The sequence below is a fragment of the Meriones unguiculatus genome, chromosome 21 (assembly GCF_030254825.1).
Source record: "Meriones unguiculatus strain TT.TT164.6M chromosome 21, Bangor_MerUng_6.1, whole genome shotgun sequence".
Lineage (NCBI taxonomy): Eukaryota > Metazoa > Chordata > Mammalia > Rodentia > Muridae > Meriones > Meriones unguiculatus.
Window position 1 is genome coordinate 5,010,058 of NC_083368.1, and position 144,179 is coordinate 5,154,236.

General features: G+C 40.1%; 1 protein-coding gene and 1 long non-coding RNA gene across 2 annotated transcripts; one reads left to right on the top strand and one right to left on the bottom strand.

Moving 5' to 3' along the window:
- Positions 1-51,986: 51,986 nt before the first annotated feature.
- Gprin3 (GPRIN family member 3) lies at positions 51,987-120,526 on the bottom strand. The gene is made up of 2 exons (XM_021650236.2): positions 120,033-120,526; positions 51,987-62,228 (listed from the first exon to the last, which is right to left on the bottom strand). The coding sequence occupies exon 2, from the start codon at positions 62,120-62,122 to the stop codon at positions 59,843-59,845; it is 2,280 nt and encodes a 759-aa protein (XP_021505911.1). The 5' UTR covers positions 62,123-62,228; positions 120,033-120,526; the 3' UTR covers positions 51,987-59,842.
- Positions 61,501-76,500, top strand: LOC132649756 (uncharacterized). Its single transcript, XR_009588288.1, has 4 exons — positions 61,501-61,631; positions 71,296-71,356; positions 75,142-75,215; positions 76,247-76,500. It is a non-coding gene; the product is annotated as an uncharacterized LOC132649756 (long non-coding RNA).
- Positions 120,527-144,179: the final 23,653 nt, after the last annotated feature.

Sequence of the window (144,179 nt, forward strand, 5' to 3'; positions counted from 1 at the left end):
ATAGCTCTCTAATTTCATTTTCCTCTAGAAAAATACACATGGTCTAAATCTTAACCAAGAGTGAACTGATCCATCCTGCAACCCTTGAAGCATCATGACCTATTAAAATTAGAAACTATGAACCAGGACACTTAGTTGGCAGCTTGAGTCATTTTTCTCTGTCCACTACACCCCCACACTATAAATCTATAGTGTAAAATCTATAAATCTATAGGCTTCTCAGAGTGCAAGGACTGGGATAAGATATCTATTTATTGCAGTTAAGAGGTCTGCTAAACAAGATATATCTTGTCTCTAGTGTGAAAGATTAAAGTTTAAGTATCTAGTCTATCTAATTACTCTCTAAAAGTACTTCAGGTAATTTTTAAACAGCATGATTCAAATATTAGACAAAAGGCTACATTTAATATAGTTCGTTTAAAAGCATTTTTCAAATTAAAAACAAATCAGAATCATTATGTATCTAGAAATAGTGCTTCTCAGCTCCAGTAATTGTTCTCTTTTCTTACTTTACAAAGAACTCACAAATGACATCACATTTTCTCTACAACATGTCTCTACTTTAAATGTAGCCTGACTTGGAATGTTTTTTTCATTATGATTTTTTTTAAAGATAATGAAAATCTAAATATCCAACCCACAGTAGCCCAAAATTAATGAAATCCTTTCTTGAGGATTAATATCAATGACCTAGTGTTAGGTGCAATTTGACTGAGTATACTGACCCCATTCCCAGAGTCTGTTTTTGGGCTTAGCATTCCATAAATTTCACCTTCATCCAGTTGTCTCTCTACAGAAGGCAATGATATCTTCAAGACCACGTGCACAACTTGAGATGTCCTCAAGAATCACTGGCTGTTATTTGGGAGGATCATGACCTTTCCTTGATTGATTTAGCAGAGGTGGGTCTACCTCTGGAGCTCAGGTTGAGAGCAGACACTTCTGAGTAGCAAGGCTGGGAAAAGGAGAAAGTTGATTTGAAAAGTTTGAGCTATCATTAGCTTATGCTTCAGGAGGAGAAATGAGTGCTTGCTAGCAAATAACAAACATGATATGGGCAAAAATTAGTCAACGTTGGTCTTAAAAAAAAGAATACCAAAGAAGAAACATTTTTTTTCTTACTTTAACATTTTCTACCTTTATAACCATCTCTTTTTAGTTAGTATTTGATTTCAATGTAGCATTGAAAATTTTAAATACAAGGGGCATTTTAATATGAATTTGGCTTGTCTATTTGATTGTCAGTGTTTGTGTCTTGTTTATGCAACTATTTCTAGTAGACAATCTCATAGCAGACTTTCTGGCACTCCAGCGTCTATAATCTTTCTGCTCCCTCTTCTGTGATGTTCCCTAAATCTTAGGTGTAGGAATTACATTGGTGGTGGATCCACTGGGTCTGGGATTCTCAAAACTAGTTTTTATTTGCATTGTGATCAATTGTGGTTGTCTACAATGGTCTCCATTTGCTGCAAAGAGAAGGTTTTTGATGTGGGATGAGAGCTATACTTATCTATAGTTATAAGGGTATGTTTTAGACTGCAATTAGGGACTATGCAGGTCTAGGAAAGTGGCAGTAGGGAATGTTCTTCTAAGGTCAGTGATGTCACTAGCCCTGGGCTTGTGGGAATGAAAACTGGTACAGTCACTCTGGAAATCAGTATGGAGAATCCTCAAAAAGCTAAAATAAATTTATCATGTGACCCAACTATACCACCTCTCAACAAATGTTCAAAAGAATTAATGTTCTACTACACAGATAACACTTGCTCAGCATGTTAATTGCTACTTCTTTCACAATAGCTAGGAAATGGAATCAGGAAATGTTCTTCAACTGAGGAATGTACAATGAAAATGTGGTACATGTATGCAATAATACACTATCCAGCTGTAAAGACAAATGAAATTATGAAATTTGCATGTAAATAGATGGATGTAGAAAATAATTTATTGAGTGAGGTAACCCAGACCCAGAAAGACAAACATTGTGTGGTGTTCTTCCTAGCCACAACTCTTCATATGTGAGTATATAACCTGAAGTTACTGCAGAAACCAGGAAAGTAAAACAGGACTGTGGCAGGATGTAGAGGGTGGATATGCAGGACAGAGGTCATATAAAAGGGGAAATGGAAAAATGAGAGGGAGACTGTAAGTGGGGAGGGGGCAAGAAGAAACAACACTAAACATGGTTGAAAAAGCCACAGGGAATCAACATATTTACCTAAAAGTTATGTATGTATGTATGAAAACCATAATCTATCAGCAAATACCTGGCAAATGAAACCCCCATTCAAGTTACTGGTGATGGGAAATCTAAGTACCAAAACAATACAGTTTGTTATTGCCCAATAGTTCCTCTCAGAGATTGAAAGTAAATCCCTATTGCTGAAGACACCACATTTTAAACTGGATCTAATTTGTAAGCTTCCTTCCTGCTTCTGCTTTGGTTTTCATGGTACCAGAAGGTACTACTTAAGATGCCAAGGGAAGAAAGCAACCCAGCTAGTTGCCAACGAACTATAATAATAAATAGCATGACAAGATATCCCTAAAGATGCAATAATGGCACTTACATCTGGGTGGTAAGCAACAGCTGACTAATTGGACATAAGGCCTGTTCAATTAGAGGGAGATTATGCCTGACTGTAGAAATCTAGCTACTCCAGTTACTTTGATCAAGATAATCCTTAAAAGGCCTTCTAAAAGGCTTCTCTCCTAGATGATTCTAGATCCTGTCAAGTGATAAAGTTAATCATAGCAGGTACTTATATGGACAAATACTTGAATAGATTGGATTCTGACTACTTTTGTTAAGACTGTGGTGTCTAAAGTAGGAAAAAGCACATAAATACCTCATTAAAGAATTTTATTTTGGTGAAGAAGTGCCTATGAAATGTTAACTTTTACAGCCATATAGACTTAGCTAGTGTTTTCCAAAAAAAATCACAAAATTATATGTAGATTATTTATAAGTATGTAAAAATTACCTATATAATGAAAAATTAGATGAAATCTTAGTTATTATTGAATAACTATGAGGTTAAGCAACTCCTTTATGCATGAAAAGGAAAATGAACCACATAAATATGTTCTACCAAACTCAAACTAAATTATCCCAACCCTTACTTCTCTCTACAAGTCATTAGGATCTCTATGATAGCCAAAGACTGCATACAATAGCTTGAAGGAAAAGGAGGCATGGAAGAGATGATGATTCTTGTTGATTGTTCCTAAAGTCTGTCACTTTTGTAAAGCTTAAGAAATCATAAAGACAAACTACTGTCTAGTCCTTTTGAAGAGGACCACAGATAATGGGGTACTGGGAAGCTTATGCTCTTTAGCTATGTGATCATTGGATCTCAGGCCTTCCTGGCAGGGATGGTGAGCCCTTACTTAGCACTTATTTCTTTTTTCTTTTCTTTTCTTTTCTTTTCTTTCTTTCTTTCTTTCTTTCTTTCTTTTTTATAAGTATTATTGGTCTAGTAAAAAGAGAAGCAGTTTTATTTTTTTAAATATGCTTTATAATAACACAGACAAATTATATTTATTGAATGGTCTTAAGAGAGTAAAAAAAAAAAACCCAAGAAATATATTGTGATCAACAGAGTAAGGTTGAAATATAATCAAATTGATTTTTGTTTTTGTTGAAACAGAGTTTCATTGTAGTAGCCTTGCCCAGCCCTTTTTTTAAAAAAAAGATTTTTTTTTTTAAAATTACTTATTCATTCATTCACTTCACATCCTGGTTGCAGCCCTCTGTTTCCTTCCAGTCCCCCTCTCCATGCCCCTCTCCCTTCTTTTTGCCCTCTTCTCCTCCACGGGTACCAACCTACCCTAGCAGTTAAGTCGTGCACTGTGTTATCATCCTACATTCTGCAGATGCCTCAACATCAGTCACTCATCTGCCTGTCCAAATCTGTAGTAGATTCTAGATTAGCTCTACATTTTGTTATCTTTGTGTTAAAACATTTTCAACCAACCACATCTTTGCTACTAGAAAGATCTTGATAAATATTATTTTTATTCCTGGCATTTAAAACATTCTTATGAAAATATTTTCAAAGAGCCTCATGGGCACAAAAGAGTTTAAGAAACTGCGTTTTGTTGTTTTGTTTTTGCAACGACAAGATGTCTCCATTACAATACTTTTCTGGTTGGTAGAGATTCTGTGGTGCTTACAGATGTAGAACAGCAGGGGGCAGCACATCACAGACAAATTCCTCAACATCAAAGTCATTGCCTGCAATGTTAAACAGTAAGATATTTAAGATGAAATGGGCTTTTAGAAAGTAGACTTTGTAAGAAGTGGGAAATAGTAAGATCTGGAGAGGGCAGGAACTCCACAGGGAAGCAACAGAACCAGAAAATTTGAACACAGGGGTCTTCCCAGAGACTCATACTCCAACCAAGTACCATGCATGGAGATAACCTAGAATCCCTGCACAGATGTAGCCCATGGCCGTTCAGTGTCCAAGTGGGTTACATAGTAATGGGAAGAGGAACTGCCTCTGACATAATCCGATTGGCCTGCTCTTTGATCACCTTCCCCTGAGGGGGGAGCAGCCTTACCAGGCCACAGTAGAGGACAATGCAGCCACTCCTGATGAGATCTGATAGACTAAGATGGGAAGGAGAGAAGGACCTCCCCTATCAGTAGACTTGGGGAGGGGCATGCTTAAAGAAGGGAGGGAGGGTGGGGTCAGCAGGGGAGGAGGGAGGAGCTTATGGGGGGATACAAAATGAATAAAGTGTAATTAATAAAAGTTAAAAAATAAATAAAAAAGTGAAAATTAAAAAAAAAAAAAAAAGAAAGTAGACTTTGGTACTTTGCAATCTCCTAATTGATATATAGCTTTGTTATACATTCCTTGGTACCCACAAATACTTCTCTGTTTGATGAAAACCTTTCTTAGTCTAGGAGACAAAAAAGGAAATTAAATTACGTTCTAGGGTTTTAAAATATGTTTTAAAAATTATCCATAAACAAACCAGTCACAAAAGTAAAAAAATAAAAATAAAAAAAGGAGATAAAACTTTCTAAGTAAAAACACCATGAACTAATTCACACAATTTTCGCTGTTTGTCTGATGGTTAACTTCTGAATTGCATGAACCTATTCTTTTAAACATATACTATTTATAATCATAGAGTCTCTCTAACTAAACTTTTTATTACATGTTTGAGACTCATACCTGAGTGCTGAAGCATTCCCTCTCCTCCCTCCCTCCAACTCTTCCTATGTCTCTCACTCCCTTTCAAATTTAGATCTCTTCTTTAGTATGTTAAAATAATGTTTGTACATGTGTGAGTGTGTGTGTCCACTTGGAATTGGTTAACCTGTCAAGGGACTTATCCCTGGATGAAGCTGATTCTCCCTCTCTCAACAGTCACTGATTTGCCTTTAACTCTTCGTAGAGGGCTGTGGCTATGTGAAACTCCCCCTGAGCACTTTTGCATGTTAACTGGCATTGGCATTATACAATCACATTGTGAAGATTTCACAGGTGCAGCTTTCTTGTCACATCTCGAAGACACTATCTTGCAATAGACTTTTTTTTCCAGAGGAAAAGTTACCTTTTTATTAAGTATACACTATTTTAAACAAATATATTTCATTATTTAATTTTGACAGTCATTTCTCTCATTACTGTGAGAAAGTCAATGGAAAGCCACTTATCCCTTAAGCCATAGTTCATGTCCTAAAGTCAATGAGGAACCAATGGGGGCTCCTTGGGTTTTACACTGGTCAAGTAGGAATATAACATTTTTTAAAATTCTTTATTAATTACACTTTATTCACTTTGTATCCCCCCCTGTGGTTCCCTCCCTTCTCTCTTCCCAATCCCTCCCTTCCTCCACCCTCTGCATGCATGCCCCTCCCCAAGTCCACTGACAGGGGAGGTCTTCTTTTCCTTCCTTCTGATCCTAGTCAATTAGGTCTCATCAGGAGTGTCCCCATTGTCTTCTTCTGTGGCCTGGTAATGTTGCTTCCCCCTCAGGGGGAGGTAATTAAAGAGCAGACCAATCAGTTCATGTCAGAGACAGGCCCTGTTCCTATTACAATGGAACCCACTTGGATACTGAACTGCCTTGGGCTAAATCTATGTAAGGGTGTTAGTTTATCTCCATGCATAGTCCTTGGTTGGAGTATCAGTCTCAGGAAAGACCCTTGTGCTCAGATTTTTTGGTTCTGTTGCTCTCCTTATGGAGTTCCTATCCTCTCCAGATCTTACCTTTTACCACTTCTTTCCTAAGATTCCACATTTTTATCCATTCTCTTGCATTTTAGCTTTTTTAAAAATCATTTATTACAATTTATTCAATTTGTATCCTGGCTGCAGTCCCCTCCCTCATCTCCTCCCAACCCTACCCTCCTTCCCTCTTCTCCTCCTATGCCCCTCTCCTAGTCCACTGATAGAAGAGGTCCTCCTCCCCTTCTATTTGACCCTAAACTATCAAGTCTCATCAGGACTGGTTGCATCGTCTTCTTCTGTGGCATGGTAAGGCTGTACCCTTGGCCATATAATATAGGATAAACATACTAAAGCCTATACTACTAAAAAAGCTAAACAACAAGGAAGACCCTAGAGAAAATGATCAATCCTCATTCAGAAGGACAAACAAGATAGACATTGGAAGCAGGAGAAGACAGGGAACAGGGCAGAAGCCTACCACTGATGGCCTCTGAAAGACTCTACTGATCAAGGTATCAAAGCAGAGGCTGAGGCTCATATCCAAACTTGGGCAGAGGGCATGGACTTTTATGAAAGAAGGAGGAGATAGAAAGACAGGAGCTCCAAAAGGAGATCAACAGAGCCAAAAACAAACAACAACAGCAAAAACCAAAAACAAAACAAAACAAAACAAACAAAAAAAACTGAACCCTGGGAGTCCTGCATGAACGCAGTGACAGGCAGTAAGCTTCTTGATCCTCTGGGTCTTAAATTTCTTTTTAACTCCTCTTCTGTGATTTTCCTCTGAGTCTTAGGTGTAGGGTTTGCATTGCAGATGCATTGGGGCTAAGCACCTTATCTTCAGTTGTGTTCTGCCTTTCTGTAACAGTCTCTGTTTGCCTCTTTGGAAAAGGGCAAGAACTACACTTATTTGTGGGTATAAGGATGGGTATTTAGAATACAATTAGAAGTTACATTGGTTAAGAAAATGGCAGGAGCCCATATAATAGCAGTTGGTATGCTCTTTTTTTTGGGGGGGGAGGCCACCTCTCTTGTTCCCACCTTTCTGCAATTGTCTACAGTTCTCTGTGTGCAGCTAAGGCCTCATGGGCTTTCCTCCATTTAGCTTGGAGTATCTGTTGGTAGCCATTCTTGTTCAGCTCATGTTTGCTTAGTCATGTTTGTCAAAATTTATGGATGCAGCTTCTGATATTACTAGAAAACACAGTTTTACAGAAAACACCATACAATCTGCCCCCTCTTTTGTAGGAGTATTTTGTGTATATATAGTTTTAGTAAGCTTATAAAATAATGCTTTGCTATGGCTTTTAGGACACTTCAGTGCTGTTTAATCTTTCTTTCTCCCTCTCCTTCTGACTGATTCCTCCTCCCTCCTTAGTTAGTGTCTTTTCCCCATATTTTCCTTCAAGAACCTATGTTCCATTATTCTGCTTTCTAGAGAGTCTTTCCTCCCAACCCCTAATGGGTCCTGGCTTTTGGGTCTATTTCAGGTTATATACTCACATCTAAATGTTTGGAGATAGAATCTATAAGTGAGAGTCTTTATGATATTTGTCTGGGTTACCTCACCCAGTATAATACTTCCCAGTTACATCCATGTATCTGCAAATAGTATTCAATTTTCCTTTACAGCTACATAATATTGCGTGGTGTCTATAATGAAATTTTATTTTTATTATTATTATTATTATTATTATTATTATTATTATTATTATGACTCATCAATTGAAGGACATTGTTTCCATTTCCTAGCTATTTTGTACAGAGTCACAGTGAACATGGCTAAGTATCTCTAATAGGATATCAAGTCCTTTACGCATATAAGCCAAGGAGTGAAATAGCTAAGTCATCAGGTATATATAATTTTAGCTTTTGAGAATTCTCCACTCTGACTTCCCATGTGGCTGTATCAGTTTGCAATCCCACCAACAGTGGATGAGGATTTAATTCCTTTTCTCTAATTCTTTCCAGCATTTGTTGTCAGCCAGCCTGACTGGATAAGATGAAATCTCAAGGTAGTTTTAATTTTTATTTTCTGTAAATACTAAAGTTGTTAAATAGTTCTAAGGAAAGATATCTTAGCTATTTTGATTTCATTTCTGAGATATCACTATTCAGATCCATAGCCCATTTTAAAATTGTTTGATTTTTATTTTGTTTTTAAAAATTATTTGCATAATCTGCATATTAATCTTCTATAAGATGTATTTGTTCTCAGGCTGTAGGCTTCCTCTTCACTGAATTGATCATTCCTTGGTTGTGCAGAAGGGTTTTAATTTTGTGAGGTCCCATTTATCAGTTGTTGAGACTAATTTCTGATGAAATGGAGTTCTATTCAGAAAGTCTGTTCCTACACCTGTATCTTAAAAAGCACTGCTTATGTTTTCTTCTATCAGTTTTAGCATTTTAGATTTCACATTGAGATCTTTGATCCGTTTGGAGTTAATTTTTGTGCAGGGTGATTTGGGTTTAATTTCATTCTTCTGTATGTGGACATTCGATTTCCCCAGCACCATTTATTGAAAATGCTGTATTTCATTGTTTACTTTTGAGAGTTTGTCATATATCAAACAACTGTCTTATATGCATTCACATCTGGGTCTTCTACTTTGTTCCATTGATCTACATGTCTGTTTTTGTGTCAGCACCATGTTGTTTTTATTACTGTAGTTCTGTTAAGATAGTTTGAAGCCTGGTATAGTAATCCTTCCAGATTTTTCTTTTTGTTCTGGATTATTTTGGCTGTCTAAGGTCTTTTTTGGTTCCCTATGAAATTTAGGATGGATGCCTTTTGATTGGGGAGTTAGGCCATTAACTGTAACTATGTAAAATATGTGTAAAGTATGATTAAAGGGTATGTGTTGATTGTTCTCTCTCTCCCTCTTCCCCCTTTCCTGTTTGTGTTCTTATTTATACTTTATCTTTTGATAATTATGGCTTCATGTTTTTCTTCCTGTGGTCTCTTAACCTTGCTTCAGTCTCTTTCAGTCTGAATTACTGGTTCTAGAATTCTATGTAGGAGTTATTTGGTAGATATGGATACTTTAACAATTTTTATCATGGAAGTTTTTTTTTTCCTTTCTCCTTTAATCACGAAAGGTAGTCATACTGGGTATAGAAATGTAGGTTAGTAGCTTTCAGAAATTGTGGTGCATTGCTCCAGGATCTTCCAACTTCTAAGTATTCTTGAGGAGTCAGCTGTTACTCTGAAAGGTTTTCTTTTTATGTGACTGTAGTTTTCCTCTTGCAGCTTTTCATACCCTCTTTTGGTTGGTCAGTTTTAGTGTTTCACCTATGACATGCTATGGTGATTTTCTTTTCTACTCTTGCATATTTGGTGTTTTGTGTGCTTCTTGTAACTTTATTAAAATGGCTTCCCTTAATTTGGGGAAGTTTTCTTCTCTGATCTAGGCCATTGGCTTGTTTTATCTTCTTTTTTTTTTAAATTATCAAAGTATATTTAATAAGCAGACAAACCCCCTAAAATCTGTGCATCTAAAGAAACTAAGCAAGAGAGAGGACCCCGAACTAAAACGCTCAATCCCCATCCTGAAAGGCAAAGAGGATGGACATCAGAAGAAGAAGAAAACAGGAAACAACCTAGGATCCTGCTACAGAGGGCCTCTGAAAGCCAGAAGAAGAAAACAGGAAACAACCTAGGAACCTACCACAGAGGGCCTCTGAAAGCCTCTGCCCTGCAGACTATCAAAGCAGATGCTGAGCCTGATGCCCAACTGTCGGGCAGAGTGAATGGAATTTTATGTAAGAAGTGGGAAATAGTAAGAGCTGGAGAGGACAGGGACTCTACAAGGAAAGCAACAGAACAAGAAAATTTGAACACAGGGAACTTCCCAGAGACTCATACTCCAACCAAGGACTATTCATGGAGATAACCTAGAACCCCTGCACAGATGTAGCCCATGGCAGTTTAGTGTCCAAGTGCCTTACATAGTGATGGGAAGAGGGACTGCCTCTGACATAATCTGATTGGCCTGTTCTTTGATCACCTCCCCCTGAGGGGGGAGCAGCCTTACCAGGCCACAGAAGAGGACAATGCAGCCACATTTGATGAGAACTAATAGACTAAGATCAGAAAGGAGAGGAAGACCTCCCCTATCAGTGGACTTGGGGAGGGGCATGCATACAGAAAGCAGAGGGAGGGTGGGATTGGGAGGGGAGGAGGAAGGGGCTTATGGGGGTATACAAAATGAATAAAGTGTAATTAATTAAAAAAAAAAACTACAGGTGCTGGCCTAAGAAAATATATGTTTGTACTAGTCTGATACAAACTTTTGGTGAAGCTAAATGTTGGTTTTTAATTACATTGTTTTGAGTATGATATAAATTTTGTTTCCTTTGTGTTTTATCTTCTTATAAGCATCATCTTCAAATATCTGGTCCTTTTTTAGTGTTCAAAATATTTTGAATACCCTTTTTATGTGTTAAACATATCACGTTTTTAAATATTTTTCTTATCCTTTGAGTAAAGTGTCTTGTTTTTTCTACTTCATCTCCAAGTCCTGCATGATATTTGGTCCTCTAACTTGACTCTTTCTACTGGCAAAGCTTTACCTTGAGTTTTCTAATTAGGTTATTAACTATTAAATTTAATATTCACTACAGCTCAAGTTTTCTTCAGTATTACTATCTCTATTGAATTCAGCTTTCAAGTTCTGAATTTTCTTCATAATGTCATTCAGCCATATATTTGTTTTCACTCTGTAGTTTATTCCTATCTTCTGTAAGTATATTTTGTTTTTTGCATCTTCTTTAATCTCTGTGAATTTTTAAATCATGTTCACTATGTTTCTTTTAAGTTATGTTGCTTAGGTTTCATTTAGGTAATTCTCCTTGAAGAATGTAGTACTAGTTTGTTCTGGAGGAGATATAGCCTGGCCTTTCATTATTTGTGATTTTGAGATTTGATCTTTGCATACTGTTTTTGTTTCTTGTGTGTTGTGAAGCCCTAGCCTCCACTGAGTGGCAGTTTGCTTGTTTTTTTTTTTTTTTTGTGTGTGTGTGTGTGTGTGTGTCTGAGATGAGGCTCTAGCCTGCCTTCACTGATTCATTGAGTGGGAGTTGTCTTCTCCTCCTGCTTCTGTTGCCCAAGCTTTGCTGATTTCACATTAGGTATGAGGAGTTGATAGATTAATCCTTCAGGTAGTTTCTGTTCATTTCTAATTATAGCGATATGAGTGATTCCAATTCATTGGTAACCAAGAAGTATGCAAATATGACACCTGGCTTCGCCTGCATGTCTGATACTCTTGGAAGTAGCCCTGGGAGTGTGGGGATGATGGGGTTGGGTGTGCATCCAAACCCGGTAATATTTAAATTTAAAATAGATGGCTATAGTTTGCAGAATGGTCTTTACATAATAAATTACAACATGGCTCTAGTACTTGTTCACCTCATGAAGAGGAAGAGCTGTTTCTCTGTATTGGGTCTGATCTATTCCTAGCAGTTTTGCTGTCGAGGAGAGGATGAAAGCAATGACACTGTGCCATGTCAGAGTGTAGTATCTTTCTTTTGTTCTCTGCTTCTAATCCTGACCAGTGCTTGGTCCTTGTGTGAGAACATTCTTGAATTAATCTTCAGGTCAGAGACAAAAGGTGGATAGAACCTATGGGCAGAACTGGGTTCCTCCAGTTAGTGAGATCCTAAGACATTGCCAAGAGTCAGTCTGTTTGCAGATAGATGAAAGAAGCCTAAGAGGACTGAAGAATCGCCAGGCCTAAGTCTCTGTCCCACAAGCAGTACTAGATGTGTGACAAGGGATACTTATTACTTCTAGACAAATAGTTGAGATAAACAATTTAAAAGAGGGAATTTTGTTGTTGTCAGTTTTAGAGGTTTTGGTTCTCATTGCTTTGGACTCTGGGAAAAGATACACAATGAGAAAGTATGAGAACAAAGCTGCTGCCATACAGAAATCTGAAAACAGAGGGAAAAGACAGAGAGGAAAAGAAAAAGGAAAGGGGGGAGGGAGAGATGGAGAGGAGAGAGAGGAAATAAGATATGACCCCAAAGGACTGATAATAAGGACATATTTCCTTCAAGTAGTTCATAACTCTTGTATTTCTTTACTTCCACAGTCTATCAGATTATGAACCTACCAATGGACTAATCTACTACTGAGACCTCATGATCCAATAACTTCTCCAAATCTCTGTCTGTGAACACTGTTCCATCAGGAACCAAACTTCAACATAGGAGCCTCTCAGGGACATCCCCACTACAAACAACAGTGGGTGGGTGGTGTTATTTGGTGCAGTAATACTAAACTAGAAAACAGTCGCAAACTGTTATTTAATTCTAACTATATGTAGCTCGTGAGTGGTCCAAGTGTCTTTTAGCAGCATGTTCATGTGTCTCAGCATTTTACTGCAGGAAATCCCTTGGCAGCAATGACATTTACTGTTTGGGTTTTAGATATGGAAAGTTGACCTCTTAAAAGAAAGTGGGGTTAGGGGAATGTCATGGAAGAAAATTTGAATCTTGTAGCCTTAGGTTTTTCACCGAACATACTCTAGTTAGGGTTTCTAAATGCTTCTACCTTCCTTCTACCCAGTGACCAGAGGTAGGGAAGAAAGAAGGTTATTGGGTAAAGGGGGTTGTAGACGTTTTTTAAAAGTTATTCTTTGGGTTGAGTCTACTCTTCAAATTGTCCAGATACCAGCAGTCCAGTACAAAGGCTAACACCTAGCAGCAGCATGAAACAGCATGATTCAGAAGATCAGGACAAGGCATTGAAAGCTGGAAGACTCAGTTGGGTTGCCCCTAGAAGTTCTCTGTACTGTTTATCTTTGTGAAATCAAGTGTCAAAGCATGAAGACCAGTGCAGTGATGTTGATCCAAAAAGCAACATCTCACTCTGTGTGGGCTTCTGTGTTTCTCCTCTCCTCAGAGTCCGCCCATGGATGTTCTCAGCTAGCCAAAGTCACACCCCTCACATGAGAGAGCCCACATCAAAGCATCACATACCCTCTCACAAACCAGCTTCCAATAAAACATCACATGCCCTCTCAATAGTCAGCTTCTAGCAAAATATCATATGACTCAACTGAGTCTTCCAAGAAACCAGAGACTTCCACTTCAGAACCCCCTGGAGCTGCCTGACATAGGGTTTATACAGCTATGTTCTTGGAAGGTAATAAACAGGTAAAGTTAAATAAGGTCCTAAAAATAAGCCAGCATGATAGGATGGGTGCCCTTAGAGGAAGAGTTGCCAGCTCATGCTGTCTCTTGGAGTGTGCACTGAGAAGAGGCCAATTGAGAGACCAGAAAATTAGCAGCTTCCTTACAAGAAGCCAAGCACACAGACCTCAGAACAGAACTTGTCTCAATGGCATCATGATCTTGGGCTTTTCACCCCTTATGACTGTAGTACTACATTTATATTTATGAATCTCCCAGTTGATAGGTTTTTGTGATAGCAGTCTGCTTGGAGGAATTCAGGCTTGATTGACAGAATAGAGAAGAGGAGAAGAATGATCACTAACACATCCCAGCCATCCCACCAATCTACAGAAAGGGGACCTTATTTGTCCTTTATAACATGCTAAGCCTTGCTGTACCGACTGATGAAAATTGAGGGCAGAGAAAGGCTATGTTACTTGTCCAAGTACACATGGCTAGTAAGTGACAGTCAGATTTTGAAGCAATGATATCTATCTCTCCAAGCTGTTTTCTTAGCAATATTCCCACTCCTCTCTCTGAGAGAATGAGCAGTAGCAAAATGAAGTAGATGAAAATGCAGACACAGAGAGCAACATAAGTTGTGGGGTCAGCACAGTCCTGTTTTCCTTCAGTTTTCCTTGGACTCAGTGCTTTCCCCTGGGAAAAACTTTTTAAAGCTGATGGTGCAACCAGTAAGAAATCTTTATTTAGGGAACTGCTCAGGTACTGAAATATGCTCTCTATCCCACCAAACTTTTTCAGAACTCTTTGGAGCCCTAACCCTAAAAGCTGGCTGATATAGCGAGTGCCTATATGGTAATAGATGTTGTTTCACCTGATGCCTTACACACTGCCACAGGTGACATGCTGTTTGCTAAAAACTTGAATAGACACTTTCACTGCCCAGAACAGAACAAAATTCCATGTGCACTATCAAGATTTTTTTTTAAAGGAGGCTGGAGAGATGGCTCAGTGGAAAAAGTGCTTGCTGTACAAGTATGTGAGGCTTTAGTTTGAAACCCTTACATCTATGCAAGAGCCACATACCAAAGCATGGATCTGGAGGCCCAGCACTAAGTGACAGGGCAGAGATACATGGATCCTGGGGCCAGCTGGCGGGTCAGTCTAACCCGACTGATGAGTTCTAGTTTCAGTGGGAGACAGTTTCAGAAATAAGGTGGAGAATGATGGAAGAATAGAACTGACATTGACCTTTGGCCTTTCGCTTCCACATTCCCACACAAGGCTGAGCAAACTATACCAACCTCTCCTCTACAAAGACATTCAAAAATATTTATTCAGTATTGCTCCATGTTGAATACATACAGGATAAACTTACAAATTGATCATGTAATTAACTCCCTCTACCATGCGGCAGAACAACTTGATGATGATCAGACATCCTATGAGGGACTGGCAGGAAGGACCTCAGGAACACACTGAAAAGATTTCCTCTGGCCAAACAAGTAAGTAACTTGCTTCCTTCGTATATGTAAGAGAAAACTGGGGAGTTCTTCAGGCCTAATAGACTAGCAAGAAGCCTTGCTGAACAAACGGCACCTGCTATTACTGCCCTAGGTCCTGCCAAAATACCCATCAGCTCTAGAGTAGAAAAGAAGCAAGACCATTTTCACACTTGTTGAAAGAATTAGGAAGGAATATGTCTGTCAGAAGGGCCCTGTTCTCAGGAAAGGAGTGGATTGGATGCTACTGCTATTGTTCCAGGATTGCTTGAAAACAGCAGAGTTTCAGAGGATCAGTTAACCCAACATGCACCAATGGCAAGAAGAACTAATGTGGAAAGAAGGTGTTTGATAGAATAGTTTCTAAGTTGTATCTGATGGCTACCCAGAAGGGACTTCACCCACACAATATACTATATCCAAGGGCAGTGGCAGGTACCAAAAGGATCAATTAGCTCCATCCATCACCAACAGTTAAGTAGTCAGCTTCAGTTGTGAAGATGGCAAGTGTAGTCATTAATCCTGATGGCACAAAGGCTGCATTTAGCTGTAGAAGAATGTTAATTCAGAACATGGCTGCTCTGTCAAGTAATCACTTCCAAAGACCTTTTAGGTATGTATGATGTGGCTGGAATACGAATAGGCCTTTAGTCCAGGAGACAGAGGCAAGCAGATCTGAGTTCAAGGCCAGCCTGGTATGGAGCAAGTTTCAGGTAAAGAAAAGCTTAGGTCTAGGTGTGGTGGTAAACACCTTTAATCGCAAATGATGAAGGTAAAGTTAGTATGTAGAAGGAAGAACCCATATTTGAAAGTGATATCTAATTGAGTGATGTCTAATTGAAAAGATAAATAATCAGATAAAGAGTTGACAGAATAGGATATGCCCAATTCTCAAGAAGAGAAGAAAGAGAAGCTACTTAATGGGCAATGCAGGGGGGGGGGTTGCAGTTGTACCAGGAGAATTTTGCCAGGACAGCAATAGAGAGACAAGTTGCAGAGAGAGAGAGAGAACTCAGATGAAGACCAAAGAAGCCAGAGAATGAGGAGGACCTAAGAGATTAGAGCAGATTGCCTGAATTAGTTTGAGGCCAAACAGGGGCTGAAAGAAAAGCCAGATTGAATATGTTAGCTGGGAAAGGAGTTTGAGCCAGAACAGCTGAATTGAACCAGCCCACCCAGAGCAGAGTAAGAACAAGAAAGGGTGAACTTATTGAGCAGTAAGTCTAGAGGCTGAAAACATTGTAGGCCTAGGTTAGATTGTACAAAGCGTCCAGGACTAGACCTATCTTAGCAGAAAGAGGCTGTAATCCTGAGACAACAACTGAATCAGGAGAAGAAAAGTTTCTTTACATTCAGCAAGTCCCAAACTCTGGAACCCATTGCCAATGCTGCCTGTTGACCCACTGGGCCCCACACTAATCACTCCGAATATTCTTGCATTTTTGTAGCAAAGGCTAGCTGTGGCATTGACTTTAATGTGGCAAAGATGAGCAACATGTCATAATAAGCTGGAAAAAGAAGCAGATCGGAAGACAAGAGGCCCACAAAGTCAAGAGACCAATATACAGATTAAATGTTCGCCTTGAATCCTTTGCAAGACATTGCCTACTCTACACTTCTCTCAGAAAAGCATGATGGAAGGGAGCATCAGGAAGATGTTGTCCAGATATGAAACTTGGAGTGTGAATGGATTGACTAAATTGCAAGGGGGCTACAGGTTATACAGGAGGTGGCTACGAAGCCTTTGATTGTCAAGTGCTAATAAGTTCCATTTATTATACCACTTCTCCATGCACAGCTAAGTGAAAAACAAGCTGAACTTAGTTACAAACAAAAATATTCTTTATCCTTATAGTAATGACTATGAAAGCTGCTTTTCTACATAGTGTTGGTCTTTTATACACCCTGTGCCACTAACTTTTTTTCTCTCTGTTTTCACAATTCTTTTTTTTTTCTTAATCTATGTTGTATGATATTGGCAGATATTCTGGTTAGAGGACCAAAAATATGGAGATAGCTGCATACACAGCTAAGCTACCACTTTGAAAAGGCACTAATAAATGTATAGACATGAAAAGACATTTAAAATGTGATTAGAAGCTGCTAGATGTTAATACATTGGCATTATTTATTGCTACACCACAAATTGCTCAAAAGTAAATGGTTAAAATAACAATAATTATTCTCTCAGCAAGTGCAGAGTTAGGAAGCTCTCAGCTGCCGGGCTTGCCTCTGCTCTACAAGGTTTGAGCTTCAGTGGGAAGGCTTGAATGCTGGAGGGTGCCATGTGCTGCTCCTTAGTGATGCTTGAGGGGCCAAAATTTCAGCTACTTTCCCCAGGGATTCCTGTAGTAGCTGTAATAATTTTCAAATTCTGTCTTTAGGAGATTTATATCTTCACTTCTGCATGTTCCACAGACTACACAGGCCTGATTCTGTGTGGATGGGGCATACACCCTTGTGTGAGACTGTGACTAACTAATGCCAAAGATGGACAGTAAAGCACTTGATCAAGTGTCAAGATATGTGCTTTCCTGTCCCTCTTTGGCACTAATCATTCGCTGTCTCACACAAATGACTTGGTGCTCCTGACCAAGTTTTACTAAGGATCATGACTTGATCCAGATTTGTTGCCTGTATAATTCTGACAGAGTGAAAAAAATCATAAATGCTCATGCAGTTTATTATCAGTATCTGTGTAGCTCTACATATGCACAGTAACACGTGGAATAAGTGCATCTCATAAAATGGCACCCTCACACATTCAAGCTGCATAGCATTGTTCTCGGCTATTGCAAAGCAGAAGGCTTCATGTAAATTTTCCAAGTAAAATTTAATCTAGTCATATAAGCCACCCACTGAGATACCATAAAAAAGATCCTTTATAGTTAGATATATCCTCAAGTCACCAAGCACTTAAAAAAAATCTACCTTTTGAACACTTATCCAAGGGCAAATGATTGATTCTTTTTGCCACTTCTCCCTCTTTCTTTTATTCCTATCTATGCACAAAGCTTTTTCAGTCACAAATAATCACCACACTCCTTTGTTGATAATTCTATTATATTGAAAGGGATACTATTCATGGGGAGTCACTTTCCATTTGATGATCCTTTTGCACCCTTGTGTGTAATCAGATTTCTAAAGGGGCACATGTGACTCTTGGGAGATGTCATTGGAGGAATCTGGAGTCACTGAACAAAAGCATGTGCTCATCAGAGTGCTCTGTTTTTACAAGGATGAAGCAACTGAATCTTGTGCATCACCACAGAGGAGTTAAGGTGACATCTGAGGGCCTTGGAGAAGTGAGTCAGGTGACCCTGAGGAAGTACCAGTGTAGCACACTGTAAGAGTCATAGAGGTCCCCCTTCCTTCCTCCCTAAATTTAACAGAATCCTGTCTGGTTTTTTCTTGATTTTTCACTTTGTGAGATAATCACTCATTCATGTGTTTATTTATTCCTCTTCTCAAGAAGTTCAGAGCATAGCATACTATACAAAGATCCGAGGCGGGCAGAGGTAGCTTAGCAAGGACTCTTCCAGGACTCTGCTTGGCATACATCCCTTTCCTCACAACGCACTTGGTGATGTGAGACCTGCACCTGATCGAGCTGTGTATATGCCTTACTCCAAACAGTACAATAGCTCAGTCCTTCAGCAACTCCTGGATAACTCCTTTTGTGTCAAATACGTCTGGAAACTACGGATGTTGGGTTGAACTGGGCTGCGTTGGTACTTGGGTGTATGTAAAGTTGAACAAACTGTGTCCTTCCCCATATTACAACCTTGTGCCTTTGCGTAATTTGTAGTGCATATGGTTTTGTAAAAAGATGCATCATGAGAAAGGACATCTTGAGAAGATGAAGGCTTACATAATCCAGCTGGCCAATCAAAATGGGGAAGTACCTCCACTATGGCCTTCAGAAACCAACTTCTCTCCTTGGAGGCTACAGAGGGAAGCCCCAAATGATAATTGCTGTTCTTGGGTATTGTTTCTCAGGTAGCTCTCAGATACCGTGCAGTGTTTCTGGTGCTGTTTCTTTAAGTAAAGTTGCTGCTTTGTGTGTATTTAAAATTTTTTGAATAAGACTCCAAGAACTTGGAAACACCCAGCCCAGATAAGAACAACAGAATGACATTGGGAACTTGTTCAAGGTCAAGGCTTCAAGTACTGACTTAGAATAATTCTCTTTCCATGGAGCTCCATTAGAAAGGTTAATCTGTGGTATGAATGCCATCGTCACTCTTGTCCATTGTTCCTATCATGATATTGGATCACTGAGCACTTTCCAAGTGACCTCTGATGCATTAGCTACTCCTCAAAAGAAGTTTAGGGGAGGAAATGTTAAGGTAATCACCACTGGATAGTGCTGTGAATACCACTGTATCTTTGAGAAAGAAGAGAGATCTGAAAAAAAACTTTACACTCAACTTTAGACACCTGCCAACTCAATAATATGGTAGTCTTGCCCTCAAAGGAGGTCTTACTAGGGTTTCAGTATGTGAGCTTGAAATTCTGGCATTGAAGAGAAAGTTGAGGAACCCAGGAGAGACAGATAAATGTGAATGATTTAAATGATGAATTTATGTCAAAAGGGGTTGGTAAGGATGCATGCCTATAGCATCACCACTATGGGAAATTTGACCTTTTTGACCATTTTGGTAACTAGGGATTAAACCAGGAGGGCCTTACATATGCCAAACACATAAGTTTTCCAACTGAACAATATCTCCAGGTTTAGGTTTTTTTCTAAAAACAAAACAAACTACATTACTTAGTATTCTCAATTTATGTGTGAGATAGATATTGAAGTCCCTCAAATATGTTAAGCAGTTTGTTTCTATCATGCATTTGACAGTGGGATTAAGGTATGAAACCCAATTTCCTGTAATTCTTGGCAACTATTTGTACATACTCTGCAGTCATATTAATCAGGTAATCTTTCCTGTTACAAAATATGAACAAGAAAATAGATCACACATACATGAACATGATGGCTCAGGTGCTACAGAATCAAAGATCAGGCAGGATGCTTTTTCAGTGGTATGCAAAGCACAGAAGTGGGACTGTACCTGCACAATGGGTCCCAGGTTCACAGGCTGACCTCCAGCATACATTATAATTGTATCAGCTCCGAATGTCTATGGCTTGTAAAACTCATTCACTGAAAGAGGATGCTCTACTTAGCACTTTGTTGCTGCATGAAAACACTATGACCAACAACATCTTGGGAAGGAAAGGATTCTTTTGGCTTACACTACCACCTCACAGTCCATGACTGAGGGAAACTGAGGCAGGAAGTGGAGACCACAGAGGAATGCTGCTTACTCAGAGACTTCTCTTTGACAGCCCAGGCTTACCTGCCCAGGGATGGAACGACCCAAATCAATCAGCAATCAAAAACAAACAAACAAACAAAAACAAAAAAAGCCTCACTGATAAGCCCACAGGCCAATATGATGGAAACAATTTTTTAGCTAAGGTTTCTTCTTTCCAGGTATGTGGTTTGTGTTAAATTGACAAAAGCTTTAAATGCTTAAGAGAAATAAAAATGTTCCTCAATCACTTGAAACCCTATTAACATGCTCAGAAAAAAATTTTAACTCTTGCTGACTTTCAGGAATTGGAAAGAGATCAGAGGAACCCAAACAGGTGGAGTTAGGTGGTTGCTGGCCTATCTGTTAGATAGTGGTCTATTGGAAGAGTGTAAATGGGGAGGGGGTGAGAAGGAAGAGGAGGAAGAAAGGAGAGAAAATTAAAATAACTGTTAAACATACAAGGCACAGAGAACACTACAACTGTCATTAGTACTGTAATAGTATTACCTATTTTTATCATGAAAGCATGAGACCCAATTCTAAAGCTGTTCACCAAGAGAAATGGTGAGATACAAGCTGGTGAGGCTGCTATTGCTCTCCCCATCTTGTCAGTAGTTAATGTCCAGGACTGTACAGCCTAATTCATTGTCTCTTTATTGTTAACTAACAATACTTTTACTCAGGTATACTTTCCTGTTAAGTATTTTAGGAAATAGAGATGGCCAAAATTAACTTAAAAAAATAATAAGGCATCCAGGGGCCAGGGAGAGAGCAGGGGCTGTCTCTAACATGGACTCTGTTGCCTACTCTTTTATCGTTCCCCCCTCCCCCTCTTACCGGGTGGAAGGGGCAGTGTCTGGCAACAGAAGAAGAGGATTCAGGCAGTCCTAATGAGACTGGATAGGCTGGGATCAGATGGTAGGGGAGGAGGGCTACAATCAGGATGTAAAGTAAATAAATTACAATAAATTTAAATAAAAAAAGACCAGTTGCTACTTTTGTTACTTGGGACCAGAAGTTGCCTTTGCCGCTCTTGGACTTTATCACTCACTGTTCCATCTGCTGGAGTGAGCCTGTTGGCCATGATCCTTTACTCAGAAGTATTGACAGCATCTTTCTATGCTGACTTTCATGCACACTGGTTAAAGTACAACCTCAGGTATATTGATGGCCTGTAGAGTATACAGTTGTTTTAGCAGAACTGTAGGAACTCTTGAGATGTCCATATTCCCAAAGGATTTAGCGGACCTAGAAGTAAGATCAAAGTGTTGGTCCTCTTGATGCTTTGTTTGCATTCATGTAGACCTCTAAGCATATCATTCGAACATGTGGAAGCTCATCTCACCGGTATGAAAGAAAGCTTGGACATAAGACACATTTTTGATTGCTTTATGCATACAAAGCAGAGCTATTTTGGTGTTAGATAGATAGATAGACAGACAGACAGACAGACAGATAGGATATATAGAAGTTTAAGTAGTAAACTGCCAACACTCTATATGGCCAAGTTAACACTAATGACTAATCAAGTTTAAGATCTTTTCATGTGCTTATTGACATCTTGTGTGTTCTTTGGAGAAATGTCTTTCTTTTTCTGATCTTTCCTATTTATTACTGAGTTGGAACTATTATTTTATATTCTATATGTAGTCACTTATATACAGATAGGCATACAAAGTCACTTACCATATATATGATATAAAGTGAACAAATACAGTATATACACGTTGGTCAAGGTTGGAGGGATGTCTCAACAGTTAAGCATGCTTACTGCTTTTGCAGAGATCCTGGGTTTAGTCTCCAGCTCTCACATGGTCACTGCAATAACTCCAATTCCAGCCTGTCTGATGCCTTCTTCTGACCTCCATAGGCTCCTTCACACAGACATGGTGCACATACATATATCCAGGCAAATATATATACAGATAAAATAAATACATAAAGGTATTCTTTTAGAATGTATTTTTTCTGAGCTCAGTTTTATAAGTTATCAAGCTATAAAATTTGTTGAATATTATTGCAGTTTTTGTGTTTTATATACTAAAATTATATTGAATTATGAGTACAGCTGAATTTTGTAAACAAAGGAAATTGGAGACAGAGCTTAGGTCATACGTGCTATGGATGGTAGTGATGTATTTTGTGTAAATTTGTTTCTATATTGGCTCTAGCCCACACATTTTTTGTTATATGACAAGCAAAATCTTTATAGATAATATAAAGCCAAATATGCTCATATATAGTAAATTATTTTATTATCTAATAAAGGAGAAAGCCTTTATAATTATAGTTTGCAACTTAGGTCCATAAAATTAAAAGAGTTCAAAAGTTAAAAAATATTATAAAGAGAGCCATGAGTTAAAAGCTGAAATGAAACAAATTAAACATAATATTTTAGAGATGAAGCAAATTTACTTAGTGTAGATACAACTCTTAGAAACAGAAAATACAATTAAAACTCCAATAGGAAAAAGGAAAAAATATTTAGAGGTGGCACTTGCAGGTAAGCCAGAAGCTTTTAAGTTTATGAAAGGCTGCTCGACTTCACTCACTGACCATAAGAGAGATGACACCATATCCCATGTATCAGATTACTGTAACCTCGAATGCTTGCTGACAGTGCCCGCAGCACCTGGCTTAGCAATCATCTCTGAATTACAAATGGAATTGTTTGACTTCTTTGCAAATACTCAAGAAGGCACTCAGAAGGATTCATTGGTGAATGAAGGCAAAGATGCAAGAAAGATTTTTCAGCATTTATTATGTATAGTGCTTTTAAAATTATATGTGCATAGTCAAGGGTTTTTTGCTTCTTTTGTTCACTGAAAGACTTGGTTTTTTAGCTATGTCTGCTAGAATCCATGGAATAAAGAGAAACTAAAGCAATGGCATGAACATCCCACAAATAAAGCATAAGAGTCCTACAAAAACACCCAAGGAAAACCTTAGCACTTCACAGGGTCATTCTTGGTTTAAGCAGAATGAATTTACAGTTTAAAAAAAAAAAAGCTAGATGTATAGGACTCAGTAGCTGTGACCACCAGAGAAGGAAGCTAGGGAGACACAATGTAGTATTTGTGACATCAGAAGGGCACAATCAGACCTTAAGTTTGAAGTTTTACAAATAAGTATTACTAGAACTCAGTTCTTGTGCCTTCAGGCCTGAGCCATATTTTCATTTTTAAAGAACATTTTTCATTCATTTTTCATTTAAAGAACATTTTCATGTTCTTTATTAATCTTGCATGTTTATTACTTTTAATTTTACTGCAATTATTTTGCATTAGACAGTTCAAAAGAATAACCTTGAAAATAGAATACACACACACAAAAGCTTTTTTTTTTAATTTCAGAAGCGTAGTGACAAATTAGGATATGATGCAATGACACAAAGTCTGTTCCATTTCTTTTCTCTGTCTTGTTTAGAAATTGGTCCAGGAGGAACTCTTCAGTACAAGAAGTTCACTATCTGTTCTTTTGTTCTTGAAACTGGCAATTTCTTTTTTTGCCATGTGCTTGAAGCACTGATAGGAATTACTTTTTTGTTTTTCACATTAGGCACAACAGGACCAGGAGAAGCCTCATTTCCCAGCAGCAGATAGCAAGCGTGGAAAATTTCTATTGAACATATTTCAATATTGTCATATAAAGCACACTTCTTTTGTTCATCAATAGGTTTGTAAATGTTTACAGTACTCTTCTCAAACAGCCTGGTTTTTGATAACATATTTGGTGGCATTTCAACCTGTAATACCCAATGCCAGGTTCAAAGTGTACTCATGGTTTAAGTGAACTGTTAAATTAATGCTTTAAACTGAGGTTTCAGCAGCTAAACATTATATTAAAATGAAAGAGAATGAAGTTCTAAAGAGATAATGAGCTAGGACCTTTTTATGCTAACTAAATATATCAAAATCTTGCTAATGAGCACTGCATTCTGAAAACCTTATTGATGTACAGTCACAGAGTATTGACCTTATTGGCAACACGTGAGGCTAGGTCTGGTTTTCAGTTTGCACTAATAGCGACTTCATTTTTCTCTGCAGTAATGTCTTTAACATAAACTCAAGAGGACATTAAATCAGCTCAAAGCTAGTGTGAAGTTGAACTGAAAGAACATCTGTGGGGGGGGGAGATTTCTGTGTGAGGAAAGGATCCTATTTTACTACTTAAATCTATTTTTAATAATCCTAAGCTGGCATTTAACTCCATTCCACCTGAGGCACAACCATGCCTTCTTCAGCTGAATCTTACTTCTTCACTTACAGCCTGTATGTCCGCTGAATGAGAGGCAGCCTGGGAGCCCTGCTTTCATGTGCAAAACAAGCTGCCTGCAACGTGCTGAGGGGTCAGCCTGAAATCATGTGTGTCTAGCCTTTGTCTCCACACATTGTGATGCAGTTATGCTCACAGGGAGATGTCCCTGAAAACATTCCAGATGATGCATGTGGTCTAGGTTTCAGTTGTCGGCTGTGCTAGCTCATTCCTGTGCCCAACCGGGGCAAGAAAGTCATCTGGCAACTACCATATGCTGGGTGTGAAGGGCGCCTGAAGGGAGATTCTCCATCTTGTGGGTGAGTGCGACAGACAGGAGCAACATAGGAGAAGGGCATTGTCTGACTTATCTACACACATGCATTGCATTCCAGACCGTCCCAAGGTCAAGTTCAGAAAGTCAGCAGTGGGAGGTTGCAGTTGGAGCTGCATGCGAACATCTAGAATCGAGCAAGTACATTCACCCTTCTGAAAGGGGAGAAGTAAAAGAGGCCTTTGTTAATGAGACAGGAAAATCATAGCCTGAAAATGCTGACAGTGACACTTCAAAAGGCTCAATACCTTAGTAATAACAAGAACACCCGAAGAGGGAGAAAAAAAATATTCTCGAACTTTCAAATAGAAGAAAATGATCAAATGTCTATTCTCCCTGAGAACTTTATCTTGCAAGGTTACTTCAGTTCACATTTCCTAATGGGGATCTTCAGAGGGAACACAAGGCTTCCCCTGTGAAGTACCTTTGCTGGGAATTTGTGACTGTGACAACCACCATTTGACTGATGGCTCAGCCCATCCCCCTTCTGGCAGTTAGAGACAAGATAGTTATCCAAACCTGAGTTCACTTATAAAATGCCAGTGGGAACAGTCTTCAAGCCTTCTAACTCCTTTCTCATTTCAGTTTAAAGGAAGCTTGGAGATGAAGCGCTCTGGAACTGGGCCAATACTTGGAACCCCTGAAGGGATGACTTAGCAGGTCCCTCATTATCGACAGCACCACTCAGAGCATGGCTCCTCTCTCCAGTAGGACCTCCTTGACCAACCACTTTTTTCCTTTCCAATCTCTTGTCACCTGTCCTGCAACCTCCAGAAACTTAGTGACTACCTTCTTTGCCCCAAGACAAAGGGTTATTCACCCACCTCTTTCCAGACTTCACCTCCTCCTTCTAAGATCTGAGTCATAAAATGTCTGTCAGTTTGACATCTGGGAATTCAAATGAAAAAATAGCATCAATGTGATCTTCCCACGTTATAAACATGAACTCCCTGAACCAAGCTGCCATGAAGGAAGTGCTGGTCCCCATTTTTGACTCTGAAAAAAAAAATTGTACATGACCACATGGCTGGCTGGGAGGATCTTGTGTCCTTGTGACAGAGTTACTCTTGCTTCCATCCCTGTTTATTGAGAAGAGATTGAAGAAAAGACCCCCACCCCGCCCATTCTCCCAGTCCATTCTCCCACTAAGCATGTGTGGGGGTGCCATAGGGGTGGCCAGGGTGTCAGGAAATAAAGGAGACTGCAGGTGGCCTAGGATTTCTTGAGCAGGCAAGGTGTTGTAGAATTGGAAAAGGAGTTTAAAACTACCAGCCTTTCAGAAGGCAACCCTCAAACTGCTTGTCACTTCTTGGCAAAAAGAAAACCCAAAGAAGAGCTTGGGCTCTAACCTGGCCACAAAGCTAAAAGGGAAACTGAGGACAGTAAATTCAGTTAGCTTAAAACTTCTTGTTCAGGCAAAGAAAAGGTAAAAGATAAACTCACAGTGACAGTTTTGGTCAGCAACTTTTGAAGAAACACATGATTTTGGCAGGATGCTGGAACACACACACACATATATATATATATGTATACATAAATATATATGCATACATATGCTCTCTCTTATATGTAGGTTCTAGCTTCTGTTTGTGTACTTACATGGGGTGAGTATGTGTGCATCAAGACTGGTAAACTAGGAAGGGACCCATGAGAGGGAAAAAAAGGCCCTAGGGGACAGAGAGGTAGAAGGCAATAGTCACATGTGACATGAAAGTGGAAAGGGGAGTGGGAGGGGACAGGAAGGGGTTGGACAAGTTAGTATAAAAATGTCCTAAGACAATAATAATTGTTATTGTGTATGCTAATTAAAATAAAATATGTATGGGCAGCAGTAATTAGACACGGTGGGTTAAAATAAAATAGAGGAGTAGAGGAGAGGGTGTGAAATTGGGAGGGTGATGTCACAGGAGAAGGCCAGCAGGAGTTGGGGAAGAAAGTTGGAGTATATATGATCAAAATATAATACATATATATGTGGAATTTTCAATGAATCAGTATGTTTGAAAATGCTTAAACATATTCCTAAAAATAAAGTAAAACACACATCAGTAAATGTGCCACTCATTTGCCATGTAGATACATCTGTCCTCTTTCTTTACAGATCACTTCCTTCTGTTCTCCGTCTTCTCCTTCCCCTCCTAATCTCCTTCCCTCTTTCTCCCCCTCCCTCCCTCCTTTTATCTCTCTCTCCCTTCTTCCTTACTTTTTTTCTCCTTCTCTTCTTAAGAAAATTCATTATCCTTGCTCCTTCTCTGTTTCCCCTTCTCAGCTGCTAACATCTTATGAGGATGCTGTTCTCTTGAGCATCTTCAGCAGTCTCTGCACACAGCAAGGGGTCATAGTAAAGCCTCTAACAAGTGTCCTTCACCCCCACATCTTCACTTTCTCTCAAACACTCTCAGCTTTTACTTCCATGTCTTTCACGAACCTCTCAAGCCCAAAGTATCTGTATTCTGGGCACAATTCACGAAACTGCATTTGGTGACGTCCCTGTGACCTGTATTGCTAGTGCTAGCGAGAACACTTACTTACAACCTCACTAGATTGTCTCCCTGCACTTAGGACTGATGGATAGCCACAGTCTCCTCTTTCACAGGGCACCCCTTCTATGTTGGTGAGTCCCTGACATTAACCAGAAATCACTGTTTTCGTGCCCTCATCACCCCCACCAGAGCTATTTCATTCAGTCTAATTTTTAAGTAGGTAAGCAGTGCAAAATATTTATCTAGACATTTACTAAATTGAATTTTCTAAGTTTAAATTCACTGCTGAGCCTTAAATTTTCATGTTTAATGGTCTATTATTATCTGTGTTTTTTTTTTCAGCAGCAAGTTTATTATGAAAATACTCTAAGCAGGCATACATGGCAAGTTCCTAGAACCTTGTCATAATATGTACATGTTACTATTATTTCATAAATAGCGGGAAGCTACATATGTACTGGAGATTTAAGGAACAAAGCTAAACTCTTTCTCTCAAATAGCTTTAACTTGCCTCTGGAAAAGCTTTTCATCAAATGCATTTGTGAAGCAGCAAAAAGGACAAGGAACAGAAACGTCAGATTCTGAGAGAACAGGTTGTGTGAGTGTGCTGGCCTTGCTCACTAATTGTGGAAAATGATGTTTTCCATGGTCAGTCCACACAGATTGCATTTCCCACAGAAGACTAAATGATCTGTAATTTCACCCTGGCCTTCCCTCATCAAGATATAGACGTTGTTCTGTGGTACCCTCTGAGACGGGAAGGTCCTCTTGACTGTGCTGGGAACAGAAGGTGGCAGACCCCTCTGCCCATTCTGTATGTATTCCTTGACTGCTCTGGTGATGTCTGTGTCCAGCTTCCAGGCTGGTAAGGGTGTGATGGCCTCAGCAGAGCTGTCTGCCAAAGCCAGTTTGCAAATGGTTATTTTGCATATTCAGTCCAGTCTTTACAATCTTCCAGTGGCTTTGGATCCTGAGATTTTGCAAGAAAGAATAACCCAGCTTATAGCCATAGACAACAAACAGTGACAGATAACAATAAAACTGACTTTTAAAATCCATTAAACTCTTAAAGTGGTTTATAATGACAATGGACAGCCAGAATACTACCAAATATCTGCCTGTACGGGCACACATTGGCCTAAGACTTGTTTTGTTCATAACATGCTACGGATGTCATTGGGAAGACCTGGTTCTTATCTGATGACCACTCAATATTATTGCCCATTGGAATAAAAACAAAGAATTACAGAGCTAAGCATCACTAACCTAACATGGGCAGATAAGGTGGAATTCCCACTGTTAGTGTATTTAGAATTTCACCCCCCTGAACTCACATGGTCAGCATTTGGCTTGTGGAGTAGGAGAATTGTAGATTTAAATGCTCCCACAAACAACTGGAGTTCTGCTATTGTCAAGGTCACAAATCAGTAAGCTTATAGCTCTTTGAAATTTTCTTTCAAATGTACAAATGACTATTTAACATACCAAGGAGATAGCAAGGATCACCACTAGCCTAGGCATCTTTCTCTTGAATTGCTTATTCACTATTTCAGCCACTGGCTAACGCAACACAGCCTTGAGTTCAGGTCACTATGCCTATGCAGATTAAAACCTGGACCAGATGGCCCAAAGCCCTCTATCCACCTGAACACTCCGCAGGCATCTCAAAAGCTTTGTGTGAAGTGAGCACACTCTGCTTCCTCCTTTAGCTAGCGTCACTGCAGCCTTCTTTCTCTGCAGGTGTTAATCTCCATCCTCCTGTTACCAGATTTCTCTCTCCCTAACTCACCAAAGGCACATAATGCTTGAGATACGACTTTTATGACTTTGAAGCCTACTTTTAGGAATGATTTTACAATGCTGCTTCAAAATCTGCTGTTATTCTGTCCTCACTGGGCTTTCCTAATGTGTCTACTTGCCTCCACTCAGTTAACAACAGTGATGAAATTCTGGCCATGCCATTTCTCTTCTGTGGGCAGACCCAATCCTACCCACATTTTCTCTGCAGTCTGCTCTCACTGTCTGGAACACATGTCCTCCTGCTCACACAGTAAGGTCTGTCTTGTTTCAGTGACCTTGCTTCTGTCTTTTTATGCTCACTATATCTTTTTGTCATGTCCTTTCTCACCTTGTTCTCAGTCTGGCCAGTTTCTACTTATTCTTTTGACTGTTACGGCTTTCAAAGAATCCTGACTAGGCAACACTGCCTACCAATTACAACACAATGTGCGCGCTTGGCTCCCAGGGCCAGTAGTTTAAATAGTTCTTAGGGGGACTTTAAATTCAGATAGTCCTCATCGCTCCAAGGATGCCTTGCCTGGTCTGACATTTTTTGTCTTTGCAGCGTAAAATGCTCTTTTATGATACCATAATGTTCTAGAACATTTCAATTATCACACACTCCACAATGCATTACAATGAGTCTTTACAACACTGCCTCCCTAAAGCATGTGCGCTCCTTTGGACTAGGACTATCGTTTTACTGAGGGTTGTATTTTCAATATGTAGCTTAGTAGCCACTAGGTACAAATGTTCCATCATCCCCACCATCTTTTTGAGGGAGAATGAATGGAGAGAAACTGAGCTTATATTAGTAAACACTTGTACAGTATGCATTAAAGAATGAAACAGTTATCCGTTATTATTCTAGCCCTGTTTATTTCTTGTAAGCCCCAAGGCACATAGGCAATACTAACACAGTGGTGCAATAAACTTTCTGCTTTAGGATTTGGTAATTAAGGTAACAGCGTACTTGTGGAAGCACTGGGAATTTCTGATAGTATCCTCTCAAAGAGGAACCAAGACTCCCAAATGGGTGCTTCAGCTTTGAGGTGGTATTGGGCAGCACAGTGTGTCACAGAGTAAAATAAAAAGAGAAACAGTTCAGGCTTACTCATTAACTTTGTGTGTGTGGGGTGGGATAGGGGGTGCCTTTTCTGTCTTCTCCTGGAGGTTGACAAGAACCCTTGACTGACTGCACCAGATAGTCATGATCATTTACTTCTGGGAATCCAAACACTGCAAAGAGAACACTTATGACCTGGGTGAGTATACTAGAAATACTAAGTAGTACTAGAAGCTTGACAGACCCACAAACCCAGAAACCCACTCTCATGCTGCTTTAGCTCATTCATTTGGTGTGATGGTTTGAATGATAAAAGGTCCCCACAGTCTCTGGCATTTGAGTGTTAGGTCCTCAGTTGCTTTCTGGTTGGATAGGTTTGCAGGTATGATCCAGCTAGAGGAAGTATGCAGTGGATATGGGTATGTGTACAGGGGTTGGTGGGAAGCAGTCACTGGCTTAAAGACTTGCGCTCTTTCTGCTTTGTGCTTGTGGTCCAAGATGTGAGTGAGCTTTCAGCTTTGGACTCCTGCCACTATCCCACTTGCTGTCATGTCATCTTGTGACAGGGTAAGACAGTACAGAGGTTTCTCCACCTTGTATTCTTTCTGAGGCCATTTTGGGACATTCACTGTAATTTAAGCTCCTTGATGGAGAATCCTGTGGAAAATTACCAAATTCTATTTTAAGAACCTGAGTTGAAGATACCCCACCTAACTTATCTCAGCTTCTGTTAAAGTGCTTGTTTGTGTAAACCCTGTTCCAGACCCCTGCAGCTGCAGAACAAGATACCAGGATGTGGATTTTGCCTTCAAAAACCACTAACTCTGAACACTTATACTTTATTTGGTTCCCAAATATCTCTGTGTAGTTCCAGATGGCTGAAAAAAAAAGACTTTCAATGGCTGTAAACTCTGTCATCTCTGGTGGCCACCCTATTACAGCCCTACCATAATGGAGTATTATCCCACTGGAACTGTAGTAACCTTGGTTGCCTTGGTCATGGTGTTTTATTGCATTAATAGAAAAGCAACTAGTAGACCATATCAGGCACTGATTAATATCATTCATTCACTCACTTCTGTGTATCTATCTATGTTTTGACTTTCTGGAGACTTAATCTAAAAGGTCCTTGTGCCAAGAAACTGAATGTAGCAGCAATGGCAGGGGCACAATCAGAAATATGTTTCTGGATTATCAGCTAAAATCTAGGCATTGTGAAAATTTCTTGTGTGTATATTATTTACTTGCACAAATGATGGGTCAGTTTATTGACCTCATTTTATTTCAGGTGAAGAAACACTGCCAAAGAACAGTAAACCCTCTGAGCAAAGTTGTAAATTAAGATGTAAATCCATATTTCTGAATTTAATTCACTTTGACTTCCTTACAGATGAAACTAAGCATATAAATCAGAGGTAAAAGCGAGAGGATGACATATATTGCATGAAAATAAAAGGCCACAGGAGTAAATAAAATATCAAACTACCCTTCCCACCATGAGGATGAGGAGACTTTTCTTACTGTCTAAAGGTTAGTAATTGCTCTATAGTTTAGTTCTACCTTTAATGGTTTTGTGACATGTGTTGTATTTCTGGAAGCCTTATGTAGGGGTTGGAATATGCTGTTCAAGGCAATTTTAAACAACAGCTCTCTTCTTCCTGCCATTTCCCTAACAGAGAGACATAGGTACACAAAGAGCAAAGCAAAGATTAACCACTGAAAATAGCTGTAGCTCCTAACTGGCCTGCATTTGGACTAAGTGCTGTTAATATAAAATTTATTTATATTAACAAGCCTTACTAATTGTTCTTTTTCTGTCATTTACTTTCCATCCCCAAAATTGCCACCATCAGATGCAAAATCCTTTTTCCTTTCTCTCATCACTTCTCTGCCCATCTACTATGCTTTGCTGAGGATACTCTTGAAGATGGACTCCAAAGCCATTTCTATGAGGATTACTCAGCTTTTGGGTATATCATGTATATATTTTACAATTTTAGTGAATTTATACCTGTTTTTATTATTGCTCTGTCTTTTATAAGGGTTCCTTCCAATTACAATCTAACAGAGGCTGTTATTTCCCCTGAACTTGCAAAAATAATTTATGTATATCTCTTACTCAGCTTTCCTTCATGTTAACAATTGTCCTATCATTATATTATGCTTGGTACAATCAGCAAATCTCAAACATTAACGCTGATAACAATATTATGCACTAAACCACAGATTTGACTCAAATTTCTCCTTCGCCCCTTTTGTTTTGTTGTTTTAGTATCAAATAACTCAATTTCACCATATGTAGATGGCAGCAGAGATATTCCAGGAAGGGAGCCTCTGAGTAATGACAATGTGTATGACTGAGATTTCCTCAAAAAAAAACATTTATTCAAATTCCAGTACTCTATTGGAAAATGGAAAATTCTCTAGAGTTGTTTCTTGTTCAAACAGTCATCTGTGCTTACCTATTGATAAACAAAGATGGAAACAGCAGCTTCCTGCTCTTCTGTGATTTTCTGTTCTACTACCTGTGGCAGCCTGTTTAAGTATGAAAGTATGAGTTCCAGAGCTAATGTGCTCTCCAGATATTTTGTTTTTGTTTTTGTCTTTTTTTTTCTACATTTGTCCGACTGTTCTGGTGTCTGTATAATGCTCCACTAGTTAGAGAAAAGCTTGCCTGTCTATGTGTGATGTGTTTCCACACACAACACTTCCTTCAGCAGTACAGAAAGAGCCTGTGATAATCCACTCTTCAGAAGATGAATGCAGCATTCACTTTACCTTCTGTCTGGAAGGCATTCAAAGCACTCTGCTAAAAATACCAAATGCACGTGGCCAGCATAGGAGATAATACCAGACAGAAATGTAATTCAAAGTCAAATGTTTCTCCTGAAGACAGTTAAAATATCAGTAACAGTAATCTGAGTCCCTGGGAGACATTTCAATGATAGGAGAGTTTAGCTGTATGGCAAGAATCAAATGAGCATGGCAACACATGGAAATTACATTTCCAAGCTGATGTTTATTTGTATGGGACTTCATGCTACTCATTTTTGCTTTCTTTCTTATCCTGAAGATGAATCATCTCCATATTAAAAAAACAATGAATCAAGAAAGTCCCCTGATTGACAGATTCTTTTTCAAAAGGAATTTTCTCTTTTGTTTGTGATAAGATCTAATCTTAATAATTTTCACTTATAAAATACAGTGTTTGTTGAATATGATTACTGATTTACAACCCCAGACCTTATTTATTCCTTGACCCATATTTCCTCATCTCCCTTACCTATCACAGTAGCAACTACCCTCAACACCTATGAGTTTGTCTTTTTAATTTTCCATATACAGTACATGATGGTTGATTTTTATAAAAAGCTACCATCAACTGTCCTTAAAATGAAAGGTAAGGATATTTTGGAGTGATTTAGTGCAGAAATGTGGCTAGGACTAGATGCTCTGTGCATCATAGACAGAAAGAGCAAAGCAAAGTTCACTACCACATTTCCTACTGTTGATTGGACTTTGGAGTCATGCAATTTTAGTGACCTTACCCATAAAGACACTGTGGCTGTTTAAAATTAGTAGGAATAATAATGAGAGTATTTTGTGGGCAATTAAGTTTCTGCTTTCCACCTGACATTATACAGATGAGAAGTAGATGAACTGCATGGTCATGTGATTAAGAGATATCTCTGGGAGGATTTGAATAATGTGGGGAGGTGATTAAAATGCTGAATTATGTGCTCTATATTAGTTACTTTTTATTGTTATGAAAAGACATCATGACCAAGAAAACTTACACAAGAGTTTATTGGGGGCTTACAATTCCAGAGGGTTTCAGCCTATAACTGTCATGGTGGGGAGCTTAGCAGCAGGTAGGCTTTTGTGGATGTGGAGAAGGGGGAGAGGGAAAGGGGGAAGGGAGGAGAGAGAGAGAGAGAGAGAGAGAGAGAGAGAGAGAGAGAGAGAGTCTGGGAATGGTGTGAGTGTGAGCTTTTGAAACCTCAAAATTCTCCAACAAACCTCAAAATTTCTCCAAGGCCACACCTCCTAATCCTTCCCTAACAGTTCTTCCAGCTGAGGATCTAGTATGGAAACATATAAGCCATTCTTATTCAAACCAAAGCATTCTGCTTAAAATAGTTTTATTGAGATAGACTTTCCATGCCCTAAGATTAACTATTTAAGGTGTACACTCTGAAAATTCAATGTACCATATCTAGAGAATTGTACAGTCATGGCCATATGTTAACTGTGAAAGATTCCCATCACCTTAAGAAGAACTTTTTGCCTGTCCGCAGTCACTCCATCTCCATGCTTCCAGTGATAGGCACTCAACTGCTCCTGTCTTGCCTTTCTAGGACATTTCACATAAACTGAATCATATAGTAGGTACTCTGTACCTATCCTCCTTCATGGAGCAGATTATCTTACTTTTTAACTTGTCACCTAAAACTACAAATTTGTGGGAAAATTTGCTGTTTTGATACATGCGAACATTCTGCAATGTTGAGATTGGAGTCTCCACAAGCATTGTCGAGACTGCTTTAGGAGGTTCATTTTGGGCAGCACCATCAGCATTTGTTCATTCTGGGCAGCACCCATCAGCATTTGTTGTGCCTAGCATGGTGGCACACACCTTTAATCCCAGCACTCAGGAGGCAGAGGCAAGCGAGTTTCTGAATTTGAAGCCAGCCTGGAGTACAGAGCAAGTTCCAGAACAGCCAAGTTTAGGCAGGGAAGGAAACCATCAAAAACAAAAAGCTGAATAAGATGTAATTGAATGAGTGTGTCTTGTTCTAGACCCAGCAAGCAGAAGAACTTGGCAGGTTTGGCCATATGGGTGGTTCTGGCTTTAGAGTTAAGGATAGAAGAAAGGGGTCACAGAATTTCCTCTGCAGCTAACGAAAGCTGCTGAGGCTGAGACCAGCTGTATGCCAGGATATCCTTGCATAGAGGCCTAGAAAGGCCATTGTGTGAAACTGGGAAGATGAAGCCTGAGTCTATAGGCTACATCTGAGCCGGGGTTTTGGGTCCTCTTCATGCATGGTTCTTGGTTGGTGTATCAGTCTCTTCAGGGCCCCTAGGGCTCAGTTTTTATGGCTCTGTTGGTCTGCTGTATCCAAAAAACACACTTCAGCAACAAAGACAGACACTACCTCAGAGTAAAGGGCTGGAAAATGGTTTTTCAAGATGGAGTGGCTATCCTAATAGCTAATAAAGTAGACTTTCAACCAAAATTAATTAAAAAAAAAGATGAGGAGGGACACTTTATTCTCATCAAAGGAAAATTCCACCATGAGGACATCACAACCCTGAACATCTATGCCCCAAATACAGAGTGCAGGGAAGCTTTGAGTTTCAAGTGCTCAAGACAGGATCAGTGTCTCATTCCTGCTGCCTGTGAATCCAGATGTAGACCTCTCAGCTCCTCCAGCACCATGTCTGAAATGCTTCCTGTCATGCTAATAATGAGCTAAACCTCGGAACCTGTAAGCTAGCCCGGTTAAATGCTTTTCTTTATAGGAGTTTCAGTGGTTGTGGTGGCTTTTTACAGCACTAGAAGATTGATAGGTCATAGGGCAATTCTGTCCAAAAAGAACCTGACCATACTTACAGTATGGTCAGCAATGTATGTGCTTCTGGTTTTTCAACATGTTGAATACAGTTTGTTTCAATTTGGTTTAATTACACCCACCTTCTTGTATACCAATGGTATCTCCATGTGGTTTTGATCTGCACTTTGCTATTTAATATTGAACATGTCTGTATGTGCCCTATAGGCATCTTGGTAGTTTTTTGCCATATGCTTTTGACTGAATATCTATTCAGATTCTTTGCCCATCTTAGATTGGGTTATTTGCTTATTCCCTACCTTTCACCTCCTGGAATCTCACATGACAGAGCCATTATTCCCTTGCATTTAAAAATTTGCCTTGGCATATTTTTATCTTTTGCTTCTTTATAAGCTTTACAAAAATGAATTCATGCTATACTCTTCCTCGTTAGAATCCTGAATATTCTTCTAAATTGAATTTGATAAAATCAATTGTTTTCCAAGAAGAACAGATTATTTTCTTCAAGATAAAAGTTAACTTCAAGAAATAAAAAAAAGAATACAGAGGAGACACATTGCTTCTTCCTCCTCCTCCTCCTCCTCTTCCTCTTCTTCTTTGGAAGTTATAAGAATAAGAGAAAGATATCACTGGTGTTTGTGAGCATTGACCATTGGATTGATCTGACCAAATACGGAGACATGTGCATCTTTGTAGTACTATTTGGTGACGATATTCTTTTTTAGTCTGTGAGACTAATTTCTGTGGTTTTATGTATTTTGCTTTGAATCTGTTAATTTCATCTTTTATTCATCTTACTGATTTTAAAACACTGTTTCCTACCCAACAAAATGTTGAAAGCTGGTAATCTGGAATTGTGATTAGGATTAGACTGAATACCTTCTGATTAAGGACACTAGCACTCTCTTAAGGATGTGATAATGAGTTTGAGCAAAGGAAACTCCTGGTATTTATTTTGGTTCTTAGAGATATGGTGGTTGGACTTGAATCTTTGAACCCTTGTTCTGTCTATTTGATGAACTAAGAACAAATCACTTCATTTTAAAGTCCTATAAATGAGGTTAGGGATTTATTAATCATAGTATAACATAAAATAGCTCTAAATCACTCAATTAATTATACATATTATATAAAAAGCTCATTAATGTCAAACAGTCAAGCTGCTCTTTGATGAGATCGGAGTATATAAAAAACAAAACCAGTTTGTTTGGGCAATGAAGGTTGTCATTCACCAGTGAGTTATAAGGCTTATTATATGGGACAGGGATACACAGAACTGAGAGCAGGTGTGACATTGATGTTAGATGACCATGGTAGAAATGGTGATGGGAGAGGCCTTCCGGGAGACCACATAAGAACGTCTATATCCTTGGGCTTAATGTCACAAGTTGTGCATAAGGAAAGGTTCACTCAAAAGATGAGAAATCATGTCTAGTTCTAGAAATCTACACAACTTCTTGGAGATAATGAGGTGATGCATTTTAGAGGACAAACTTCTACCATTTTACTAAACATGCATAATTTTTCATGATTATAATATCTATCCTCATTCTCCCAGATACGTATACCTATCACTTCTCATCAAAGAAATGTTTCTTTCTGACAACTGGAGACTACTGCAGAAAACCCATCTGATCAAAATATAGAGAACAACTGATTTTGAGGTGACAGATGCAGTGGATACAACTTCTGCACCTGAGTCTCAGGGACCATGCTAGAAGGGACAGATGATTGAAAGTGCCCAAGGACCAGGAAATTTGTGATGTTTTTCTCCTAGAACTGATAGGAAAGCTTCACTCAGAACACTTCAACAAAATGGCTGCTTAAACAAGAGCCGAACAGGTACAGCACCAATAGCCATGCTATGATGGAAGAGTCTCACAGGAACCCACCCCTAAACAAAGAACAGTGAGCAGTTAAGAGAGAGGGAAAGTTAGTGTCTCTCAGAGATGAGACCACTAATTGATTATACAATACCAATTGTTCACCTCTGAAATCATTTATATACAAGAAACACTAAAGAAACTGAGCAGGTTATATTTATAAATTTATGTATATACATAAATTTATAGGTAACAGTAACAGAAAAATAGGTCATGAATTTGAGAGGGAGCAAGTAAGAGTACATGGGAGAGTCTGGAGGGAGGAAAGACAAGTCGGGGGGATATTTTAATTTTGAAAAAAAAAAAAGAAAAAAAAAAACTAAAAGAAAGCCAGGAAGATGGTCGGAGGATAACCTATCTCAGGGCTCAAATGTGATCACCATCAAGGTCTTATTTTATCATTTTTATCTCTGTGGATGCTATTGAGGTCTTCCCCCACTTTTTTTCCAGAGGATGAAGAGGGGGGAATGAGTGCTGGAGGAGGTTATAAAATAAGAGTTGGGAGCCCATGGACTAGTCCCCTGCTTGCTTGTAGGTTCCATGGGTTTGTTTTAGCTGATATTCACAGGTTTCTTCATTCTGTGCTTAATGTAGCTTAGCTCATGTGGACTCATGAGGGCTTAGTTGTCCCTGGATCTTGAATAAGGATCAGAGCTTCTAGCCTGGAAGACATCCTCAGAATGAAGAATTCTATATTATCTTACTATCTCAGATAGCTCTGCAGACAACAGATACCATCAGGAGACAGGAGAAAGAAATAATTTCACCAATCCGTGGTCATTTTTGTAGCTCTTCAAAGATTTACAAATATGATTACTACAGATGAGATTAAGACCAAAAAATGGAGTCAATCAGATAAACTTTGTTTGCAGTGAAAATGTATAGGCATTCAAATTTGTAAAGGAAAAAGCACCTAAAATTTTTGGATTATGTAATTAATTTCCCCAAGTGTATTAATTTAGGATAAAATTAATACTTCTACATTTATAATAATTAGGCTAGCATAATTAAATCCATTTTTGGGAACACGCTACTTTAGTTATATATGCACTGTCATTTATGCACAGGACCCTGGTGGGTCATAGCTCAGCATGCTCTACCATCCCTAGAGACCAGTTCATTTCATTCATTCAGATGTAGATAAATGATGAAAAGTGATAAAACTAGCATTTGTTTTTGTAGGTCTGTTTCCTTATGATGGCCTTTTCTTTTTAATTGTGTGTGTGTGTGTGTGTGTGTGTGTGTGTGTGTGTGTGTGTTGAGGGGTTGTATGTGTTTGCAGATGCCCACAGAGACCATAGATGTCAGATTCCTAGAGCTGGAGTAGCAGACATGTCGAGGTGGCTGAACCAGAACTCGGGTCCTCTTAAAAGAACAGTACACATTTTCTCCACTGCTCAGCTATCTCTCTAGATCCACAGGTCTGTTTTTGTGACTATTTTTTTATTTGTCTTCATTCCTTCTAGTCATTTTGAAGATCAGGATCCTATAGCTGTCGCTCCTGATGTACACAAGGCAGCATATGTGTCCATTTCATTTCTAAAGATGAACATTTTGTGGACTGTGTCTTGAGGTGAGGGGCACTGGGAATGAGAGAATCTCAGGCTTATGTCAGAATGCATCTGTGGAAAAACAAAGATCGGAGGCTTATTTTCCATGTTTAAGTCACAGCACAGACTTGAGAAGACAGACAGAGCCTGAGCTGAGTGTGAGCTACCACAGCGACCTAGAGAGTGTCTCAGGCTAGCTGGCACAATCAAGAGCAGATGGAGCTGGCTTCTCGGTCTCACCAAGGTGCCCCGGGGGCAGGCCACCTGGGAGCTTTGCAGCAGAAGGCAACTTCCGCCTAGTCTGTCAGTTATGGGCCAGGTCAGGGTGATGCAGTTCGACTGCCCACGGAAGGTCCGCTCCCTCCATAGGGACTCTCCTCACATGATGGAGCATTAGAAGACATGTAGTGAGGCCTCAAATTCCAGAGACGACCTCTGCAGACCTGTAAGGAGATTTTCCTTTACCCAGGGCATGGAAACATAGGTTTTTATCTACATAGGTTATTTTTCTTTCCATGTTTTGATGTGTGATCAACTGTCTCTTTAGACTATCAGAATTCAATATAAGTCAATATATTCAATATAAGTCAATTCAATATAAGATGAACATTTTATTGATGTTTTGGTCATCTAACCATCTAGCAAGAGATAGAAAAAGATATCTGAAGAAAAGACTAAAAACAGTTCTTAAACTGATACATAAAGGTAGGCTTGTGTGTACTAATGCAGTTCATGTTATGTTTTGGCATATTCGTGGTGCACATTATTTGAGCTAAGTATGTTTATCACTTCTAACATTTATCATGTCTATAGACTGAAAGCCTTCAAATTCCTTTCTCCTGGCCATCTGAAATGTGAGCGCAACACTGTATTCTCTGGACAGTGTAGAAACAATGCTGAAGCAGAGTTCCTGTGCTATTTAGTGACAACACATTGGTTGTTCACCCATAATCAACCTTTCCAGGCTGGAGAGATGGCTCAGCTCTTGAGAGAACTGGATGCTCTTGCAGAGGACCCAGGTTTGAATGCCAGTATCCACAGTGGTGGCTTACCAACTATTAGGCTCAAAGGAAATTCCAATTCCCCAAACTCCAAAAGGCGTCCAATGCATTCTACCTGGATTATAAAAGGATTTCCGATGGTTAGATAAAAGCCAGCATTCCTCAGAAACGTGTTCCCCTCTACCAAAAGGTATCATTTCCCTTATCTTCTGGCAGAAAGGACATGAGGATACCTGTAGTGCCTATCAATATATCAAAACATCTCCTGCCCTTCAGGTCCCCTTACTATCACAAGTATCCATTACATATCTCATCTCAAAGTCCATGCTGGCAGCCTAGCCGTTTTCATCTGCTCCCCTACTCCAAACTCACTCCAGCTCACAGGCTTCTTCCCCCCAGACACTCCTTCCCTTTGTAATCCTGCTGTGTTCTGCCACCTCTCTCTCTGGTCTACTCCTACATTTCTCACTGTGCTTTCTCTATTCTCTGCTTCTGCTATTCTCTCCCTTCTTGAAGATAGCCCTGGCCATGTTCAATCTACTTTCTGTCTCTGTTCTGAACTCTTCCAGATGCCTCTGTTTCTCTCTTCTGTCTCTCTCTGTCTCTCTCACTCTCTCTCTCAGCGTTTGTCTCTCCCTCTTCCCCCCACCACAGATCAGTCATATCATCAGTTTATATAACAACCATCTGTAACTCTATTTCCTCCTCCAGCACTGCATGCTTGTGGTATACAGGCGTATATGCAGGCGAAATATCCATACACATCTTTTTGAAGTATTTTTTAAAATCAATAATTCCCTACATTTCCTTATCCTTCTTCCTGTCACTCAGGCTCTGGTAACCACAATTGTCTCTTGACTTCTATAAACTCAACTCTCTCTCTCTTTTTTTAAGGCTTCAAGTCATTTCAATAAGCTGATGGTGCCATACTGCTCCATTTCTTAGCAAAAATTCAAATCTGGGATACCAGGAAAAAAATCAAGCATGGTGTATCAATAAAAAACACACAGCATAACTGTTGGCTATTTACACCAACTGCAGAGACAGGGAACTGCGGAGGACTCCTCTTGTAAACATTGTATCCTTTGTAAACTTTGTATACTTTTTACGAAAGTGACCAGGTGCCGGGGCCAGCAGGGCAGAGTCCAACGGTTCTTGAGTTGGGAGTGAGGATTAAAATTAATAAAATAAACACACAGCACACAGGAAACTTTTTAAAGGTCCAGACTCGACAGCCATAGCAAAAGGCAGACTGCTGCAGCAAGCAGTGCCAGCAGCCAGTCTCAAGACTCTGCCTGCCTCCTCTGCCTCCAGCCTTCTGATCACTTTATTCTTTGAGGAGTTACTTTAGCCAGTAAAACATCTCAGAACAATAGGTTAATTTGCACAAGGAGCCTGAGGAAGAGGTGTAACCCTCACAAGCTATCCCACCTGTTGTCACAAACAAAAGGAGATGGACTTGCAAGTTCTCCTCTGCCATTAGTAAAGGCCTGCTAAAAACCATCTCTCCGCAGAGATTTAAATATCAAAGCAGGCCGCTGAGTCACGGCTCCCGACAACCAGGCCCCCATCTGAGGAGCTCCAGCAGTCAGGCCCGGCCGCTTCAAGTTTTGTCCCTGGGCACCCCCTTCATCTTTGTCCGGGCACCTTCTCTTCAGCTCCCCTGGGTGCCACCTCAGTGTGGTCCCTGAGATGGGTGCTCAGGCCTTCACCCTGTGCTGCTGGCCTCTCTATACCTCCACACAGCAGTATCTCAGGACTCCAGAGCAGCTGAGGCTAAATCTCCACAGCCATGGGACCTGAGATCAGACTCCTGGAGAAACGGAGAAACTGAAGCCACAGAGAATGCAGCAGCACCTAAAGCCTCAGTTGCGGCTGCTGCTGACAGGAAACTCAGGGCGAGGTAGGTGTGTCCAACTGGAGCTAGTCTGTGAACTCCGAGTGCCACAGTGTATAAACTAGCCATTCCCCCGAGGCAGGGAGCTTTGAGTGGCTTGGTGCGTCCAGCAAGGGACTGGGACCAGGAATCTGGCCCCTCAGTATAAATTTACAGTTTATTTGAGAAAGGTGGTTTTGTTTAGCTCAGAGTTCAAGTCTGTGTAAACCCCTTAGGCATAAGTCAATACCCACCCCCAACACCTCTGTAACAGTCATAATGGCATTTCCAGCCTCTGTAACCTTCACAAAGGCCATCTCCAGCCCTTCAACAGAACCCTTTCTAGATTATTCTAATATTAGGAGACAAATCTGAACAAAAAGCCACTAATTCAGGAAAACTCACCAGTCCCAGAGAAGGAAACCTACCTATCCCTGAACAGGAAAACCCACCAATCACTAAGCTCCACCACGCTCAGGACTTGAAATCTCACCAACCGTCATCCTGGAAATCTCTGCCTTAGTAAACTCTGCCCCCTAAGAAATCCTATATAAAGGCTATTTCTGTTCACTTTCCTGCTGCCTTCTCCCAGGAGCAGGGGCAGCCACCCCTGGATTCATTCTGTTTACTACCTGGACCCTCCAATACATATCTGTTAGGAGATTTGCTGCCTGATTTGACTCTCTCATCAGAAGTCAAGAAGCAATGAAGAGACGAAGGGACGAAGCTGGTGGGGCAGGGCTGAGGCTCCTGAGATCCTCCCCTCAGCTGGGGATACCCTCCTCTGGAAGTTGCACTGCCTCTGCTAAGGATGCCTCCTCTCGAAGAGTGTGCTGTTCTTAGGCTCTCGTGTCCAAAATCTCTTGCCCTTAGCGCATTGTCCAGATGTGAATCTTTGTTAATTATCATCTACTAAGAGGCTTCTCTGCTGAGGGAAGATGCATGCTCTAGTCCATGGGTATAGAAATAGGTCATTAAGAGTCCTTTTATCTAGTATCCACTTAAAAGTGAGTATATACCATGTGTGTCTTTCTCTTTCTGGGATAAACATACTGAAATCTATACACCTAAAGAAGACAAACAAGAAAGAGGACCCGGAGTAAGATGATCAATCCTCACTTAGAAAGACAAATGGGATGTGTATCGGACGTAGGAGAAAACAAGTAACAGGACAGGAGCCTACTGCAGAGGGCCTCTGAAAGACTCTACCTAGCAGTGTATCAAAGCAGATACTGAGACTCATAACCAAACCAGAGTACAGGGAATAATATGAAAGAAGGAGGAGTTAGTATGACCTGGAGAGGATAGGAGCTCCACAAGGATCAAATATATCTGGGCCAAGGAGTCTTTTGTAAGAGTGTATCTGTAACCAAGGACCATGTATGGATATAACCTAGAACCCCTGCTCCGATGTAGCCCATGGTAGCGCAGTATCCAAGTGGGTACCCTAGTAAGGAGAACAGGGACTATTTCTGACATGAACTCAATGACTGGTTCTTTGACCCCCCCCCCCCCCCCACGTACCTGAGGGAGGAGCAGCCCTGCTAGGCCACAGAGGAGGACTTTGCAGCCAGGCCTGAAGATACCTGATAAGTTAGGGTCAGATGAAAGGGGAGGAGGTCCTCCCTATCAGTGGACTTGGAAAGGGTTGAGGAGAAGATGAGGGAGGGAGAGTGGGATTGGGAGGGAATGAGAGAGCGGGATACAGCTGGGATATAAAGTTAATAAACTGTAACTAATATTAAAAAATAAAAATTTAATTTAAAAAAGAGTCTTTTTATTTCTGTGTTCAGTTAGTAGAATAACAATAGTAGGTTTTCCCCTGGGCCTATGATCTGTCTCATCTCAGGTTCTTGCAGTTGTAGGTGTAGGTTCCATCTCATAGAGCAGGTCTATCTAATAAATCTAATAATCTAATAAAAGCAGCTATCTAATAAATCTAATAAAAAAGCAGCTGATTACATTTGTGCTTTCTCGGAATTCTAGATGCCTACAAGTTTAGGGAAAGTCTTTGGACTTTTTTTTTAAGGTGATGTTTCAAGGATATAAAACAGGATGTTGTAAAAAAAAACTGGCAGTAAAATTGACTTAGTTACTCTTAAATTGGGATGAAATGAATTATCACCTGGTTTTAGACTGACACTTCTTGAGTGATTAAACTACCATGTGTACAGTTGAGCAGGGGTCTGACCCCACATAAGAAGATATATACAAAGTTAAGGCAGAGATGCCAAACTTTATCTTGCTTTTACTTCTCTGTTAAATATATGGTGCTCAAGTGAGTAATCAGTGCTTGGCAAAATCAGTTATTAAGGGACTGTTGGAACAGCTACAAGACCTTCCTAATATTTTAAGGTAAATTTGGGCCCACAGTGCAACTGGCAGTGATATAGAATGAAACACAGTCTACCCCAGTTGATTCATGTATTTGCCCCATGCCAGGAAACTTCTAGAAATTCATCTGTAATCACGGGCGTGGCCATGTCGTTACTGCTGGATATTGGAGGAGGTGATGGAGATAGTAAATTGAATCTGAGTGTCAAAATGACAGGTGCCTTCACAACACTGTGAAGAAGGTAGGTGTGCTCCCCATTCCAAAGGCTGGAACTGGTGTTTGAAGCTTGACTCTAGCTCACTGGCCTGCAGGTCTGTGCCTGATGCTGGGCTGGTTTACAAGCTCCATTTTTTGAGCTCTGGCTAGGTCTAGAAGTCTGTAGCTTCTACCAGGGTTAGAGTACAAAGTCTTACCTTGTGAGGGCTGGCCCTGAGCTGCAAAACTAGGCTCCATAAGAGCAGTATACACATTGCTCTCCATTCTGCCTCCTGATGTTGGAGCAGGGGCATGCTGCTCAGTAGCCTGGCAAGTGTTTCAGTCTTTGGGTGCTAGCCTAGAAGCAGGGATTAAGGGACTTTGCCCAGACCTGGAAGTTTTTGAAGCACATCTGGTATTGTGTTTCAGCTCTAAAGTCTTAATTCTCTCTCATGATGACATGCTCCTTCTAAAGTGCATTACTTATAATCACCAGTGTCGTGTGTCCTATGTTTAATGGCAATCTGTGACTCCTTGATACACAGAATACTTATACACATTCTAAATACTATGCTAACTCTACCCCGTGTCTTAAGGAGTGAACTCACCAGGGTCAGGCTGTCATTGTCTGCCTCCTCTGTGAAAAGCAGCATCTCTATGGTGTCCTGTCTCACACTGCTTCGTTGTGTGATTGGTAGCCCTGCAGCTTTGCAGGGTGAGGGCTGTGGTCCATCACACCTACATCCCCTACGTGTGTTTGGCTTGATTCATGCCTGATGATGGCATTTTGATTCATTATTTGGATTGTAGGATGCAAATTCTGTTGTGGACCTACTGTGGAAAAAGCCTGCCAGTTACAGGCAGAAATGGTAATGTGCCTAGGACAGTTCCCAGTAGGTGGGGTCTAGCTTTACATTTTCAAGGTTAAATATTCATCAGCAAACTCATGCAGTGTTGCTTATTTCTTTAGGACTTTTAACATTTTGGCTTTAGAAGAAATATGGTATGATTTAACAATAAAAAATATTTAAAATTGCCCTTCCAGCCTTATCAAAGTAAATAAAAAATAAAAAATCTAGGTATATTGAAGGTCCATGTTGTGATATTTTTTTTTTACACATTGCATGCATTAAGAAATCTTTTATCTTGGTTAAACCTTTATCTACATCAGACATGATGGTTTCTACTTTGTGAAAATATGTCTTCTTTGAAGACAAGTGCGCCTACTTTAAAAAATAAAATGATTTCATCATTTATAAATCCCTAATTGGTTTAATAGCCTGACCATATATTTCTCCAGGGCTCCTACGATCAGTATCTGCAGACAAAGATTTTTCCCTTGTAACAATGGTTCTCAGTCTTCCTAATGGTGTAGCCCTTTAATACAGTTCTTCATGTGTTGGTGACCCCAGCTATAAAATTATTTCATTGCTACTTTATAACTGTAATTTTATTACTGTTTTGAATTTTGTCTAATATATGACTTTCAAAGGAGTTGTGACAGACAGCTTGAGAACCACCGCCTTAAAGAGAAAGGACCTTAGGTCAGGTTTCTCTCCCTCATTAAAACTTCTGGTGATAGAATAAAAACGCATAGCTTCCCATAACTTTACTAATTATTTTAAAATATGCTCAAGGCTTGTTCATACCCTTAATGAGAGTTGTATTTGTAAAGCTCATAAAATTTAACTTAATAATTATTAAAAAAGCTGTAAGAAAAAAAAGAAATCTCATCTGCCATAATACCATTTGCTAAGAGCCAAAAAATAAAATTTTGCTAATTTGTGTAATTGTACTTTAAGTGTCACACAAATAAATCTCATACACATATGGACAACAACTAATTCCAGGTCTGAAAAAATAAAGAAAAATGTTTACTGAAACTAAAGTCACCTTTTTTTTTCTTCTTGGGAAAAGAAAAAAAAAATCTGGGTTTTTGGAGGTTTTGTACGCAAATAAAAATTTCTTAGTCCTTAATATGCTTGTTTTCTTCCGGCCCTTATAGACAGTAATTAGAGGAAATGAGCTTCATTTCCCTCTAAACTAACACTCATGGCTTTATTAATGACAACAATACTTTTCTGGCAGCCTGACTTAGTTGAACTGTAGAATGGCTATTAGGAGAATGCATTCGGTAGTGAGGAGACAGCCATCACTGAACTAGTACCTGGGCATTCTGATAACCAGCGGTTTGGGTTCTCAGCATGTCATTGTACAGTAAGGCAGACACACTGGACTAGTGGGGCAGATGACAAAGACACGAGGCAAGACTTGATGCCATCACTAACTCCCTGTTCTTCTTAACTTCTCTGCATTTTGATTCTTTTATCAAACAAACATGACAATAACCATGATGTTGATGTCATGGGACTCTTATAGTGAGCAATAGGATATGAAACTTTAAATAGTGACTAGCATCTAGTAAACAGTGACTTGTCATTGCTAATTTATTGGCCTGGAAAAAAAGTCAAAGTATACCCATTATGTATAAATTAAATGCAAGGAAAGAACAAATACAGCAAATTGTCCCATTTTGTGAATGAGGAGTATAAGGCATATATTTTCATCAATTTTCTATACATTATTACAATTTACTGTTTATTTTACACGAGTATTCTATTCCTTTGTTGAAAATCACTATCATATAATAAAGAAAACATACCACTAAATATGTCTGTAAAGTTGATTCTTCTGATTGAGAGGCTCTGCATTTCTTGATGCAGGCACATAGAGATAAGCATAGCCTTGAACAAAAAACTGAGTTCTGGCAATTTTGACTTTGAACCTCCACTTGAATGAAATGGTGCTGTATTAATTTTCAGCTGTAATGAATGACCACAAATTGAACCACTTAATCCAACTCAAGATAATTGTTCTAATTTCATTCCTGTCGCTGTGATTGAAAAAAAAATTCCAACCTAAAGAAATTTAGTCAAGAAAGGAGTTTATTTCAGCTCACAATTTGAGTTTGTGGCTTGCTGTCGTGGGAAAGTCAAGTCAGTGACGTCAATAGCTAGTCATGCACATCCACACCACAGCTGCTCACCACTTTGCTTGTGCTCAGCTTAATTTCTTCACCATTACATAGTTCAAGATTCTTTCTTGGGGAATGGTGCCCCTGCATTTTCTGAGTCAGCCCACATCAATTAGCTGAAGACAGTACCTCCCTGAGACACATGCACGGGCCAACTCAATGTGAACAATCTCATATCAAGGACTCTCTTCCTTGAGTATACGTTGCGTCAAGTTGACGGTTAAAGCTGACCAGTACACTTACAGTCTCACAATTTCTGTAGTTCTTTGCTCAGGTTTGGCCTGGCCAACATTCAGGTTGGTCATGATGAATAAGCGTCTGTTCTTTAAGCTCACTGGCTGCTGGCAGCACTGATTTCTGTATAACTGTAGTTTGCTGGGTTCCTTTTCTTTCCTGGCTTATCAGCTATGTCTTCTTTCTGCAGCTAGAGTGGGGTGGCACTTCCACAGATGGGAACTTTGCAGGTGGGTCTAAGGGTATGTGGCTTTCATCCAGGCCAGTTAATTAGAAATTGTCTTTCTGACACTTCCTTTCAGGGTCAACTAGAGAAAACTATTTTTTAATGGCTTATAATGATTGTGTCAGACTCAGATAATTGTATTTTAAGGCCAACTGACTTTCAACTTGAATTACATGCAACAGTCATTGAATAACTTGGAGAAGGCATACAAAATGGAAAAGGGAAATTTTAGGGGCTATCTTGAGATTTTTTCTCTTAACACAGTGATCAGGAACAAAACAAAGTAAATTTGCTTCCATTCCCTGTTACAACGTCTGATGTTATTGACCTCTAATATATGTGGTAACTTACAGGCCACTAGAGCAGCACTAAGTACAAATGCCTTGGGGCCAAACAAGTCACATGAATAAAAACACACCAAGTACATCCTTAGTGAAGGCATCTACCTAAGTGTTGGGGTCCATCACTTTATTTAATTATAGATCATTAGACATTACAAATGTAGCCTCAACTCCAAGATAAATTTCTAGTTTTATGTAACAATCATGTGAACAAAAATGCAATGCTTTTTTATGATTTGAGGACTTCCCTGTTGCCTGATACTGTGGTCTTAATATAACTTGTATACCCAAAGAGCGCATTGTGAATAAACTTTCTTTCCATGATGGTACCTTTGGGAAGTAGAGTCTGTTTTCAGGCCTTTATGTCAATGAGTATGAGGCAGCTGTTGTATGATTTCTTTGGCAGTTTTCATGACAGGGTTGTCAAAAAGGATCAAACCTGCAGTTCCACCCACCCGTTTTCTCTTTCTTTCCCTCTTCCTCTCCCCACTCCTCCTATTTCAACATTTCAATGTATAATCACATGCTGGCTCTTAAACGTGTTCATCATGTTATTGCCACAACATGTTATAGTTAAGAATGGAGCACAAACCAGTGCTGTGCCCTTGACTCTATAAACAAGTGGCCTAAATAAAGCTCTTCATAAATAGCCAGGGTCAAGTATTTCAATAGAGCCGATGAATGTCTGTCCAGCCCTGTGTAGGTCAAGTGATGTTGAGTGTTTTCCTAATTTCAGAGGCTCTATGTTTGACAGTCTGGCCAAAGATAAGGGAGGAGAACAAAAGATCTGGAAGGTTCATGATTTGCTTGGGGCTCCAGTTTCAGAAGTGGCAGGAGCTTCCCTCTAGCTGGCTACCATGGTTTTTGTGGGTACTTTAGAAAACGTTTCTTCTGCAGCCTCATGCACACACACACACACACACACAGCACCAGGCAGACTCAGTTTTGCCATTGACTCCTAGGACAACCTCTGCCATCGTAGAAGTTGTCAGCTGTTAGCATTAAACTGTGTGGACTCCAGATTTCTCTCTTCGACTGGTCAAATTTCAAAGTAATTTCTAGGTGGTCTTCTTATGTTTTAGGCAATAATGTCAATCATGTAACTTTTCTAGCAATTTGTTGTAGAATCATTAAAAAAATTATATCTAAGGCTTAAGTTCTGATGTAGACAAAGTTTCCCCAGTTTGTTTCCCCCTTTCTCTCCTTTTTTTGAACTGGCAACATTTTATATCACTATTTAACTTTATCTTATAAATCATACCTGATGTGACAAAATTAATCAAAATCTTTTTCTATTTTTCAGTGATCTGACAACTGTAAATGGTTGAAGTATTGCCTCTTCTCTTGCTTCAGACAATAATAGGAAATAATTTAAAAGTCAAATGTGATGTCTCATAGTCATGTGTAAAAGTATTCTTAGAAGTTGTCTAGATTTACAAAAAGTATAGTAGGTAGAAGAAAATGACAAAACTCCAGTTTCTTAGCAATAGAGTGATAAAATTCTATCTAAAAAGAAAATGAACCTCAAAGGAGGTGGGAATTAAATTGTTTTGTCTATACAATTTAATTCCTACAGTTCTGAGAAGTATTGGTATCCTCAATTTGTAAATGAATGCTTTAAAATTTGAAAAATTAAATGGCTCAGCCAAAGAATCCAGCTTATAAATTTAAACCTGAGATTTGAACCAAGGGTCTTTTGGTGCCAAGTCTAAGTATTTACCCTGTGCCCCTTTGATAATCTTAATGATATACTTAATTTCCACACATATAAATTAATGTTTGAAGAATCGGCCAATGGGAAAAGGACAGGTGACTGAGAGTTAGTGTCCATTTTTACACAGCATCAACTGAGGTTTGGGTGTATATGGAAGTGCCAAGATGAACGCTTAGTATGTAACTGTTATTTTTGGCTTTTAGGGTAGCTTAAAAGAATATAGATAACAAGCAAATGCTTCCCAGACCTTCATAGAGTCTTGTAAAAACAATTTAATTGAGGTGTGTAAAGTGTGAACAGAACAACTTTAAAGAAATACTATTTTGAAGATGCTAAACTTTCTTCCAGAGAAATATTTCAAGCACATTTAGCATTTACCCTGATAATCTGAATTTTAGTGATATGAGTTCCCCACAGTATATCTAGAAAAGCTGGCTGTAGAGCATTGTTAATGTAGACAGCATCTACATATTTTGAAACTCTACAAATTAGCTCACTGATATTTTGCAATGGTCTGCGGGAAAATGAATTAAAGTTGGCATTTACAAGTCCATTAAGAACGTGTCTTCCGGTGCTGGGGAGATGACTTGGTGATTAAGTGCACTTACTGCTCTTCCAGAGGATCTGTGTCTGATACCTAGCACCACATAGCAGCTCACAACCATCTCCAATTCCAGTTCTAGTGAGTATGCTGACCTCTTTTGGCCTCTGGGGGCATTGTACACATTGCACAGACACATGTAGGAAAAATACCTGTGCATAGAAAATGAAAAAAAAATGTGTCTGCTATGATATGAATGCATGTATCCACCAAAGACTCATGTGGAAATCATAACTTCTGATGTGGTGGTAGGAGATGGCATCTTTGGTAGATGATTAGAGAATGAGAACAGCTGGGACTAGTATCCCCTTTATAAAAGAAGTCCCAGACTCCTTGCTACTTCTGCTTGTGAGGATGCTGGAAGGAAGCATTATCTTTGAACAAAACGAGCCACACCTCGACGGTAAATCAACTTCCTTCTGATGGGCTTCTCAGCCTGGACCTATGAAGACCACACTCATGAACCACGTTTATGAAGTATATTAGATAGCCCAAACAGACCCAGATGGCATGGCACTCAGCAACCCCACAAGGTCTGTAAAGAGCAGATCTTCCTTCACAAACAAAAGCTAGTTTTATTGATGTCAGTACAGTTAAGCCACACAATGCTGAAAGACCTCCTCTGTGCATTTCTCAATCCTGAAAGTGTGGGTGGCGAGAATGGTGGGCAGAAGAGCCACTTAAGAAGACAAATGCTCTAGTGTAGTCATCCTATGACCACTACCAGAGAATGGATCCTAGAATGAAGATGCTAAAGTGAAGACAGGCTTAAGGAAGCAAAAGGGATCAAATTATGTTCATTTAATAAATGATCAAGCTGTAATCAAAGACAAAGTTGGGCTTCCTTGGCCTTTTGGAACTCAAGATGACAGAATCTGATTACCTATTTAAGAGCAAACAGAGGTTGCAAGTATGCAACAAAAATCTGGAGTTGAGAGGCAGCAGAGTGTGGACATGAAGCAGTCTAGGTTTCCTGTTCCACCACTCTGCATCCATTTCTAGCAGTACTAAGCTGTTATCTCTCTCACTGTGCAGGCTTGTGCATGCACACACACACTCATGCATACAGGCACACAAAAATTGCACATAAATGCATAGATCTCTCTCAACTACCTTATGCCATCAAGTGTAGGAGAACCTGTGCTTAAGGTAGTCAGGAGGCATTGTTGATCCAATAAGAATTCAATTATAATCTAAGGCAAGCACATTTCCTTCATGGTACATACTTTTGGCTTTACTGCACATTCCTAGTAGAAAAGTGTCAGCCAGGAAATCAACCAACTCCATATATCCTGGGCCAAAAGAACATTTCCAAAGCAGAGGTGACAACAGTAACAACAATAGAAGCATAGGACATTTTATTTCATATTATATTTATTATGGGAAGTGAGATGCAAAAAAAAACCATATTTCAAAAATTTTGAGGACAAAAGTAGCTAAGTAATTGAACCTCAGTATTTTAATCATCCATTAAAAATAAACAAATGTGAAATGAAGGTTGGAGCCTGCTTGTGAAATCATCTTTATATAACCATGACCTTCTACCTCTATCTGGGAGAAAAGGTTTATTTAACAGTGTCCAAGAGATGGGAACTTTCTTAAAGAAGCTATTTTATGATCTTTGTAGAAAGACATGATGCCATAATTCTCATACTCTGCATTTTGAAGATTACCATTTCCCACTGATTAAATATTGTAGCTCATTTTGACCATTTTCAGTGAATGTACACAAATGATTGTCACACTGGCAGTTCTTTGGTGATCTTTAAATTAATCTGCATTTTCCAAAGCACATACATTTCTTTTATGCAAGAGTATATGGTGAACATCAAGATTTCAGGAATTCTATTCTTCTCATTGGTAAACTGGCCACCTACCATCATCATGTAGTGTCTGCACAATGGCCTTTACCCATTTCTAAGGTGTGAAGATGACACATTCATTTCCTAACCCATGAGTGTGTATTCAAATATTATTCCTAACCTTTAGTGAAAAGTGGTTGTGTTTGTAATTTCCTAGTGGAATTCTCTATCAAGGGGTAATTCTGGTATTTTCATTCGCATTGTCAGCCCAGCAACTAGCTAACATAATTTTTAGTGTCATGGAACGAGGGTCAAATTGTATTAACTTTTAAGAATGGCAGTCTCAGATCTTTATTCAACAAGAGATTTTCTTAGAGACAAAATGGGGGAATTTGATTAATTCTCTGAAGAACCATGATAAACCAGCTATTTTTGTTCACCATTTCCACTAACTGGAGCATGGCACTGGCCCTGGTATTATTCTGCAGAGTATGTGAGTCTTTCTGCAGGAATGCCCAATTGTCTTGTTGTACTATTTCATTATAACTTGTTTTCACTTTGATCTGTTATTTCTCTTTGGTGTGGGTACACATTGTTTTACTAATCTCAGGAGAAAAGCATGTGATTGTGTCTATCTTGGGTGATTATACACACTAAAGAAATCCAGGCATAAGTTCAACAGAAATGTAAGCTTTCTGTCAGGCTGTGCAAATAAATATTGGTAAAGGTCCAAATTCAGCTTTCAAAATATAAGTGGTTTTCCTCAGTATGTGTCATTTCCAAAATATGGTTCTGTACTTAGAAAATAGCATTAATACACTGAAGCTGTTCAGCTACCAGACTCAGTGAGATACTAACTGGGCTGGGCTTTCTTACACATTAAAAGCTGCCATTTGCGTGTAATATCGCTTAATAGGAGCATTAAGTTCAATAACAATAGATACAAAATAGGAAAAGTAAATGGAAAGATGTAGCTAATAATTAGTTGTTTTGTTAATGATTTAAATATAATAGTATAAATAAAACGAATTTTGTATGCACATCTATTTGGATATGCTATTTACATTTGGCTATATATATATATTTTTATGTGTAGAAAATGAAAATACATATTGATCAGTTATTTTGAAGCTTTTGAATAGTTATTTCTTCATTCCACTTTCCTTCTACTGCTCAGAGAATTTAGATAAGTCATACAAGGTATGTACACAATCACACCCACGGTATGTACATACTGTCACACAGTTAACACAGAGGATGTGTGAGAAATGTAAGTCCACCCAGTGGTCAAAGAACTGACCTTACTTGTGACTAATGACATGTGAAATTAGCTCTGGCATACTTAGTAACATGCCAGTGTACTGAGCACTGCACTCAGCCTTTGCGGGAATTATCCTGGCTTCTCTTCTGGATGCTAAAGAAACCAAGTGAAGTCCTTCTTCACCTTCTTCCAAAAGGATCAGTTCTGTCACTGAACACACACACACATACACACACACACACACACACGCACACATTTTGTTGATTTTATTAACTTTCCTGCATAAACCTACTTGTTGATAGGAAACAGCCTTTAAATGAGCTATAGCATGCTATTTTTTTTAAACAACACATAAAAGTGGCAAAGCAATCACTCACAGACTGAGCGCGCTTATATAATCTATGGACACACCACAACCAGCTACAGTATTATGCACAACATATTTTTCCACACATTAGTACAGCAGAGGTAAATAAATATAGAGATTTAGTAATTGCTCCTTAAGAGGTTTTCTTGAGTTTTCAGGCCAGGTTGACTTTTCTCATCTCTAATAGGAGGTATCCCCTTACAGCAAGCATTATTAGTCTTTCCTCTTTTTAAGGACAGAAGTGCAGGACTAGCATACTGCCATTTTCCAACGTGTCTGTATCATTTAAGACATGACAGAAAGTGACTTACTCCCAGATGTGGCCTGAAATGAACGCTAGTGAATCTACACTAAAATCATTAGGAATGCCTTTGGACAAAGACAAGCTCCTTCTGCTCTTCCAATGCAGCTCACTCCACATCACCTTCACACAGCATAATTGAAAGTCACTGGAACCAGAAGCTGTTTAACTACTTATAAGTTTCTCTAAAGAACAAACAGGTTAATTTTTAAAATAAAAGTTAATTCTAGCAGCAGTGTAAAAAAAAATCTACAAATCCCCAAACCAAAACCAAACTATAATTTTCTCCCAAGGGAGAGAAAAACCCTGACAACATTCCCACATTGAAGGGATCTAGAGGTTAAACTTACTCTCCCATTTAATTCTTCCTAGCACTTATAAATCATGAGAACATCTCATCATAATTATCGTTTTGTTGGTTGATCATCAGCGTCTTTTCCTGAAGTGTAAAATATGTGACTTAATTCCTAATGCTTTGCAGCTAATTAACTTTGAACTTGAACTCAGAAAGACACTTGATGAGTAATTAGTATTCATAAATCATCTAGAAAATTCTCTGTAAGGCGTTATTTGAGGCTTCTTTTGCTAGAAGGGCTCATGTTTTAGTCGTTTTTCATTTGGGAGCCTGCTTTTCATTGCTAAGTGTGGCAGTCCACTGGGCTGAGTAAAGTGAATTCCATCTGTCATGCTGGTGTCTAGGAAGAGAAATTCCTATACATTGGGTCTTTATTTTTTTGAACACAGTTTCTGGTTGAAGCTGATTTCTGTGTGAAGTGAGCAAGACTTTCAGTGGCTCCTCTTCTGTGTGGCTGGCATGCGACACGATGCCAGCCAATCTCTGCTCATAGTCACTGCTTCTCTCTGTGAGGAATCTAACTTGTCTTTCATCTGAAAGCAGAACTTGTGCCTCCATGTGTCCTCTGAGCTAGTCGATCTTCACGGAGCAAACGATAATTACATAATGTATGAGCACAGCTGATGCACTTGCTGGTCTAACTGCCTCTTTTTGGCACTGTATTGCTTGTCTTTAGATTCATGGTCAACAGTCTTTATTCTCAAATTGGTTTCTGAGATATCTGAGTCTTAGAAAAAAAATATATTAATAACATCTTGTTGCACCATTCTGTCCCCCGCAACTCATCTCACTGAATCTGCTGTTATTTGGATGTCCTATATAATTATCATCACGTTTATTTTTCCAACAGCCAAGGTGTTCTCAGGATTGTCTGTTGTTTGTTTATACACACATTTACAGATGGACTGGATTTCCTTTGAGAGAGGTTATTCGGTTGTGGCAAGTTTGTAGCTGAGCTGGTGAGTGTTCACCATTAAATATAGCAATAAAGACCTCTAGCAGATATCACTGTGAGGAAGAGACTTCCCACCTCACTTCTTCATTTACTTTCTTGGCCATTGCAAATCAAACTTATTTGATTTCTGTAGCCAAAGAGAATCCGTTCTGTTCCAAAAGTAAGACTGAGTTCACAGAAATCTGTTTCAGTATTTACAAAGCTATTTAACAAAAATGTTCAAAATTATGTGGTTATTCGTAAGCCCATGTGTCTGTGCAGATGACTTTTATAATCACTTGCAGAATTTTGTTAGGAGGGGATATGGTCCCAAGGATGGCAGGCGATTCACAGATTTGCCCATTTCACTTGCCAGGGGGCAGCAGCTGACCTGCATTAGGACCACACACATCAAGGAACACAGCTAACCAAAAAAAAAAAAAAAAAAAAAAAAAATTGCTCAGCTCATGAATAAATGTGACAGGGTAGGTACTGACATGGACAGAAGCAGGGTTTCTGATTCACCGTGTAGACAAAGCAGTGGCAGTGACAATGTTGTCAGCTCACTTAAGCTCATTCACTGTGTCGCCACACTGGGGAATTCAAAAGCTTATTTTTCACATAGCACTAAGAACAAAGCAGGAGAGAGTTGACAGCCTCATCTCCATGGCAGCATTGTAGATTAGTAAATCTGAGTCTACATAAGGCCATGAGTGGCCAGTGTTCAATAAAAGCACATTGAACTATACACAAATGTAATTCTAATACATTTTTTTATACTGATTTGAAAAAGTAGACAAGAGATTTAGTGAATTACATCACATTAAAATGGGGTCTTTTAAAAACACTTTCACTGTAGAAGTAAAAGGAAACTGATTTCTCATGTATCTGTAGTAAATGTAACAATGAATAAAAAGTGTACAAGTAACGTTAAAAGCACACTTTCACACACCCCCTACTATTAAAAGTTGAAATCCACATGTGTTCTGTTTTTGGTATAGTATATACACCACGCCAGAATGATGGAGTATCACCAAAGAAAGCAAAACAGCACAAACTGGGAACAGCAAAACCTTAGACTCTAAGATCCAAACATCTGGCAATTTCCTTATTCTTATCATTCTGCTTTAAGACAGCAAGATCCTATTCAGGATTTGGTTCCGAAGGCCAACCTCTAAGTGAAGGCTTCACATGCACATTCAGTCCAACTGACTTCAGCTTTATACCTAAGCTATAACACAGGAAACACAGATATCCAAAATAGTGCGCATTGGATGACTGTGAAGAACAAAAAAATCATCAAAGATCAAATTACATTCAGCATAGCAGAACTTGTCATGGTAAAAAACCATATGAATCCATTTTACAACTATTTCATTTTGAACATACATACACACAGGCTTCTGGCTAACTTTGACACTACAAAATATTTATCTTATGCTGTTGGTTCAAAATGAAAGACTGATCAGTATTTTATTATATGTTACATAGGTGGCCATGTCAGCAAATCAAATTCAAAAAGATGTTCTTATAAAATTATTCACAATGAACAAATTTCAATGGAAGCTGGGGTGTTTGTCCCCTGGTCATAGAACAATGACAGTTTAAATAAGAATTCTAGTGTTTTCTTGGTAAGTGGTATAACATCTTTACATTGTAAATGGTAAATGTACTTCAAAACCCTGAGTTCTCACTTCTTTTATTACTGATGCCAGAAATATTTTCTATTTCTTTCTTTAATAAAACATTTACTATCTATATTTCAAGATGTATTAGGAAGGCCTAAATGACACGTGAAAGAAATTAAGGATAGACACAAATAACTCTCAAACCATTGTATGTCACACAGATAAAGCAAGAACAGAAAGTAATGAAAAGTCTGCCAGGAAAGCCACTGTGTGTCCCCCTGGATGAAGAAGGCAAGAGGTCCCAGTGATGTTCTGAAGGTTAGGGTTGAATGCTATGTCACGGACTTAGGGGTTTTGCTAAGAGTAGGTACCATGATACAAACACCTGAACAGGTTCCCAGCTTAGTGCCATTTGGTGAAGCATTTCTTCTCAATTCTGTATGATGCAAAAGGAACAAAGCAAAAAGCTCTTTATATCATTTTGTGATGTTCCTAGAGTCTTGTAGAAATGAAGAATTTAGTTCTGGTACCAAAGAAAAACAAATTTATTAATGAAATATTTCTTCTTAAGGTTTTGATTTGATAGGCACCACACCAAACTGAACAGTTTTGAATTACTGAATTTGGGACAGATGCTGACAAAATTCTCAGGCCTCCGTTTCATTCAACTATGTATGCATTCTATCTTTACTCTAAACCCACAACCTTAGTACTAACCAGAATTCTTTCTTCTCTCCTATTTGAATCTAGGAACATCCTGTTAGAGCACTTCTAGGGGCCCCCATCTGGAGAGAGACCCAAGGACAGCTGCTCCTGTGTATGCAGGGAGTTACTTGTGTGTACACAGCATGGGTGCCAAAGTATGACAGAAGGCTCCAGTGTGTGCAAGGTAGGAGACAAATAAAGTCCCGGCAAGGGTGTCTGAGACAAATGAGTACTTACACTAAAAGAGAGAATTTTATACTAAATCTCTAATCATTAATATAGCAATTTGATCAGTAATTTGACAGTAATTTTTATATTATAAAGCATCCTTAATAGAGGACAATTAGTAAGAAACTGAAAATATACCTTATTAAAAAATTCATTATAAGTTCCAAGTATAACACTGTAATTATCATTCTCCAACTCAGAGGGTGCTGTCACTGTGGCCTACTTATGCAGCTACATACACAGTTAAATTGCTCTCATAGAAATCAAATGCAATATAGCTCAGGTCCTAGAGCTCAGGTATAATTTTATGTTTATAATCTATAAAACAGAAATAAACTGAAAAAAATCAAAATAGATATTTGGCTATACCATTGATATTTGAGTCTCTAAAAAAAAAAAAACACACGGCAGGCCCTCTTTTCTAGCTTGTTGGGAGTGATTTCAGCAAAGGCAGTTAGCTGCTGCTCTTTCTCCCATACCTTAGTCTGAAGTGTTACCTGCAGCCTTCAGATTAGCACTGTCTGGACCAGGAGTGCTGGAAGGAAGGCCTTCCCTAAACCTTTGCCATGCTCCTTCTCTACATTACCCCAGTGTGCAAGCTGCTGCTGACCCCAGCTCAGCGCCCCAACCTCTTCCCCTTTTCCATGTCTATCCTTCCGTAGAAACCAGCGAGGGAACATGGCCACCTAGAGCTCAAACCATTGTTTCATGAAGATCTCTGAGGTATGTCTCTTTAAAGTGATAAATCTGAAGGAATCTAGGTTGTACATTTAAGCAATCAGAAACTGTTGCCATAGACACATTTACAACACAAAATTTACTGTTATCCTTAATCTTATGACTATGGTCGTAGACACTGCCTCTAGTGTAAGAAAATACTGCTTTAATTTGGTCAAAAGGACAGAGATGCCCTTTGGTTTCAATGCAGGAAAATGTACGGACATCAGTTCATGTTTGGTGCAGGCAGTATTCATACTTGGAGCTAATTTTTCTAACAATAACTTGTTCACAGAAAAAGGGTTAGCTTCAGATGCCTATAGCCAATTGATATTCTTTTTATACACTTTTGAATACTTTCATTTCATCTTACTTGTAGCAGGAATAGATCAAATTTGTATCAGTTTTTCACATTAAGGTTTATAAAATACTTAAGCTTCTGTGGTATTAGCATCCTGACTTCAGTAAGACTAGCATCCTCATTTCAGTAAGACTAGAAATTTTCTGTGTTGCTAATAGTGGTATTGCTAGTTTTAACATAAAGCAGATGTTTTGGTGGAAATACCTCTCTATGATAGACGGAGGTGAACACAGCAGATGGCTCGTGTGTGTATGTGTGCAAACAATAATGTATGAAAACACCTCAGAGGAGAATCGTTTTTCTGAATTAGGGGTGCAGACCATCAGCAAGCTTTGCCTCACCTCTAGTGTTCTTTCTATCAACGTGAACTGGCATTTTACTTAATGGAGGAGCCAATACTTCATAATAGCTAATTCTTAACCTTAATAGTTGCTTTTACTCCCAGGTCTCCCAGAAAACAACAAACTGAAAACAAAACAGAAATTCCGACTTCTAAGCTTTGACATGGATAGTCACAAGGAAAACACAACTCATACGGCAGTGCTGTTCCCTTTCAGTCCAGCACAGAAGACGGGGCGGGGCGGACACAGCAGTTGGGGCGCCGCAAGTTTTGCAGCATGGACTGCAGAACACCCTGCTGTCTCCCCTTGAGCTTCTTATTTGAAGAAGAATCCGAGGAAATAGATCTTCGAGTCTGGCCACTTTGTGTTTTAACTAACTTCTCATGTTCCCTAATCTGTCTTTGTAAATGGTTCTGGATGGCAATTCCCAGTGACTCTGGGTCCAAGGAGGCACCATACACTTCCCAGGTCATGCCCTGGTCATCCCACACCACATCCCTGACTCGCTTGGATTGTTTCAGCTGCAGTTTGGAGTCTGCACCAACTTGTTTCTTCTTCTCGCCAGGTGTGAGTCCCACCTGGGCAACAGCTGCTGTCACGTTGAGCTCCTTCAGGAACTCGCTGACCCGGCTTCCTCTGCGCGGGCTGGCCTTGACTGAGCGAGAAGGGGTCCTCTTGCCAGAGCCTGGACTGGAGTCACCTGTGCCATCGGACGGCAGGCTCAGGCTCGTGACTGTCTTGGTCTGTCTGTGTTCTTCCAAGGTGTTCTGCTGGTTCTTCCTCCCTGGAGAGGGGGCCAGACTGACCTCTGATGCTGCAGCTTCATTTCCTTGGGATTTAGGATTTAGCAGTAGGGATTTGGCATGTAGGGTGCTGGTGGCTGCAGGTGCCTGCTCTTTTACAATAAGAGGAGAAGCGGGCTTCTCCTCCTTTGTACCTCTTTTATCAGTTGGGTCCAAGCTCTCCAGCTGGTCCTCTTTGTTGGCACCTCCCTGGGGGTCAGGCAGTTTGCAGCCTGGCTCTGTTTTGTGGTCATTTGTAGTTTTCACTATAAAATCAGGTGGCGTGGGTTCAGAGTTCCCCAGCCCATGACTTATCTCAGCTTGATTTCCTGCCATGAGGGAAATCTGGTCAATGGAGCTAGCTTTCTGGGAGCCAGGATTAGAACCTGTAAGCTGTCTGGAGGTTGCCTCTCTGCTTGCTGAAGACCACCCATCTCCCTCTGTACTCTGGTGTTGATTGCAGGCTGCGTGGATCAGTGGAGATTTAAGGGCTTCAGCTGCTTGGTTCCCTAGTTTGCACGCCCCTTTGAAAACTGCAGGAACATCAGCAGCTGCCTGGATGTGCACCTGTGGTACAATGACAGGACACTGCCTTGACTCCTGGGGGTCTTCCATGCTGTTAGAGAGTTCCAACAAATGGCCTTCACTGCCCTTGCTATAGCAAATTACACGCAACTGCTCTTGGCCAATCTCGTGCTCAGGAGCCTGGATTTCCTTTAAGAATGCAGGGAGAATACTGGGACTGGTAGAGACAGATCTGCTCTCCACACTAGCCACTGCTTGTACTTCGGCGTCTTGACAAGCTCTGCCAGGGTCATCCTTAGCCTCGCTTTCAGTTTGGCAGGTCATTGTACTGGCTTCCTTGAACCTTGACAGCGGTTGTTGTGCTGACAGCAGCATCTTCTTTGCATCTGGAGAACATGTGGCATCTCTACTGGTGAGGAGGGATAGTAGAGGGTTTTCAGACCTTTCATTTACGGTGTACAAGGTAGTAGCAGAGGGCTGTTGGTTCTCTGTGCATACTTCTTTTGCTTGAGGTTCACTGGACCCCACTGTGATATTACTGATGGCTTTCTGCCCTTCCCCCTCAGGTCCATCTGCAGACGGGGATGAGTGAGCCCCCATTGATGTATCTGGAGCCTGCACAATTCCCTGGCCTTTTTCTGGAGAAGGACTATCACAGAGCATTTGATTTTTGCTGCTGTAACATGTGACCCGGGTAGGACAACTTGACTCTTCAGGTTTCTCACTGTTTGAGTTTGCCTTTAATTTCACCAAGAAATCTTCAGGTACTGGGCAGGTGTTAGAATTTCGTGGGTCACCTGGGATGGCATGGTCAGTGTGCTGAATGGCTGGTGTTGAAACTGGTGCAGATATAAGTACCTTTCCTGAAGTAGGTTCACAGCCTGGTACTGCTGACTCCTTTCTTCCTTGAAGCTGGGAGTCATCAGGAGTGTTGTGTGCAGAACATGCTTGCTCTACCTCATTGAGGACATCAGGAGATGCCATGTCTTCCTGGCTGGACTCAGGCATCAGGGTCTCAGCAGCTGCACTGAGCCTGTGGCTGAGTTCTACAGGGACATTGCCAATGCCACTAGCATTCTTATCTGCCTGAGATGGTTGTGGTGAGACACTCTGCAGCTCTTCCTTTCCAGAAGCTGCCACTATAGACGCTTTAGTCACTCTTAGAGGGTCAGGTACAGTCCCCATGGGACTTCTCTCCACCAGCACTCCAGTGTCTGTTCCAAGTATGCTTTCCACTAGGAAGTAGTTGGAACTCAGAGGGATACAGGGATGAGCCCTCTGAAGAACTGGCCTGTGGAATCAAGAAAACATGACAATTAATATTGCATACCTCTTTAGGAGGAAAAAAAAAAACACTGAACTGCACTTTTATAAGATCACATAGGCTCCTTTCTTTGTAAGAACACATAGGCTCATTTCCTGCTTGAAACTAGATTGGTGGTACAAGCCCATCTTCCCAGAGCTCAGAGGACAAAGGTGGGAGAGTCCCAAGTTCAAGGCCTGCTTGAGCTTGAGTAGAAGGGGAAGGTAATTCCGGGCAAGGCAGTGAGACCTTAAAAGGTGTGAAAAGGGTTAGGGGCATAGCTCGGTAGCAGAGCAGCTTCTAGAATGTGCAGTGGACATAGGTTAAGTCCCTAGGACTGAAAAGCAGGCAAGCAAATGACAACAAAATGACACACACAAGAAACCCACAACAAAAATGCCTCATATCTGTTGATATAAAAATCCACTTGAGGTAGAAAGACTTTGAAAAAATATTCAAACTGTACTATTTGACTGGTTAGTTTCTTCCCATATCCCAGTGATGTCTATTGAGTGAGTTTTTAATATGACTATCTTCCATAACGACTTCAGAAGTCATCATTAAAATCTGATTTGTTAGAATCATAAAAACCCTGTAGTGCTACTGGAACTAAATCTATGAAGTACTGGGCAAGGTGGGAGGAAATCGGGAATCTTTACAACAGAGTATCCAGAAATGGGTATGGATGTAACTGGGATTTTAGTCATTGATAAATGAGGCATTTTAAGTCTAACAGATATAATAGAAAGGACTAATAAATTATCTACAAGAAAAGGAGGGTTTGTTTTTTATTCATGTTTTATGTGAAAAAATTCCAGATGTATTTATATGAACTACAGCATTAAAATGTAAGATATAAATAAAGATCAAGTAAGAAATACAATCTAGGGACCATCAGTGTACTACAATAGTATGATCTTAGAAGACATAAATTAAGAAAAACCATGGATAGCTTGGTGAAATGCAAAACTTTTGTGTAACAAAAATTCCCTAAAATATATTTTAGACTACAGATTTGAGAAAAACATGTTTGCAAAAATTGGAAGACATTTGGAAATATCTACATTGTACCAAAAGCCCTTAAAATTTAAAGGGGACCAGATAATCAGTTGTAAAAAGTGAGTAAAAGAATGAGAATGCAAAGTTAACAAGAAACCAATGGGCTTAAGAAATGAAGGCGAGTCATCAGATAAAAGTACACTGAGATTTTTTTTTACACCAACTACACTTGCAAAGATTGATGTGTAAGAAAGAATCTTAATTGTTTCAGGCACAAAAGCTCTCACTTTAGCTTTGTAAGGAAGGTATTTAGTTGTTAAAGCACATCCCTGACTTGATGAGGTAGACTCTATCAATCGAATGATAAATGGATAAATGCTGTGTTCATTCAAAGGATAGGTAACATAACCATGAAAATAAAGGCATAACAATCCCTTGGCAAGAATTTTCTCAAACATGGTTAAATGAGCAAATCCAGGCACAGAAAAGAGGATGTATATTCATTCTTATGGAAAAATAACCAAGTGGTGATGACTATTTAAAGTTATCTTTCTTACAAGCAGGTGGTTACTTCAAGCTCATCACTTCATTTTCTGGGCTCCCGATTACCTCACTGGTACAATTGACCACATGATTTCTGCAGATCTCTAAAGCTGTACAATTCAAGAGCCCTGCCTCTTTCCATAGGTTGGATAATGCAACAACCTACACACTCTTAAATGAGGCTGCAGACTACTGAGATGAGACAAAGTCAAATTTAGTTGGGACAAGAATTTTTTTAAATGAAAAGCTTTACCATTTTTATAAGCAATAAAAGGTTTTTTGTTTTGTTTATTTGTTTTTTTTTGTTTTCCCTAGGTTTTGGTGGAGGGCATACACAATTATGTAGACACAGTCAAGCTCACACTAGAAGATTCATCATCAAATGCTCAGTCAAAATTCTATTTACAGAGAACTCTACCTCCTCTACCTCTAGTTATTTCGCTGGTCCACTATCATGAGAAATCTCAGGATAAATCAAACGTATTTCTCTAACTGATTTACATTCATATGCTGAATCTTTATCCAGCTTCAGCCTTTGTTGTCTGCACGCTGATGCCCTTTCTCAGGGTTCCCCTTTCTATTGTTTCTCACGGGAATGCTCCCAGGTACAACACTACAGCTGCTTTTCTTCTTATCCTGCATTTGTGATCACTGGGCCTTAATTCTAATTCTCCACCTCCCTCATCCTTTGAAAATGCCCTGTGTCCTGCAATTTGAATTTAATTTTCTCTCAAAAAGCCTCTAAAGCATTGAATCATAGTCTTTATTTAAGATCATTCACAGGTTGGCCATCATTGTTCTTTGAATTGTAATTTTCACATACCACTTAGTACAGTTAGTTGTTTCTTGTATTAATGCCTCATTTCTCCATGGATATTATGAACCCCAGGAAGCCAGGAAGGAGAGGTTGGATTATTTTCTGTTCCCTCCACAGGATAGATGGCAGGATCTTCTACTTAAAAAACGTAAGCTGATGATGTTTCCCTGTAAAATGGACTTTATTAAATCCCTGACAAACTCCAGAGTGATGGGATATTTTAATTTATGAATTTAAATATTAATGAAAACATAAAAATCATTGTTTGGGGAAATAAGAAAATGATGATGTCTTATTTATTAAACTGTGTGTACCTATAATCCACATTTAGACTATTAAAGTTTGGATACCTGCTATGCAAAGCTGGTAGGTCTCATAAAACTAGGAGAACAGCCTGTCTTTTGTGTCATGAGGCTGTATCCAAGAAATGAGTGTGCCAAGTAGAAATATAAAATAGCAACGGCTTGAAGTTTGTCATCTGAAAGTTAAAAGACTCCGATAAAAAAAAAAAAGAGCTCACAACATTTTCAGCAGTCATTGTGTTATTTCCATTTCTCATTTGTAGTGTCAGCTTCATACTGAAATGTGATTCCTTTCATTAGTTTTGTTAACAGAGGTCAAATTATCCATCAATTTAAGACTAAAGAGGAAAAGACAAGACTGATCAGCTAACACATGTTAACCCTAAATCCCTTAGTAGAGAAGCAATCGATACTGGTCTCGATTAACTGCTAATGGACCCATCATAGCATCCAAGCTCTGAAATGCTCCCCACTTTTTCCTCCTTTTCCACCAAACGGTAGAAGCTATTGTTTCTACCATATCAAACAGACATTAAAGTACAAACATGTAGTTTAAGCATCACCCTGATCCCAGCACTTGGGAGAGTAGAGCAGAAGATTGTGAGCTCCAGGTTAGCTTAGGGTACAGGACTAGGTCTCAACAACGCCAAAGAAAACAGACAACATCAACGCTCGCACAAAAGGCAACATCTGGATAGAATGAATCCTTCCCTAGAGTTTCCATCTCCCTTCCTTCCTTCTGGCCCCTTTCCTTTTCTTTCTCTCTCCCTCCCTCCCAGTATCTTCGCTTCCCACTATCTTCTTTTCTTTCTTCACTTTCCCCTTTGCCCTTGCTTTTTTTTTTTTTTTTTTGCTTTCTTGAATTAAAAAGATCTGCTGTGTAGCTATTTCTTCCTAATAATTAAGAGTTAATCGGAGCATCCCCTCCAGCAGAGCAAGGGAGGGAAGTTCCTAAGACTTAGGAAACAAAATTTCAAAGTCTCAGGACTTACAAGGTTCAGGAAGCCCACAAAGCTACAAGTCCCCTTCCGTAGATGAGAGAAGCAGTTGCTAGGGACTGTCCAGTGGAGCTGCTGGTACATAGGGATCTTCAGGGATGCAGAGCCATCACCACACCTGGGCAGGCTTTTTGGTGATGCAGTGGCTTTGAGTCACCCATGTTCCTCTGTGGCATCCCGGAAGAATCACTGGCTCATCACATTGAACGTGGATGGAATCTTTTATTTGGTCTGATGCCTTTGCCCTGTTCACAGATGTTCGTCCCTATCTTCCCAGGAGAAGTCACACAAAAGGCAGCTCATAAAAATTCAGATTTCTTTTCTGCTTTTTTTTTTTTTTTTAAAAAAGGTTATTCTATTTTAATTGAAATAAAAGTGCATCATTTCTCCTTTTCCTTTCTTCACTATAACCCCTCTTGGGTCCTCTCCTATAACTCTTCCCATGTCACATCCTCCTGTAACTCCTGTCATGTAGCACTTTTTTGTCCTCTCTCTATAACTTCTCCTACGTCACACCCCTCCTTACACCCTCAGATCAGATCCAGTTCAAATTCTCCAAGTCCTGTGTCCAGTCACCTGCTGTCTTCAGCAGTAGGGACTTGGTCAACCCCTGGGAAGCCGCTAAGGGCACAGAAACTACCTATATGTTTTGGGATTCTCACAGTCTCCACCCTGACCAACAACTTGAATACAGGCTTCTCAAGCATGCTACTATGGTATTCTTGTTAGATGGGCTTTTGTTCATTGAAGAGCATTGTCTGTCCGGTTTGGCAAACATATACAGAGTTATATATTTTTAAAAAAAGAAAATGTTTCCCCTTAAGGCTTTTTCAAACATCCTTAGGGTTATTTATTCTTGTTCTGTATAGCCCCTTTTCTCAATTAAAGCCCTCTTTTCTGTGTCTCCTATTCCTCCTTTCATATCATTTATATTCCCAGTGACTAGGTGGCATGGAGAAGACATTATCATAGGCACAGATGTTCCAAATGATTGGGCCCTTGGTGCCTTCTTGTTTAAGTTTAGGAGAGTCCTATTATCTGAGTCTGAGGGTCTTGTTCTAAGTGCTGACAGAGCGGATATTCCTGCCTAATTTCTAGTCTTCTGTGGGTGGCCTGACCTGGTACCCACAAAGATGGACTTGAGACAGCCTCTCTGAATTCAGAAATCAGTTTTGCTATGCAGCTCTATTTGTGTACTCAGGTAAGTAATAGCTTATTGGGGCCTTGGCTTCAGCACTTATAACAAATGGTATCTTTAGACACATTAAGCACCGTATGGATATTTAAGAAGCATAATGTTTAAGCTTTAATCCTAGATTGTGAAAAAAAATTATTCTGTAAAATGCTAAGAGGTGTAAAGACTGTTGCAATGGAAGCAAGAGAGGACCCACAGCTAAATAACACAAGAATGTGTAGCAACTTGTTAATTTGCCCAGGCAGCAAGGCTGAAGCGAGGAAAGAGGTCAGGGGACACAGATGTAGAATTAGTGATAGGACACATCAAAGTAGAAGGATGTTTGTTAAACTACTTATGGTTCTTGCTGAAGGTAGGTCAACCCCCTGTTCTCATAACAGACACCCACACTTAATAAGGCAGGCAGCAAAGTACCTCAGCCCTTCATGAGTTTTTCCAAACCTGAGGTGTTGGGTGGTGGGAAAAGCATGAGGCAGGAAGAACATAGGAGGCCTGGGTTTCTGACCAACAGGATGACACTGCAAGACAAGCAGAAGCCAGCACCCCTCGGGCAGCTATTACCTTTGGCTGCTTTTCTAGCCTGGGACGTAGGCCTATGGCATGCTTCTTTAATGACACACTCAGTGTTCTAGGAACCTCAGCCTTCAGTTCTCTGACAGCTGATTTTAGACTTCTAGTGACTGAGATAGGAGTTTAGGGGCTATCAGTGACCTGACACCACTCAGTAAGGTTGTCTCACCCCTTTCTCTGCTGGCCTTTGCCTCTGTCATTGGCACATGCAGCTGAGCTCATGCTGCCAAGCCTGGCTTTGTGTACAGATGATTCTACCTGTAGAAATACCCACAGATTGCAAAGAGCCCACGATTCTTTCTTTAAAAAGCCCAGCACTAATAGCTCCTTAGTTGGGCATTGATTGGGCTCTTGCCTTTGGCATGTGTCTAAGGTACCTCTGTCTAAAGCAGAAGAGAAATAGGCTGCCTGGCCAAAAAGGATGGGCAGCATGGGTGCACTTTATAGTAATAACAAAGCAAAGCAAAGCAAAACAGAAGAAAACAAAACAAACTCTGCTGCTTCAGTAAGAGGCTGACAAGGAGCAAGCTGCATTTCCCCTACAGGTTCTCCCATTTACTGGCTTTCTAGAAGAATGAGACAATGGCCTTGTGTATCACTGAATTCCATGGAAAGTGGGACTCGGCAGAAGCCAAGAGATGATAGAGTGTAAAGACCTCAAGCATCTTTACCTTTATCAAACACAATCTGAACATGAATCCTAAATTCCCAACAGGTTAGAATTATTCTACAAAGTACAGCAAACATTTATTACTTTCTACATTCCAAGTATGAACTAAAGTCACCAGAAAAACAACACCACACACACAAACACATGCACACACACACAACCAACCAACCCCTATATTGAGGACTCTACAAAGCTTACTAGAACTTGTTAGAAAGTTGGAAAGATGAAGATCCACAATTAACCTATCTTGGACTATTTGGAATCCAATGCCACTCCTTCCCATCACTGCACAGACCTAACATGTCTGTAACTATCAGAAAAAAAACAAAACAAAAAAAAAAAAACACCTTAGCTTCCACTATCCTAAAAGCTAAGATTGTTATCAGACATTATATAAAATCTATAAAGACACTTTCTAACTTTGCTGTAACCTGCCTATCTAATGTCCTCACCAATGTATATGGTAAATATCTTTATGACTTTTCTATTTTGGAGCATGTCATTGGTCCAACCTAAATTCACATTCCCAGGCCAGGGTCACTCATTTCATTCAGAATAAACCATTTTTTTTACCCTTTTTGAAGGGATAATTGCTTTGTGGTGACAGTTTGGCACCCAGTGGTGGGCCACAGAGGTGATCCACTTCAGCAGGGTCTAGGTGCTAGCATGAGTCCTTTTTGATCAGCCATCTTTAATGCCCTGGAAATGGTGGTTGTGGGTGTTCTTTCTGGGGACAGTTTCCACCCTTCAGTTTGGCCAGTGGTGTGTTTATTTATTTAGTTCTTAGATGGAATCTGACTTGCTTTAGCACATTCTTATCACAGAGTTCATATCAGAATGTTTGTCAGAACCTGTTTCCTCATTTAACCCTTTCTCCTGCCACTCTTCCAATATCCAAGTCTGTTCTGTCTCCCTCTGCCCAGCATGTCTACATCCTTTAGTCTAGACAGCTTGTGTGTCTAATCATAAAGTTACCAAAGACTCATCTTATTTCCAGGGCATAGGATGGAAGATTCAGGGCCAGCTCTTCAGGCTATATAACAATTTTGCAAGGAAGCCCAAGAGAACAAAACCTTACCAGCTATTTCTCCCAAGGGCTGTTCTCTTGCCACCTCATCTTTACAGATTCTAATAATGAGCCTGCCTGGTGCCACTGTAAATCCTAAAACACTACGTGTTCACACTCACAACTGTCATGTTGTGAGGCCATCTGGGGAAAATGGATGAAGATTCTAGGATTAAAGCTGCACCCTTGTTAAGCGTCATAAACTGTTGATTACAATACATGTTTGCAGGGAGCTGCAGTGTGGGAGACCTCCAGACAAAATTATCTTGGGCTAGCTTCCATCATCCCAACCTAAGATCTTCATTGGACAGCACCCAAAGTCCGTAGACCAGATTTCTTCACTTTGCTGTAACTCACATACCTACTGTCCCCACCAATGTAACTGGCAAACGCCTCAATTTCTGATTTTCTTTGGGTCTATGACTATTAACAGCTCATGCAACTACTTTCACATTAGAACCTGTCATTCAGGAAAGTGTGAGTCCTTATCCCAGGCTATGTCCACTCCCATTTGGTTCAGTATAATATATCTTCTGTTCATTCTGAGAAAAGAGCTGTGCTTTGCATCCACACAGATATTTAAGTGTCAAACCTGTTTAATCCTCAGAATAATGCCTGGCAACTGTCCTGCTCCGAGCTCTGCTTTGCAGGTGGGGATCCTAGGAAATGGCATTTGCAATAAATAGCTGAGACTGGATTAAAATACAGACACATGTGTGACCCCCAGGTTCCCACAGTTGGCTACTTTTGCATGGAGCTTAGTAACCAGGGCAAGGAGCATTATCAGGCCGGAGGAGGGACAGCTGATTTGGTTAAGAGTTGTGAAAAATACAACCTTTTAATTCCAGTATCAACTTAGACAGTTTAAGTTAGGACTCCAGACACTGCTGCCCTCCTTAATCCAGTCTGCACATCTGGAAGGCCACACCTCTTCCAAGAAGATGAAAATTCTGGGCCCTCTATCTAGAAACACACACCTGTGTGCACACCTGCTTGCAGGTGTTTTTAAGGGGATCATCCCCATTATAGAGGAGGGAAAGAAAATCTACTAATTTTTTAATACTGCCTGTAAATCTGACTGACAGAAGGCAGAGTATTAAAATACATGTGCACATGAATCTAATGAATGTTTCATATGACAGAGGAGGAACCTTCCTAAAATGTGAAGAAAAAAAAAGAGCTGCCAAGCTGGCTCAGTGGGTAAAGGTGATCACCATGAAAGCATGGTGACTTGAGTTTAACCCGTAGAACCCATGTAAAAGTGGAAGGAGAGAAATGCCTCCTCTGACCTCCATACACATGCGCCTGTGTCTACAGATACCACACACACATATACATACTAATAAGTAAAAATTCAAAAATACAGATAAATGAAGACTTGAAGAAATGACTAAGCCTGAGCTTTCTTGCTAGGCTGGCAGGTCATGGGAGATAGCAGGATAAAGAAGATCAGCTAACATCGGAACCCCTCTCTCTTATGACAAGGCTGCTCTAACCTGCCAGAAAAGATGCTTTTTTGTATGGGAGATTTCATGACCTGTTTTAGGGAAAGGTCCAGACAGCATTTCCAGCACCTTTCAGCAGAGAAAAGAGTGCCAGAATAGTGCCTCTGACCACCATCGGGAGTCTTCCCATCACGGTGCATGGATCTTTTCAGATGCATCAGGAAAATGCCAATTAATAGAATTTACCTGCCTTAAAGAGTGTGAGAGAGCTTAAGTAAAATAATAAGGCGAGTACAATTGAGCATGGCACTTAGAAGAAATAGTAGGTTATTATGACCTTAAAGTCATTAGTTAATAGTCATTGGTCAAAACTCACCTATGAAGAAACTGTGCAATGTACTTTATAAGTTTATGTCAATATTTAAATGAGTTTACTATATGTTTTCTCAGGCTCTCATCTAAAGATGGCCATCTGGAAGACGTGGCCTGCTCACTTGAAATCAGCACACCAGTAAGCACTCTTCTTTTTTAAATTAAAATTATTTTTAAAACTCATTTAATTATTCAATTTATATCCAGGTCGTAGGCTCACCCTCCCTCCTGCATCACTCCTCCCCTACTCCTCAGAATAGGGGAGCCCCCTATCCACCCATCCCAGCTCTTACTCACTTGAGGACTGTGTTTGTTGTCCTCCTTTGTGGCCTGACAGGGTAGTCCCATCAGGGGGAAGTGATCAAAAGGCAGACAACAGAGTCCATGAGAGATACCTCCAATGCCCTAACTAGTGGCTGCACATGAAGCCTGAGCTGCCCATCAGCTTCATATATGTAGAGGGCCTAGGTCTGGTCCATGCATGGCCCTTGGTGCTTCAGTTTCTGTAGGCCCCTTTAGGCCCCGGTTCGTTGGCTCTGCTGGAGCTCTTGTCAAGTCAAGGTCCTTTCCTTCCCTCCCCCTCCCCTGCATCCCCACTTTTCCACTGGATTCCCTATGCTTCACCCAATGTTTGGCTATGAATCTCAGCATCTGTTTAGAACCCTTGCTGGGTAGAGCTCCTCAGAGGACAACTCTGATAGGCTCCTGACAGCAAGCATAGCAGAGTATTGTTAATAGCTGACTTTCTTCCATGGGGTGGGTCTTAGGGTTGAGCGCCGCATTGGTTGGAAAGTCCCTCAGGGCACTCTTCTTTTTAGATCATGGTAGCAAGGAGATATCTGAACCTTATGTCAGCAAAATCAAAAGCTGTGATTTTAGTAATCCTGAGAAATCTACCTCTGGATTAAGTTGTGGCTAAAACCAGCCACAATTTAAATGCAGGATAAAAACAGCATTTAAAAATTCCTAAAGGATGTTTTATTTATTTTTTTAATTTGAATTCTTGAGAATAAGCATTTGCAACAATTCTGTTTTCTATTTTCACCTTGTTTAATCGAGCTGACTCCTTGATTTAAGGTGTCTATTGACACCTTGTTTAATCAAGCATTTTCTTGGCTTGTCTGAAAGATACTCACAGGTTGGTGTTTTTTCTTCTTTTGCAACTCAGCTTTGAAGTGCTTCAATTGTAAGCTTATTTTAATTGCAAAAATCATGCAAGGGGGATTCAGGGCTAAGCAGTAGTTAAATAACAAGCTAATGGAAGTCAACCCAGCAGTCTGTATTTGCATTTTTGCATTTGCATTTTAAAAACCCAAGTTAGATATGATCAAAGCTGCCTTCCACCCCGACTTTCTGCAGGATATATTTAGCAGCAGTGAAGCACACCACTCAGCCTCCTGCACAACATCCCAGTCCTTCCTTCTCCCTTGCTGATCTTGCTGGTCCTCCTTTGTTTCCACCTGTCTCCCCCATCCGTGGTCCTCAACTATCCACATCTTAATTAAAATGAAGCCTTCAGACTGCTTTCCTTTTGGCAAAGTCATTCTCCTGGAGCTGAGGTGAGCAGCTCAGTGGGCAGAATGTTAGGAATGATTTCTGCCTCTAGCTTGTGTCCAGCAACAACAGTGAGGAGCCCCTCTTCTGGTTCTCATGCTGGAGCCTTTGGATGGATGAATGAGAAAGTGTCTGAGGGCAATACTGGCAGTGATGAAAAGAGATGTTGTGAAGAGGAAGCAGTACAGCTAGCTGAGCTCATGGCACTCCTTTTTTCAAAGTCTCAGAAACCCCTGAAGAGACTGCCAGGAAATGGCCCTAGCTCCCAGCTTCTTCTGCTGTGGAGTCCCTTTGCTCTGTGTGTCTGAAAGAAGAACCTGGGATGTACTGTTCTTGAGAAAGAATCTGGGGTGCCCTGTGTTCAAGAATGGGTAGGTTTCTTTGCTAGGGTTAGAATTGTTGGAATTGGCTTGTGAGTTGAGAAGACACTTAAATAGATTTTTTTTAGAAAAAGAGGATTGGGAGAGGGAAAAAAGAAGGGAGGAGAGGTGAGGGAGCCCACACACTAGCACAGCCTTGCCTTCCTGCTGGTAAAACACTGCTAGGCATCAGGAATGCAAACATGCTTTGCTTTTGTCCCCTGAGGAGCTTTAATTCATTTAAAGAGACAAGACAACCTCAATCATAGGCTATAAATGAGAACAACAGTTAAGTGATTAAAAACTTAGTGCTGTGGCAATAAAACATACTTTATAGATATTCAACTCAGTAGAACACTATTTCTAATTCAATTGGTGACTCCTGTCTGAAAGTTAAGAAAAAAAATTGCCCGTGTAAATTTAAAGAAAAAGGGTCATTTCAACTCAAGAGAAAAGAGGATTAAGTGTAAAATAGAATGGGATTTGATTAAAAGGAAAATGATCTTTAAGTCAAAGACAATCAGGTAAGATGGTTACTACTTATGCATTTATTTAATAATCTGAGTGCCGCTCTGTTCCACAGATTCAGGGCAAAAATACAAACAAGGTTCCCTATTCCTGCAAATCACTGTGACATTTGGGGTGTTGTAATAGAAAAAAAGGAAGGAAGAAAGAAAGAAACAAAAAGCCCCGAAATGACAACAGAAGTGAGTTTATTATATGTATTTGGCACATACTTTACTCTGAAAAATGTAGATCTTTGCAAGATGTATTTTGGATGATGAAGGGAAGAAGATGCTCTAAGACCCTAGTAATGGAGGCGTTCTACACTTCTTTTTGATGAAAGGTTGTTGTCCTGTGCACAGTAGGAGGCTGAGCAGACCACTCTACTCTCCTATCCTCACTAGATAAGTATCAGCCTAGCCTCTGGGTTGTGAAAATCTACATCTGTGATTTTCAGTCTTCCTAATGCTGAGACCCTTTAATACAGTTTCTCATGTTGTGGTAAAACTGTTATGTTGCTACTTCATCATTGTGATGTTGCCACTGTTGTGAGTCCTAATGTAAATATCTGATATGTAGGATGTGTGATATGCAACCCCTGTGAAAGGATCATGCAACCCTGGGGGTCCTGACCGAAAGGTTGAGAACCACTTATCTGGATTGTTTCCAGGAACTGTCAAATAATTTGGGGGGGGGGGGCACAAAGGTAAGTATAGTTTTTTCTAATGGCAAGAAACATATCTGAAAATATAATAATTTGCTCCAGCTGGACATGAAGCGACCCTGGGGTTGGCTCTCAGGGCAAAGACAATGCTCTCATAGCTGATGTTCTGCCTCTGAGAATGTAAGTTAGGACAGCCTCTGGAGGGAAACATTTGTAAATATACAAGGCAATGTGAGCTTTGGCATTTTGGTTCAGTGAGTCCACCGGTAATGCCTTCATAGAAATTTTTTACTGCATATATGCACCAGGTTACTGAGTACATGAAATTGAAAGCAATCTAAATGAGCATGGACTAGGCATTCTTTACATGAATAGCAGCATTGCATACAGTGAATATGATATAGTGAGCAGCGTATCTCACAGGTGAGAGACCAAAAAAATTAAAAATTAGCAGCCATTATTAATATTTAAGGCCTGAACTAGGTGGGTGGAGAAGTCCAGCAATGCCCTGAGGGGAAGAACCGCCTTAATGCATTCTTTCCCCACCCACTAGAGATACAGTTGCTAGGAAACTGGCCCCCCAGTAGGGAAGGACACCAGATCATTAATGGTCTGGGGACCTTCCTATAGCCAATCAATTCAAAATGTGGCATTTTGACCAATAGATGCTTGCAGGCAGGAATTGCTCCTGCCTTGGGCATGCTGGGAGGGACCAGAATCTTTAAATCACCCAACTAACCTGAGCAAGGGGCTCTCGGCTCTCACTGCTTCGGTGGTGGGGGGTGTGGGCCCAAGCTGCAGCTTGTAATGATTTATAATAAAAAGACCCTCATGTATTTACAGTGGAATCTGTTTATTCCTGGTGTTTTGGGGTTCGTGAACTGGGCAGAACACAAGCACAGCTTTATGCATTATTGGTAAGGAAAATCTCTTTAGTACAATTTTAGGGAAAATGACAACTAATAAAGCAAAAACCTAACAATAAATTTTAAAATGTCAAGATTGAGAGTGTATCCAGAGTGTGCTCATTTGTATTAAGGGGTGGTGATAAGCATATTAATCATATACATAGGAAAGTTTTCTGCAAGAATAGATAAGAAATTGATCAGAGTAGTGGACCGGATGCCAAGAGTCCGGGTAGGGAAACACTTTATCCTGAACTTTTTATACATTTGAATGTTAAGCTACTCATTCAAAAAGATTTTAGAGTTGGTGTTTACCAAGGCCAAAATGAACATGTCTGCACCCCTGCAACACCTGTTAGAGGAGGGCGGAGCTGCCCTAACACCTCCCACACTTTCTGCTGCTTTTACTATGCGAGGAGGCCAGCGTGACCATCGAAGTAGTTCAAAAAGGCATAGTTTCCCTGCCGCACTTGGTTATCTACACTCTCCAGGCAATGTAAACAATTTTCATAGTCCATGGCTGAAATATACGGTTTACAGTGAGGTGGGTGACGTTACAAGTTTAAATATTTCTTGAGGTACTTGTGCCAGACTATCCTTATGTTAACTGCAGATTTACTTATGAACACAAGATTTTAATATAAAGAGATGCTTCATCTAGAGGTAAAGCATATCTGTCAGGAGACAGGGAATTTCTAACTGCTTGTCTAGAGGGGAATAGAGTACTTACAATGCATTTTCTTTTGTTTCAAATGCTTTGAGGAATATGTAGTATGCAAACAGATTTACACGTAAAAGTAAAATTTACATGTAAAATGTAAAAAAATAAATTAAGTAGTCTTTTCAGATAGCTTTCTGATTTAGGGAGCAGCTACATTTGCACATTCGTGGGTTTTTGATGAGCTCACGAACTCTGTGTGCCTATGAACACGCACAGGTACTGTGGGTTGTTACAGGTTATCAGTTAGGGTTATGCTATGGGGTGGTCTCCTTCCTTTCTCCTTTTGCATCTCACTTCTTTCTTTTATGTCTGTTGGGATCAGTAAGCAGGCACTTCTATGGCCAGCTCCAAGGGACCAGATAGACCGGTTATCAAGCATTTGTGAAGACACCTAGACCACCTGCTGACTAAAACTACCTGCGCATGTCCCTGGGTCACCCTATAAGAGAACTGGAGCCCTCCCCTTTCTCTCTCTCTTCTTCCTCTTCCTCTCTCTGGCTCTGTCTCTCTCTCTGTCTCTCTCTCTCTCCCTCCCTCTCTCTGTAACCTCCTTCCCCTAATAAACCTCCCACGTGGAACCGATCTTGTGGTGTGATTTGTGGACCCATTCGCACATTTCCTAACAATGTCTACTTTAATGTATTTTATTCAAAAATACTCTATAATAGTATAAAGCAAATGTGTAAATCAAGATGCTGTTTTCATTATTTCTTTTGAAACTATGCAATATGCTTTGTAGCTAAAATTAATTACATAATGGGGTTTTAGTTACTTCTCTAGTGTTGTGAAGAGACACCATGACCAAGGCAACTATCATAAGAGAAAATATTTAATAGGGACTTAGAGGCTTAGTTTATTATCATCATGTAGCAAGGAGCTGGTGCAGCAGATAAGAGCTTCATCCTGATCCTTAGGCAGAGAGTTGTGGAGGGCGGGTGCTGGCTTGGGCTTTTGAAACGTGTTTAAAGCCCACCCCCAGTGACACATTTCCAACAATGAGTCCACACTGCCTAATCCTTCTCAACTAGTGCCACTCCTTAGTTGAGAGTGACTAAGCATTCAAAATGATGAGCCTATGGGGCCATTCTCGTTCAAACCACGACAAAAGATTTTGTAGAAGATCCAAAATCTTCAGCAAGTTTCCTGGTAAACTCTTAATATACACAGATAAGGACAGGTACACCTTCTGATACTATATCAAGGGGAATTAGCACAAAACACCACAGCCATAATGGTTATCGGAGCAGGGTAAAACTGGCCATTGTAATCCTACATAAGGGAAAATGAACTGACCAGTGGATAACATTACAGGTATCCACATCATTTGGGCAAACTCTGAGGTGATAATTCCACCTGAAAGTCCTGAGCCTAAAAGGCAAATCAAATAACTGGCATAGAAATGCTGAAGTTCTGTAGGGTTTGCAGTAGACACTCTCTGAGTAACTACTGACTAGCTTTCTGTCCCAAGCATCAGATTCACTGACAAGGCCCTTGAAATGAAGTTCCAGCAGCTGGCAGTCTTGGGGTGTCTGTTTAGTAGGAGCCAGGAGCCCTTTCTCAGTTTATTGGCCAGCTCTTGTCATTATATCATTTGGCTCTAGTTGCTTTACCTGAAAGGATGGAACAGGAATATAAAAAGTGTTTTTTGAAATTAACCAAATCTTTAGAATAACAAATGAGTACAGAGATAGGCAGAAAGAGGCCAGGCAGGTTTGGCATTCATGACTCACCATGGTAACTGCTAGCACTGTTACCGATAGGGTCGCTCCATGAAATTCTTAAACTTTTCCTATGTAACTACTTTTGTTCCAAGAATGATCCTTGATCCTGTAGCTATACACAGCAAGTACACAACTCAAACATTTAGTGATATATTTTAAAGAAATTGATTTTAAAACAATTCTTTGTTATGCATATAAATAAGTCATTTATTAAAACAAAAGTAATTTGCATATTAATGCTATACAAATACTTGTTTATTTTTAAATCAGTAATTAAATCTTGGTGACAGGACACTGAGTATTGCTTCCCAGAATGATTTGTACGTTGTACAGTTGCCAATGCTTCACATGAATATGTGTTAAAAAGTGGCAGAAGCATGTTAAAGACCACTTAGAAATTCGTGTTAATTTGTTTTATTCTCAAGCCAAAATTCATCAAACAATCTTTTATAAAACTTAATTCAGCAACTCAAGTAGTAATTTAAAATAGTTTTAAAGATTTTTTTTTTGAGACAGAGTTTCTCTGTGTAGCCTTGGCTGTTCTGGACTCACTTTGTAGACCTAGGCTGGCCTCAAACACACAGTGATCCTCCTGCCTCTGCTCCCTGCACCACTGTGTCCAGCTGATTTATTTGTTTTTATTTTATGCACATGTGTGTTTTTATGTATGTATGTATGTATGGATGGATGGATGGATGGATGGGTGTGTGCCAGGTGCCTGAAGGGGTCAAAGAGGGCACTGGAGTCCTTGGAACTGGGGAAACAGATAAGTCTTCTGAGAAACAAACCCAGGTCTTCTGATAAAGAGCAGAAATGCCCTTCATCATTGAGCCATCTCTACAGCTCCATTAAAAAGGAATTTTTAAAAGTCAAACATTCCAACATGACAGGGTCCAAAGATATTCTTTGACCCCCAGGCTTGGGAATTAAAGTAACATTAAAAGTCTTTGTGTTCTGAAGTTAAAGCATTGTTTCTGCAGAAGCAAAAATGTTGCATGTATAGTAGTGCCACTTCAATCCTAATACACAGAGCCTTGAAACCCAGCCGTGCCATGCGGGCAGCAGTCGCTGGGCTGTGTGGTGAGGCACCGGCATGAGCTAGGCTGCAGCGAGGTTGTGCTACCGTCTTGGAGAATACTTCCAGAGGTACCTTAGGTGGATTACACATTTGGTTTTGGATGAATTTTACGGTTGTTACTTCTTCCCAATTTCCTAAGTGATTGTTCTAGACAGGCTGGTGAGCCAGTTTAAGAAGCAGCCCCATCCCAATATGCAAATCGCTGAAGTCCTGCCTTCTGAAATCACATAGTCACGTCAAGGTGTTAGTCGAGGTCACCTCAGCATTTCCGAGGTTAGGATTTGTAAGAATAAAATTTCCTCTTTACATTCTCAATTACTGGAGTGTGCAACTCAAACATCCATTTCCTCTGAGTGTTTTTGTACTTTCTTGATAACATGCTTGTAATTGTTTAAAGTGGTTCAATACGACTCCCAATTAAATGAACTATTAATGCTCTACAACCTTCCTCTATCATTCATTTACATTAGTGAACTGTAAGCTTTTTTACACAATCTCATTTAAATATATACTACAACCAAATATACATATTCACGCTTAACTACTTTTCTGTTTCTCCAAAATCAAATAAGCAATACTTACACTGGCTGGTTTTATGTCAACTTGAAACAAGCTAGAGTCATCAGGAAGGAAGGAGTGTTAACTGAGAAAATGCCTCAATAAGATCTGGCTGTAAGGCCTTTTCTTGATTAGTGAACTCTGAGGGAGAGCTCAGCCCATGGTTGGTGGTGCCTTCCTTGGTGATCCTGGGCTGGGGAAGAAAGCAGGCTGAGCTTGCCAGGGTAGCAAGACAGTACACAGTACCCATGTGTGGCCTCTGCATCTGCTCCTGTGTCCAGGTTCCTGTTTGAGTTTCTGTCCTGACTTTCTTCAGTGATGAACAGCAATATACAAGTGTAAGCCAAATAAGTCCTTTCATCCCCAACTTGCTTTTTGGTCATAGGGTTTCATTACAGCAATAGAAATCCTAACTAAGACATTTGTCTTCTGTTTTTTAAAATTAAATTTAAAAAGACCCTAAAATGTCCAACTGACAAGTAGTTTTAGTAAAATGGCAGTATACAAAATTAACACACAAAAATCAGTAGCCTTTCTGATGACAAAGATATTGAAAAAGAAATAAGCAATCGATTTCATTTATAATAGTATCAAGAATTAAAACATAACATCTTAAAATAATCAACCTAATATAAAAAGTGAAATATCTCTATAACGAAAACACTAAAGGAGGAAATTTTGGGAGACACTAGAAGATGTAAAGATTTTCTATGCTCATAAATCAGAGGAATCGATGTTGTGAAAGTGGTGGGGGGGTGAGGGGTGTGTGTCAGGAGGAAAAGAGAGAGTGGAAAGATGAATGTGGCCCGAATATATTATAGACATGTGTAAAACTGTCATAGGATAAATTAAAAACAGAACTGAGACAAGAAAGGACCAAGAATAGAGCTAGCATTCTGCTGCAAGTTCTGTTCACATGTACTCCTCAGTAGCAGCCGAAGACTCCTACCTGTGTGGAGCTGCGTGCTCACCCTTCTCTGAACAATAGTCTAATTTCTTCTAGTAGTTCCTGATCGTCAGTGATGGACAGCTTCTACCAAAAAGTACTCCATTTATATCTGTAGTATGGGAAAGGGGAGGGCAATCAGACATGTAATAATTTTAGATGCATGGGCAATAAGACAAAGCATGTACTCTGCTTTGAAGTTTTGGGGTCCTTTATACCTGTGCATATATTTGGATGTGCATGTGGTTAAAATCAAGTGCATCACAGGAAAGGACATGTGCTGTAATCCACAGCTTCCCAACTCAAATCTGTCAATCAAATTTGAGAATTATGCAAATTATGCCCTGTACTAATTACTTTCTCGTTGCTGGAAAAATACTATGATCAAAAGCAACTTGGAGAAGAAAAAAGTTTCTTTTATTGTTCCTGAGGAATAGTGGATCGGTCATGGCAGGAGGAAAAGCAAACAGGTTGAAGATATTTTATCTGTACACAAAGAACAACAACAGAGAAAACAGGGAACCATCAAGTACATAACCTTCAGAGCTCACCTTCAGTGATATGCATCCCCTTGCAAGGCTGGCTATCCTGGAGTGTCTATACTCTCCCCTAAACAGCATGACCAACTAGGGACCAATTATTCAAATACCTGAGCCTCTGGGAAATTTTTCTTATTTAAACCATCACATACCTCTTAGCAACTAGCTTCTCTTTCTTTAGACTCCGTAAAGGAAGCATAGACAGTAATTTGGGACCCTTGAGTACTCTTCCTTACACACCTCCCCAACACATTTTTAAGGTGTTGCTTTGCTCTTAAATAGTTTTCCTTTCTTCTTTGGAATATTTGTATACTTATCGCAAGTCTTTGAGTAAGAGGCCAAGAACCTGGAATCACCTGACCTACCCCTGACTACTGGTAACATGTTGATAAATGGACATGATGTGCCTGTCAAATTGCCTTCTGAATAACTATGTTTAAATGTAGAAATTCTTAGTGCAGCTTCTGTATTTGGACAGAGAAGTTTTGTGCAGTGGGTGGAGGTTACTGGTCCGGGTGCTGAGACTGAGAGACTGTTGAACGGTCAGCCTTAAATAGGACATCTACTTCATACATGTACTTCATACATACTTCATACATACTTCTCAAACATGGGGCCATCCTGAACATACTGAACCTGAGGCGTAGAGGAAAGGGCAGGGAGCTGTGGGACACTGTCTTCCAGGGACAACATGGTCTTGCACTCTGAAATTCTGAGCAGCTGTGACCACCTGCACACACCTATCCAAAATTGGAACCCTCAACATCCTGTCATAGAAAGGGAAAGGATTCACGATGCCCCACCCTTCCCTGAGGATTACTGGCAGTTAACAGCCGAGGAAGGAGAGGCATTTCCTTCAGTACAATACCATTGGCAAAATGCCTATGCTCTTGTAATTACTCCTCATCCTAGCTCCGGTAAATCTAATAAGACTCATTGGGGACATACACATGCATGCATGTTCATACACACACACACACACACACACACACACACACACACACACACGCTTGACATGAAAATAGAAAAAAGACCAGTTGGAAAGGGGATGAGGAAAGTGGGAGTGGAACAAGAGAGAGTAATGGGGATGAATATGATCAAAATGCATTATGCATGTATATGAAAATGTTATATATATACTCATATATATATATGATTAATTTTTGCTAATAAAAACAAAACCAGAAAAATTTCATTCAAAATCACGGTATAAGACTCAACAAACTAATATTCATAGTGACCAGAAGATCAACTACAAACTCCATGTGGGGAGGGGCCATGTGCTGAGTGTGTGCTCTGGTGCCCAGCACAGAACCTGGTGTATAGAGCATATGTGTGAGTGTGCAGGCATGCGCTGAGTGTGTGCTCTGGTGCCCAGCACAGAACCTGGTGTATAGAGCATATGTGTGAGTGTGCAGGCATGCGCTGAGTGTGTGCTCTGGTGCCCAGCACAGAACCTGGTGTATAGAGCATATGTGTGAGTGTGCAGGCATGCGCTGAGTGTGTGCTCTGGTACCCAGCACAGAACCTGGTATATAGAGCATATGTGTGTGAGTGTGCAGGCATGTGCTGAGTGTGTAGGCACATACCAAATGCAGAACCAAATACATTTTTTGAATCATGAGCACAACTTCCCAGAAAGAGCTGCACCTTCAGACTGAATGTTCTGCAAGGCTGATTAACTGATCAGAAAGTCAAGGAGGTGGAGGTTTGAATGTTGCAGGTACATTGCCTAATTACATTTTATCCTGAGCCATCTTTAGGCCTTGAAATAGCTTTTCCTTGCCCCTTCTGTGTCAGACCTAACACCTGTGCCTAACAGAGAGAAATCTTTCATAGTGTACTAGCTTAACAAAACCTTGGTCTCTACCAACAAAAAGGAAGCATCTGAGGCCTGTAGCTGACATTTATTCCTGTGCTGTAATTACTTTCTTAATGTTTCCACCAACGTATTTGAAAAGTGCCTTTATTCATATACCTTGTTCTGTTACTATAAACTAACTTCATGAAACTTTTTCCATGATGAAAGACAGGATTTGGAGAATCTAATTGTGTTTCTGGGCCATTGTCATTCATACTCCGCTCCTAAATAAACTATATCCCTACCTGTGAAAGGTGAGAGCTATGTTTTGGTGTCCACAGACCTGCTGTATACAAGATGAAAGGAGCAGATCCAATCACCGTAGTTTGTGTAATCTTAATTTAAAATGAGACACATTTCAAGCACGGTAGTTTCACTTAGTTGATAACATATGAAAACTCAGAAAATATGTTCCCAAGCCTAAAATTCAAGTTAACTGAAATGTTTAATTTTATCATTAATCCAACTATTACTAAGAAACAAGGTTTAATCCCTTGCAGGCCATAGTCATGTTCAATCTAAATATTACAGTGATTGAAAGCATTTTAACAGTAGAAGGGAGAGACAGAGCAGGAATCTGGACTAGATCATTAAAGCAGAACCTTATCAACCACTACCACCTCAGAAGCTTCTGGAACCCACACTACCTGAAGATTTACTTACTCAGATATCGTAGAAAAATCCTTGCATGGATTCACTTTAACAGGCAAGTCTGTGAATGGCTGTGCACTGACTGTGTCCATCTTTCTATGTGATGATCTATGTCCTCTGCAGAGCTTATATCTTCATTCCTGCTATTTCCAATTGCTGAACCAATTGTTTGGTTCAGCAGAGCTAATTAAGTGTTGAGAGTTTACAAACTACTGAAGTAGGCACTGAAGACACAAAATACACATGGACTCTGACCTCAAGAAGGGTGGTTAAAATATGCAAGACAGGAGTCTAAGAAAATGCTAATTACAGAGTGGCTGAGGCACAAAGGAAGGGTTGGTTGAGGTTGAAGAGGGTAGAGAGCATGAAGCAAAGAAGTAAAGTTGAGCAGGGGTGGGGGAGAATGATACGGCTCCAAACATGCCCAACATACAGAAAGATGGTGAGAAAATGGTGAGCAATGAGACACTGACACAAAAGTGCATTTGAGTGTCTTATGCCCAGCTGGCTCATGATAGCATTTAATGCGCTTGCACTGATGGTGAAAACAAAAAGGTAATATTTGATTTGATAGTGCAGCCAAGAGTCACAACCAATATTTCTATCAGTGGTGAGAGAGACACAGGATGATGTTCCTGTAATATCATACAGGTGACGATTCAGTCATCATAACACAATGCTACTGCCATAAACAAGTCTAGTAAACTGTCGATAGCTTTAAGCCTTGGGCAAATATGGTGGGATGCGCAGATGTAACACTCTGTAATGACAGTAAGTGACCATGTTGGCTTGTTCATTTGTGGTAGCAGAATTTTTATCATTATTTTAAAGTGTACTTGTTCATATAAAACACCTACTGTGAAATAGCATGTGATATTCCTGCAGTAGCTCAAACATTTCTGTGGACCACACTTGATTGCCTCAAGTGGCCAGGCTGTGGACCATTCCTTGATGCTACACAATGATGAGATGAAATAATGATGCACTTTTCATAACACACTCCCATTGCTAAGTGGCCCACACATGTAAGTGGTGCCATGGATGCTTCTCCAGAGAATGAGCTGTAAGTTAGCATTGAGCAGTAGGAAGGTTAGAAAGTAGCCTTGAGAATTGAACTTCTGTGGCTGCAGTATCTCTATCTGAGAACTAATTTGATAGAGTTGGATGAGTGGTCCCAAATACAAGGAAGATCTGGAAAGCATTGAATACTGTAGATCATTGTGTATGTTCTCCTAATGCTACAAAGCCAACCTTGATGCTCACTAGGAGGAGCTTCCTATAGAGCCAACACAGAAGTGATTATGTCTATGGATTCCCTTTGGTCTGATGGGCTCATGTCTGGTTAACAGGCTATCCTTCCTGTCGGAAGGCTTCTTGGGCATAAGGACAAACTTTCCTTCAAAGGCCAAGTAGCTCTACTCTACATGCCCTAGGTAATAATACAGGATAGCAACCATTCAATTTGGAGGTGGAGGGGGGATTAAGCAGATATTTCCAAAAACAGAAGATTCACACAGGGACTCTAAGTTGAAGTGCCATGACCATCTGGTAAACGCATGGCTCAGATAGCTTAGTGAGCTGGCTTCCTGTGCTAGCATCAACTTGGAAACATATTTCCTGGATTCTCCTACCTGCCAAGATGTGTCTTGAAGCTTTCTTTAGCCCCAACTGCTCGCTCTAAACAGTGCCTTCTGCCTACCTTAGAACTGGGAATTGGCTGTGAGAGATAGAGAGAAGATGTCTAAGGGGCTGGTGTGCAGGAGCTTGGATGAAATCCAGGTGGAGAACTCATAGAACCTTCTACAGACTGGGGCCTCCTGGGTTAATGCAGTCATGGGGAAGGTAGAGTCACTGTATGTCAATATCAGCAACTACTCTTTCCCAATTCTAGCCTTTCCAGAGTATCTGCATCCTTGGTTAATTAGATCAGTATAAAGACCAGGTGGCTGTCATCCTAGCCTGAGAGTGTTCAGTTTTGACAGATGAATAGATGTGAGTGGTAGGGTTTCACACCCAATATGACTATTAAGGGAGGACAGGCACAGGGACCAGTGAACTCTCCCTCCCTCCCTCTCTCTCTAACACACACACACACACACACACACACACACACACACACACCTTTTCTTCCTCTCCTCCCCCAATTCCCTTCCTGCCTTCTTGTGTGTGTGTTTTTGCACTCACACAGAAGGGTGTGAAGCAATGGCTTTGCATGAGAAGAAGGTTACATTCCAAGTCTGGTTCCTTGACTTGAGTCACATCACACACTGGATAACTAATTGTAAACTCCTAATGATATCTACATTCTCCTAGTCAGGATCGTCTAACCAATAGGCAGATAATTGAACATGTATGAAGCAGGTAGGATGGAGTCAGCATATTCTTTGACCTTGGACTGAATGCGGTATATTAGAATAATAAGGACAAAAAAAAGACCCAAACAGAGAAGGAGGCGAAGGGCCAGCTTTCCTTTTTCCTTGAGAACAGTAGACAGTTGGATAAGATTCGCTCTGGCAGCTCTGTGCCCTAGCTAACAAAACACTAATGATACCAGTTCTGGGAGGAGGTCTAAAATATTCTCCTTCCTAGCAGCCCTGCTCAAAGCTGCAGAAGAAGCTCTGGTTATCCTGTTCTTTGTGCTCTTTTTCTTCCTTTAATGACACACATAATAGTAATGTCTAGAATTTACATGTAGGCCGGGGACACTTAATTTCAAAGGATGATTCTGTGAGCATTACTTACCTTAAGAGAACTGAACTCCCAGAAATTCTTGGCCGAACTTGTACAACAGGGAAAAACAGTAAGGCCTTTTTTTCAGAGCTCTGTCCTTCTTCCAGGCAACAAACAGTATAGGTATCTTTTTATATGAACAATGAATCTTAAATACAGCAATAATTCTTTAAAAATTATTGATGAAAATTACATACTTGGCACCATTATAACAAAACGTATTTTTGTTTTATATAATATTTACTTTTCTCTTTATTCTGTAGCTCTGTTGATCTTTAAGTCTTTTAGATTATTTTTCTTTTTTAATAATTATTCATTTTACATCCTAATCATAGCCCCCTCCCTCCTCTATTTCCAGTTCTACCATCCTTTCCTCTTACCCCATTCCTCTGCCCCTACTCCTCAGAAAAAGGGAACCCCCACCTACCCATCCCAGCATATTAAGTAGAATCATGACTGAGAACATCCTCTTCCACATTTCCCTGATAAGGGAATCCTACCAGCAGGAAATGACTGAAAAGCATGTTCCAGAGTCCTTGTCGGAGATAGCCCCAGCTCTCCTTACTAGGTAACTCACATGAAGACCAAGATACCCATTGGGTACATATGTGTAGGGGGCCTAGGTCTAGTTCATACATGGTCCTTGGTTAGTGCTTCAGTATCCACAAGCCCCTCTGGGCCCAGGTTCTTAGCTCTGTGGGTCTTCTTACGGAGCTCCTGTCCTCTGCTGGTTGTTCTATCCTTCGCCCCCACTCTTCCACAAACCTCCCTGTGCTCTGCCCAGTATTTGGCTGTGAGACTTAGCATACGTTTCAATCCATTGCTGGGTAGAACCTCTCAGTGGACAACTATGTTAGGCTCCTGTTTTAGACCATCTTGATAAGAGTATTAGGGCTTTGGCTGATGATATTCTAACTCATTTTAATGTATTTTTAATATAATTATAGACCCATTTCATTTACTGTCACACTAATTACTTGTATTACCTAAAGTTTGATTTTACCTTTCTTTATTATTTACATTTGCAAAAGATTAGCAATTCTTTTTGAAAACCTAGTTCTCTCTCCTATGTTCACGTAAAGAAGAAACAGGTCATCTTTCTCATGGCTTACCCTGTCAGAACCAGAAGCCTTAAAAGATAAGACAGAAATGCTACATCCTGCCCACAGATTCAGGGTAAACAGAATAGAGAGGAAAGCTAGGGAAGTGGGTTCAAAACAAGGTAGCAGCCAGAAGATGGAGGGGCATGTACTTCTCATCATCTTTATCACCCAAATCCTTTTATCAATTTATAGTTTCCAGATTCAACATTCTGTAGCTGAGGCCCAGTTAATTCTGAATGTAGGGATTGGGGAACTCTTTCTTGACAGCTTTGCAAAGAGAGAACACAAAGAAGAACTGATTCCTCCTCAGGACACAGGAGTGCTGCAAAAGAAGAAGATGGTGAAGAGAAGAAGAGGAGGAGGAGGAGGAGGAGGAGGAGGAGGAGGAGGAGGAGGAGGAGGAGGAGGAGGAGGAGGAGAAGGAAGAAGAAGAAGAAGAAGAAGAAGAAGAAGAAGAAGAAGAAGAAGAAGAAGAAGAAGAAGAAGAGGAGGAAGAAAAAGGACAGATTTGGAAAGGGTGGGCAGTGAACAATGCCCAGAACAGAACATGGAGCAATAAATAAATCATTTAAATTACTGATTAATAACAGTGGCAGTTGTGTGAGAAACCCTGAGCTGCCTGAAAATCATGGCCCATGGCCCATGGCCCCATTGTAGGAATTTTCCCAGGCCCTGCCCTACCTGTGGGGTTATTCTGTAGTGTTCCAATTTCACACTTGGATGGGGTCATAGCACACTAATTTTTCTAACAGCAAAAAGAACTCTTTTCTAACCAGTGTGGCTACTCATTTCTGTAGCTCTGACTCCCTCACAATTCAGCTTCTTAAAAAGGCTACAATCCCTTCACAACAATCTTCTAAAATCACTCCCAGATTTTGTTTCCTCTTTGGTCAATCCTCATTTCACTTGATAAATTTACCTTGATAAATGATTAAGTAGCCTTTGCTAGAACAGATGGGCTGTTTTGAGCCCTCATCTTATGTGGACTTCCCTGGAACATTTGATATTTTGACCACTGTGTTCTGGGTAGTAGTATGTCAACTTTAGATAATATAGAGTCATTTGGGAAGATGGAAAATTGAGAAAATGCTTGTGGGCAGCTTTGCCATGTATTTTCTTCACTGATGGTTGATATAGGTAGCCCACCCCACAGGGAAAGGTACAATCCCTGGGCTGATGGTTCTCATTATTATAAGAAAACAGGCTAAATAAACCTCAAGGAGCAAGTCAGTAAGGATAGCCTCTGTATCACCTCCTGCCTCCAAGTTCCTGCCTTGAGTTCCTCCCCTGACTTCACTTAGGTGATGGACTACAAGCTGTAAGGTGAAATAAATCCTTTCCTTGTTTATAAGGGCTATGATGTTTTATCACAGCAATAGAAATCCCAAGACCCTCTCCTTTTAGAAAGTTCTTCAGTTGCGGTATATTCTTACTTGGTTTTCTTATACTCTTTGGAGGATTCTTTAATTTCATTCTTCAGTTCCCCCTTTCCTTGCCAGTTGGTTTCCTAAATGTTGCCACCATCCAGACCTCTGCTCTTTTCATTCCATGCATTCTACCTAGAATTCTGATCACATACATGGCCGCAAACTTCCAGTCTGTCTCAACCCAGAGTTTCTACCAGTCTCCAAAGCTGACAATTTTCATTTAGTTGTCTTACTGGTACCCTGTTAAAGATATCCACAACACATCCATTTTTACTGTGATCACATTCATCTTTTTTAATGCAGTTTTATCTTCTCCTTTAGGCTAGAAATGTCAGAGCTATTCATGTCTCACTCTGTTTACTCCATACTTCTAGCCACTGTGTCTTACACACACTTCCTTTGTAATATGGCTGACATCTGTCCTGTGTAGACTCTGACCATTCCTTGCCAGAGTTATTTCAGTGACTCCTTAAACTCACCCCCTTCAATCTGTACCTTCTTCAGTTCTCTATTCTGTTGCCACAGAGCATTTTTAAGTGAAATTTGATCATGTAGCTCCTAGAACAAAGGGACACATCTATTTCAGAATGGAATTCACACTTGTGAGTATGGCACACAAATTTCTGTAATGAGGCTCTCATCATTCCTTATGCCTCATGCTTCTTATTGGGATTCCCAAAGTTTTTCAACTCAACCACGTGAGAAGGATCCATGGTTACTCAAATATAACAAAGATTTTTGTCTTTATCCATGCTGTTGCCTGTTTCTTCAATGTTGTTCGGATGGGGTTAAATGGTATCCCCCAAGTTCCAGGTTCTTTGGTAAATGTAATTTTTTTTTCAAATAATTTTTTATAGATATAACCAACTCAGAATAAAATTATTCTGGGTTAGGGTTGGTTTTAATCCAGTATGAACAGTGTCTTCATACACATAGCACGTAGGAAAATAGATCACCGAGGCAGTATTTACACAGTGTGTTGGCAGATCACTGCCAGCCAGCAAAGCCAAGACAACATGGCACAGTCTCTCTGGATTATTAGGACAGAATAAATGTGCATTATTTCATTCCATTGTTCTAGCTCAGGAAAATCAGAGTGTACTGATTCTAGTTAACTTAGCATAATCTATTGTGGAAAAACCCTTCACCCTGGCCTATTCCAACCCTTAACTCAGTTGTCTTTATACTTTCAATGAATTTGTGTATGGCTCTATGAAGATTTGGTCATTATAGTTCAATGATGATATACATGAGAGAAACCAGGATGTCTCGCCTGGTATCTTCAGTATTTTGTACAACATGGGCAAGAAAAAAGAAGAGTCCAATTAAGGTTTGGTGATTTCAACTTGTCTCAGAAATGTAATTGCACTTTCTTCAAATGGACCCTTACAAATCACTAAGTAGAGTGGATGTAAGTTAATGGAAAAAGTAAGAGATCACAGGAGTTTAACAATATACAATGAATTATCAACAAAATTACTGTAAAATAATAGTTATTTCTATTACTGTATTAATTTTATTTACTAAGCAATAATGAGAATTACGTCCATGGTATTTCAAAGAATGAATTATTTGCTTTGAATTTGTCTTTCTGCTTTGAGTAGTAATTTGTAACAAAACACACACAATGAGTATTTATAATAGACATGTTTGTAAATAATAAGCTAAGTGGAAATCAGAAAAATTTACAAGAGACCTTGTTCCCTTTGCCATTGAAGAGCTGTGATTCCTCTCTTGCTTCAGTGGCATGTCACTTGTGTTCTCAAGAGCTCGTTTGGAAATGAACAATGCAAACATGTGGAAAGGTAGCTGAGAAATTGCTTGTCTATATAGGCACTGTGCTCCTTATAGGACAATTCTCCCTGTGTTAAGATTAGATATTTCCACTGTGTTGTCATGAGATAGGAATCATAGCCACAGACTTTACGTTACAGATCTCACCAATTTGTAGAGGTTCTTCTAATAAAGACACACTGAATAGGAACTGTTTACTTTTTACAATTCATCATTTTGATTATTTCATGTGTATGTATGATATTTCTGCCCCAAGCAGAAATGTGGATCATTTTCCCATAAAAGTAATAAAAATATTTTTCTGAACAGGGGCTGGGAGGAGGACTTTAATCTTTCACTTATAAAATCTCATGTTTACCTGAGGACCATGAGGTGAGAGAAGGCACAGCTTGTTGTTAGCAGTCAGAATCCATGCACTAAGCATGTAGAATTACTTTTGGGGTCACCCCAAATTGCTTAACAGATAATCTGTGCCAGGCCAGTGGTAGGTTAAAAGTAGTCAGAAAGACATCCAGGGCCCAATCTTGGCCTTGTGGGACATGTATCTATTAAAATGCAGTTTCAGTAGCAGAGATTTTTAATATTAGACAACAGCAGAATAGACTATTCCTACATTTACAATCAGAAAAGTTTTCTGGGCACCTAGGGAAGATCTACTGCAAATCCTTAAAATCATAACCATCAGGAGCAGAATAAGTATCCAATTGGTCATAATACATATGGCTATTGAGAGATAGCACTGAGTGGATGAAAGGAAGAGAGGCTGGAAGGCGATGCTGTCAGCCTGTGGATAGGGCCAGGCACAGAACATCAGGAGCACACGCTATTGCTATGTGCAGGAGAGGGGCCAGCCAGGGGCACAAGTGTAACCAACCTTGCATTTGGGCTTGCCAGAGAGAGCAGAGGGCATTTCAGGTACATATGAACACATGACCAGACATAGTGACAGCTGGCTGGCGGTGTGTGGTGCTGGGTGTGGGAGGGCAGGTTGAGGATGCATTGGGGCTGGAACAAAAAGTAGCTAGTTGTTTCTTTAGCTTCACAAGCACAGCAGCCATCTGTTGAGGGAAGAGGCCAAAGGGAACAAGAAAGCCAGGCTGCAGTAGGTCCAGTTGTGGGCAGTCTGGGTGTGGCAGGCAGGAAGGCACCTGAAGGCAGGAGACAGAAGCCCATGCAGAAGGTGACTGGAGAAGATTCTAGTGTCAGAATGTATCTGGAAGCAATGTATCTGGAATATTTATGAGGTCAATTCAGCTGTACCCTCTGAGTGTGAGGGGAGGAATGAAAATGCAAGGTTTTCTAAGGCAAGGTGAAAGGTAGAAAGGTTGTGGTTGCTGTCTGCTCACACATAGGGTGTTCATTGTAAGTTTTTGAGGCATGGGAAGCTGTCCCTGTTGACACCTGAGCTTTGACCAGAAGGTAAGAAGGTAGGCAAGCAAAGGAACAGCTGCGTGGAAGAGGATATCAGAAAGGAAGTTCAGAAAAGTCATATGAAAACCCACATCTTTTATAAGTTTAAGTGGAGTTATCCTATGCCGGGTATTTTGTTCATCCAGGAAGCCGTAGGGTGAGGAAGGAGGCCAATGTTAGCTGTGGGATACCACAGCACGAGTTGTTGGCCAGAGGTATCCCAGAGACCTTTAATAAAATACAAGCAATGACCATTGCTTTTTGTTGCCTACCGGAACTTGGTAAGACCCTATTACTGATGATAGCACATAAAACTTGTCACAGGACATGGAAAAATTAAAATTGTTATTAAGCTGGATACTCCCTTCGTTCAGTTGGCTGTATCAGAAGGTGTTATAGGGTTGTTGGGTAGAAAAAAAAAGAGTCATCCAGCTGTTACCCAGCTGTTAACTACAATAAGTGGCATGTTTTCTTAGCTACTGTTTGGTGACAAGATACATGACCATGCCTTTTATAGAAGAAAACATTTAATTGTGGGCTTGCTTACACTCTCAACAAATTAGTTCATTTTTATCATGAAGGGGAACGTGGCAGATACCCTGCTGGAACAGTAGCTGAGATCTTGCATTCTGATCCACACGATAGAGGTAGAAAGAAAGCAAGATTGGACATGGACTTTTGAAACCTCAACATCCACCCTCAGTTACATACCTCCTTCAAGAAGGTCATACCACCTAATCTTTCCTAAGTAGTTCACCAACTGAAAACAAAATATTCAAATATATGAGCCTATGGGGATAGGGTATTCTCATTCAAGCCACCACACTTGGCAAGATATGCTCCTGGCGCAACAGTGTCATGAACGTTATGGGAGTAACTTTGTAAAATGTAAAGACTGCTCTATAGAAGGAAACACCTATCTGGTACTGAAGAGTTGCCCAAGAACCCATGGAAATAATAATAGAACTGACTCAGAATCAAACTGTTCTATAAATTCGTTCTCTACTCATAGATCAGTGCAACTCATCAGAAAAGCTCTTTCATGCAGTGGATGGTAGTTAATGCAGAAACCTACAACTTGCTAAGATGAGAATAAGTGTCTGTGGTTTGCTCAGCCATAAGTGTGACCTCTATACCATACTTCCTTTTCCCCAAGCCTCAGGGACTCAGTGGTGAAGGGTCAGAAAGAAAAATCCAGAGATTAGGAAAGACTGGAGTTTAACAGTACCCCTGGCCATGATAGTACCACATGAACTCAAAGCAGTCATGGTTCCCTTCACAAGACCTACATAGTCAACATCATCCTAAATATAGAATGACTTAAAACAATACCACTACAGTCAAGAATGAGACATGGCTTTCCACTAGCCCCACTTCTTTTCAATATAGTGCTTGAAATCCTAGGTAGACCTGAAGGACCTGGAGAGCGCTGCCCTGTGGGAGCAGCTGCACTCCCAAGCTCTGCGCTTCCAGCTTGAGTTTATTTGAAGGAAAAAAAAAAAAAAAACAACTTCCAAGGTCTTGCTTTGCTTTTGTCCAGTTGCTTCCTCTCTGACCTGTATTTGTGCTAACAGATCACTTCTGGCCTAAGTGAACAATTTTGCAAATGGCCTCAGTCATTTTCATTTATTAAATGTGGGTAAAGCTAAGTTGTTATGGCTGTTTAAAGTTTTTGTCAATCTTAAAATCAACTTCAGTCTGTCATCCAGAAATTGTGTATACATCTAGGGTACACTAGAAGAACATTTACCATAACTAAAATATAGAACCAATTTAGATGCCCATAGCAAGACAAATGTGTTAGGAAAATGTGGCTTATCTGACATTTTCATAAAATGGAGATGTTATTTCAAATAAAATAAATAAACCAGATGCAGAAAAAAAAAAAAAAGAAATCCTAGGTAGAATAGTAAAACAAGGAAAGAATTACAGGGATACATTCACTATTTGTCGATGGTATGTTTTTACATAAAAGATACCCAAAATTTCACTAGAAAATTCATATAAATGATAAAACTTTCAGCAAATTGACAGAAACAATACTAGAAGGCTTCTCATACCAGATTTCAAGATATATTGCAGTGCTGTAATAATAAAAGCACTTTGGCAATGGCACAAAAGTAGACATGAACATTGATAGAACAAAACAGAAGACCAAAACATGGGTGCATGTAACTATAGCCATCTGATTTTGGGGATGATATAAAAAAATACACACTGGAGAAAAAATAGCATCTTGAAAAAATGATGTTGAGAAAATGGAATGTCCACACACAGAAGAATAAAATTAGAAATAGCTCTACCACCTGGCACAAAATAAATTCTAAATGCATCAGGGACTTCAGTATAAAACTTGAGATTCTAAAACTGCTAGAAGAAAATGAAGATAGAACCCTATAGGATGAAAGGACTTTCATAAGAAAGGACTTTCTGGATAGGACTCCTTCATTCAAAAGTTAATCCTAATAATTATCAAGTAGAACCTCATAAATTTAAAAAGCTTCTGTACAGATAAGAAAGAGTAAATTGAATAAAAGTTAGCCTACAAAGTATGAGGGCAAGCTTTGGTATCTAAACATCTCATAGAGCATAAATATTCAGAATATCCAAAAAACTCAAATAACAAAGAACAAGAAAACAAATGACCTAATTTAGAAGTGGGCTATGGATTCCTTTATTACACCCCACAATCATTCTCTACCACAGACCACCAGCAGCCACAGTAGGCTGGGATACAGATATCTCAAAACCACCATAATTAACTATGACCCAGAATGTGCAACAGCAACCAAAGAACGGAACACCCACACAACAAAGTCAAGACCAGATATCTACACCAGAAACACCAAACTTGTCATAACTCTAGGTACCTAGTTCCCAGTACAAAACCACAAACATGAACAACCAAGACACTATATCTGTTTCAGAAACCAGGAACCTATTGGCTAAATCCCTGAAAAGGGAAATTTAACTGAAGGATACAAGAAGGACTTTAAAATAGCAATCTTAAATGTGTTCAAGGACCTTAAAGAGGATATGACTAAAAGCCTTAATGAAGACTATAAAAACACAAACAGTTGACTGAATGGATTAAAATAATTCAAACATGAAAGAAGTCGAAGATCTATAGAAAACACAAACCAAAATAAAACTGAAAATGAGAAACTGAGGAAGCCAAACACATATCTCAGAGATAAGATTCACCAATAGATTAAAAGACATGGAATAAAGAATTTCAGGTCTTGAAGGGAAAGTAAAAATAGACGGATAGTTTAGCCAAAGAAAATGTTAAATCTTAAAAAAAAATCTAGGCACAAAACATCCAGGAAATCTAGACATTATGAAAGTAAACTATGGAGACTAAGCTTATACATAAAAAGTATAGAAAAAGGAGAAGAAACTCAGGGCAGAGACACAGAGAATAATTTTTAAAAAATGATAGAAAAAATTCTCAATCTAAAGAAGGAGGAGCCTTTCAAGGTCTAAGAAGCATTCAGAACACCAAGCAGACAGGAACAGTTAAGAAATTCACTTTAACACATAAAAATAAGTAAAAACAAAAGATATTAAAAGCTGCAAGGGAAAAAATACAAATCACATGTAAAAGGATCCCAATAAAATAACACCCAGTTTTTCAGTGGAATTTCAGAAAACCAGAAAGGCCTATACTGATATTATACAAGCCCTGAATGAATTTAGATGCCCATACTATCATACCCAACAAAACTATCAATGACAATCAATAAAAAATTTAAACAATATACAGTTTTTAAAATGTAACGGATTTCTGTCCCCCAAGCTCTACAGAAGACACTAGAATAAAAATTGAAGACTGAAGAAACTGTTAACACTCAAGAGGATCCAAAGTGGCTGGGCAATTTGATCATCGACCCCAAGTGGGGAGCAGCCTTAGCAGGCCACAGAGGAAGATAATGCAGCCAGTCCTGATGAGATCTGATAGGCTAGGGTCAGAGAAAAGGGGAGGAGGACCTCCCCTATCAGTGGACTTTCTGAACAGAACACCAATAGCACAGGTTGTACAGCCAATAATTAATAAATAGGACCCCATGAAGCTGAAAAGCTTCTTTATCACAAAGAATAGCATTCAGTCAAACTGGAATCCACAGAATCAGGAAAGATCTTTATCAAATACACTTCTAATAGGGGGCTCCTATCTAGAATATATAAAGAACTCAAATAACTGAACATCAATTAAACAAATACCCCAATTAAAATATGGGGTATAGACATGAACAGAGAGTCTTCAAAAGATGAAACACAAATGTCTGAGAAACACTTAAAGATTGTCAATATCCTTAGCCATAAAAGAACTTTGAGATTTCATCTTGTCCCAGTTAGGATGTCAAAGATCAATAAAAGAAATGACAGGTCATGCTGGTAATGATTTGGAAAACAAGGAACATGTATTCATCGCTGGTCAGAGTACAAACTGATATAGCCATTACAGAAATCAGTGTAGAGATTCATCTACAAGGTGAAATCAGTCTACCTCAATATCCAGCTAAGCCATTCTTGGACATACTTGCTAAGGACTCTATCATACCACAGAGATACTTGCCAATCATGTTTATTGCTGCTCTAGTCACAATAACCAGAAACTGGAAAACAGCCTAGATGTCCATAAACTGAAGAATGGATAATGAAAATGTGATATATTTCCACAGTTGGTTATTAGTCAGCTGTTAAAAACAAAATTAATGAAATTTGGTGGTCAATGGATAGAACTAGAAAAAAAAATCATTATGAGGGGATCCAGAACACAAAATAGAAATGTTGCATGTTTTCTCTTATATGTAGATGTTCACTTTTAAGCTTTTGAGATGTGTGCTTAAATCTGAATAATCACAAAAATTAGGTACTTAGTAAGAAAAGAGTGGGAGGAGGGGCTCTTCCAAGGAAGAGAAAACAGAACACAGTGTGATAAAGAGATAAATGGGAAGCTAGAAGATTAGATGGGCAGGGGGATGGGAGAGTAGGGAAAAGGAGAGTGGGCATGTGGGGAAGGACAACTTACATTAAAGGCCTTTTGAAAAGTCATAATGAAACCTACTACTGCAGAAGTTTTTATATACATATATACACATATGAAAGGAACTGAAATGAAGTCGCCATATGTGGGAAATGATGCCTTAATTAGATATTTTATTCCACGAAGTAAGACTTCCCATGCCAGGAACTGGCTACATCGTGCTGAATTGTTGGTTAAAGGGGTCCCATAGATCCCTCCTCAAATATCACATACTCTTCAAAACCTGATAATAAAGCAATGTTGATGAAGAAAGACACTGTTTACTTATATCATAAAACACCAAGAAATCAAGCTCATACCCACCTAGAAGCTTAACTCTTTCTATTTGTTTGTTTTATGTTTTTCAAGACAGGGTTTCTCTGAATATCCTTGGCTGTCCTGGACTCACTTTGTAGACTAGGCTGTCCTGGAATTCACAGAGGTCCACCTGCCTCTACCTCTCTGAGTGCTGAGATCACAGGCGTGAGAAGCTTAACTCTTCCTGATTAGTATTTATAGTGTTGGAAGGTACTCTGCATAAAAAAAATAATAACATTAACCATCAGTTTCACCCAGATATAAACCCTGTAACCTACAACAGTGGCCTGACTACAATAGGGACAAAAATATTATGGAAGTAACCAACCACCATTTCATTTAATTTAAGGTTCATTGCTGAGACAGAACCCTCTGACACTGCTAAAGTTACCACAGACCTGAGACTATATAGATCATGGGCCTGGGGAAAAACTCACTATCAAAGAACATAGCAATAAACGGACTCTCAGTTACATATTGCTCTACTCTTAGAGCTAGCATCACTCACTCCTAATCAGAGAAGCCTCTTCTTACAGGAGATGGCAACTATTACAGAGGCCCACAACTGGACAAAGTTGGAGGACAGGAGACTTTGGAGCCTCTTAAGTGGAATGTCTTAATCAAACCCTTCCCCTCAAGGATCAAGGATCTATGCAGATGAGTCAGAGACTGTGAGAGACAGAGATGGTAAATGACTCCAAGGAACCAGTCTTCCAAGCACAGGATTGATACACATATGAACTCAGAGACTGTTACAGCATGCACAGGTTCAAACCAGAAAAACTCCCAACACTGAGAAGGGGAAGTAGACACAAAGTCCCACCATAACCAAGAAGTTATTTGTAATAGGTTAAAAAAGGGAAGCTCAGGTTTCTCCAGCGGACTGGGTATATCAGCCACACTCCAGGTCAAGCCTTACAAAATTGACTCTATGTTTTGTTTTGGTTTGCTTGTGGGCTTTTTGTTTTAATTTGTTTTGATATGGCGCTTCTTGTCTTATTGTTTTGTTTCTTTCTTTGTTTTGAGTTAGGTAGAGAGGGAAAGAGGGAAAGCACATGATTTGTGGTAGGTAGGGTAGTGTTGGAGGAGCTGGGGGAGTGGAAAATGCGATTAAAGTATAAAGTTTTCCTAATTAAACAAAAAACGTGCTAAAGAGCATTTTTTTAATTTTTAATTGTTATTTTTATATTAATTAGTTTATTCACTTTGTATCCCAGCTGTAGCCCCCTCCTTTATTCCCTCCCAATCCCACCCCCTCTCCCTCATCTCCACCCATGCCCCTCTCCAAGTCCACGGATAGGAAAGGTCCTCCTCCCCTTCCATCTGATCCTAGCCTATCAGGTCTCATCAGGACTGGCTGTATTGTCTTCCTCTGTGGCCTGATAAGGCTGCTCCCCCCCAACCCCCAGGGGGAGGTGATCAAAGAGCCAGCCACTGACTAAAGAGCATTCTTAAAAGAAAAACTAAAAATGGCTAAGGAATGTTTCAAAAAGTGTTCAACATCTTTAGCAATTAAGGAAATAAAAACACAAATTATATTGAAGTTTTATCTTATTCCAGTCAAAATGGATAAAATCAATAAAACAGCTGACAACAAACACTTTTGGTGATGTGAGGAAAGAGTAACCCTCATTCACTGTTGCTGGGATTTGAAATTGGTGGAGAAACTCGGGAAATCACTTTGGAGAAGTATCAAAAAGCTGAAAGTGGAAGTACCATATAACCCAGATATATTGCTCCTTGGCATATAACCAAAGTACTCGACATCCTATTCCACTAGCTTAGCCATGTTTATTGTTTCTCTATTCAGAATAGATAAGAAATAGGAGCAGCCTATACATCCTTCAATGGATAATGAAAATGTGGAGCATATATATGGACTACTATTCAGCTGTAACAAAGGAAATCACGTGATTTGCAAGTAAAATGAATGAAACCAGAAGATACACTGAGTGAGGTAACTCAGACCCTAAAAGTCAAATGTTGACATTTTCTATTATTTTGGAGTTCTATATCTAAAGCTTTAACTTTGAGTGTATAACCTGGGATATGAGTGTATAACCTGCAGAAGTGGAAAAGTGAAAAAGAGGCCATGGTGGAGGGGAGAAGGAGCTCTAGAGAAGGAGATATTGGGATGCAGATGACCTCAAGGAAGTAATGAGAAAAATGGGAGGCTTTAAGCAGGAATGGGGGGACAAATAAAGAGGAGAGGGAAGGAAAAGGAGTAAGGATGTTTGAAAATTAATGGGAAATATATCATTTTACATTTACTTAAAACACATATAGAAAACACTTAACAGGCTGGATATGGTGGTACACACCTATAATCCCAGCACTCTGGGAGGTGGAGGCAGGTGGAACTCTGTGAGTTTGAGGCCAGCCTGGTTTACAAAATGAGTCAAGGACAGACAAGGCTACACAGAGAAACCTTTCTCGAAAAACAAAAACAAAACAAATAAATAAAAGATGTAACTGTATACATCCTTTACCATTTGGTGTGCTTTTGTATTCTACAAGAGTCGAAGGCTATCTAACAACCCACGGCCGTGGGGTTCAAGAGACCCTGAACACAATATGAGCTATTGCCGTTGCCTATGGTGCCTTCCTAGGACTTGAAGGTAAGCTCACAGGCTTCAGGCACAGGCCTTGGAGAAAACAAGCTGGAACTGACCTTGGAGACTCCTCTCTGAGGACTAGGTCTCAGAAATCTGAAGGTGCAATGTAAGTTTGCCAGGACAGGAAAACAATAGCACTTCTATCCAGCTGAAAGGCATAGGAACCACAACAAAGGCCAGCACAGCAAGACAGCACCAAAGGCGCAATAGTGGCCTTTGCTGGAGGTAACTGTCAATCATTTAGTTATATTTAAGATTCACTCGGTAGCAGGGAATTCATGCCTGACACTTTACAGAAAACCAATGGGTGAGGTCATGGACTCTGAAGAACCTACTATCATTGCTTCCTTAACGCAGCATAATTCCTACCTGCATTCAAAATATCTATCCTTATGCCCATACATAAATGTAGCTCTCACCAAGGATCAAAAGAAGCTTCTTTTTGCAGCAGATGAAACCATTGCTGAGATCTGTAACTAGTCAAAATGCAGGAGACAAATGACCGTAGGGTACCCAACCTTAATTTATAAGATACAAATCCTACACTTACGGCTCACAACACATTGTAAAAGCGGGGCCAGAAAGACTGTGAGAGCCAGAGGACCAGAATATCTGGTGGTAGAGAGTGTCTTCTATGTGTGACAGGGAGCTGCACCCTTGACATTTTAACAACATGGCTGCCTAAACAAGACCTACAGTATGGTATTTCCTGTGTGTGTGGACATGTTTATGCATGCATGTGCATATATAAGTATATGTATGTGTGGGATGATCATATGCTATATATGTGTATATGAGTATACGTGTGTATATGTGTGTATTCTTGAGTGTATGTGTGTATATATGTGACTGTTAGTGTGCATGTGTGTGTATAAGTGTTTGTACATGAACGTATAAGTATTTGCACATGTATGTATATATATGATATATGTGTGCGCATGTGTAGTAGGTATGTGTATGCACACAATATGAGTGCATGTATATGCAGGCATGTATGTAAGCATGTGAATGTGCATATATAAATAAATATGTGAGTACATGCATGTGTGTGCCTGTGTGTACATATTATGTGTTTATGTATGTCAGTTTGCATATGTATCTGAGACTTTGTTTGTATATTAGTAAGTGTGCATTTGTGTGTACATGCATGTGTATATGGATATGTCTACGTATGTTTGTATGTATGTGCATGACTCTGTGTGTGTGTTCATGTGTAGAAAAAATGTAGACATCAGTGTTTAGGTCTCTAATTTATTATTTTTTGAGACAGGCTGTTTCATTTATAGCAAGTACTTTCCCAATGGAGTCATCTTCCTGGTCGTGGGGAGTGCCTCTATCTTTTGAGGAGTGATTTTATTCATGTCATAATATACTATGCTGGGGAAAAGTTGTTAAAGATCACAAAACCCTCCTTCTTGCAGTGGTTTCTCCTAGAGAATTGCAAATGTCTTGGAGTGTTTTCTTCTTCCTCAATGTGATTTCTTAGTTGTGTGCATTTTTTTAAATGACTGATTTGAGACAGACAAAATTGCTGGTCCTGGAAGAGAGGTGCTAGTTTCTAAATCATTTCCTAGCAAAGCAAACTGGCTTTTGCTGCATCAAAGTAGAGGTTCTCAGCCTCTTGGGTGACAACAATGCAAACAGACTGGCTGGGGTTCTTGAGCCTCACTCATGCGTAAGAAATTGTGTGTGTGTTGATGCCATATAATATTGTTTCACTTTTCACTAATAATTTTGAGGTAATTACATTTTCGTTAATATATGTGCCTAGCACTGTCAGAGCTGCAACTGTGCTTCAATGCACACTATAGACGGGAAGAGGGAAGCTGACAGACATGCTGCTCGTGTAACTTGATAGGAGTCAGCTTCAGCACAGTTGAGGGGAATTTTGTTTTTGCAAACAGGGCATTCTCGGGAGAGCTACAGAAAAATATTATGCTCTTGTCAGGACTACACATCTCTTCTAAACTGGGGTGAACTACATAATTTTACCCTTTAAAGGTCAGGAGATGTTATTATGCAACAAACTTAGTCTGTGATTTTTTTTTTTTTTTTTTTTAAGGCAGCATCTCATAGTACCACCATAAGGTCTGGGTTAGTTTCCACAATCCCTAAGGCTGGGGAAGATGAGTATGCCTTTTCAATGACAGCCTCGTACTGCTCCTGCTTTTGTGCCTACTGTGTGCGGGACTGCAAGCAGTGCCACATCCTAGTTTCTCTCCCGTCATATTCCTAATTGCAATGATGTCTGGGCACCATTTTACCACTGTCACGTCTCCGTGATGCTCCCTCTCACTGGCAGAGGACCTCTTTGTGGCTTTGACTTCCTTCCTCTGAGTCTGAATTCCCTTTGTTAGGCTACTGTTTCCCGTCCTTGGCATCCACCCTATCTAATGGCTTTAGGCTGCACTTTGAGTCCTCTCCCTCTCTCCGGTATTGAGCTCTGTAGGTATAGCTGGACAGCAGAGTGTGGAGCGTTGTGCCAGTACGCCACAAGCAGCTCCCACTACTGGAGCTGGTGGTGTTCTACCTACACAGGTTGTCCCTCTGGTCATCTCCATTTCTATTACCAATGTTTTCTCTGTCAGTTTGGTGATTCTGGTACCCTCCTGCCTCTGTCATGAAGTCACCAATTCCTGTCTCATCCCTGCCAGAAGCGGGTGTAACTTTGTCTCCTACAGCAACAGCTGAGACTCCAGCGTCTTTGCATAGCTCTCAGCTGCAAAGCCCTCCAGGGCACCCCTCTAGCTTCCATACTGAGTTCACAGATGCCCATGGCATCGCAGCAGCCAAATTAAGAACATTGTCCCAGGTCTTCCCCCTGCTCTTCAGGTAGACTAGCACAGCAGCTGCTGATCTCCAGTCATGCTTGAGGTTTGGGTACCTCACAGTCAGTCTCATAATCATTGTATCAAATGAAATCCTGTTGCAACAGGTCTAGTCCCATTAGTCTGAGCTCAAAAACCATTCAGTGGCTCCTTATGGTGAAAAAGCTGCAGCTGTTGATGGTGTTTCCAACACTGCTTTGAAACATTGCTTCCAGTAATCTGCCTGGACGGCAGCCAACGAGAATCATGCCAGTATTAAAACATGGCAGGGGTCCGGCTTGTACTGCTCAGCTCGGGCTCTGTCACAAGTACTGCTTACCTCAACTATGCTGGCCCTCCATGTCTTCCTCCTTCCCATCTAGCCCAAAGTACTGATAAATCAACTGGATACAGAGATTGGCAATGTGTGGGGAAAAAACTGGTGAGAACAGCAGGAGGAAAAAATCATTTTTCAAAGAGCTTAGAATTACTGAAATTTTGGGAAAATGCCAGTGTGTATGAAATACTCCTCTCCTGATATCTCTCGTGATCCATAGCCTCAAGGATAGAGCCTCAGTGAATTGAAGGCAACCTTGGCTACAGGATTTCCCATAATCTGATTGGATGATAGTTACTGAGGCATATGTGTGTGTGTTTCTTTCCTGCTGGGTTAGAAGGCCCACATTTTAAGGACTCTAAGTGGCTCAACAGTTAGCCTTTATGACACTAAGCATAGCACTTTTCATGAGTCAGCAAGATGGAAAGGCACCCTGCTCCAGTCTAAATGTGAGTGTGGAGACCAGGCATGCCCGAATCATAGACACCAGAGGATACACTGCACGTGATTCTTAGCAGAGTGGGAACGTGGCATTATCTCAGGCGACAGGACTGTCAGCTCAGATCTGAGGTCCATTTTAACAGGGTCAGGGTCAGCATTTTCTCCAGATGACCCATGTTTCTGACTTCAGAACTAGAAGGGCATTATAATATGGGCCACAATTCTAAACTGGATTTTATTGATTTTTAATAATGAAAACAATTCACATACAGTTATATTTGCTCTTTTTAGGGCATTCATGCCTATGAATTCTCACAAATGCTTAAGGTGTAACCATCACCATAACCAAAAGAGCACATATGCCTTGATTGACTGCCTCTTTTTTTTTTTTGTTTCTTTGTTTGTTTATTGTTTTGTTTTTCTATTTTTTTTTCTTTGCCAATGTTCAATACCCATTAAATGGAAACTGTATTTCAAATTTGGATTCTGGTCTTTATCCAGGGTAGTGGCATGCAATATTAAACTGCCCTAAGATCCTGAGCAGGAGCAGGGAGCCAAAGGTAAGTCAGATGTGCAAGCCGGGGAGGGAACAGCCAGTACCGTCCATACTCTATGTTGCTAAGCTAGGAGAGTTGCTCAGTTAGTGAGTTAAACACATTTCACCCTAATGCTGATTTAGCATAGATAGATCTTCATAACTGCATGGAATTCTAAGAGCTGCCACAGTCCTGGGACCTCAGGAATTCACTAACAACATAAGAGCCCACAATGATTCATGTTCGTATTTGTTGTTAGACCTTAAAATTTTTGTTGTTGTTGTTTTTGGGTTTTTTTTTTTTTTGACACTTTTTGTTTAACTCTTGACATCCTAAGCATACAAACTGAAAACTTCACCCTTTCAGATGCACCCTGTTTCTACTTCCATAGTGAGGACACAGTCAGCTCTCTCCTCTCTCCTCAGTTATTTCTGTTCTCTCCTCTAACCTTTCTTGGTAAGAAGCAAGCCTTAGTTTTCCTGAACATATGACGCTCTGCCTCTCTAACCAAAGGGCATGGTTTTTAACAGGCTAGTGACCGGTGTTACAGGAGTGTTTCTGTCTGACCAGAGCAGAGGAACACATTCACCAACACAACTGGGCCATACACTGTTGCCTAATTTTACCTCTTTGGCAAAATAAGTTCAATTAAACTATGTAGCTTCTTCCCTTTTTCATAGGTTTTAAATTTTTCAATGTTTTCCATGAATTCTTGTTTAAATAATACATTTTATTTGCCTACTTTAGAAAGTAGAAAATTGGATACTATAAATGAAATACTGAAATATTTTACTGATGGATTTCCTGGGCCTACAAAAGATAAAAGCTGCACTAAGTGACTGCGAAAGCAACCTGAGGCTCTCACGATGCATGGAATGGAAAATTTAGAATGAGTTCATATCATTACAGCTGTTTGGCTTCTAAAATAAATTTCCATTAAGTCTTTCCAGTTCAGAGTATGTGTTGAGTTATAAAATATTTTTCTATGCATGCCCATTAAAAAATTGTTGTAGAGGAAGGGAAGATGGTTTTGCAGTTAATAGCACTTGCTGCTCTTGCAGGAGACCCAGATTAGTTCCCAGCACCCACATGGTGGCCTACAACAGCCTTTTACTCAAGTTCCAGGGTATCCAATGACCTGTTTTTTCCTTACCAAGCATGGCATGCATGTGGTACACATATATATGTGCAGGCAAAACAGATATAAAATATATATTGGTTTATATAGATAGATAGATACAAACACATAAATAAAATAAGTCTTTTAAAAGTTATGGCAATGCAAAATGAAATAGTATCAAGTTATTAAAATATGTCACTTCATTTTTACCTTTTTGTGACAGGGGTTTAGAATATGCCTTTTTCATCTATTCATATCAAAAATAACAGACTAGGGCAGAGGAGATGGTTTAATAGTAAAAATGTTCCTGAGGACACGAGTTTGAATCCCTAGCATCTGATGGAAAATGTGAAAAGTCAAACAAAGCTATTGTAATCTCAATGTCAGAGGGCAATCTGGTGCACCCTGAAATCCCACTGGCAGGCAGTCCAGCCAAAACCACGAGCTTCTAGATCAGTGAAAATCTCTTTCAACGAACAAGCAAAAGCAATGGATGTCCTGCTTTGGCCTTTGCATGCAGGCTTACTTGCACACTTATGCACACACACACACACACACACACAGCCGAGAAATTGAGAATCTGGTTCATGCTAAGAGAACAGAAAAATTGTCAAAATAATTTGTACTTTGGTTCAATTACTAGATTAAAAACAAAAAACAAAACAAACAAACAAACAAAAAACAACTATCCATAGCATGGAATGGTGGCATGGACCCATAACCATAGTATCAGGGAGGCTGAGGCAGGAGAAATTCCTTGAGTTCTACATAGTCAGGCCTACAAAGTAAGTTCAAGGCCAGCTTGTTACACAGTTGAAACCTTGTCTCAAAAATAATCAACCAAGCCACCAATCAATACACCCAAACTACCAGAGTTTACCAGTTATTTCTTTAAAATATGTTCCCATAGCATGCTACTTGCAGTCTAACAATAAAATATAACAATAACATTTGGAAACAACTCCAATTATTCAGGGTTGTCACAATGTAGGTCAAGTAAAAGTGGATTCCTTCTGCTGTGACTGCTTCATTTCTTTGTCTACATTCTTCTTAATATTTTACTTTCTTTCTTAGGCTTTTGTGCCTTAAAAGTGGGGAGCTCCTTTTCATTTTACACTTTCTACATTGGTACACAAATTCGTCCTTTCTGAATATAAGTTGAAATCATTAAAGTACGAATTTTGGCTTCCTGTTGTTCACAGAAGAAAAAAGAGCAGCAGTGTGCAAGCAGGCAACCACAACAGCCTGGGTCCTCTCCTGTTCTTCTCACTATTGCACAGAAACTCCAGCAGGAAACCACAGCTATTTCCTCTTCACCAATTCAAATCACAGGAATTGCCAGCCAGCCTACGCGGTGGAGACACTCCACAGAAGCTTTCGAAAATGTATGTCCCCTGTGCTCAGGAGCTTTTGAACATTTGGCAGTGTTTTCTGGGGGCAAATTCTCAAAGAAAAACAGCTCTAATAATAGTTACACCATAACCATTTACTTGGGGGTCACTTACATGAAAAAGCAATTAGATCCCACTCAAACATGGTTCCCATCTCAAGACAGCTGATTTTTAAAAGTCCAAGAAACCAATATGCTAAACTTCCACATCTGACTCAGCCTTATAAACATTCTCAAGTGAACAAAAACCTATTACCTTATGCCCCTAAATCAGGACCAGTTTCTGCCTTTGTTATCTGAAGTGGCTTAAGAGTCTCTGTGTCTAGCTATGAAAATAGAGTCCCTTTGTCCATGTTCATAATACTGTCCTTCAGAACACACCTTGAGGTCTGTGATACGAGTCCCTACCGCGTGCGTTATCAAGGGAGGAACTTCCTACTGAACACCTCTAAGCGTCCAGAAAGGACAAAGAAAAGATTATGGCAGAGGTCCAGGCTTTTCAAGAGCTTTGTCTTCAGCATGAATGGCAGACATTCACACTCAGAATGCTGCTGACAGCTGCACGGAGTCCTGCAGCTTTCCTATGTGTCCACACTCCCTGGAGCAGTGGCTCTCAGCCTTCCTAACGCTGTGACCCTTTAAAATGGTCCCTTATGTTGTGGTAACCCTCACCATAAAATTATTTTTATTGAAATTATTTTTATTGCTACTTAATAACCGTATTTTCGCTACTGTTAGGAATCATAATGTAAATATCTGTTTTTCCATGGTCTTAGTTGTTAGACAACCCCAAAGGGGTTGTGACCCACAGGTTGAGAATCACTGCCCTGCAGGAAAAAAAAAAAGCTTCATGAGGCATTTCCTTATAAATGTACCTATAAATGAAGAAAAGTAAAGTTTCTGGTGAGCAGGAAGGTATAAGTAAGAAGGATGTGTATTGAAAAAATGTCAAGGTCACCATAACTTCAGGAACCTGGAGCAAGGCTAAAGAAAACGCCACAGAGGACTGGGGAAGTAGGAACAGGCTGACATTCACAGTACAGACAGAATGCACACCAGGTTCTGAGGCCCAAAGCATGGCTTCCTGCGCCATGTACACAAATCTGTCCAATTTATATTGATCTTCGATTAAATGCTACTTATTTAACTTAATTTTAGTGAATATTTTTATTAAGTAGACTTTAGCTGCAAATGTCTTTAAATAGATTAGCCTCTCCATGAGGAATATTACCTGTGATATCACAGCTTTGGCCTACCAGTCACATATTTTTAAAAGACATACTCATACTTCCATAACTGTTAAACTAACAAGTAAACCTGGGCCAACCAAGCTTATGTCAAGACCACTCTGGAAGTCTCCAGCAGAAAGCAGCAGTCCCTGCCACCCCTTCCTGCAACAGAGAGGGTTTTGACATGGCAAAGGTCATGAACAACTAGCAGGGGGCAGGGCAAGACCAACCTCGAAGAGAATTCCTTCAGTTTCTTATTTACTAGAAAATATCAATGGTGTTTAAGACTGGTTAATTTTCATCTTCATGCTGACAGAGCTCAGTACATTTCGGCTTCACTACCACATCAGAATCATGGCTTGGGCCTGGTGAAGCAGCGGACTGCATGTGTGAGGCCCTGTGTGATGACAATGAGTGCCTCACGGGGCGAGAATGCAGACCTGAGCGTTTGCCTGGCATTGGAGTTTAAACCTGTCTCCAGCCTCCTCTGCATATGATATTTTCTGTTTTCAGTTTCGCATGGAACACTAAGCTAGAAGCTCTCATAGGGGATTGCTTAACATTCATCTATGATTGAAACATCAACCTCGGAAACACCAGTTCTATAAATAGTTTCTAAGTCCAAAGTCCACAGCAAGTTCAACAAAGACACAGGCCTGGCTTTTTCTTGCTGTGCATGTGAGTGTTCACGTGTTTGCGCACACGTGTGCACTGCCTGTGCATGTGACTTAGGAAATGCACTTTTTTTTTGCTTTTGAGAAACAAAGAAACGCTGTTTGCCAAACATACGTGTTACCTGGATATTCTGATAAAGCCATGTTTGCAGGGTTTATTGCCTATACAATGATTTATGGACTTAAAAAGCTTTTCCTTGAACCCACGCACTTACTAAAAAATATGCCTTATGACAACTGCAGAAATTCTCATATTTCTTTTCAAAGTAATAGGAGATGAAATCCAAGTTGGAAAAAGGCAGTTCATAAAATCCTGCTTAATTCTTCCTGCTGATAATTTCTGCGGGACAGTGTAGCAAGGCATTGGGAAACACCTAATTTTGAGGCTGGGTGACCCCAAATGTAAAGAGCTCCCTCCAATATAGTTTGTGGAACATGTTCCCCACTTTCTTTTAAAATTTCAAATTTTTAATTCTAGCTTTTGTGAGAAATGGGCTCAGCGGAGTGCCACTGGCAGGGAATCCGAAGAAACATTTTGAGAGTTGTATGAGCTGTGTTCTGTATCTCACCTGTGTTATAATGAGTAGATGGCTAAAATGAAACACATGAGGGTTCTTCTGTTGCCTGGAGCCAACACTGCAAATTGCCTGCATGTTTGCCTCAGCTTCCTCTCTTGCTTCACTCCATCTCACACGTCCCATGCAGGTCTGGTTGCTCTTCCAGTACAGACGTGGCACCCTGCCCTTTAGCCTCCTCTCTTGCCTCTTGGGTGATAACCTCCCTTCTAGTTTGGATTAAGAACAGTCAACCACCCTGGGAAAACACCAGAGACCAGATGCATGTACTACCACTTCAGTTACCAGTCTGTGGCCCTGGAGAGAAGACCCACAGAAGAATGATGAGGAGCACCAAGGGGTCAGGTGGGGGGGGGGGGCTACAAGGTAGACACAAGAGAGTGTGGGGCAGCTGTTGAAGAGCTGGACATCTTTAGCATTCTGGTGTGAGAGTTCCAATAATGAGGCTCTAGGGTAGACATTGTCACCAAGTCTAAGGAACTACCCAAACCAATGGCCTCTGAACATACTTAACACTTACTGGAGTCTCACCCTCTATTCCAGCAGTGGTTTGTCAGAATAATGAGCTTTCTCTAATGTCTGTTACATTATTTATGTTATATTATTATATTATCCCAATAATAAATTGATTTCTGTAGAACTGTCACTCTTGGTTATTTGTAGCTATTTTTTTCTTGAAGTTTCAGTGAGGTTGTGACAAACTCACACAGAAGAGACTTCCTGTGCAAAAGCTAGCCATCAGCAGAAATGGGAAGGCTTTTCCTGTGTCTGCCTCGTCTCTCTCGCTTTGCCCTGTTTCTTGCTTTTAGCAGTTATGGCGTGTAACTTTAGCATGGAGTTGAGGACACTTACCTCTGAGGTTTTATTTTCTGAATCATTAAGACTAGATTGAGAAGAGTTTCTAGTTTTCAGTGTGACCTCCCAGGAAAGAAAGGAACATAGGTGAGACAAGCATGTGGTCAACTGTGAAGATGAGCAGAAGTTAAGCTTAGTGAGTGGTACCCATGGGAAGGAAAAGATCCAGGGAGAGAGGAAAGAAGCTTGTTGTCAGGCTGCTAAGGGAATTCCTAAGATCCTGGCCAGGAAAATGGCCAATTGTAACTTTGGTGAATCATAGTTACCTCTAGCAGTATTCCAGGAGTCTGGGGATTATTTAAACTCTAAGACTATTTCCTTCAGCTCTGGATCCCTAGCACATAGCACAGGCTCAATATGCTTTGACTAATGACCTGATAAATTATACCTCCTCCCATCAGTACCTTCCCCAGCCACATTTTAAAAGCCAGCCCCAGAATAAATCCAGCAATGCTTTCCTTTAATGTATAAAGCAGAAAGGGCTGACATATCCCTAGCCCATCGTGGCTTACTTTATTACTCCAGTAAGCCCTCCACTCAGAAGTCACAAAACCCACCGGCACAGTCTCTTAATCAGCCACCCCTGCACTTTCAAATATCAAAAAAAATCACTTGGAGATCTAGATATCAGTTTCTTCACAAAAATATTAAACTTATTATTACTTTTCCTAAGGAAATAAAAATTATCTCTGAAGAATTTTATCATTCATGATTGCCTACATGTTATCAATACATCTCAGAAGACATGGCACCTACAGTTACACACTTCTTACGGCACAAGGAAATGCTCCTTCTCCAGAAAGCTCAGAGTGGATGTAGTACTGTGTCCTCTCTTCCCTTCAAATGATCCTATTCTCAGCACTGTCTTCTTGGTATGAAGCTGCCAAGGCACCAACGACATTTTTAGGATTAATAATTAGATGAGAGGATGTTTTTAGAAGTAAGGTAGGAGGCCTGGTATGGGGGAGGCTTGCAAAGTCTTCAGGAGGAAGGAAAGTTGAGAAAGGATGAGAGACTTCAGAGGTATTGAGGCAGCTTTTGCTACTTAAAGAATGGTCTGAGATTAGCATCCTTTTGTCTGAAAGGGGTGCATTTTAGCCAGCAGCATGCCTAAGGAGAACAAAGCCCTGGATTTGAGTCCTTTCACCACAGAAAATCTGGTCATGGTAGTGCATGCATTTCTCCAGCATTCTAGATGTAAAGGCAGGAAGATCAGAAAGTTCATGGTCATCTCCAGTTATAGAGCCAGTTAGAGACCAGCCTGAGATACAGGAAATCTTTTCTTAAAAACAAACAAAATAAGCAAAGGGGCATTTGCTTTTATGTGCAACACAAATTCATCAATCCTGATGAAAGTCACCTCACCTTTACCTATATCAATAGCCCAGTTCTGCTGAACAGTACCAACTGTGTTTGTGCTTAGCTTCAGAGAAGGGCTGTATGCACGGACAGCTGTCATCTTAGAGGGCACATCTTAGCTCTCAAGCCCCAGCCAGGAACCAGGACATGCGCCTATGGTATTCTTGGATATTTAACCCAAGTGCCCCACTCGAAAGCCTAGGACTTGCTCTGGGCTTTCAGAAGGCTACACAAATATGGCATATAAACATATGATGCTGTATGTAAACATGATATATTTAAAATTATGTAAAGCAATTCGAGATGAAATCATAGCCATAGCTCTTTTCAAAGGACGAAATATAAATTATAGTAAAAACTGATAATGATTATAATTTTAGGACAGTTAAAATCAAGCAAATGACCAGCCAAATTACAAAAAGAAAAAAGAAAAAGAAAAACAAAACCAAAAACCCTTCTCTATCCAGTTACTAAGACTAGATCAATTCAATTTGCATTCATGAAGCTTTTATATAATCTACATATTTTGAAGATGGAAACCTATTAGGCTCACCAGTTTATGGGAGTTAGCTGTATGTGGGATAATTATCTTTCTGCTCTGCTGAGACAAAGAATTTTAGAAGTCTGTGGTACCTTCGATACACCCTGTGCAGAGATCCAAGACCTGTAACTGTGAGTTCTACGTGCATTTCAGAATAAAGTCGAAGGATTGAGTGCAAGTGACTTACAGGAAACTTCAAGGTCAGAAGGACAGTGGGGGGTGGGGGAGTGAGACTGTCATAAAGCTACAGCACAGGCAACTGTATTGTGCCAGCCCAAACATCACAGAGCAGCATTTCATGTTTTTATAATCGATCTCAGGCTTGATTGTTGACTTAATGAAAAGCCAATAGCTTCAGGCTGCAATGCTTTCACAGGCTTACAGACTGATGGCTTTCAGTTTCTAGGCTGGTACCTATGTCTCCAAACCTGACGCCCCTACAGTGAAGATCTCTGAAGAGTCTCTGTTCTGAGAATCAACAATCAAATAAAGACAAAAACAAACAAACAAAAACATGCTCAGGTGGCAGGGATTGCAAACTCTTTCCCACACCTGCTCAGAGCTCAGCCTCTACCTCCCCCTTACTGACAGTCCTTTCTGCCTGCTTTCAGAAAATGTTCAACATGAAAACAGAGCCAACATCCAGTTATTTACTTCATTTTAATTTCATTTTTTAAGGATAAGTAATCGATAGAAGAGCTTTTTGAAGGGTATGCTTAAATAATGATATACTAATCAAACGTTAAAACATTCATGCTAAAGAGTCAACTACTTCATACAAAGTTCTCAAGAATCAAGGAAGGCTTGTGGAGACAGCATAACTTTAACCCATGATTGAGTGCACTGAGAAAGTGACTTAGAAGAAATGAGCATTTATTTCTAAATGCCATACAGCAAGGACAAAAACCGAATTTGAAGAAAGTAGAACTCAAAATGAACAGCACTTGCATTTTTGGACATTTTATAAAGGCTTATCATGGGAAAGCACACTCTTATCACAAGCTAACACAGAATGTGAACAACAAAAAATCTCTGTTTTACTCAGTATCTCCCTCTTACAGAGCCACAATTCAGCATTAAAATCAGGAAATGATGCCAAATTCTGCAACGTGGAGAATTTGTATAGTGTACTCACTAAGAGCAGTGTATAGGCAGGGCCAGTTACACCTCAGAAATCAATGGTCCACAAGAACTGAAACAAAGGCACTCTCTGATTACTCAGAAAACAGAGTTCACAGAAGCACTGTACTCCCCTAAGGATTACATTTAAGCAAAGTTCCATCTTTTATAATGAACTTTCCATTGGCACAATATGGTTACTTAGCATTTAGTGTATTTATAATTAATAGCCCTGAAAAATAATCAAGAATCCATCATCATTTTATGTTTCACAAACTAGATCTCCCATTTCCATGGTTTGTTTGAAATTCATGCTTAAAATACATTTTCTGAATTTTTTTTTTCTTTCATAAAATTGCTAGATACAAGTGTGAGTTTTGAAGGAGGATGGTATTTATGATAGCTGTCATTCAGTCAGCAATACTATGGAGGTCCTAGAGATGCCCATGGCTTAGTCTTCCGCTTTCTTTAGAACAATTTTCTTGGTTCTGAAAGTGTCATGGCTGGAATTCTGACTACAGCAAACATCCTAGCAGTAGCAAAAGTGGTATGCATCCCTTTTACGATCCAGGAATTAAACATTCTAAATGGAACCTCATGTACTCAAGATCATCTAGCCAGTCTCCACAGTTTTACTGAAATTTCAGACCAAAGGGACAGAGATGGTCTGAACTATACCCTGCTCTGCCCATACACTGGCCTTAGTGGGTACAGTATACAAATTCTCGATGCTGCAAAATTTGGCATTGCTTTCAGATTTTCGTTCCGAATTGTGGCTCCATACGAGAGAGATACTGAATAAAACAGAGAAATACTTTTCAATGTCCATTCCATCTTTCATTTTAGCTTGTGATAAGAAAGGCATACTTTACTTACCACCAATTTTGGAGGAAAGGCTACATAATTAGGCTCTTCTCCTGCCTCTAAGGAGGAGACTCTAACAGTACTGCCCAAACCCCCACTACTATCCCTGTCCTGTGCCTAGGCTATAACATGATTGAAGATAAGCTACTGACTTTATAAAATCTGGCTTTAAAAATCTTTGGGAACCTCTAAAACGTAAAGAAAGAGAAAGAAAGAAAGAAAGAAAGAAAGATAGAAAGAAAGAAAGAAAGAAAGAAAGAAAGAAAGAAAGAAAGAAAGAAAGAAAGAAAGAAAGAAAGAAAGACAATTCCGATTTCTAAGTTCCATCTCTGAATTTGAGATTAGGAACAGTAAGGTTATTTTATTTAGCCCTCTGGCCATGGGTCTGTCGTTACTGCCCGCAGTCAGTGAGCTGGGCCTAAGTTATGGCTGGCTTCAGATTAAGAGAATTTCAAGCTCGACTACTGGAGTACTGTCACTATGTTGCTAATTCCAACACATGCCCAGCAGGATGCGAGGCTAAGCACTGCACTCAGGGTCAGCCGCTTTGGACCCAGAGAAGAGCATGTCTGGTTGCATGCGGGTTGATGCCCCAGGTCCCGCCTCTGAGAAAAAGGTATTGGACGGGTCTGATGCTCTTTGGGTGGATGACACCTAAATGAACATCTGTACAAAGTCCCAATTTATTTCTAATATCAGAGATCAGACCTCTACTCTTGCCTGATGCGTCTAAAACAAAAAGGGGGAACTGTAGAGAGCTGCGGAATGCTATGCCTTAAAGATGGAGCTGGTTTCCGCCTTCCACCTTCCCGATGGTGAGTGCTCTCTGTCACGAACAACTCCACATTTGGCTAAGGCCGAGGATCTGGCTTGCTTCCATGTATGTGGACCTATCTGCATTGCCCCCGTGGCACGCCTGGGTTGGCTACCCAGAGGCTATTTAAGCTGTGGGCTGGCTTTCCCCGGGGTCCGAGGATTGTTCAATGTTCCTGAATAAACTGCATTGAAAAAAAAAAAAAAAAAGAAAAGAAATAATACATGAAAAGCACTTTTGACAATGCCCTCTACATTTTTTTCTTGTCATCTTATTATCATTACAATAAAAATTCATGGTTAATAAAAAAAAAAAAAGTTCTGAGTGATTTTCTCACCGGCATTCAGTACACTAAGTCATTTAAACTGTAAGATTATATATACATTTTCCCATGGACTTCAAGAATGCACTTTCTTTCAAATGCAGCTTCCAATATTATTATCCTAAACCTGACCTGAATTCAAATTCATCCCATCACTACTAATCTAAACTACTACAGGAAAAGAGGATGAGTGTGGAGTCCAGGTGAAGCAGAAAAACACATAAATCCTCGTATTTGACTCCAAATCAATGAACTTGTGCTGCTGAGTTGGTGCCACTGTTCTGAATAAAGGCATAGATAGCTTCATTCAGAAAGGGTCAATACCACAATACAATTTTATTCCAGAGCCGAGACAGCAAGAACTTGGAGAAAAAGAGTTTTCAGAGGCACAAAACCTTTCTGCTCCGACTTTTCCTCTCCACAATACCATTAGGCAGAACATGCAGGTGCTAGCTGCCTTTTTTTTTTAATTTTATTTTTTATTGCACTTTATTGATTAATTGGTTGATTGATGGTTGACTGAATGAGTATGGGGTGAGGTAAGGTACAGTGCCTGGAGGTTGTCTCCTTCTAGCATGTAGTAATAGAATTCTGGTCATTAAGCTCACTCACAAGGCCCTTTATCCCCTGAGCCATCTTGCCAACCCAAGTTCACAAAAACATATTTCAACATTATGGTAAGATGACAGTCAAAACACAAATCAATCAATGGAAAGAAAATATGCCTTGTACTTTGCTTCTGCGATTCTGCTCACAATGGGTACTTGCTTTTTGTCTTGTGACAATCACCTGACTAACCCCTGTCCCTCTGTTTTAGTGATTATAGCTGTGTTCTGAGAAATGAGTCATGTTACACTCTGGTACATCTTGTCAATAGTCAGTAGTTCAGTTACCATATTCAACTGAATACAGGTCCAACAGATTCATGCTGTTGTGGCCATTCTAGGTAGATTTTTCTTAAAGTATTAAGAGAATAAATTTTAGACATAAAATAATTAACAACATAAAATGCTACATATGCAGAAATAGAGAATACAATAGCAGTTGTAAGAAGTCTAGGAGGAATGGGAAGCTCTAGGGTAAATGATATACTGCAGAAAACCTACGACCTGTAGGAAGAACAAGTTTAAAGATCTTGGGTACCACATAACGGCTGTCATTAATAGCAGTGTGCAGCATTCCAGAGTTTTGCTACATTAGTGAGTGTTGCTGTTGCCAGGCAGGGCAGCACGCGGGTGGAGAGTAGGGGATGAGAACTGGGCAACTGGGGATGATTCATGTGTTGATGGTTTCTCTGTAGTAAATGTCTATTTTCTTCATGTCTACCTACCACCCTTTTCTTGCTATCCATTCAATCCAACCACCATTCACAAACTAACTCAAGCTCCATTTCCTTGCTCAAGCTTCTCAGGTCAATCCACAATGAGGGCCATGCCCTCTGAATTTCTGTTGACACGTTTGGTCAATTCTAGGTGTTGCCTTTTCAGTGAAGCAGTTCTGCTGCTCAGGACAGTGCATGAGGGCCTGCATGGGTACCTTAGTTCAACTGCTGCAGCTTGCAAACTGGAAGCCTCTCTATCAGTTAAAGCAGTAGCACTCAGCCTGCTCAGGACATGGGCAGCAGGAGATACACCTTTACATCATGGTTCATGACGTACCTACATGCAAGCATACCATTTTTTAATTAATTTTTTACTTTTTTTATATTAGTTACAGTTTATTAACCTTGTATCCCCGCAGTAGCCTCCTCCTTCATTCCCTCCCAATCCCACCCTCCCTCCCTCATCTCCTCCCTGCCCCTCTCTAAGTCCACTGATGGGAGGGTGTTCCTCCCCTTCCATCTGACCCTAGCTTATTAGGTCTCTTCAGGACTGGCTGCAGTGTCCTCCTGTGTGGCCTAGCAAGCAAACCATTTAAAAGTCCCACGGGCAGCATCTACTCTTATATGTTGTTTTACTCCCTGGTATAGACAACGATAAAAAATGCTGATTGCATTACTAAACTGATTCTATGGTCTTTACTATCTGGTGTTTGAAAATTCCAAGTCTAGAAGGTCACTTACTGATCACTGTAGGGTTGATATAACTAGTTCTCTCACTTAAAAATTATCTAAAACTTCTATGTGTCTTCTGGGTGCTCTTTGGTCCATTTCCTAGAGTTAACTGTTATTTGTTGATGGCGTTTGCCTTTTGGAGTCATTGGGGATATTTATATGCTTTGTCTAATCACTAGTATCTAACCTTCATCCCTGAGTTCTATTATCATAAAAATAAGATTATTAGCTGGGTGTGGTAGTACACGCCTATATTAACCCAACTTGAGAGCCTGAGGCAGGGGGATTGTGAGGTGAAGGGCATCCTGTGTGGCAGAGCAGGACTATGTCTCAAAACAAAAAAGTAAAGAAGTAAGCAAATACAAATGAAAAATTAAACTGAACAAGCAAAAGCTCTTCTATATTTCTAAAACTCATTTCTATAAACTCAATCTCTCCTCCATCATGAACTTTCACAACATTCAAACTGTCGATAACACTGGGGTCCTTGAAGCAGCTGAGCTACAGAAAGTCATGACTTACTCAGAGACCCTTTTCTCCTTGGAAAGACAAATAAAAAGGAAGCTACCTCTCCTCTGTAGCTCTTTGGAGGATATGATGTGGGTAAGCATATTGAGAACAGCTCAATATGAATGGATTCATTGTCTCTAAATAGAAGGGCTTCCTGAGGCTGAGGTAGAAGCTCTTCTGGACTGAGCTTGGGGATAGAGTCTGCTTCATTCTCTCTCCCTATCTTTACTTTTATGTACTCACAGAATTGCCTTCCTGGGCCTCTGCTTACTTAAGGCCCTTCCTGCTCAGTCTTAACCGGGGTAGCAGCTCTCATTGTTCTGGTTCCTGGGAAATGTGCTTTGTGTCCTCCTCAACCTGTCCTCTGAAGCTCCTTCCCACAGCACCTCACCTGCCTCTACCTGTCTCTTCATCTAGTGTTGTAAACTCAGGCTGTGCCTTATTTATTCTTGTATTTCACATTCGAGGGCCATGCCTTGTTCAAGGAAATACATGTTGACTGCATGAGTGAGCAAGTGACTGGCTGGCTGAATGGAGGAGCACATAAAAGACAGAAGCCAAGCCATGGAGAACCCTAGCACAAGCTGTGATGAAAATTGTGTCCTTCCTGTGTGAAGCCAGTAGTTTACCTTTTTGTGATCCCATGATGGCTTCCCTGTAAGTTGTAGATTTTGTGACAAAGCTCTAACAGTGAAGGATAGCTGAATCTTATTTATTTATTTATTTACTTATTATTCATTCATTCATTCATTCACTTTACATCCTGATTGCAGCCTCTCTCCTCTCAATCCAGCCATCCTGCTTCAAACAACTTCCCTACCCCCTTTCTCTTCCTCCTTCTCCTCAGAGAAGGGGGAGGTTCCCTATGGTTACCAACCTACCCTGGCACCTTAAATGAATCTTTATGGGTATATTTCAGGCATAATCAAAAAATTTTGCAGGAACAAAAAATTATCCTGAGAAAGTCCTTTGAGGCAATGTAAACACTAAACTTTTAGTACATCCTGCTGGCAGCCCACTTCCTCACCAACTGAGGTTGGCCTGCTTTAGCCAGTACTTGAACCCTCCACGCTGGGAGGGTACTATGCTGTACTGTGCCATGTTCACAACAGTACTTGATGATTAGGTGATGCTTCACCTCACCACAGCTGGCTCCATGCGTTTCCCGGAGTTCCCGGGCTGTCTTGGAAACTCCCTTCAGTGCCTGAACATCTAGACTGGTGACCGCAGCGGTGATCACTACGTTGTTTTTCTGTTTTAGATTAACGTAGTCCCCTACTAAACACATACACACCAAACGCATTCTTAGTGCCTCTTAAAAAACCCACACATTTAAAAAACCAAACACTTCTTAGTGACTCTTTGTCAAAAAAACATTCTCTGCACAAACTCTGGCCATTTGCAGAGAGCAATAGCAAAGATTTTCTCCTTTGTACGGTGACTCATATATCTTTAGTCCCACAACTGTTACTCAGGGTAGGCAATGGTGAACACAATGGAAAGGCTAGGATAGTTTATAACTGGAAAATAGGCTCATTCGGGAGAAGTATGCTTAAAGCATTATCAAGGTAAAATATGCAGAAGCACCAACAAGAGCAAACAAAAGCCCACGCAAGAGCTGTGTAAATATTTCATGAAGCTAAGCCTTAACCACTCCTTCTCTGCAAATCTTTCTGGTGTTGTAAACACTTCAGTTTCTTCCAGTCCTGTTGTGACCCAGATTCCATGAAAAAAAATAAATAAAATGAAGGCATGGACCTATGGATCGTGAACAAATGCGTTGTGAAAACGGAAGGGAGCAAACACCTTCAGAAAAGGTGGTTGCAATCTGGGTGGCTAGCTGAAGCTCCCTTCTTAAGCCCCCCTGCCCCCAGGTTCTTGCCTTCTCCCACCTACTCAGCTACTCTCACATCATCCTAACCTTGAACTGCGTACATGCAACCAGTGATCTCCTTTAACATCCCTTCAAAAGCCCTTGAAGCCTCATGTGTCTTTCCTGCTTTCCCTCCACCCCAATTTACTTTCCAGTGCCCAAATCTTCCCTCTCTCCTCTTCTTTTGTCCACTGTCTAAAATGTTGCCTACATCTCTTCCGTTTGACTAGGAAGCAAGACGATTTGCTGAGTACTGGAAGAACGTCTCAGACCTTTGCTATAATCTACCCGGAGAAGGGTTTATCACCTCTAGTCTCTGCCTTGATTTAATGTGGTTCCAAAGTTCACCTCTAGACACTGAACAGCTCAACAATGACTTCCCTTTATCAGCCTCAGCCGGACCTTTCTCTTCTCTCCCTACCTCAGGAAGAAATATTTATGCAGATGTATTAACAAATGCATACACATGCATACATGCATGTAAACGAGTGCATATTGCATATGGGTGGGTTTTTGACCTTACAGGAAATAATCACAGCAAAATAACAAAAATCACACACACACACACACACACACACACACACACACACGCCCCCCATTCGCATATTCGCCGTGTGCATATCCTACTGATTAGGGTTTCCAGCTCAGAAGCAGAAAGCTTTTTAGCTTTGGGTCAGAGCTTAAGAGAGCAATAACCTTGCAGAGAAATGCATCACCTGCGGAGTCCACCGCCCCTCCTGGGAAGACGGATGGGCTGGGGACGTAAGCAACAGGCAAGGGATCCACGAACAAAATGTGGGAGCGAAACCCTCCTTCACCAGCACAGAGCACATTGCCAGGCTCCTTTTCCCAAGGCTGGCCACTGGGCCAGGTGGCCGCGGGGGCGGCTCCTTTCCGGCGGTGGCTTACCTGCTCCGGCGGGCTGTTCCCCGCTGGGCCGCTGTCTGCACGGCAGTGCTGAGCTTCCAGTCGCCCGCAAATTCCCAGCCCTGCCTCGGCCACACCGCTGCTGGCGGGGGGACACGCGCGGTCCGCTGCAGCCAGGAGCCAGCTCTGCGCGATCAGGAACTGAGATTACTATGCCAAGGGCTGAGGCGGCGCTGGAGCGGGGCGGAGACCGGCAGCTCCGCCGCTCGGCCCCTTGCCAGCCTGGAGGTGGCGTTCACGTGCGGGCTGATCCGCGCCAGGCAGGCGCGCCCCTCCGCCGCGGCCAGGCCCCAGCCGCCGATCCCCAGCGGCAGATCCGCAGGCGGCACCCTCCCGGCCAGCCCAGCTCCGCCCTAACCGGCCGTCTGGGCCCCGCTCCGGGAGCCTAGCGCCGCGGGGGAGGCCAGACGACTGGGTAGCTGTGCTCCCGCTGCAGGGGGACCAGTGACAGATGGGAAGTTAAGCAGGAGATTAAGGGAGAGGGCTGGGGACCCAGAGCCTCTCAGCAGGAAGTCTGCTCCTTACTCCAGCAAGTCGCTACACCCAAGGTCTGGGTACGAAGGAATACCTGGCTCCTTATACAGTCACATGCTCTTCTGAACGCTAGCTGACCACACGGTTAATATGTTGTAAAATGGGCAACAGCTTACGTATTTAGAATCGTCACTTCAAAAGCGTTCCGGTCTCTCCTCTCCGTAACTCCCGCCAGGGGTATGAATGGCTTCGGACACAGCCCCTCTGAGCCAAGGCTGCAGCACTGAATAGAAAGTGAGCAGTCTAGTGAGCCGCTGTAGATGGTGCTAAACAACACCACCAGAACTATTACGAGAAGTATTTGTTTGCAAAATTTGCAGGTACAGTCCTCACAGCTACTTATTAAGGGGTGTTGTTTTGAAACTTTGCTTGAGAGTAGGGTAGTAAGCAGCCCAGCTGGTATCGAAACCTCTCAACGAAAGTCTTTCAGTTAGTGCTCAGGGTTTACCCAGGGTTCCTGTTGAGATGATATCTGTAACAGGACCCAGGATCTGAGTTGCTTCTTTGTTTATTTTTTTCTTTTTTAAGAAACTCCCAGGTCACGCCGAAGTCTCAGACGTTAGGCCACAGAGTTTAAATATGTTTTTTTGGTGGTGTCGGTTGTAGATATTTTCTGAAGGTTTTTCAGATTAAGAAGGATTTTCAGAAGTTATGTCTTGGCTCTTGAGCGAAGAAGTGGAAAACAGCTTCTTTTCGGTTGAAGGAAGAAGTGAAACGTTGCAGTGGTCCCAGGTCGCTCCTGAAATATCTTCCTCAGAACAGTGGCTGGAGAGAGGGATGTTGTTTCCAGGTTCTTAGCCTTTTAACCAAAGAACAGAAAGTTGCTTACTGATTTGTAAACAAAGCAAGATACCTTTATTCAGAGGGGAGTGGCAGCACAGAGCCCATAGCACAGGAGACCACATGGGTGAGAGTACCTGAAGCCTAATTTTCACCTGGGACTTCCTTGTAGGTCCAATAGAAGGAAGATCTGTTTACTAACGGGCATAGAGTGGATGCTTCGCTATTTAGGTTTTATATTCACTTCTTCTACATATTATTTCTTCCCATAATACACATTGTTTCAATCATAGACATGCACAGTTAACACAGAGGCGAAGTCACTTTTGCCATATAAAATAAAAGACAGTCACTGGTCCCAACAGTCAGGGAGCCTATACGGTCTTTATTCTGTCTTCCTGCTGCACAGAGCAAGTTCTACCGCTTCTGCTAAGCTTCCCGCATATCTTTCTACTGCTGATGTTTCAGACTGCTGGGGAGTTTCTTCAACTTAAGCACTCACATGAAAATCATTCAGCAAATGATTCCTGGCAAGAAGTTCTTCCAATGCTATGCGGAGGGCATCTAGGGTTAGCACAGGACACAAAAGACATTGACGTGATTCCTAAGTAGCTCCCTGAATGCCACTGGAAGCCCATCTTCAGCAGCCCAGAAGTTCTCACACTTCCGTCCTCAACAGCACACAGATGAGCGAGAAATGAAGCTGTTACAAAGTCAAACAAAGGAAGTGTGCTGCCAGTGCAGTAAGAGAAAGTTTTCAGAATAATATAAACCATAACACCAGACACAGTAATAAGTGTTATTAAATGCCTCTTACACTCAGGCCATGTATAGACAGAAGCTCATGGTTTTGTAGAGGATGCAGAATTATTTAAAAAATAGATCCTAAAGGATTTGGAGAGAAAAACCAAAAGCTGTGGCACTGTTTGGAGAGTTTGCAGATCCTTTGGGACACAAGTTCTTACGGGGGTTGCAGCCTGGCCCTGTTTTCAATTATCTCTGCTTCTTTCCTCTCTCAGTTAGGGTTTCTATTGCTATGACTAGACTGATCATGCAACTCTTATGAGAAAATATTTAACTGGGGCTGGCTTACCGTTCAGAGGTTTAGACCATTATCATGGCGGGAAGCATGGCAGACTGCAGGCAGAAGAGGTAGCTGAGAGTTCTACATCCAGATTAGCAGGCAGCAGGAAGAGAGAGTAGGCCACTAGTCCTGGCTTGAGCTTCATCAAAGCCCACCCCCAGTTATACACTTCCTCCAACAAAGCAGTTCCTACTCCAACAAGGCCACAAACCCAATAATGCCACTCCCTATGAGTCTGTGTGGACCATTTTCACTCAGACAACCATAATCCCTAACCCACCAAGCTTTGATCAGGCTGCTCTCCAAGCAGCTGTCATCACTCAAGGTAGAAATGTTCCAATTAGCATGCCTTTCTAGCCATGGGAGACTATACCCTCTAAACTGTGAGAATTAACCCCTTCTGCCTTGAGCTGTTGTGGTCATATATACAAGGCAAGTCAATTATAATTGTTTGTTGCATGTTTGCCTTATATACTATTGTGGCTTGTGTGTGTGTTTATTGCTATGGCTCTGTCACATAAACACTCTCAACTTATTTGTTAAATAAATAATTATCCTCAATTTACTAATTAGGTAACTAAATTTTGAAATATTAAAATGACCTGTACAGTGTCCCACAGCTATTGGGTTCACCTTGACTACAATTCAATGTCCAGCCCAATAACTTGTATTGATACCATATTTTTTTAAGTGCAAGTTGTTAGTGATGTGCAGGGGTCAAAATACATTTAAAATATGTAAGAATTTTACATTACATTTTTCTCTAAAGGCCATGTTTTTCCTTGGGTTTATTCATTTTAGCTGGACTGAGAGGAAGTAATGGCAGTGCATACAAACACACAGACAATTCTATGTAAACACACGTACACTATACACATGCACGTGCACACACAAACACACATACAACATGTGGACTCACACAAGTATGACGTGTACATCTACAATTGCACAAATGCGCAAGCCACTTGCCGCTGAGCCATGCCATCAGTGTTGGTCTGCAGACGGTTTTCATGCATGAGTTTTTACTCTCTGGGTCTCTTTGGCTCCAAGGGCACAGGTTCTCTACCTTTTATATCCCTATACTCTGCTTAGTATTGGACTCTGGTAGAACTGTTAACATGTGTACAACATGGTTGCATCTCTCCAAAAATCATGTTACAGGTCATGCTCAAGAGTGCAGGGAATCAAGTGAAAGAAGGGGGAGTTAGTATGACCTGGAGAGGACAGGAGCTCCGCAAGGACCAAATATATCTGGGCACAGGGGTCCTTTGTGAGACTGTATCTGCAACCAAGGACCATGGATATAACCTAGAACCCCTGCTCGAATGTAGCCCATGGCAGCTCAGTATTCAAGTGGGTACTCTAGGAAGGGGAACAGGGACTATTTCTGACATGAACTGGCTCTTTGACCTCCCCCCTCCCCATGTGCACCTGAGGGAGGAGCAGTCCTGCTAGGCCACAGAGGAGGACTTTGCAGCCAGGCCTGAAGATACCTGATAAGCTAGGGTCAGATCAAAGGGGAGGAGGTCCTCCCCTATTGGTGGACTTGGAAAGTGGCAGGGAGGACATGAGGGAGGGAGGGCAGGATTGGGAGGGAATGAGGGAGGGGGATACAGCTGGAATACAAAGTTAATAAACTGTAACTAATACTAAAAAAATAAAAATTTAATTAAAAAAATAAAAGTAAAAAATAAAACAAAAACAAGTCATGCTCAAGACAAGAAGAGAAAATCCTGGTAAAGAAGGACCCTTCTGCTTTTTGTCCAAAAGGAAGATATTATTTTCTAGAACTACCTGTCCTACCATCAAGACATCTTCTGTAATTTGGTAGTTAAATCATCCATGAAGTCTATGAATGTTCATGGAGGAATGGGCTTGCTTTGATCTCTTGAAGGTAGCCAGATTATTGCTTTAATGGAAATGTACCTTCCATTAAAGAGGGACAATGATGAGGTGCTCACAGGAATAAGCAGATACATTGAAGTATCATGCTGGGTCCTTCCCACCTTCCCTTCCTCCCTTCTCCCCTCTCTCCCTTTCTTCCTGTCAACTTGACATAAACTAGGGTCACCTGGGAGGAGGGAAGCTCAGTTGAAGGACTGACTCCATGAAACAGGTGTGCAGGCAAGGCTGTGGGGCATTTTGTTGACTTATGATTGCTACGGGAGAGCCCAGCCCACTGTGAGAGCTTACACCCCTGGGCAGGTGTTCTTGGGTTGTATTAGAAAGCAAGCTGGGGAAATCAGGAAGAGCAAGCCAGACAGCAGTGTTTCTCCATGGTTCCTGCTTCAGTTCCTGCTTTCAGGTTTCTCCTTGAAACGGTCTTCCTGTATTAGCTTCTCCCAATGATGGACTGTGACAGAGAAAAATAAGCCAAATATCCTATCTTCCCCCAAGCTGGTTTTGGTCAATGTGGTATTACAACAATAGAAAGTAAACTGAGACAGAAATTGTGACCGAGTAGTAGTGTATTATTGTAATGGACCTGACAATAATTTTTGGTTTAGTTGAGAGGGTTGGGGAGAGTGTTTGCGTGGAAGAATTTTGAAGTTTTGGCAGGAAATATCCATTGAGTGCTCAGAGCTTAATGAGTTACTATGAGAGTTTTGAAGATAAGAATGTTGAGGTTTAAACAATGGAGTCCAGACTTGTGATGTTTCAGAGGGAAGTTTTAGAATATCTCAAAAACAATGTTGGTCTATTAATGTGGTATATTTAAATTAATCAACTTTGGAAGTGAAACCATGGCTTCATTGGGATAATAGATGCTGGTCTGCGGAGACTAATGAATAAGCTGTAATTAGTAAGAGACCAGTGTCATTGAGGCTAATTATCTAGGAAGTACTTCCTTGAGGTCAGGATACAAAAGTTATGGTCTGAACTCACATCAAGGGCTAAAGCTCACATCAAGCTGGCACTAAAGCTTGTCAAATAATAAGAATCTCCTAAATGGTACTGGTTTTGAAGGCATTAAAGATTCTTGGAGTGTAGTAGAAGCTTGGTTCTGTGAGAGACAGTGGTAATTGTTCAAGATGCAGCCTCAGTTGCAGTGGAGACCTCCGCAGATTCATATTTGAGATGTTAGGGCATGAGATGATTCCTAAGGACACAGTAGGTATGGAGTGAAATGGACTGAGCTTGCTAGATAAGCTGTGTGTGTGTGTGTGTGTGTGTGTGTGTGTGTGTGTGTGTATGAGAGAGAGAGAAGAGAGATCTGGGGAGGAGGGACTATCCAAGCCCTTTGGAGTATAGAAGATAATGAGTGATTAAGTTCCAGATGCTGGACACTGAACTACTCTATAAGATTTACACATACGGATTTTGGATTTTGATTTTATCTGGTTATAACTATGCCCTGACTCTTTCCTGTTAGAATAAGAAAGTATAAAACTTTTTTTTAAATATATTTTATCTGAGTCAAATGTTAAGAGCTTGAATGTTTAGAAGACTTTGGACTTTTAAAATGTTGGGCTTTTAAGAGATTGTAGGGACTCTTAAAAGTTGGATTGAATTTTGTATTGTGATTTAATATGAGATCTTCAGGACAAAGAAAGGTTGTGTGTTTTTGAGTCAAGTTGAAAAGTGGTCAGTTTGTCTATGGGGCATTTTCTTGATTAATGATTGATGTGGGAGGACCCAATCCACTATAGGTGGCGCCAGTCTTTGGCAGTTGTTCCTGTTTTGTTTGTTTGTTTTTCTTTTAAGTTCCTGCCTTAGCTTTCCTCAGTGATGAACTGCGACATAGAAGTATAAGCCAAATATTATATTTGGTCCAAAGTTGTTTTTGCTCAATATTTTGTTCCAGCAAGAGAAAACAAAGACAAGCACATTTTAAAATCAGACTTTCTGCTTATTTATTTCTTCTGTTCTTTTTTCACCCTTTACCATTCCTCCCTCCCTCATTTTCTCCTCTCTTTGTTTGCCTCTTTATTGGTTCCATAGTACCACAAGGATATATCTAAAACAACTTAGCAAGACAAAAATGTTTACTTAGCCAACAACTGAAGGTTCAGATCAAATAACTTTGATGAAGGCAGAAGCAGGTAATGGCCATAGCAGATGCTGGAGCAAGCAACTTTATTCCTTGTCCAGGAGCACTTGCAGAGAGGATGCAGCATCCTTGGAGAGTGACCCTCAGCTTCTCTCATGTGGCCCCATCTCCAAAATTTTCTGTTATCTTTCAAAATTTGTACCCTGGAAACCAGGGCTTACACATACAGGTTTGGGTGACACTGACCAATTTCTTAGATGCCTCAACTCCCCACTTTGTTTGATACTGAGTAACCTCTCTGAGAACAATTTTTTGTGGGTCTTAGCATTTTGTTTTTCATATCGTCAATGTCCTATTGCCATTGGAATACTTTTGAGGTGGGTTCCTTCAACTGATTGGATAGCTGATTCAGATCACTGCTTTTTCTACTATTTTCTACCTTGCTGTTCTTAACTCACATTTATTATTTTTGTAACACTGATTTCTATATCACATTAGAATATTTTTCTGTGATTCCATATTAATTTTTAATTGTGACCATTTATACTTCTCATAAAAATGTCCTCTTGTCATGGTGATTTGTGTTAGAAAGTTTATGATAATTTCTGGAGAAATGTTCAAGATGATATATTGAAATATAGAAGAAGGGATTTATTTATTATGCTCAACTGGCTTTGTGTTTGTGGAGGTCAAGTAGTTCCACAATCTGTCATGTACAAGCTAAGAGGCCCAGGAAATCTACTGGTATAATTGCAATTCAACCTCAAGAAGACTGAGAACCAGAGTGTAATATACAAGGGAGTGGATGCCCCAGATCAAGACAAGACCTCCCCTGCCTTTTATTATTTTCTTGTTCTATTTCGGACTTCAGCTGAAAAATGGGTACAGAAATATGCCATGGCACAAGTGTTAATTTGTGTAATGTTAATTGCCTGCACAAAGAATGAAACACTGATACATACTACAAATGAAAATTAGACAAAAAATAAAAACATTTCTCTATAGAAAATTTGGAAATTACAAATATGTCTATGAAAAGATGTTTAACATAATAAACCACCAAGAAAATATAACTCCAAGCCACAGTGAAGCATCGTCCTCATCCACCATAAGGCCTGTGTGATGGTTTGAACAAGAATGGCCTCATAGGCTCAGATATTTGTAATGCATAGTCACCAGGGAGTGGGAGTAGAAGTGGAACTCTGCTAGGATTACAAGGTGTGGCCTTGTTGGAGGAGGTGTGACTTTGAGGGCTGGCTTTGAGGTTTTAAAAGCCTGTGCTTGGTTGAGTTCCCCCTCCCTCTCTCTATCTCTCTCTTGACTCTATCCCCATCCCCCACATTCTCCTCCTCCCTCCCCCCTTTCTGCCTGAGGGTCAGGATTTAGTTCTCAATTACTTCTCCATATCATGCCTTCCATGACTGCCTTGTCATGATTCCTGTCTTGTCCTGACGATAATTAATTAACCCTCTGAAACAGTAAGCAAGCCCCCAGTTAAATACTTTCTCTTCATAGTCAAACTTTTGGCATAGTGCAGAGACTCTTTAGGAAGAAGGGGGAGATAGAAAGACCTGGAAGGTACAGGAGCTCTACAAGGAGATCAACAGAGTCAAAAAATCTGGGCCCATGGGAGCCTGCAGAGACTGATGCACCAACCAAGGACCGTGCATAGAGAGGACCTAGGCACCCTGCTCAGTTAAAGCCCATGGGCATTTTAGTCTCCATGTGGGTTCCCTCATAAGGGGAGCAGGGGCAGTCACTGGAATGAGCTAGGTTGCCTGCTCTTTGATCACCTTCCCCCTTGTGAGGTGGGCTTACTAGGCCACAGAGAAAGAGGATACAGACAGTTTTGTTGAGACATGATAGGCTAGGGTCAGATAGTAGAGGAGGAGTACTTCCCTATCAGTGGACTGGGGGGAAAGGGATTGGGAGAGAGCCTGGGACTGGGAGGAAATGAGGGAGAGGGCTACAGACTAGATACAAAGTGAATAAATAATAGTAATAATAATAAGTTACTTTGGTCATGGTGTCTTTTCACAGCAAAAGAACAGTGCGTAAGACAGCCTGTGTCAGAAGATAGAAAAGAATAATTTTTGGTCTTGTAGAAAGCTGAGACACCCATACTGAAGCATGGTGAATGAAAAATACTGGCTGCTTTCCAAAAAAATAAACCTTAAGTTATCAAATGATTTGTTAGACATGATATGGATAGTAACAGCAACATTATTCATAGTAGCCAAATAGTACAAATGACCCCAATATCCACCAGCTGTGGATGAACAGATAAATAAAATGTGATAGATCCACAAAGTAGAATTAGATCTATAAATTAAAAAGAACAAAATAGCAATAAGTGCTGCAGGATGGATGCACCTTGGAATTGATATGACAAATGGAAAAAGTGACAAGTGAAAAAAATAACAAAATCTCACATATTACAGAATTCTGTCAATATGAAAAAAATCAAGATTTGATGGATCTAGATAGACAGAAAGTAAATGAGTAAGGATGTGGGAAAGAAACAGGAATGAGAAGGGACATCTAAAGTGTATAGGATTTTTTTCAAGTAATGAAAATATTCTAAAACTAGTTAATAGAGATGATTACATGACTCAGGATATAAACTAAAATTACCAAGGTGTACACTTTAAAGGTGTGAATTGTGTAATTTATGAATTGTGTCTCAAATTTCTTTGCTAATATTATTTGAAGAAGTAATTAAGCTTTATGGAATAGTTTTTATAAACCCTTAACTCCCATTGTCCAAAGGATTTGCAGGCATATATATATATATATATATATATATATATATAAATATATAATTCTACTTACTTGATTCATTATCTGGCCAATGACCCTTACCTGCTAAGTGTGTCCAACTCTGGAGATATTGTGGTTTCATGTCTATGTCTTATATACAATTTTTCTATTCTAAATAAATTCCACAGATTTTGATTGTAGTTGGAGTGATTATAGTTAAATCAACAAAATTGATTTAACAAACTACAAAGCTAAATGCAGGCCTAAGATAAGCTCACACAAGTATTGCATCACCAAGGGGTCCTTCTTAAAACAGCCATCCAGCCAAGCAGCTAGCCCCTTGCCCTTTGGTTTTAACCCATCTAACTTACAGTATGAAGGATGAAACTTGGTTCAATGTAGAACTATGAAACATTTTTGCAGAAATGGGTGCACAAAACAAAAACAAGTTAGAAATAAATTACAAGTAAAATATAGTTAAAGATTTTCATTTTTGTAATGAATATGAAAAAATATTGCAAAAGAATGTAGACATTCAGTGTCCACATCAGTGTTAGTAAGGACTGAATTATGAGTGAATTTGCTCCCCAAGTACAGGGCTTATGGGTTTATGGAAATGCTCTTTGTCCCAGATTGGTAAAGTTTAGCTGGTTTCTAATGAAGCCATTTAACTCAATCGAACAGCTTAAACTGTGCTCTAGATAGATGGTGCTTTTTGTGTTGATGAAATGTGGAGTCTATTGGATTCAATGGGTATTTTTAAATGGCAGGGAATTCTGCAGTGGCAAGGATAAGGTTCCTCATGTCCTGTCCTTCAAATTGCTGGCTACACGGAACATATGCACCCAAACAGGGAATGTAATCTCTAAATAAACAGAAATACTTTGTTTTAAGGGATCAAAATTATCTGTGATGAAATTAATTTGTCAAAATATGAGCAGATATTTTTTTTAAATCCTACTTATCTGAAAAGTGAAATCCTACTTATCTTCTCAGTGAAAAAAATGTTGTCCTTGCGCTGGAAGGCTTAGCAAGTTAAGAGTACTTGCAAGTCTTCAAAGGGCCTGAGTTTGGATCTCAGAAGTCCCATCAGCTGACTCACAACCACCAGTAACTTCCTACTTGCAGGACCTGAAACCTTTCTGTAGTTTTTGTGCACACACACAGCACACCACACAAACACATACACACACATTCATACATGCAATACACTACACACACACTAAAAATAAATATAAAAATATTTTGTGCATTTAACAAAAATATTTTCTAATCACTTCAGACTCTTTGAAAGTCATAATAAAATTTGTGTTATAACAAAATACCTAAGAATGGGTATTTTATTTTGCATAAAGAAATTTTGGAGGAAGAATCCAAGATCAAAAGGTTGTATCTAGTTGGCTCCAGTGACATCCTTGTGTCAGTAATGGCAGGAGTGTGATGGAAATGAGAGAAGTCTACATCCATGTCAAGATTAAACAGGGAGTAGGGGAAGGCTGAAATCCCCCCTTTTTATAGTTGCCCACACTTCTTGGAACAGATCCTGTGAGAATTACATCAATCCCTTCTGAGGGTGATCCCCCTGAGATGTACTAATCTCTCACATGGATCTAACTTGTAGCAACCCAAAACCTCTCAATTCTGTTATACTTGAGACCAAATCTCCAATTTATGAAATATAATGCCTAATCTTGGTAGTCAGTTTGATGATTTTGAAAAACATTCAGAAAGTTGTGAAACGTACCCTTGTGAGTATCTGTGTAGCCATTTGCAAAGAGGATTAATTAACCAAGGTAAAAGGAATCCTTGGATAGTAGTGGCATGCTTGCACAGGCTGGGGCACAGGTGGAAAAAAAAGGATAGAAGGCATAGGTCAGAGAATACTAGTCTTGTTGCTTACCAGACACTATATTGTGAGATGTGTGATTTTCCATCATTACCCACACCCACAGAATCCCTGTTTCCCCAGTCCTTCAGTAAAATATATCTTTCTCTCACCTTATTTTGTCAATGATGAGAAAGTTAGCTGCCACATCAACCTTTAGGAGCAAAGTCCTAGGTATATTTCAAACCCAGCAAGGTGCAAAAAATGGTCAGACTAATATAAATAAGAAAAAAAAGTAAGAGGAAATGAGCCAGCAGATGAGGATAAGAAGTACTAGAAGAGGCAATAAGAGACTTTACAAATGACTATCCTGTTTTTGTTTTTTTTTTTTTTTATCTTTCAGGTGTGCAGCCAAATAAAGTTGTCAAGCATTCTTAGGAATGAGCTGTATATCTCTATGAATGCGTTCTGGCCAGTGCCATGCACTGGAGGTATGTATGGCTCCTCACACTTACTAATGTCAATTGTCTGCCTGGCCCTCTCTTCTCTGTGTTGGTCAGATTCAAAGTCCTGGAGGATTATAGATCTATTGATGACCTCATAGAAGACCAATTAATAAGCAGAAGTATTTACAATAAACATTAATGATGGCTAGGTTTTAGAAACAGGTAGTTAGTGAATTTGATATTTGAATTAATTTTCTTCTCTTCAATCTTTGGTAAACTTAAAAAAAAAAAAAAGTAATGTGGCCCTAGGTGATCAGTCTAAGTTTTGTTTGAAATAGAAGGGGATAGTCAGCCAGTTTGTCTTAGTGATACTGAACAAGAAGACTTTAAGTTCAAGGTTCTCCAGAAGTGTGACTTACAGCATCTAACCTCCACCCAAACTTATATTCAAAGCCTCTTCCTAGGCATTCCAGAAATGGCAGAGCTCTGTAAGAAGAAATATGTAATGTTTGAAAAACTTGAAGTAGAACCACTTCCTTCATAAGTATAATAATATTATGCTGGTTTTCATATTTTTCTTCCCCTGCCCACTCCCCCATGTGTGTGTTCATTCACTTGATATAAGGTAAGGTCATCTAGGAAAAGAGATCTTAATTCAGAAATTGTCTCTATCATAATGGCCTACAGGAAGCTCATTTGTCAAAATTTCACCTAAAAATTTGGGTAATACTTTTTCTGTATTCTTGTGTATTTGTAGCTATTTTTATATTTGCCAATAACAGTTTAAATATTTTTTTTCCATGGAAATGTTCTTCCAGCTTCTTTCTCCTCTACTTGGGATGTTATTACAGTGAGCGTTGTTACCTCCTTGTTTTTGAGTATCTATATATCTATCTGTCTGCTGTCTGTCCATCCATCTATCACCTATCTAATCTATATATCTACCTATATATCTATTTAATTTTACAGTGAGCATATGCTATCTTGATGAAATTACTTTAAGTGCTGGAAACTCAAAACTTCCTGCTTTCATGAGCCTTAGAAATATAAATTCTGATTTCCTACAATTTATCTTGGCTATATTCTGTAAACTAGGTTCTGGTTGCCATAGCAAGAAATTGCCACACATTATTGTTTTGAAATAGCACAATGTATTCCCTTTATGACTCTGGGGTCAGATCAGAAATTACACCATTGGTAACGAAGAAAGGCTGCTGCTTCACGCTTCTGTCTTCAGCAGAGCTCTCTTAAGTTCTTACACTCAGACTTCAAGGAAGCCACATGCAGGCTTGAACAAACTTCATTTTCTGGGTTTATTTTCAGTTTTGCTTATATATATGAGAATGTTTTGGAGGTGGATATGACCTCTATATTTTCATAAAAATTGTAAGGTCAATATGTTTGTCAAACTCTTAAAGTCGTTTTTACTAACAACCCTACTGATTGATATCAGCCTTTTTTCTCTCTGTGTCTCCAGGAATGAGAAAAGTGAATTCTCTTTTTCCATCCAAACCACAACTCACATGTAGGTAACATCTTTGGATTACTAAATATGTAGCAAATTCATTATTTTTAGTTTATAAAACATTTTTATTCTCTGTTCCATTAATGGCACAACATTCTTAAAATACATTTATGTTAAAAGTATGTTAACTAGTGTTAATAGTGAGCAAACTATGACCCTAGGACCAACGGCCTACTTTTGTACACAGACTAACAGGCTGTAAAAGAGTGTCAAGCTGTGAAAGAGACCGCAAAGGCAGTCAGACCCTAGTGCCTCACCTTGTGCATAAAGTGCTTGCTCACCGTGCGAGTGCGATGAAGCCCAGCAAAGGTACTGCCTGGGACGGAAACAATCTCTCTGTTACTTCACTAAATAGCAGCTGTTTCCCACTCTCTCCCCTCTTACCCCCCAGTTTCTGCTTATACCAAGTGCTTCTTCATTAATCAATTCTTCATAAATAAAGCTCCAGAGGACAGGAACTGAGTCCCATTTACCTTGCATCCTCAAAATAACTCAGCAGCTGTTGCGTGTGTGAACTGTGATGTCCCTGTGCCTGACAGATGTCACAGTGTTTGTGGTCCTTTCTAGCCTTTTTTGAAGGAAGTTCATAGAGCATATGAGATTCTTTAAGTTTGTTTACAATTATTTATTCATTTATGTGTGTGAGAGAAGAGACAGACAGAGAGAGAGAGAGAGAGAGAGAGAGAGAGAGAGAGAGAGAGAGAGAGAAAGCATTCCACAGCATGTATGTGAAAGCCGTATGGCAACATACAGGAATGGTTCTCTCCTGCCCTCATCTTGCTCTCAGGGATTAAACTCAGGTCATTAGGCTTGATACCACCATTACCCACGGAGCCACCTCCTTGGCCTCCCTATAAAATTCTTTATAAGACAATTTCTTGAATTTTACTGTACCCTTGGCACATGTTGAATCACCAGGGCTAATAAAGAAGTCTTGGTATGAGCAAAATGCCTAACGCTGGTGCTGTGGGAAGCACAGAGAGTAGGTGAAGGGAGAGCAACCAAATATGTACTGGATTCTCGTACTTTATTGGCTTTAGACTGTTTTGACTGGTGACAAGCAGGAAGCTCTCAATAAGGATAGGGAAATCTACGTGGCAGGGAGTGGCACTGTGTTTTAATGTTTATTAGGAAATAAAGGATATAGACAATGCTAACGTAAAATTAGTTCAGAAAAAGCTTACTTAATAATATAAGAAATACATGTTTTATTCAGGACTGGTTTAATAACATTATTAGCTCACAGAGTTTAAGACAAGATCAGAGGTTTTAAATTATTTTCTTGTCAGGGCCCTCTCCAGATTCTAAACATGGGAAGGGTTGACTTTTCTCATCAACCTTATTGTCCTTGGACAAAGACTTAAACTGGTGAGCTTTTTGTTGTTGTTGTTATTTTGTTTTGTTTATTTTTTACATTTATTTAATTTTTTTATTGTTTGTTATTATTAGTTACATTTTATTAACTCTGTATCCCAGCTGTATCCCGCTCCCTTATTCCCTCCCAATCCCACCCTCCCTCCCTCAGCTCCTCCCTGCCCCTTTCCAAGTCCACGGATAGGGGAGGACCTCCTCCCCTTTCGTCTGGCCCTGTTTTATCAGATATCTTCAGGGTTGGCTGCAAAGTCCTCCTCTGAGCTTTTTTATTGTAAATTTTATTTTGAGATGGAGGAGTTCGAGCTTTCCCTGGCTTTCTAAGGCAGAACTCTATGACATTAAATCTCAAAGTTTTGTGTACACACATGAAAAGCTGAGGAATGTACAGGGTCTCAGTGATGTTTTCTCTTGCTATGACAAAACACCATAACCAGAAGCGACCTGGAGAAGAAAGAGTTTATTTCATTCACATTTTCATAATGCCTAATTCAGATTTTCACATTATAGTTAATCACAGAATGTGGTGGGGGTAGAAATTCACATAGGGCAGGAACCTGGAGGCAGGAGCTGATGCAGAGGTTATGAAGGGGTTCTGCTGATTGGCTTGATTCTCAAGGCTTGCAGAACCACCAGCCATGGGTAGAACCACCCACAGGAGGCTGGGCCTTCCACCATCAATCACTGATTAAAGAAAAAGCCCTACAGGCTTGCACACAATTACATCTTATGAGGAATTTTTCTCAACTTAGGTTTCCTCCTTTTAGATGACTCCAGCTGTGTCAAATTGGCATAAAACTAGCCAGCACAGATAGGATGCATTGTTCCATTCAGTGCCACAAAAAGTATGAAGTCAATCAGGTGACCTAAGATAAATGGATGCACATCAAACCAGAGCTACTATGCAAAGTGGAGAAGAGACACTGATGGTGGCTCAGAGTATAAATGCTTAGTGGTAACAGAGGGATGGGATTGAACACAGGGCTGGAACAGCAAGGATATGCTCTCGCTCCATGGCACTTTCTCTCTCTATTAAATTTTGAATTTTATCTTTCTTGATTCTGGTAATATGATTTAATTTTGTGATATATTATAGTATTTAGTAAGTTAAAAAAATACCTAAGCACTACACATTTGTAGATGGAAGCCTGATGGGTGTTAAAAATTACAGTGTTAAAATATTTCACCTAAACGAAATCTGTCACCTTTTTACAGCTATGGAGACCCTATCATCTGAACAGTTCCTAGAATTCCAAATGTCGCACACTCACAGAAATTATCTGTTAAAGCACAAAGTAAATCATAGTCACCTGCTATAAAGAAGCCTCTTATTCCCACACCTGGGATTAAAACCAAAACATATTTCCATAACAGTTTTGTGTTTTTTAGAAGAAACAAAAATTACAAAATTCTCACTATAATTATTTCTAGAAGAGACAGTTTCACAATAGACTTCCTGGTATTCTTGCTTTTACAATCCTTTCACTCTCTTCCATAATGGTCTTTGAGTCCTACATGCCAGAGCTGAGATGCTAGAGTGGAACTTCCCACAGTCGATTGATCTCTGCTTTGTGTCCGTTGTAGTTTTCTGTCATGACCTCCACAGCTGTAGAGAGGTTTCAGGTAGACAGCTGTTGGTTACCACCAACATGTGCATGTCGCTCATTGCATCGTTACAATGCAATGTAACGATGTGAGAGGAAATCCCAAGAGGAGGAAATCTCAAGAGTTGTTTCAACTTACATTTCCCTACTTGCTAAGGATGACGAACATTTTTTTCAAGATATTTGATAGACATTTTTGTTTATTTTGCTGGGAACTTTCTGCTTAGCATCCTAACTCATTTCTTAATTGATTTCTTAATTAGTTTTCTTGATTTTTTATTTTTTTGAGTTCTCTGTATATTACTGAATATGAATCCTTTGCCAGGTGTATAGCTAGCAAAGATTCTCTCCCATTTTGTGGGTTTCTTCTTCACTAACTTGATTGTTTTCTTTGAGGTGGCTAAGTCTTAAGGACTAGTCATAACTCACAAACCCAGGATGGCTGGGTGAATTCCCTTGTTCATCATGTCTGGACATCACCTCCGTCCCTGAACAGAACAGGAACTAAAATAAGAAGTGGCCCTCCCACTTCTGTGACATCTCATTTTTGAACTTTGTTCATCAGTTTGTCCCCTCTGTACCCCCTTTTTTCCATTGCACAGTTTCACTGTGCCTTTTGCTGGCCTATGACTTTGGACATCACCTTCAGTCATTGCCTCATATTTGCATGGCCTAACCATGCAAACTAAAACGTAAGGAAAACTTAACTATCAGGGTAGCAAATGGACTTCTGGCAGACTTCTGCAGTATCTGTCTGAGATGCTTCTGCCCTGGCAGTGGGAACTCAGACATCAACCATTTCTCTTTTTGCTTGAACTTGACCCAGCTGGTGGGTTTTTATCTACCATAAGAAACCTCTGTTGTGGACGTTTTGCTTTATGATACGTAAGTATGTTTTGGTTATAATCCGACGTGAGGGTTTAGTTTGTCTACACTTATTGTCTCACGAGGAACGTGGTCTTTGCCAGCTGGAATTAGTTGAATTTTGAGGAATTTGAGGGATATAAATATGATGGCCCAGAGGATAAAAGAGTGGTCTTGGAGATGCTTGCCCTTGCTGGTTTGCTGGTTACTTGGACTTCTGGATTGACGGGTATTGGTATTGCCCCCCAAAGGACCCTCTGACCCTACCCAGCAGGAAGAAGTAAAGAGGGCAATGTCCCTTTCCCTTACCTCCTTTTTTCCCCTCTACCCGGAGTTGGGGGCTTGGAAGGAAGGCTTCAGCTTTAAGGAACTCTTAAAGAACGTAGCGTTTGAAAACCCAGTGCCTACAGTTTCCTTCATTTATTAGCTTTCTGTTGTCTTTTCAAACTCGTGTTTCAGAAATCCAAATTGTAAATGAATTGCTTTGAAGAGTGGCAATTTCATAAATACATAAGCCATGAGGAGAAGTACCGGAGATTTAGTTCCATTTTCTTGCAAGTGGGAGAGAAGGATAAAAAATGTGATCCTCTAAATTAGTTCAGTAACAGAAGGAAATGAGGAAAAGAGAATCTGGCACTGAGCCACGGGTAAGCCAGAACCCCTCTGGGGCATGCTAGACTGCACTAGTTTTTCCTCAGTAGTCAGACTGGAGAAGCCTCCAGGTAAACTATAGAATGTTAGAAGGGAGATGTCATACACAACCTAAGGCCCCTAGATCCTTCCTCCTCCATCTCATTATCAAAGAGATGACCTGGCTCCAAGATCTCTCCAAAACATTCACTCAGTTTCCCATGACAGAATTAGACCCAAAAATCTTAGGAAAAATAGTCTAATCTTTTTCTTCCAGGAGACCTGGCCCCAGTAACCCCTGGGAGATGTTGAAAAATGGCCATCCCAAGGGAGCCACAATTATAATAACATCCTCCAAAACTTGACTTATTTTGCAAAAAGAATGATTAATAGCCTTGGAATGCATTTTTTTTTTCAAAAGCATGCCTCCACTACAACTTGGAAGAGAGCCTGGAAAGGTCTGGTAGGCATCTTAATTCAAATGGGATCACAGTTGTTCTTGAGTAAACTCCCTAACTTCCCAAATGCTGAGGAAAATCTAATCACACCTTTGCTACTTATGGAACACTTTACCTTTAGAAAATAGTCCCTTATATCAGTAATATGACACCCTTTTTCCTAACTGTTCATCTTCCATAGTTAAATGAGACAATTAAATTTTTGTTGTTGAACTCATGGAATTAGGAAACTTTCTTCAAAATACTTGTCTTTGTACCAGGGGATATTGGTGGGTAGTTCTCAAAATAAAAGCCAATAGGGTGATGTTTCTCTCCTAGACTATAAGTCAGAAAATAACATCTGGCTTTATCATCAATCATAATGGAACCCTGACTTCACACAGACTTCCCTCTATACCAACTCTTATTAAAGATTACATATATCTGGTATAGGGAAGTGGCATCTACTGCTAGGAAGGATGCTGAGCATTATTCTCACTGGTCTATTGTGGGAAAATTCTAAATAATTCCTCTATCTCATGAGAGTCTGGTACATAGTCTAACTGGTTGTACAATTACAATTTAAGACACTAAATAGAATTTACAGTAACTGTAAAACTGAGGAATTGTCTTTATCAACTTGTCTTTTGATATTCCCTATGAGGAATAGAAGAAGTCCAATGGCTAACTTCTTAACTTAAACTCATTGGTAATGATATTCTTGAAGCGTAAAGCTATGCCAGTGGTCTCCCTTGCAATGGACTGGGAGGTAAAAGGTTGTCTGCCTCTCTGATACCTGTGGCATAGCTTATACTGGGTACTTTTAATATTTTCTCATCCATTTCTTTCTACTAATAAAAGTATTGCTGCTACAAAAGCCTTTTAAACTATGCTATCAATAGGAATTACAGTTATTCTTGTGACCTTGCTTCTTGTGTGCTATCAGAGTTGATGTTACTATACTCCAATACTATTCTCTAATAATACAATACAATACTGGATGGCAGTCCTTTCTTCCAAATCTACACAACTGCCTGGACTGTATTTCACCCTAATAGGTTGGCCTGAAAGAACCATGTATCCTCTAACCCTAACCCTAAAGTGATCACCCCATCATTTGACCCCCAGGAGACTTTTCATCTAAGGACCTTTAACTTCCAGCCCAACCAGCCTTAAGAAGCCCAATTGAGGAATGGATGCACAAATTGTGGCATATCTACACAATGGAATATTACTCAGCAATAAAAAACAAGGAAATCATGAAATTTGCAGGTAAATGGTGGGATCTGGAAAAGATCATCCTGAGTGAGCTGTCCCAGAAGCAGAGGGATGCACACAGTATATACTCACTCATATAGACATATAATATAGGATAAACCTACTAAAATCTGTACACCTAAAGAAACTAATCAAGAGGGAGGACTCTTGCTAAAATGCTCAATTCCTATCCAGAAAGGCAAAGAGGATGGACATCTGAAGAAGGAGAAAAGAGGGAACAAGTCAGGAGCCTGACACAGAGTACCTCAGAAAAGCTCTGCCCTGCAGACTATCAATGTAGATGCTGAGACTTATGGGCAACCTTTGGGCAGAGTGCAGGGAATCTTAGGAAAGAAATGGGAAACGGTAAGATCTGGTGAGCACAAGGAGAGCAACAGAACCAAAAAATCTGAGCATAGGGGTCTTTCCTGAGACTGCTATTCCAACCAAGGGCTATGCATGGAGATAACCTTAGACCCCTGTACAGATATAGCCCATGGCAGTTCAGTATCCAAGTGGGTTCCATTGTAATAGGAACAGGGACTGTCTCTGACATGAACTGATTGGCCTGCTCTTTAATTACCTCCCCTGAGGGGGAAGCACATTACCAGGCCACAGAAGAAGACAAATCAGCCACTCCTGATGAGACCTAATTGACTAGGATCAGAAGGAAGGAAAAGAAGTCCTTCCCTATCAGTGGACTTGGGGAGGGAGAAAGGGAGGATTTGGGACAGGAGGAGGGAAGGAACCATGGGGGGTGGATACAAAGTGAATAAAGTGTAATTAATAAAGAAAAAAAAATAAAATTAAATGGGAAAGAAAAAAAAAGAAGCCCAATTGATCATTACCTTTTCATTCATTGGCAGAAGCAGTCCATTCCCCAAGCTGAGGTAGGTTAGGAGATAGCTAGGGGCAGGTAGCAGGGGAAAGGGAAAGAAGAAGAGAGATAACATTCCCATACAAGAGCTGGAAGGTTCCTAACAAAGCCATCTGCCTTACAAGGCCACTAGTCTTAGTCATTACTATCTGTAACATGGCCACCTAGTGGGGAGAGTGTATCTAAATAAATAAATAAATAAATAAATAAATAAATAAATAAATATGTGGAGGCCCTGTTGAAGGGCCAGCCAAGAGACCACTTGGTGATCTACTAGCTCTGCAGACCACACTCTCCCTGATATGGTGCTTTTTGATCTTTGCCCTCTGTTTGCGTCAACAAACATGTATTTTCACCTTTTTTTAAAAAACTTTCTTTGTCTTTGGATGTTCAGATCTTTGATCATCCCCGAAGAACCTGGACTCTTAGGCAATTGTCCTATCACCCTGACCTCCTGCAAACACCCTATCTTGATCCTTCTAAGTGTAACAACTTTCAACTAAAGCATTTTTTTTTTCTTTTTGAAACTAAAACTTGACTTAGTGGATCATGCTTATTGGTACCCTATACCTACTTTTTTAAAATTGGCTTATCTAGGGAATACTGGGAGGTAAAAAGTTGTCTGCCTCTCTGATACCTATGGCATAGCTTATACTGGGTACTTTGCATATTTTCTTACTCATTTCTTTCTACTAATAAAAGTATTGCTGCTACACCAACCTTTTAAAATATGCTATCAATAGGAATTATAGTTCAGCTCAACTCCAAGTTAGTGCAGAGGATAGAGCAATTTCTTCATGTACAAGAAAGAAGGACAAGGAGGGGAAGGGAGAGAGGAAGAAAAAGGGGGAAAGGAGGAGAAAGTTAGTGGGTATTTGGAGAAAGAAACCTCCATATATCTCTTCTGTTAGGGAAAGAGAATAAAGAACTGGGATATTTCAGATGATGACCTCAGATTCTCAGTTCTTACTGTTGAAAGTATGCTGGTTACTATGTGGGGGTGGAGACCACATATCTGGGATCTGATTTTTCTCTGATATGTGTCTAGCCTTGAAAATTACACTCTGTTTGAGTCTCATAGTTCTTATGGACTAGATGGCTATATTTTTTCTTGCTCCAGCATTCTATCAATATCATTATGGAGATTATTGTTTGGATCCTTTCTGTCTTCCAGGGACAAAAGACAGTAGAAATGAAAACTGGTCAGGAAGCTGGGATTTGGGATTTCTTAATTGCAGGGACTATTCACTTCTCAGTCCTGAACCTCACTTCCTCTTCTGAAAACAGAGGTCACTAGGAGCACAGGCACAGGGGCACACAGACAGGAATGAGTGCACACACACACAGACACACACACACACTTTTGGGCATACACACACACACACACTCCTGAGGGCAGGCCTGTGGCATGTGAGAAAAAGAGAATGAAGATCAAGGATTATTTCTACCCTCAAATCCTCTAGATCATTTTAGGATACTGTCCATCATTACTCAACCAGAGCTGAAATGATAGCTTTCATGGAATCTTAATTCTTGGTTTTTGTTTAGTTATTTTTATTTTTACTTTCTGGGTTTCTTGGGACTTGATTGTTTTGATAAAAGCTGATATTATACAAAACTAGACTTCTTATACAGGAAATTCCCAGAAAGAATCAAAAGCATTCTTAGAAAAGCAGAATTTAGCCACATGTTTTTTTTGTTTGTTTTAATGTGCCTTGTGTATGAAATAACACTTGCTTAATGTTCCTTAGACCTTTGTCCTAATTTGTTAAGATAAGCAAACAGTAGAAAACCCCACACAGTGCTACCCTACACCATTAGCCTCACTAGTTGCTATTTCTCAGAATTATAAATGGCAATTAATCTCAATGGTCAAAGAAAGGCAGTGCGCCGTCATTCGCCACCATCATGCGGAGGAGAGTGCAGTTAAGCCCAGGAACCCTGCGGACAGCAGAAACATGCCAGTGTTTCCTGCTTAATAGATACAGATTCCTAGATAAGAAATCAGATCTGTTCACATCTCAATTATGCAGCAAGGAAAATAAACAAATAAAGCTAAATATAGTTTCACAGAGGAAAAAAATCCAGTTTTCTTCTTTAAAATTCCCAAGCTCTGCCTCCCAAGAGAAGCATGATCTGGAATCCAGTTTTTCACGTTTTGTATAGAAAGGCTTCTAGCTTTATCTGAATTGCCCTATATGACAATCAACTTCATGGAATAATTAACAGTTAATGACATCATAACTATATATTAATGAGAAAAAGAACATGTGTTCGACTATGACATTTTAAATTAAATGCTATTTAATTCCTAATGATTTTTCAGTGTACAGAAAATATTGGCCCTGATGAATTATTTTTATTACCAATAATATTCATGATTTTTCTACAGTTGGTTTCTACTTTGACCAACTTAATATCAAAGTTCAAGAAGTGTCTTTAGATAGAATTCTGTTCCTTGTTAAAAGCTAAATGAATAATTCAGATGTTCTAGCATTTTCCAAATATAATTCCTCAGAAGATATATAACCTTTCATGCCAAAGGCATGAAGCTAGCCCATTACAGCTATTAAAGAAAGCTGGCCTGAATGATTCTGTAGGGAATGCCACTCTTGAATGAACACAAGGATGAGAGTATCTTCCTCAACAGTTCTTCTTAAGTTTGATCTCTTTCCTTTGAGGATGTTACAGATCAAAGACATGGAACTAATCTAGCACCATCCTCATGATCACTCTTCAATAGACATTCTGCTTGTTGCTAAAAATGTCTTATCTGGGAGAGATGGAAACAACATCTAGCCCTCCTTCTATGACCTCAGCATGAAATCAAGGTACAGTTCCAGAGTTTCCTTGGGAAATGCATGAGTTTATTTAGAGCAATGGGTGAGGGGTTATAGACAGGATGACCTCAGAGAAGCCATATTGGAATATCCACCCTCAGCAGGAATGAAGGCTTCCCATGGTTGCACAAGATGGAACTCTGTTCCCCTGCCATTCTACACCTTTCCACAAGGCCACATTCAATCACGGAAGAATCTGGGAATCTGGATATTTCCATGTATGTGAGGACCAAATGACCCTTGTAGTCCCTTCTATGAGGGAAGGTAAACAGTGAACAGGCTCAGCTGTGATGATCTTTCTGAAAGCCCAGAAGAACTCTTGAGGATGTGGCAGTTTGGCTCAGAGAATAGTCCCATAGAACACAGATATGTTGAGACATGGGCAAAGCATAGTTCCTGAAGACCTAAGGATTTTCCTTGATTGAGTCACAGCCACATTGTTAGTTTTCTGAAAGGTATTTGTGATCACAATATAATATCCTCAACATTAGACTGGGTATTAGCTTTGAATCCTAGTTGCTAAAATGGCCTCCAAGACACCATCCTGAAGGAGGACAGTGTGCAAATAGGAACTGGAGTGAACCTGTCCTACTATCAGACTGCAGGGCTGTGGCCACACTAGGACTTGCTTAATATTTGCATTTATGCTGCCTTGGTTCTCCTGTCTGTCTATATCACGGTGGAGAGACACCATGACCATAGCAACCCTTATAAAAGAAAGCATTTAATTGAACTTCTAGGCTCAAAGCTTCTTTTTCTTTACTAGTTGTCTTAACATACTTTCTATTACTCTGATAAAGACTATGACCAAAAGCAATTTGTGGAGGGATATGCTAATTTTAGTCTATAGTCCATCATAAAAAGAAAGTCAGGGCTGAAGCTCAAGGCAGGATCTGAAACAGAATCCATAGACAAAAATTGATTACTCGTTGCTCCTTAACGCTTGCTCAGTGTGCTTTAGTATAGAACCTAGAACCACCTCCCCAATACGGCATCACTCACAGTGACCTAGACCCTCTTACAACAATTGCTAAGCAAGAAAATATCCTCACAGGTCTCACTATAGGACAATCTCATGAGGAAACTTCCTTAATTAAGATTCTCTTGTTTCACATATGTGAAGGTTTTCATCAACTTGACAAACCCCAACCAGCACACTGTTGTTGTATTTGGATTAGTGCAAAGGCTACTAGGGCTAACATGGTTCTTGGCAGTGACTGCTCATGGCCCAAAAACCATGCTTTCCCTATCTTGTCAGCCAGAAACCTCTGCCCTCTCTGAGAATGACTTGTGTTAGTTCCCTT

Coding starts and splice junctions, on each gene's coding strand:
- Gprin3 (XM_021650236.2), bottom strand. CDS start 62,122: ATGGGGACTGTACCTGACCCTCTAAGAGTGACTAAAGCGTCTATAGTG.